At 51.3% G+C, this 126,322-nt stretch overlaps 5 protein-coding genes across 10 annotated transcripts; 2 read left to right on the forward strand and 3 right to left on the reverse strand.

Annotated features, from left to right (window-relative positions):
- Positions 1-3,995: 3,995 nt before the first annotated feature.
- ACAD8 (acyl-CoA dehydrogenase family member 8) lies at positions 3,996-14,664 on the reverse strand. Its single transcript, XM_039721739.1, has 11 exons — positions 14,341-14,664; positions 12,439-12,539; positions 11,905-12,074; positions 11,137-11,246; positions 10,828-10,904; positions 10,461-10,598; positions 9,713-9,848; positions 9,513-9,610; positions 7,941-8,093; positions 5,670-5,772; positions 3,996-4,740 (listed from the first exon to the last, which is right to left on the reverse strand). The coding sequence occupies exons 1-11, from the start codon at positions 14,627-14,629 to the stop codon at positions 4,688-4,690; spliced, it is 1,428 nt and encodes a 475-aa protein (XP_039577673.1). The 5' UTR covers positions 14,630-14,664; the 3' UTR covers positions 3,996-4,687.
- THYN1 (thymocyte nuclear protein 1) lies at positions 14,527-19,693 on the forward strand. Of its 2 annotated transcripts, none has more exons than XM_039721742.1 (8): positions 14,527-14,665; positions 15,266-15,378; positions 16,324-16,547; positions 16,994-17,062; positions 17,713-17,805; positions 18,527-18,622; positions 19,232-19,382; positions 19,464-19,693. In XM_039721742.1, the coding sequence occupies exons 2-8, from the start codon at positions 15,336-15,338 to the stop codon at positions 19,508-19,510; spliced, it is 723 nt and encodes a 240-aa protein (XP_039577676.1). In that variant the 5' UTR covers positions 14,527-14,665; positions 15,266-15,335; the 3' UTR covers positions 19,511-19,693. The 2 variants fall into 2 exon arrangements, with proteins under 2 accessions (XP_039577676.1, XP_039577677.1); XM_039721743.1 differs by having other exon boundaries at positions 14,528-14,665; positions 15,305-15,378.
- A 740-nt stretch (positions 19,694-20,433) lies between these two features.
- On the reverse strand, positions 20,434-31,495 carry VPS26B (VPS26, retromer complex component B). Its single transcript, XM_039721740.1, has 6 exons — positions 31,158-31,495; positions 27,057-27,213; positions 25,809-25,973; positions 24,882-25,057; positions 24,107-24,249; positions 20,434-23,273 (listed from the first exon to the last, which is right to left on the reverse strand). The coding sequence occupies exons 1-6, from the start codon at positions 31,378-31,380 to the stop codon at positions 23,127-23,129; spliced, it is 1,011 nt and encodes a 336-aa protein (XP_039577674.1). The 5' UTR covers positions 31,381-31,495; the 3' UTR covers positions 20,434-23,126.
- Positions 31,496-65,667, forward strand: NCAPD3 (non-SMC condensin II complex subunit D3). 5 transcript variants are annotated; one of them, XM_039721733.1, is made up of 35 exons: positions 31,496-31,607; positions 32,380-32,534; positions 33,184-33,346; positions 34,705-34,880; positions 34,969-35,142; positions 35,638-35,699; positions 35,959-36,046; positions 37,291-37,496; positions 38,178-38,250; positions 38,525-38,647; positions 38,791-39,043; positions 39,568-39,651; positions 39,808-39,891; positions 42,655-42,728; positions 44,240-44,374; positions 46,910-47,130; positions 48,615-48,806; positions 49,086-49,183; positions 49,281-49,396; positions 50,755-50,862; positions 51,392-51,506; positions 51,598-51,705; positions 54,287-54,525; positions 55,475-55,554; positions 56,765-56,902; positions 57,226-57,359; positions 57,507-57,706; positions 58,511-58,621; positions 59,026-59,181; positions 59,914-60,083; positions 61,328-61,470; positions 61,553-61,630; positions 64,533-64,607; positions 64,720-64,780; positions 64,984-65,667. In XM_039721733.1, exons 1-35 carry the CDS (start codon positions 31,547-31,549, stop codon positions 65,084-65,086), a joined length of 4,557 nt encoding a protein of 1,518 aa, XP_039577667.1. In that variant the 5' UTR covers positions 31,496-31,546; the 3' UTR covers positions 65,087-65,667. The 5 variants fall into 5 exon arrangements, with proteins under 5 accessions (XP_039577667.1, XP_039577669.1, XP_039577670.1 ...); XM_039721735.1 differs by having other exon boundaries at positions 59,917-60,083; XM_039721736.1 differs by having other exon boundaries at positions 39,568-39,630.
- Positions 65,668-67,259: 1,592 nt separating this feature from the next.
- On the reverse strand, positions 67,260-97,829 carry JAM3 (junctional adhesion molecule 3). Its single transcript, XM_039721741.1, has 9 exons — positions 97,748-97,829; positions 74,325-74,390; positions 73,448-73,561; positions 72,486-72,638; positions 71,933-72,135; positions 71,568-71,667; positions 71,108-71,237; positions 69,731-69,785; positions 67,260-69,122 (listed from the first exon to the last, which is right to left on the reverse strand). Exons 1-9 carry the CDS (start codon positions 97,797-97,799, stop codon positions 69,087-69,089), a joined length of 909 nt encoding a protein of 302 aa, XP_039577675.1. The 5' UTR covers positions 97,800-97,829; the 3' UTR covers positions 67,260-69,086.
- Positions 97,830-126,322: the final 28,493 nt, after the last annotated feature.

Here is a 126,322-nt window from a genome sequence, read left to right on the forward strand (position 1 = left end):
TGCCACATTTAAAGTGTGCCTGAGTAAGAACAGGAGCTAACATGCTCATCTGCACGAGAAACACAGCCAGAGAATGATGGCACCTGGGAATGGCAGCATTGCTCCCAAGGAATTGTGAGGAATTTCAGCAGCAGGGGAAAGGGTTCTCAAGCCCCAAAGAGGATACCCCGTGGCCCCTGCCCCTCTGTGCTGCCAAATTACACACTGTGACTTTGGCAAACCACACCAGCAGTTACATCTACTTCTGTTTTCCAGAGGTGGAAAGCTCAAAGGGGTCTGGAGACAGAAAACTCCAATTTTTAAAGACTGGTTTGGAAAAGAGTTTCCAAGTTGTTTCTTAGCTAGGTAGAGCTCCAAACTACCCTGCTCACAGAAGTGCTGCTGACTGGTGCCAGAATGAAGGCTGTGCTCAGGAAGCACACCCAGCCAGATAAAAATAAACTAATCACTTAAGCTCATCTTCTTAATCCCAGGCATAACTAACCTGGCACATTCCCATCCAGTTTCCTGCTTTAAAACTCCCCAGCTCCATTGCTTTTTCTCCCCAAGAAGGGCTGGTAGGAAGCTCCCAGGCTCCCAATATTTTCAACACATTATCCTAGATACCCTGAAACCCACATTTCTCATTAGGATCTGTTCAAGCAACCTCAGGAAGAAACATTTCTGTGACTCAGCAGAGCTTCATCCTGTTACCCTGAGCTGGATTGCCAGAGTTTAAAGCATACCTAGGCTCTGTACTTCCTCCTGAGAGCAATTTAGAGCTCCCAGTAGAGTTTTTTATCTCACTTCTATAATGACAGAACAGGTTCCAAATAGTCTTTTTTTATTTTTACTTTGTTAAATGTTCCTGTCCTTCTTTGTCAATCTCAGTAGCCATCCCTGGGAGTGTTCCAGGTCAGGCTGGGGCTGGGAGCAACCTGGACTAGTGGAAGGTGTCTCTGGCTACAGCAGGGGGTGGGACTGGGTCATCTTTAACATCCTTTCCAACCCAAATTCTGGGATTCCACGGTTCTGTGATTTCATCTCTGCCTCAGGAAAGTCTTTCTTACAAAAAAACCTCCAAAACCAACCATTCCATTACCAACTAACCCCAGGGCAGAGACTCTGAAGTTGGATTGAATGAGTTAGTCCAATAAAATGGAATAAGCCTTTGTAAGATGGAATGTGAAGTGCAAAATACAGCACATGGAAAAGGAAAGTCCCAATTAACTCCTGAACCAAACAGCCATGCTGCTCATGCCTGTGAAACACAAATGTGGCTGAAGTCCTCTCTGCAAGAGAGATTTGAAAAATCCCTCTGATTGAACACCAGCCTTTGGTGTTCAACCACCCCATTCCAGAGCAGTTGGGTGAAAAAGCTGGTGGAAAAGAGAACAGCCAAACCAGGGAAAAAAGAGAAAAAAGCCAACAATCTCTTTGCTAAAGGATGTGCTTCAGAGGACAAGGGACTTGGCTGCTAATCCCTAAGCTCCACTGAGACCTCCAAGGGCTTTGCTTTTTATTCTGGGCTTGCTCTGGCCAGGGGAAAGTGAAAGCTCTGAGCTGCCCCGGCTCCCAGCTCGCTGCCCTGCACAGCTCCCTGCTCACAGACCATGGCTGAGGTAACAGCAGCAATATTCTGTAAAACAGCTCATTCTGCACACGGGGGTTTATCCTGCACACGGGGGGTTGTGGATACACTCCCACAGGAGACAGATTCTGTGCCTCCATCAGGTAGCAGTTGGCAATAATCCTCCCTAAGAACCCAGGTGGCACAAATGCAAGGCCAGCTGTGCAAGAGTTTTGCTTCTAATTATGCAAAGATTTATTAAAGCTTCTTCCATAGCTCTGAGGATCAGGTTTACTTCCAACTAAGATTTTAAGAATGTGTTATAAAACAACCCAGCTGGCAATAAATAACTCTATTACATCTCCATACATATCCATGTGTATTTTCCAGCATGTCACTGTGAGGGACTGAGGAGTTTCTGACACCTGGAAGCCACAAACATGGGATGCTCCTCTGGAAAAGAGCATCATGTCCAAAATGAACGTGATCTAAACCACGTGGGATTCGAGCCAGAACCTCAAACAACTTCTTGCTGCTACTGGTGGGCTACAGAGCTGCTGGTCTGGAGGGTGAAACAGGAGCAGCAGAAGGAAGAGAAGAGGGTTAGACTGGACAGGTGGGCACGGCCCGTGGGTACCACACTGCTCTGGGGACACGGAGCAGGGACAGGCAGCCCCAGACCGGGACACAACGCCAGGGAGCCCGGAGCTGGGCGAGATGTGCGGCAGGGATTGATTGCGGAGCCATCATCCACCAGCGCTGCGTGATGCAAAGGCTGCCCCGGCCAAGGTCGGCGTGAGCGGGAGCCCAGCACTGAACTGATTTATAACGCAGAACTGATTTATAACGCAGAAATTATTTATAACGCACAACTGATTTATAACGCAGAACTGATTTATAACACACAACTGATTTATAACGCAGAACTGACTTATGGCTTTCTCCCCGATATTTCGGGGACGGACGAGCTGTGGGTGTCAGGTGCAGCCGATATTTTTATTTAAAGCCTTGGCCATTCCGCCGCGGCGGCCGCGTTCCTCGCCGCGCTCCTTCCCACGCTCCCGCTCCGCTGAGGAATGATGGGAGCGGAGGGGCAAAGGTGGGATTCCACCGAGCCGGCCTCCCGCCCGCTCGTTCCCGGCAGCGCGCGGGACGCACGGCCGCTAATCACGCTAATTACGCTAATGACCGCTCTCCCATCCACCGCCGCCGATCCCATCCATGCGCAGTTCTCCCGCTCCCGGCGGCGGGGCCTGCGCCCGGCGGGCACCGACTCCGGCCGCCGCCCGCGCGCCATTGGCCCCGCCCCGCGCGCCCCCGCATCCCATTGGCTGCCGGAGGGGCCCGCGCGCCCGAGGGGGCGGGGCGTGAGAGGGAGCGGCGTGAGGGAACGGCCTGAGGGGGACGGGGAGACGGACTGAGAACAGGGACAGAGAATATAGATAGAATGGATAGAGGGATGGGACTGAGAGAACATGGACAGATAATATGGTTAGCGAGCATGGACAGAGAGATGGGACAGAGAACATGGACAGAACATGGATAGAGAGCTTGGACAGAGAACATGGATAGAGGGATGGGACAGAGAACATGGGTAGTGGGATGGGACTGAGAGATGGGACAGAGATCATGGATAGAAAACATGGATAGAGAGCTGGGACAGAGAGATGGGACAGAGAACATGGATAGAGAGCTCCAGGAGAGAGCCCAGACTGAGTCCATGGACAGGGACCCCCAGGAGAGAACCTCAACAGAGAGAGCCCAGGCAGGGATCCCACAGAGAGGCCATGACAGAGCCCCCCAGAAGAGAACATTGAGACAGGGACCCATGACAGAGATCCTGGGAGAGACCCCAGACAGAGACCTCTGGCCAGGAACTCCCCACAGAGACCCTGGAGAGAGACCCTGGAGAGAGACCCTGGAGAGACTTCAGACAGGGACCCTGGCCCTCCCTGCCAGCCAGAGACCCCTTCCCACTGCCCAGAGACCCTCCCAGCCCAGGAAACCCATCCCCTGGGCTGGGGGCTGTTTCTCTTTGAGGCGCAGGTGTTTATCCTTTAAACTGCCCTGGCTGCCCTGCGGGGCAAATTCAATGTGCAATAAAATGAGGGAGGGGACATTCAGGGCCTGCCAGCAACAGCAGGAACTGAGATCAAACAAGTGGAAGGTGTCCCTGCCCACGGCAGGGGCTGGAATGAGTTTAAGGGTTTAAGGTCTCTTCCAACCTAATCCATTCCAGGATTCTGCTGCTAATGCTCTGTCATCTTCCCCCCACCAAGTACTGCTGAGAAAAAAGAGCTGGCTGCCCTGAAGGGGTTAACAAAGACATTACCTAAAAAGCCCTCAAGCAGAACTATTTTGCAACACCTACTTCAAAAATTCCCTGTTACTTCTGTTTAAACACCTGAAACACCACAGAAGGAAATTATCATAATTTCCACTCCAGTAACATTTCCATCATTGCTTTATTGATTCCAAACAATTTAATTTACCAATATTTTTACTCCCCTTACATTGTTCACAGCCTCACTGATTGGAGGCCACAGAACTCAGGATTTCTGTACATAACCTTAGTGTTTCATTTGCACTTTTGTGTTGCAAAGGCTTCTTTGAGATTAAGCACCAAGATGTGATAGGAATACAGAGAACAAGCAGTGGCTGGGACATCAGGAAAAGTGTGCTGGGAAAAGAGGGAGTGCTTCTAGCTAAAGGAAAGGCATCCTGGGATTAAAAGCTCTGGTTAGAGCCTGTGATCATCTGTTCCCAGGGGTGCTGTGAGCAGTTAATTCCCCCAAAATAAAGATTTCAGTGATCCCATGAGCTCACCTCTGCCCCAGGTTCCCATTTCAGTGCTGGCTCACCGAGGTGAGCAGCAGCTCTGGTGTTTCGTTTTCCAAGCAGGCCAGGAGCAGGGTTTGCAGACAGAGGCTTGCATTCACAGCTGGCATTTCGGGCTGCAGATTTCGGGCCTGGTGCCAGCAGCTCTGCCAGGCACGGCATGCAGCTGTGCCACCCAGCTGTGGGGAAGGCTGTTTCCACGGGGGCATCCCCCTCTCCACTGCCAGGGAGAGAGCTGGCCAGCAGGGGAGGGAAACAGGCCGAGCTCTAACAGATGGAGGGGTTTTAAGGCTCCTGGCTTCAGCCCTGTAGCAGATTCCTGGCCACAATCATCCTCATCACCTCGTTGGTACCTGCAGCAGGACGGGCATGCAAAGGAAACACAGTTAAGGCATGGTCCAGTATTTTCCCCCTGAAAAGGCCAAAAGAACTCTCTCCTGATGTGCAGTTTACAGCACAGAGGAGCTGTTCCCACAAGCTGAAGTGGCATTTAGGAGGGGTTGGGCCAAAACCCAACTGCAAAGGGTCAGCATATTGCTTGGGAAAGCTGCTGCTGCTTTTTATGTGAGTGTTGGGAGGATGCAGGACCAGGCACTGAGCAGAACTGGATTTACAGCAACATCTGAGCTCTCTGCTGTACATTTAACACACACACACCACACACGGGCTGCAAACGCACTCGGTGCAAGAAAGAGCATGTCCCTTACCAGCTACCCTGGCTGCAGGTGAGGGGATTTCAAAGCAGGGAAAGCAGAATATTTAGGAGGCCAAACTGAGATTAGAAAAGGCTAAGAGATACTGTTAGAGACACAATGGAAAGCAGAATATTTAGGAGGCCAAACTGAGATTAGAAAAGGCTAAGAGATACTGTTAGAGACACAATGGAAAGCAGAATATTTAGGAGGCCAAACTGAGATTAGAAAAGGCCAAATACTGTTAGAGACACAATGTCAAGGAGTGCAAACAGATCAAAATCACAGGAGGAGGATTGTTAGGGAGAATCATCACGTGGCCAGGAGTAATGGGATGAAACTGGACAGAGGCACTGTTAACATGACAACTAAATATCTTCCTCTGCTGTAAGACTCCTAAAATAGCCAGTAACTGCTCCCACAGAGCCAGAGCTCCCGGCCAGGGCCCTCACTCACAGCACACCTCAGGCTCAGAGCAGAGCAGGGCTCTGAAACCCAAGGATCACAGTCATGTGGGAAGGTGGGGGCCTCCAGGGGAGTTTTTCTCCTACCCCACTGCCACCTTCACGGGTACTAGGAGTGTCTTTTACCTTCCAGGATCTGGTGGACTCTGATGTCTCGCACGAACTGCTGCACCGCGTAATCCTTCAGGTAGCCATAGCCCCCGTGCATCTGCAGAGCCTGGTTACAGATCTGAGGGGATAACACTGCTCTCAGGTGACTTGGGCAGGACACAACTGTGCCAGAAGCTCGGTGAGGACCCAGGAACCTGGGCTCACGTTTTTAACCTGGTCACCTAATCTCATCTCTTAAAAACGTGGTGTGACTGTCAGGCCCCATCAGCGCTGCTCCCCGTGCTGGCACATTCCCTGTTTCACATGAAGGGTGTGTTTATGTGAACAGCAATGGCCAGAAATACCCAGGGATGGGCACAGATACCCAGGGATGGGTACAGGGATACGCAGGGATGGGTACAGAGACACCCAGGGATGGGTACAGATACCCAAGGATGGATACAGAGATACCCAGGGATGGGTACAGGGATATCCAGGGATGGGTACAGAGATACCCAGGGATGGGTACAGGGATACGCAGGGATGGGTACAGAGACACCCAGGGATGGGTACAGATACCCAAGGATGGGTACAGAGATACCCAGGGATGGGTACAGGGATACGCAGGGATGGGTACAGAGACACCCAGGGATGGGTACAGATACCCAAGGATGGGTACAGAGATACCCAGGGATGGGTACAGAGATATCCAGGGATGGGTACAGGGATATCCAGGGATGGGTACAGGGATATCCAGGGATGGGTATAGATACCCAGGGATGGGTACAGGGATACGCAGGGATGAGTATAGATACCCAGGGATGGGTACAGAGATACCCAGGGATGGGTACAGAGATATCCAGGGATGGGTACAGGGATATCCAGGGATGGGTACAGGGATATCCAGGGATGGGTATAGATACCCAGGGATGGGTACAGGGATACGCAGGGATGAGTATAGATACCCAGGGATGGGTACAGAGATACCCAGGGATGGGTACAGAGATGCCCAGGGATGGGTACAGGCATGCCCAGGCATGCGCATAGATACCCAAGGATGGGTATTTTTCGGGAATAAGGCGATTTTTGCTGCATTTCTGTGGTTCGCAAACCCGAACCGCCCGATCGCCACCTGGCGGCCACTCAGGGGAGGCGCTGGTTTCCATGGAAACGCGACTCCTGCGTCCTGTCCCCCAGTTCGGGATGGAAAACAACAGCAAAAATCCACACTGCTGAGCACATAAACAGCTTCTCAATAACACTGGGCTAGGAAATTTCTAGTTCTTTTTCCTCCTTCTTGCTTTCTCTTTACAGGGACATTTTGATAAGGTAACAAGGTGTTTTTCAAAGTGATAATTATCAAAGCAATAATGTAATTATTCAGTGGTCCACTAAGAACAATCACCCTGCAACATGCAAATTTTCCTTGGAAAATAAAAATGCTCTGCTCCCTGTCCTGCCTCCCATTTGGCCCCTAGGAAGAACAGTGGAGAGATGTTTTAAATCTCTCAGATTAAGCCTACAGCCTCCACATGTCTTATAAAACATCCTGTCCTCAAAGAAAACTCCAGGCTCTGGGCTTGGCTTTGGGTCCTGTAGTGATTTTGGTTCACCAATTTAAAGATTTTTAATCTTTAAATTAAGATTTAAAATTAAAATGTAAAAATTTCAATATATTTTTTTAATCTTTTAAAAAAATCAAGATTTTAAAAAAATATTTTTAAAAATTTAAGATAAAAAAAAATTTAAAATATTTAAGATTTAAATTAATCTTAAATTTAGGATTAAGATTAAATTTAATCCTAAATTTCAGATTAAATTTAAGATTTTTTTCATTAATATTTTTTTAATTTAAGATTTTTAAAATATTTAATTTAAGATTTAAATTAATCTTAATTTAAGATTAAGATTAAATTTAAGATTTAAATTTTAAAATTTAATTTCAAATTTAAGATTAAATTTAGGATTTAAAAAAAAGAATTAAGATTTTTCAGGGAGAAGCTCAAACTTCTCCCTGACACACTGGGCATTAAGATTAAATTTAAGATTTTTTTAAAAATTAAGAATTTTCAGGGAAAAAGTCAAACTTCTCCCTGACACACTGGGCATTAAGATTAAATTTAAGATTTTTTTAAAAATTAAGAATTTTCAGGGAAAAAGTCAAACTTCTCCCTGACACACTGGGCATTAAGATTAAATTTAAGATTTTTCAGGGAGAAGCTCAAACTTCTCCCTGACACTTTGGGCATTAAGCGGGGCATCTCCAAGCTTGCAATGCGGATCCCACGAGGCGTTTGAGGGACCTACCCTGAAGCACTCGTCGGTGGCGAAGAGCTTGGCCATGGAGCAGAGCACGGCCGCGTCCTCCCGGCCCTCCTGCAGCGCCCGCGCCGCGTTGCGCACCATGAGCCGCGCGGCCACCAGCCGAGTGGCCATCTCTGCCAGCCTGAACTGCAGGTACTGCCGGAGCCAGAGGAGAGCCCCATCAGCACCCTCACAGGGCAGCCACGGCCCCGCCGCCGCCAGGCAGGGCTCGTAGCCACGGCTCTCTCCACGGAGAGCAGCAGGCACAGCTTTCCCAGGCATCCTTACGGGAAAGGCTGTGAGGAGATCAGAGAAAAGTGAGAAACAATTCTTATCGCCACTTGCCGCACCTGGCGTTGTGCACAGGTGGAATGTGTTATGGAATTCGTTTGCCAAACGGTGGTTTGGACATTGACCAACTGGCACGTGTGGAATGTGTTATGGAGATTCATTCACCAAAGGGTGGTTTGGACACTGGATAGTGACTGGATTGACCAACTGGCACATGTGGAATGTGTTATGGAGATTCGTTCACCAAAGGGTGGTTTAGATACTGGATACTGTTTGGATTGACCAATTGGGGACAGCGGATAGTGATTGACCAACTGGCACACGTGGAATGTGTTATGGGGATTTGTTTAACAAAGGGCGGTTTGGACACTGAATAGTGATTGCATTGACCAATTGGCACATGTGGAATGTGTTATGGAGATTCATTCACCAAAGGGTGGTTTGGACACTGGATAGTGACTGGATTGACCAACTGGCACATGTGGAATGTGTTATGGAGATTCGTTCACCAAAGGGTGGTTTAGATACTGGATACTGTTTGGATTGACCAATTGGCACACGTGGAATGTGTTATGGAGATTCGTTCACCAAAGGGTGGTTGGGACACTGGATAGTGACTGGATTGACCAATTGGCACATGTGGAATGTGTTATGGACATTCATTTACCAAAGGGCAGTTTGGACACTGAATAGTGATTGCATTGACCAATTGGCACACGGGGAATGTGTTATGGACATTCATTTACCAAAGGGTGGTTGGGACACTGGATAGTGACTGGATTGACCAACTGGCACATGTGGAATGTGTTATAGAGATTTGTTTATCAAAGGGTGGTTTGTTAATTGGACACTGGTGATGGTGTTTGGATTTACCAGCTGGATCTGTCTGGATCGGACTGTCTGTAAGGGTGATGAGCTTCTTAATAAGTATAATATAATAATATAGTATAGTATAATAGTATAATATAGTATACAGTATAACATATATATTATTATATATATTATATAGTATAATATACTATATATAATAGTATAATATAGTATATAGTATAATATAATAATAATATAGTACAGTACAATAGAATAAAGCAATTGATCAGCCTTCTGGAATAATTGAGTCAAAGCTAATTATTACCCCGTTCAGCGGACTACTGCTACAATAAGGGCTCAGGCCTGACAGGCTTCCTTAGGAAAAGCATGTTCTTGACTTCCCTAGGGAAGGCCCTGTGAGGTGAGGGATGGCCCTTCCAGCACGAGGAAGGGCAGAGCTGCTGCAGGGCTTACCTGGTTGTTGGCGAGCGGTTCCCCGAACTGCTTGCGGACAGTGAGATGCTCCTGAGCCAGGAGAACCGAGGCGTGAGCAGCTCCTAACGAACAAGAAGCTGCGGGGGAGAAGCCAAGGACACAGAGTGAAGGTGAAGCTACTTCACACAGGCAACAAGAACGTCCTGCCCTCCTCCCCTGGCTGTGTTTGGCTTTCTCACCGATGTTTATCCGGCCTCCGTTGAGGCCCTGCATGGCGATGCTGAATCCCTGCCCTTCAGCTCCCAGCCGGTTGCCCACAGGAACAACGCAGTCCTCAAAGATCACAGCCCGAGTTGGCTGGGAATTCCAGCCTACCTGGGAAAAAACAGAGCTCCTTCCAAACTGCCTGAGGAGCAGCACAGCTCCAACACAGAACCAGCAGCCTGCTCCCAACCCCTCGGTCTCACTGCCAAGCTGCCACAAAGCATCGGTGTTCTGCATGGTTTGGCCTCAGTGTGGAAACTGGAATGGGTGTTTTTGAGAAGAGGCACAAATCCAGTGGTCTTGATATTCCTGAGACTAAAATCCTTCACTTACCCAAGGGATAGGTATTGGGCAAACTTCACCATTTGGGAAAATCATGCCAGTCTGGGACTCCAACCCCATCCATGAAGAGATCCCTAAAGCTTTCCACAGATAAGCTCATTGGGACCACAGGACACAGCCCCAAGCTGTGCAGGGGAGGCTCAGATTGGACATCAGGAAGAATTTCTCCATGGAAAAGGCTGTCAGGCATTGAAATGGGTTGTCCAAGGAGGTAGTTGAGTCACCACCCCTGTTTTAAGGAACACCTGGATGTGGCAATCAGTGAGGGTCAGTCACAGGTTGGACTCAAAGGTCTTGAAGGTCTTTCCAATCTTGATGGTTCTGTGATCTCTGTCCTGCACTTCCCTCAAGCACACAGGAAGCACAAACCAAGCCTCTTACCTTCTTCTCCTTCTTGCCAAAGCTGAGCCCTGGCATTCCCTTCTCCAGCACGAGGCAGGAGATGCCCTTGGGGCCCGGGCCCCCTGTGCGACACATGACCACGTACACATCGGTGTCACCTCCCCCGCTGATGAAGGCCTGCAGGAGAGAAGTGAGGCTTTGGGGGGTTTGCAAACTAACCCTGAGCCCACAGCAGCAGCTGCAGGGTACAGAAATGGAGAGGCAAAGACCCCACAGAAATGGAGAAGCATTTAGGGACCCAGCTCTGCAGAGCACGTCTTGCCTTAGAGAATGCACAGAGGTGAGGAGACAGCAAGAATGGGAGGACAGTGACACCCAGGGCACTTTAGCAGGAGCAAAGAGGTACCTTGGAGCCATTCAGGACGTAGGTGTCCCCTTTCCTCTGAGCTGAGGTCAGCAGGGAAGCTGCATCACTGCCACTCCCTGTTTGAGAAGCAAGGAAGCAGCCAGTGAAGCAGAAGGTCCAGAGCCTGCAAATTCTCCCTGGGATCATTCCCTGACACCTGAGTTTGTACCACAAGCATCTCAGCAATCATCATCTGCCTCTCCCCAACTTCACAAATGAATGTGGAAAGAAATGTTTCAGCTCCAGACCTTTGCAATGTTCATGTGCAGTTGAAGAGAGAGGAGAAATGTCCTGGTTGAGGATGCTCACCTGGCTCAGTCAGGCAGTAAGAGGCAAACTTTTCCATGCTACAGAGAGATGGGCAGAACCTGTGCCGCTGCTCCTCACTGCCAAAGGTGTCGATCATCCAAACACACATGCTGGGTGGGAGAGAAGGAACAGCATTCAGGATTGAACACACGTTGTACAAGAACATCCCTGGCTGAACAGAAAAAAGCTCCACAGAGCTGAGCCACAAGCCCCGAGGCCTGAAAATGTTATTGTTACACCTTCCATTCACCACAGGCTCACTGCCCTGTGGAACAGCAGGTTCCTGCTCAAGAGCCTCAGTCTCCTCTCCATGCTCAGCCCTGCTCCCTCTCCAGGAAATGCACGTGAAGAAAGAGGCAGCATCATTGCAGCTCTCTGTGCCAAGTGACCTGTCACTGGACATGTCTGTACAAGCAGGACAGTCCTGGGGTCAGGTGGTGCCTCTGGGCTCTGTCACAGCACGGCACAAAGGCTTTTTCCAGGCAGGTTACTATCTATAGACAGCTTAAGTGGCAGAGCAGAGAACAAAATCCAGAACTTAATCCCATCTTGCATGCCACAAAGCTAAAATTACTTCTTGGTGGCATCCCAGTCCTTGTGGCCTATTTGTTTACTGCCATCCAGGGATCCTCACAGGGATGTGTGTACTCGAGGTCACCATTTAAATATATAAATAATGAGCAGCAGCCAGGGAGCTGCCTCCAGCTGGATTCAGAGCCCACAGAGCAGCCAGGCTGACACCATCCAGCCCTGCACAGACACACTCACTTGTGGATGCTCATGTAAGCAGTGGTGCTGGTACATCCTGTTGACAGAGCTTCAAAGATGATGGAGGTGTCAAGCCGTGACAATCCAGAGCCACCAACATCTGGTTTCACATAGATCCCACCAAATCCTAGCTGGGCTGCCTTCCGCATCGTTTCCACAGGGAATATTTCCTAGTGGGGCAGGAGAGATATCCCAATGAACATTCAGGGTTAGTTCAGTCCCTTGGGGTAGCCCTGGGCTACCAGTTTGAGTCCCACTGTCCTGCAGAGTTTAAGTCAGCTGGGTGGGTCAAAGAAGAGGTGGTACCAACACAGACACATTCCATCTTCAGCAGAGAATCCAAGATGCAGGTGATTGAATAACCTGGCTAGGAAAGTTTCAAGGTATTTCAGATAATTTCCCCTCCCCCAGTTACAGCAGCAGCTTCAATGACAACCTCCAGAGCTATGCAGGAACCCCTCAGTGAGACCTATGGGTCACAACATCCTACAGGAGGAAAAAGGGAGCAGTACAACCCTTGTGAGGCTGTCCTACCTTCTCATCCCACTCGGCCATGTAAGGAGCCATCTCCTTGGCAGCAAAATCAAGGGCAACTTTTTGGAATTCCTTCTGATCCTCAGTGAGTCCAGTGGATGCTAGAAAAGCAGGAAGAGATGAGAACACGTGTCTGTTGAGGGAAAGCAGCTCAACCACCTTGCCTATACCCCAAACAATTTCAAGGTGCCCCTTAATTCACACAAACAGTTCAGGATCTCAGTTGCAAAGACCATTTCTCTGTTCCTCAGAAATATAATGAACTGTGCTGAGAGCAGGGAGCTTTGGGAGGGGCTTTCTTGGGACAAAACAAATCCAAGATCCCAGCTGTCTCTGTCTGCTCCATGCAACTACATCAGAAAGCCAGGGCAGGGGAGCACAGTCACTCCATCTCACTAAGTCTGTCCTAAAGAAATCTGAGGGAGCAGTGCTGGGACTTCAAAGAAAGGAGACTTGGAAGCAAATAAAGAATAAAGCAGCCCTTTGGAAACAGCATCTAAAGCTTTAGGTACGTTCTGCATTTGAAATGTCCTGCTTCACCAACACATAGATCCAATATTGTTTTGCTTGTTCCTCTCCTGAAATTCACAGCTATGCTGCTGCCTCAAATTTTAATGTTACATTTGTACATTGAAGAAGTTCATCTGCAAAGTATTCTGTAACCAGAATGGTTTGGATGGGAAGGGACCCTAAAGACCATCTTGTTCCAACCACCAGACACCTACGAGACCAAGCCCTGTCCAACCTGGCCTTGAGCACTGCCAGGGATGGGGCATCCACAACTTCTGGGCAACCTGTGCCAGCTGGAATTCTGCCAGAAGAATTTCTTCCTACTACCTAACCTGAATCTCTCCTTTTTTAAATTCAAATCCATTCCCCCTTGCCCTATCAGTCTGCCTATACAAAAAAATCACTTTCCTTCTTTTTTAAAATCCCCATTCTTTGTGAGATGTTATTTGATTCACTATCAAATGTGAAAAACCTTGAAAACCTAACAAATGTAAGGAAGGGACATGGAAAGGGACGGACCTTCCTTGAGGGGTCTTTCCCACTATTGAGCACGGTCTAACAAGGTAGAAAGAGGGAGAGGGAGAGGGAGAGGGAGAGGGAAAGGGAAAGGGAAAGGGAAAGGGAAAGGGAAAGGGAAAGGGAAAGGGAAAGACCTTTCCTTGCGGGCTCTGTCCCACTGCTGAGCACGGTCTAACAAGGTAAAAGGAGGGACAGGGAGAGGGAAGGACCTTTCCCTGCGGGCTCTGTCCCACTGCCAGGCACCCGCTGCGCGTGTCCGCGCCCGCACCGCCCTGGCCGGGAGCAGGGCACGGGGAGGAGGGACACGGGGAGCGGTGACACACGGAGCAGTGACACCAACAGCTGGTAACATCCCTCCGGGCGGGGACAGGAGGTCCGGGGCCACCGACCCGCCGTCCATCTCCCCCAGCCCGCCTCCCCCGGGCCGCGGGGGGCTCGGGCAGCTAAAAGAGGGAGAGGGAGAGGGAGAGGGAGAGGGAGAGGGAGAGGGAGAGGGAGAGGGAAAGGGAAAGGGAAAGGGAAAGGGAAAGGGAAAGGGAAAGGGAAAGGGAAAGACCTTTCCTTGCGGGCTCTGTCCCACTGCTGAGCACGGTCTAACAAGGTAAAAGGAGGGACAGGGAGAGGGAAGGACCTTTCCCTGCGGGCTCTGTCCCACTGCCAGGCACCCGCTGCGCGTGTCCGCGCCCGCTCCGCCCTGGCCGGGAGCAGGGCACGGGGAGGAGGGACACGGGGAGCGGTGACACACGGAGCAGTGACACCAACAGCTGGTAACATCCCTCCGGGCGGGGACAGGAGGTCCGGGGCCACCGACCCGCCGTCCATCTCCCCCAGCCCGCCTCCCCCGGGCCGCGGGGGGCTCGGGCAGCTCCTTACGGTCGATGCAGGAGGCGATCCGCCGGCGCCCCAGCAGCAGCCGCGCCGCCGCCCGCGGGGCCGCTCGCCACGCCATGGCCATGGCCGTGCGGGGCCGCTCCGCTTCCCGGCTCCCGGCTCCCGGCGGGGCAGGCTGGGAGCTGTAGTCCTGCCCCCGGCGCCGCCCGCCCGGGCGGGGAGGGAGCGAGGGGAGCCGGCCCTGCCCCGGCCTTTGCATAGCGGGCACCGCTTCCGAGCGCGCTTCCTCCTCCTCCTCCTGCTCCCCGCCCGGCACCGCCAGCATCCTCATCGCTGCGAGCAGGACCGGCGGCAGCGGCCCGGGCTGGTGAGCGGGAGCTCGGAGGGCTGGCAAGGAGGGAGGGAGGGAGGAAGGGGAAAGCTTGGCACAGAAGGCGGAAAAGTTGATGCCAGCCGGCCTGGCGGGAGGCGGCGGGCTCGGGGCCGTGCGAGTGCTGCTGGCAGAAGGGGCAGGGGATGGGCCGTGCCTCTCCCGGAGCCCCGGGGTCCCTGGGGCCGGGGGGGACCCGGGGCTCAGCCAGCCAGCCCCCCTGGCCCGGCACGGCACCTGCGCGCCCAGGTGGGGTTGGCGCTGTGCGGGGACGGAGCCGATCCCAAGGGGCTGTGGCGAGCCCAGGCACGGCAGGCAGGGGCAGCCGGGCCGGGCTGAGCCCTGGAGAGCGGCTCGGCTCCTGTGCCGCAGGCAGAGAGGGGCCGCGCTCTGCCCACGCACCTTGGGGACTGGCCGGGCGCAGCGCGATCCAGCCCTGCTGCTGGTGTCCATCAGGGCTCCAGGGTGCGGTCCCCAAGCCCTGCCAGCATTCACACTGATAGAGGAAGTGGCTGAGCTCAAGGAAAGATTTATTTGCTCTCCACTCGCCTTACAGTGCTTGCAGCTCTGTGCCTCAGCCGTCTGTACTTTTTTCAGCCTGAAGCAGCAGTAATTCCTCCTCCTCCCGTCCATCAGGTGAAGAGAAGATAATTCAGAGAGACCAGAGATGCCTTGGCCGAGCAGAAAGAGAGACAAAGGAGCAGTAGCAGGTCTGTGCTGACATCCTGGCTGATTTAGCAGCTCTCATTTGAGGTTCCAGGCTATAGTGAAACTACAGACAGCCGTATTAACCGTCTGTCTTTCACAGGCAATGTCTTACAGACAGCATTTCCTGTGCCAAGTGGGCTGAGCACCCGAGTGTGACTGAGACAAGCCTGCTAGGTGTGTGATAAGGACAGTGATGTATTCTCAGCACAAGGGGCTTAGGAAATGGAATTCAGGCCCATTTTTGCAGAGCTTTCAGGTTCTGCACAGCAGAGTCGGTCAGAGCACACCCAGTGCAGTGCCAGGAAGCTGATGTGGTACCAGCTGCAAAAATCAAAATGCAAGAATGTTGCACTGGAGCATTAGGATGTGGTGTTCAAAGTACAAGATGAAAAAACTTGCACATCTCTGCCCCTCATCTGCTTAACCCACTCTAGCAAATAACCACCATTTTACCCCTTAATCACTTCTTAATAACTGGGTTTTTTTGGTCTATGTCCTGAAGAAAGAAAGGATCCCTTCTGAACAGGTGGCTCAGTGGAGGTTAAGCTAAGATTTCCAGCTCCTGCAGGAATTGAAATAGTTTGGTTTGCTTGGTGAATATTCCTCTTACTCACCAGATTCACCTAAGTCTACTTCGTTGCCTGCAGCCAATTTCTCAGCAATTAATTAAAAAATTTCAACTACACTTCATGTGGGCAAACATGGTCTGTCCCGAGGTCTTTTTATTACTAACTGGGAGTATTAAACTACATTTTTGCAGACACTAAAATATCCTTATTTCAGATGCAAATTAGACATACTCAGAACCAATGATGCATAATGCTGTTACCTTACCCTGAGCACCTGGGTGCCCCAAACTCCTGCTGCAGTCAAATGTGTGAAACCAGCTTGGACAACTGAAACTATTTTTTGAAACAAAATCTGTTTTATCTCAATGTTTTTTTAAGATAAAAAAGAGCCTGATGCTAAAATTGCCAAAACCGAGGAGGAGACTTCAGATAAGGAAGAAGAAAAGTCTGCAAAACCCCCAGCTGGGAGCTCCAAGTCAGGATGGAAGAACTGGAAGAAAAAAGAGTCTGAGTCTGGTGGGGAGGAAAGCAAGATCACATATTGTCACTGGCTGCTGAAATCAGAACCTGAGAGCAGGCTGGAGAAGGGGGTGGATGTGAAGGTGAGCACTGACACCCCCTCACTCAGCAAAGGACAGCACAGGGCCACTCCTGCCCACCTTGAGTGCCCAGATGCTGAGGGACAGCATCAGGCAACTCAGATTGTTGTTTCTTCTCAAAACCCATTTGTCCTCCTGGAGATAGAAAAACAAAATGTTCTTGTCCAAGGTGACAACCTTGGGGTTTCATACGTGTAATACAAGAGGAAATCAGCTCCTCAGGATGCTTGGCTGCTGGTCACAGGAGCAGCATCTATTTCAGACTCTGCCTTTACACAGCTGCTTTTTGGAGGTTTTTCTGCAGGCCCTGTGGGAGATAAAAATTGTGTCAGGTTTGTGCTATAATTGAAGGAGCTGCTAGCAACAAATGCTTAGGCTCAGTGCAGACAATGACACTGTAAAGATCAGAAACCTCCTGAATGAATGTTTGTTTTCATTTCATTTGGCAGTTCAGTGTTGACGACTTGAAAGCTCAGCCTAATCAGACAACCTGCTGGGATGGAGTAAGGAACTACCAGGTAGGAAGCACATGGGGGCACTGAAATAGCAGAAGAAGAAGGTGGCTCTGCCCACAGCTTGTTCCTGTGCCTGAAGCATTTCCTCTTGGGGCACTCTGCCTGCTCATGCAGGTGCATTTTGGCAGGGATCTGAAGTCAACTCTTGCTTAGTGGCCTCTAGCTCAGAGGCAGATTCAGGCTGCTGAATATTCTGTCAAATCATCCAGTTTTTCTTTCACTTTGACCAACCTTTGATACCTTACAGCAAGTCTGTACTTACCCAAATCCTCTGTCAGTGCACAGTTCTCTGTTCCAAAGGACTTCCACGTGTGTTCCCCTGCTGTGTGTGATCCCTGTGCTGTATAGGATTCCCTGTTCCCCTACACATGATCTGCTCTGAGTTGTTTGCTGACAATTCTCCTGGGCGAGGGTAGCTGAGCTGTTGAATTCCCACACACTTTCTAACCAACAGGATCTTGCTCTTTAGCCTTGTTTTTATTTAATTTCATTCCAACACAAAACCATCTCTATGACAACTGCAGGAAACATTATCTGAGTAATTCTGAAGTACATCTACCTCTCCTCTTGTTGGTTCCTATTCTTGGCTGCTTCTAATGAAGCCCTGAGAGCTTGATGGAAAGAGCTGAAAATCTTTTGTTTACTCCTGACAGGCAAGGAATTTCCTGAGATCCATGAAACTTGGGCAGCAGGCCTTCTTCTACCACAGTAACTGCAAAGAGCCTGGCATTGTGGCCCTCGTCAAGGTGAGTGTCTGTGTTTTGGGGAGAGGGGAGAAGTGATAAGGAATGGGTTATCAAACTGCCTGTGGCTCAGCACCAGAGTGCAGGAGTTGTCCAGTGAGAGCAGGGAATGAGCCCAGGACACCTCAGCTCAGCACTACGGGGCTGACTCAGCCGTGTCCCCAAGTGATAAGGAATGCGTTATCAAACTGCCTGTGGCTCAGCACCAAAGAGTGCAGGAGTTGTCCAGTGAGAGCAGGGAATGAGCCCAGGACACCTCAGCTCAGCACTACGGGGCTGACTCAGCCGTGTCCCCAGAGAGATGGAACCACACTGTGCTGTTTTCCTGCTGACATTTCGGGGCACTCCCAGCCAAGCCAAGTGCTGTTCCACACTCTCATTCCAATCTGACTCACTGCATTCTAGTCAGCAGAGCCCACAAGGCAGTAGAATAAAACCAGGGCACAGAACAGCTTTTCCTTTAAGAGGAGAGCTCATCACAAAGAACCGCATCAGCTACCCAGTTTGCCTCTGCTGCATTTCCTTCCACACTGATCTCCAGCAGGTGATGCTGCACTCACTGTTCTGCACTTCTTCCACCCAAGAAATTAAAGGAAACTGTTGGAATGGAGTTCAGGGAAAGCAAGGCTGATTTTTCACCTGGATTATTCCTTGTCACATCTTATGCCCTTTGCTGACAGGTGTTTTGAACTGATGGAAACTTTCTTCTCCCCTTCTGCTTCAGATCGTAAAGGAGGCATACCCTGATCACACACAGTTTGATCAGAAGGATCCTCATTATGACTCCACCAGCAGAAAAGAGAACCCCAAATGGTCCATGGTAATGTATTCCATTAAATACAGCTGTTCAAGCTCTGTGTGCAAGCCAAGAGAAGGGAGAAAGCTCTTTGCATCATATTGAAAATCTTAAGCTTCTGTCCTGGCCTAGCTGCCTTTTCTCTCTCAAGAGAAAATTCAATCCTGTTTCCTCTGCTTTTTCCCCAATCCTTTCCAGGAGGCTGCCAAAACGTATCTCCCTAAATTTTCAAATCTTGGCTGCAGAGCTGGCCTCTCTTCATTTTCAAATCTTGGCTGCAGAGCTGGCCTCCACGCATGGCAGAACCCTGAGTTGGAAAAATGAGCTAAGAACCACTGTCAGTGCACAGCAAACAAAGCTGTAGTTTTGAGGCACATTAAATTGTAGGGAAGGGAACGTTCATGGGCTGGCTACATCCCACATCTGAATTTTTGCATTGTCTGTGACATGAATGCACCTTGCTGCCAACAAATCACCTGCCAAAATACTGGGAAGCTCTTTTAGCCTTCAGCAAGGCAAAGCTTCCAGCGCACATCAGTCCCTTCCTTCAGCTCGAAACCTCTATCCCTCAAAGATTTCATGGGCTATCTGGAGGCTGTCCCTGTCCAAACCTGCTCCTGCCTCCCTTCCCAGGTGGATGTGCAGTTTGTGAGGATGACCAAGCGCTTCATCCCCCTGTCTGAGATCAAGGCTCACCACCTGGCACACAAAGCAGATGGGGGGCCCCTCAAGGACATGATGCTCTTCACCAGACAACGTCTGTCCATCCAGCCCCTGACACAAGGTGAGAACCTCCCAGCACTCCTGATTCCCTCTGTCAGGCAAGCTGGATGTTCCATTTATGGTTTTTCCTTCCTTGCCACAGAGGAATTTGATTTTGTCTTGAGCCTGGAAGAGGAAAAGCCACATTAAAGCAGCACAGCTCCCACCCAGCCCACTGATGCCTCCTCCTCCACCAGCACAGCTCTCATGTTCACCTGCTCAAGCACAGCACCACGAATGTGCCCCCACAAGATCTGCAGCCACACCTCCCTTCCCCTGACACACTGTTGTTTTTGCTTATTTTTTTCAATAAATAAAGCCTTTTGGAATCAACTGCAGCTACTTGGGTTTCAATAGTAGGAAAATCTGCAATTTATCTCTTGAGAAAGAAACAGGTACATCTTCTTTGTTTAGTTTGGGGTCTAGTGCAGCTCCATGTGCTGCACAGGGACATTTTTCTGCAGGAAGGAATCCCTGAGTCCTGTCTAGAACCAGAAAATGTAGAATCGTTCAATAGCCTGGATTGGAAGAGATCTTAAAATCATCTCATTCCACCCCCTGCCACATTTTCCACTAGCCCAGGTTGCTCCAAGCTCTGTCCAGCCTGGCTTTGGACACTTCCAGGGATGTGGCAGCCACACAATCAGGAGGAATTCCTCTCCAACATCCCACCTAAACTATTTTCTGTCAGTTTGAAGCCTTTCCCCCTGGTCCTGTCAGTGCATGCTGTTGTAAACAGTCTCTGTGGAGATGGATACACAAAGCAGATCACAGGGAACTTCCTGCAGGTACAGAAGTTCCCATGTTATTTTAGTTCTGACATCAGGGAAATGGAAGAAAATAAAGCCAGCCTGCTAATTTTTAAGCCACATGGGTCCTCCACCAGCACAGCTGCCAAGCAGTGACACAGCTTAAAGAAAGACCAAGGATTTAAAAAGATAACAAAGGACAAACTCCTTCAGCATGTTTGAGAGCTGCACACTGTGGCACTTTGAAAGAAAAATCTCTTCATACCACAGGAAAAAAAACAACCCAGCCCACTATAAAACAAAAGACAAACTCATGCACAGCATTTGACAGCCAGGGCTGGCTCTTTTTAATTGGAGAGACAAAAAAACCCAAGTTTTAAAATACAGCCATTGAAAAGACGACGAATTAAGAAACATGTAAACACAGCAGAGGCTTAATTACAACTTGCACTGCTTGGTTTGCTACTTGCCCACTCCCCTCTGCCTGGGAGGGAGGGAATGAGCCAAGTACAGCACAGAACCACCAGCTCAGGGGACACGAGTGCCCCTGGACATGCTACCAAAACACTGCTCTGGAGTACCTTGTCCTGGAGTGACCCCAGCTTCTCTCTAAGGATGCTGAGCACATCTGCTCCACCCCAGACAAACAGGGCCCAGTGCTACCAGGCTGAGTGGTCCTTCAGATTCACTAAAAATGGGGATCGTTTCTGAATTCTGGTTGCACACACAGGGACATGGAGGAAGGGACAAAGTAGGAACAATCCCCCAAATCAATGTACAGGCTCATGCACCTTTTCCAAAGGAAGGAGTGACGAGCAGATGCTGACCAGCCCTCTCCTTACAGCCAGGCAATGATCTCACACCAAGGCAGGCAGGAAAAAACCACTCCTGGGATGCAGAGACATCTCCAGCCAGGAGGTTCCTTTCCTTCCACATGGCCTACAATGCAGGGGAATAAAGGAATAAAGGAATAAAGGCAAGGAGGGAGCTGGAGGGAAGCTTAAGAAGATTGTAAGGGCACTGCTGTGCTCAGTTCCCCTTAGAAGAAGAGTTTGCTATCCCCAAGAGCTCCCACAGGAGCCTCTCTTGTCCCTACAGGATTGTGCCTGGCTGCAGCACAGCCAGTTCCCCCCAGGGGAGGGAGGAGTGTCCCAGGTGACATCCAGGGCCCCTTGCCATGGCAGAGGTCCCTCGCCCTGGCACAGCAGGGTGATTGTTGTCTGCAGTGAGCTTTTGCCCCAGCCCATGGCACAGACTCCCCGTGGGGGGACAAGCAGCCACGTCTTCAGTGGGGCCCAGCAGAACCAGGGGTGGCACAAGCATTCAGCAGAGATGAGAGCATTAGTGTCCTCTACAGAGCCAGCTCTACTACAAACCACAACCTTGCACGTGGTGAGGAAAAGATAACTTACTTTGGCAAGCAGAAACACACATTTATCACTGAAATACAGTAGCTGTCATTACATAAAAAGCTCCCCTTCCCACCCCAGCCCCACTCCCTCCACCAGCACTGAACAAAGCAGACACTTCCATTTCCCAGCTGCAAGACACCTGCTCTACACTCAGCTGTAGGACAGAGGAACTTGATTCCAGAGCCAAAAGGAAGCTGGACAAACTAGCAAGCCACAAACTCAAGGAAATCCAGACAAATCCCACTTGACAGAGCTCATGTCCCAGCACTTGGTGCAGGTTTATCTCTCCCTTGGGTAGGAGGTCTCACCACCTGCTTGGTGAAGGGCAGCTGAACAGGATGGACATCCTCCAAACTCAGTCAATCTAGTCTACAAAGCCACATCTGATTTTTAATGGAGGAATGACTTCCTTCTGGGAATGTTCTCATGAGTCTACTTAGCTGAAGGCTAAAAGCAGCTTATTTTAAAAAAGAAAACCCACATTCAGGTTCTCAGCTCACTGCATGCTCTCAGACCTCGCTGGTGACTTCAGCTCAGGCCTCAGGAATGTGTCTCTGGAATCAGAGCTCTGCCACCCTTCCAGGTGCTGCTTGGCTCCTTCCAGCAGCCCACACAGGCCTGTTTGAGCCTCCCACAACAACTGCATGCACCTTCTGTCCCCACTAACCCTCATCCTGCAGGCACGAGGCAGCAAACCTCAGCAAACCAGACCACACACCCATGTCCCCACGCTGCTGTCCATCCCCACACACAGCCTGCTCTGTCCCCAGGACACAGACACAGGCAGGGCAGCATAAACCCCCCCACAGGAGAGCCCCCAAGAGCTCCAGAGCTGCTCTCCACACCTCTCTGCAGCAGCACCTGGGAGCTGCACGAGAGCACCAGCCGAGTGTGGATCTCAGGACAAGGCTAGGAAGGCACAGCTCGTGGCCTGGAGCCTTCCTGGCCCCACTTGTTGCCCACCCATGAGCACTGGGACCGTCACTGCTCTGCCCACCTCCTCCTGTACCCACATCTCACTCCCTCCTACCAGCCACAGCTCCCGGTGGGACACAGCACGGCCCTGCCCGTGCTCCCCGTGGCTGGGTGGCAGTCCCAGGGCCGAGTCACCTCCAGCATCCAGCTGCTTGTGGCAAGGAATCCAATGCCAGCATGAAGAGGAAGAAGGAGAAGCAGCGAGGGGACGACACCACGAGGCTTCCAGCAGGCCACGCCAGTCTCTGATCCCTCCTCCAGCATCCAGCTCATCACCGCGCCGCTCTCCCCAGGCAAGATTTCGGGAAGGCAAGGAAAACATCCATCCTGCACAGCCCCAAAGCACCCTCCACACGGCAGCCTGGGCCTCCACTTGCTCTCTCCTTCCCCGCAGCCCGAGCGAGGCCCTCGGGGCACAGAGGAGATCAGGAGCTCCGGGCATGGCCTCCCAGAGGATCGGATGGACGGGGAAGCGCCCCGGCGGCACCTCCGCTCCAGCTGGCCGAGCCCTCCCGCCGCGTCCCACCCCGCCAGTCCTCCGAAGAAAGGAATGAATCAAAACCGGGTATTTATTTCTGCAGTCTCCGGGCGTGTCCCGTGGGCGCCGGGGGCTCCCGGTGCCCCCCGGCCTCACTGGCGGCCGTTGTTGTCCGCGGGCTGCCCGGGGGGCTTGGCCTCGCCGTGCGAGGACGTGCCCTCGAAGCGCTGCGACGCGATGGCGGCCTGGTGGGACATGCTCTTCCTCACGATGTCCCCTTTCCTCCACAGCACCACCTCCTGCAGGGACACGGCAAGGCTCGTCAGGGCTCGTGGGACCTTCTGCTGAGAGCTTCTCCTGAGAGCTGCTGCTGCCCCACCCAGCCCCGCAGGCCGAACCAGGCTCCGTGTTCCACCCACAGCCTGCCCGAAATTCAGGTAGAAAGCTCCTCCCTGGGGTCAGGGCACCCAGAGGACATTCACAACACCTCTGTTCCAGTGCCACTGGTATGGTGAAGCACAGAAGCTCCACCACTGAGAAGATATCCCAGGCAGGCACTCCTCCTCACCACCACACACATCTGACCTGCATGGACATTCTTCTAGGTCATCCTTCCATGTGATGAGTCCCGAAATGGACATTCTTCTAGACTATCTTTCCACTTGCTGAATCCCAAATGTCACAGACATATTTTATGAAAAATCCTTTTACCAGGATCTTTTCTCCTGAGAAGCTGGGAAGCTTCATCTTCTCCATGTTTTGGAATGTGATTTGGAGAATTGCTTACCCAGCATGTGAAATTGTTTTTAGTTGATGACCAATGACAGCCGCCTGTGTTGAGGCTGTGAGCAGTCACAAGATCTTTTTCCTTTCCTTTCCTTTCTGATGGATCCTTTCTCTCTATTCTTTTTAGTACAGTTTTAGTATATCATTTTAATACAATATAATATCATAATATAATAATAACCTTCTGAAACACGGAGTCAAGATTCTCATCTCTTCCCTCATCCTGGGACCCTTGAACACAATCACACCCAAATTCCCAGTAGGTCCTTCCCAGTAGGCCCAGTAGGTAAAAGCATCTCAATCAGCCATGCACAGGTGCAAGGAGAAGAGCAGCTCTGTTTCTCACCTGCTGTTTGAAGTAGCGCCTCTCCTCCTCATCGATCAGCACCAGATTGAGGTAATAACGCACAGAGAACTTCTTGTTGATGTCCCTCATGGTTGGAGTCAGCTCGTAGCCAGCCAGAAAGAGCCTGATGGGAATGGACTCCCCTGGAAAGGGCACAGAGATGTCAGCACAGACAGGATGCAGACAGAAACCATGAGAGCAGCAGCAAAACACCAATTCACACGGCCACAACCTTTGTCACCGTTTCCACAAGTGGACTAACATGAGCTAGAAGACCTCAACTCCCTCCAGAAACTAGCATGCACGGTCCTCAGCCAGATCCTGCCCCTGCTGACAGCTATTCCAGCTCCACTCTATCAGCACAGGACTCTTTTGGGACCTGCATCAAGGCAGCACTGCAGGCAAAAATGAGTAAGGTGACATTTTCTCTAGCAGGTGACTCTGCTGGGCAAAGAACAGTGGCACAGGAGATTGGCACAGAGCAAGAACACCACCTCTGCTCTGAGCTGCAGCAATGCCAGCTGCTGGCCCATGCCAACTGTGAATTTATAGCTGGTTCTGCCACTGCTTCATCAAAAGAATTAAGTCATTGCAACTGATTCTGTCTTAGTTGCCCCTCATCACACTGGAGAAGGAAGGGGATCAGATCAATCCCCTGCTCTGAACCCACAACAGTGGAACGGGATGCTGAGCACACAGAAGATACTTCAAGAGCCACATTCCCACCCCAAAATGCTCCAGAAGAGCAATGCTGGGGGTTGCTGTGGCCTCTCACCTCTCACAGGTGCCCCATCCATGATCTCGTACTTGGCTATGGTGTCGTTCTCGTGGTACACGTTGGGCCCCGTGCCCGTTGTCTCCCTCTTGATGATGTCAATCTCCATGTGCTTGATCTTGATCCGCACCAGCAGGAAGTAGATCTTCCCCACAATCACATCTTTTAAATGGTACCTGGCACGAGAGGGGAGGAAACACCAGGATCAACCCCTGTGCAGCAGAGCAAGGCTCAGGCTGACGTGCAGGAACTTGCTGGGCAGGCACTTTGCTCTCATCTCCAGCAGATGGCAAATCAACCACCCCCACCAGCAACCAGCCCTTCCTTTCCATCCTCTGCTCTTTTGGGAACCCACAAGAACATTTAGCATGAGCAGATAAATTAAAAACATTGCTTCAGGCTGAATATCTGCAAGAAACTCCTGTAAGAGCAAAGGCTCCAAACTCAGTATTTTACATCAATTAAAACCAACCCAAATCACAGAATCATTTAGGTTGGAAAAGACCTCTGAGATCATCAAGTCCAACCTCTGACCAACCACCACTTGCAGGGAGATTTGCCAGCACCAGCTGGGAAAGATGCACTAAGAGTAGTTTAAAAGAGCTGTTCCCTACTTCTTTGCTGCAGTTAATTCCCACTTCAGCTGTATTGCCTGGAAAGGAGCAACCATTGCCTTTTGGAGACACCTGGAAGCACTGATCTGGATACAGGGAGTGTTACAGCAAGAATTTTATGCTGTGCTCCAGGCTCACAGCCATTGCTTCCCATTCCCTGACCCAGAGGTACAGGGAAAGGAGAGGAACCCACAGATCAGGGAGGATCTGAGCTGTCTCCCAGCCTCTCTGGAGCACGTGGACATGGAATTCCTTTGAGGAAACCCCCAGCAGGTGGGTCCCCAGAGCCCCCAGCTGCTCCTGAGCCACTCACTTGGACTTGTTGTACTCGAACTCGATGTGCAGGCAGTCCTCGATGCCCACTTCCATCTTGATGGAGGAGTTGAGCTCGGGGTAGGTGCTCAGCGTGTGCACAACGATGTCCATCTCCTTGACCACGTCGTTCAGCCTGCGGCTCACGGTGGCACGGAGGAAATACCTGCAGGGACAGTCCCCTCCCATCAGGGTGACACCAGGGACAGGGGCTGGGGGGCTTGGCCTGCACTGTCCAAGCAGCCTTGCTACACAGATCCATGCAAAGAGCTGAAATGGATTTGACTGCAAGTCTAAATAAAACCTGTGACCATCTCAACAGATCCACTGAGAAAGTTCCTTTTCCCCACAGAAGCTTGGAGCTTTCTCCTTGGCAAGGTGAGGTGCTCAGTTCAGCTCATGCACAGCTGAGGGAAGGGCCAGCATTTCAAGAACAGGGAATGTCCAAAGGGATGAAATAAGCAGGAAACCAAAGAATTGCCACCAGGAAGCAGAAAAACAAGGAAGTTCCTCTTCCCATGTCATTTGCTGTTACACTGCTCTTTTTTTAGTCCAGGTCTGAACAAAATAAACCCACAGCAAAAGAACCCCCAGCTCTTTATGTGTACCTGCCCCTGGAGCAGCCAACACCCCCCACTGGAAAAGGCAGAAGGGAATTTTCAGATGGAAAAGCAGAATCCAAGCATTTGTGAGCCTGGGTTACCTAAGCCACATTATTTGGGGATCTGAGGAACAGCCTGCACATGTTAAAACCACTGCCCTTTTGCAAGATTACATCAGGCTGCACAGCCACACCTCCCAGTGCAGATCTCAGACTTTTCCAACCCCCACTTTGAAGGCAGTGAAAGGATTTTGAGTCGATTGAGTGCCTTAATGTGAAATATCATTTCTAACATATGAACAAGGCACAAGCGAAGCATCTGTTTGCATACAGAGCACAATTAAAGTTGACAAGACTGATTACAGCAAAAATATCCCCACTGGAGACTAAACCAAACAGTTTATTTTGATTTTTTGAATTATCAAATAAATTAGCAAGTATTTGATTCAAAAGGGGCTGATTTCTCTTGTCACTCAAAAGGGAAAAAACAAGTTCCATAAAGAGCCCGCTGCATGCTTGTAAAGTAAAGACCTCAAAGGCAGCCTTATGCAACTCAGCCCCCAGAATGAATTTGGAGTTCTGCACCATCAGAGTGAATATCAGCACTTACACAGAGCAGAACTGGGTCAGCCAGGGCACGGGACTCACCTTAGCTTCACATTCTGCCCCGTGTAGGACTCGTAAGGTTTCTCCACGTGTGTGAACTCAAAGTCAAAGGTTTGTGATTGAGTGAATTCCCCAGGCCGGGCCAGGTCCTTCACCAGGGACACGAACTCGTGGTGGTTCCCTCGGTCATAGTAGAGCTCTAGGAAAATGGAAATCCAGGTTAAGCTTAACCCCACGTGACACAGGAGATTTTCAGCAGCTCTCCTGTCCAGGTCACTACTTCTTTCAACACCATTCACAGAACCTACCAGGGGAGCTGCACTTGTTCCCTGCTCTCCATCAGAGCCAGGTGCAGGCCACAACTTTCCTCCCTGAAACAGGAAGGAAAAGGTCCACACAGCCTCCTTTATTACAATAAATCAAGAATTTGCCTTGGGGAGGCACGAGTCGCCTATTATCAATATTAAATATGGTTTGCAGCTCATGCAAACCCTTCCAATAATCTTCTGCACTGTATTGCAGGGCAAAGGTATTGTCACTGTGAGGAAAAACCACCACTGCTTGTCTGGAACAGAGAGTGGCAGAGCAAAACTGAGGGGACACAACAATTCCACTGCTCCTGCTCATCCTTGGGCAGCAAAGAGCTTGAGTGGCCTTGAGCTGCAGCAGGGAATAAATGACAATGCTGATCCTGCTGCACAACCACCCTGTGTGTGGGGAGGCAGCTGAATCCTCTGCTCCTAGAGCCCATGGACAACACATTAATGGCCACGTGAGCACGGTGAGGGGAGAGCTCTCACCTCTGGAAGCACTGCTCAAACCAGCTCAAGTGACCAGCATTGCCTCGCTTCTCCCCACAACCCTCCCACATCAGCAGGAAACTACAGGTTTCCTCATTTAATGAAAGCAATCCTCCACACCTCCACCGAGTTTTCAGCCTCAAGACAAAGCAACAAAACTCTTCAATCTCTGCAATTTGCATGAACAGCTTGGGATTACCCAAACCCATCAATGAAACCTGCCCTTCCCAGCCCTGTGTGTGAGCCTGTGCCTACAGGACACCCACACAGTCCTTCTGCAAGGCAAAGCCTTTCTGCTTAGATGGGGAAACAAAAACCTAAGTCATCACACAATCACACTCACACAAGCTCAGTGTCAGCACTAAACTGTGCAGAGGAGGCACAGAGGTGCTCAGGAACTGCAGTTCAGCCCTCCTTGAGATGCACAATGAGATTTCAGCTTTTAAGTGATGCCTGCTCCTCACAGCCCTTTGCTCACCTTATCTCTCTAATGGAAATTTTGGCACTAGAGCTCCCCTGACTTACGCACAACAGCAAATGTCACCAAGCCCTTTAGGCTGGGCAGGTGACATAAATAACCAAGCCTCTCTCTGTGCACTGAATTTGTGAGTCCACTGAGAGGAAAGTGCTCGCTGATGTGAGAGGGAGAAGCCACGTGCCAACAGAAAAACAGGAACCAGCCACAGAAACAGAGGAATCAGCCCAGACCATCGTGATACACAATGCAGAAGGCACAAATCAAAAAAGCAAGGGGAGGCAGATGTCAGTGCACTGAGTTCTCTGCCACCTCAGAAGGTCATGTTTGGCACCCTGCAGCCTTCAGCAGAGTGATGTTTCCCACACTCCAGCCTGTCAAACAGGTATAAGCTGTAATTTCAGGTTTTCAGAGCTATAAGGTTTCCAGACTGAGAAAATAACCTGCCAGCATTTCAGTGGCTTGCTCAGGCCACAGCCACCAGAGGTGAAGCCATCTGGAATGGGTTCTGCGCTCACCTGGGAGCAGGCAGGACCCAGCACTCACAGTCTGGAGCATTTTCTCTGCAAAACCTCCTTCCTTCACATCCCAGTCCCCCTGCCCGTTAAATTGTCTGACCTCCATGCTGACGTGGTAGCAGCAAGAAGTCAGAATAGAGATAGAAAGCACTGAGAAATGCAATCAGTGGTACAAACTTCAGTGATTTATCAAAAAGGCCTGAGGGGCATAAGGACTGACGTACAGCCACAGCAGCTGTAACACACCCTGCTTGGGCAATAATGTGCAGACAAAGCAGTAATCCCATGCAGGCATGGCTCAAAAGTCTTCCAAAACAGGGAATGAGTTGCAGGCAAGGCAGCACGGCAGAGACAGTGGAGCAGGAAACAAAGTTCATGCTTAATTTCCACTGGGAACCGTATCAATAGGAGCTCATAGCCTGGCTCCTGGTGAACAGCCTCACCTACACTCCATCACTCACACACTCCCCTCCTTTAAAAAAAACAGAGTCAGGCACAAGCAAAGCCAATAAAACTCAAACAGCAGCATGGGGTTGGGTGGGAAATCTCCTGCTCATTTCCCTCACCACACAATTTGCAATGCAAAGGCTGCAGGCCCCTGGCTCCAGCAGTGATTTTGAGGTTTAGAGCCAAGCACAGAGAGCCACAGATGTGAGGCCTCGCACGCAGCCAGGGGAAGGAACATCCTGAACTTATTTTGGCTTGTGGGGCTCAAGGCATGTCCGTGGAGCAGGGACAGCTCCGCTCGGATGGAGGAGTGGGTGTGGCAGCTGCCTTCCCCCCTCGAAAGCAGGAAACATTAAACCTGAATTGGTTACACGCACAGATAACCACAAGTTCTGAACAACTTGAAGTCACCCGACCAACCGTGCAGGGGTAGAAGGTGGGATCAGCCAGGGTGAGCCTGCAAGCCTCAGGAAAGGTGATCCACCCAGGTAAAAGGGACATAAGGACAAAACCCACCCCATCAGCACCCTCAGCATCCCTAAGAGGATCAGCAGGCACACGGGGGAAGCAGGCAGGAGCAGGAACAGGCAGCCCGGGGAGCAGGGCCTGGCAGCAGGTCTGGGCTGACCTGCAGCTGCAGGACGGAACCAAAGCGCGCCCAACTCGGAGCTGAAACCGGTCACCGAGCAGAAGCGAGAAATTAGGACAGCAGAACAATGACCTGGAAAAGCACTGGAATGCCCTTCCTCCTGCCAGGGCTCAAGCCTGGAGAACAGGCCAGGCTGCCCAACTCGGAGGGCAGAATAATGTCCAGCAGCCATGGGAATGCTGCGTGCAGCCGGGCATCACTCGGGAGCGAGGGGAACCCGCTCAACACCAGCGGGACCCCAGTGCCACGGGGCACAGCAATGCCATCAGTACCAGCGGGATCCCAGTGCCATGGGGCACAGCAATGCCCTCAGTACCAGCGGGACCCCAGTGCCATGGGGCACAGCAATGCCATCAGTACCAGTGAGATCCCAGTGCCATGGGGCACAGCAATGCCATCAGTACCAGTGAGATCCCAGTGCCATGGGGCACAGCACTGCCCCCAGAACCAGTGGAATCCCAGTGTCATGGGGCACAGCACTGCCCCTAGACCCTCAGTACCAGTGGGATCCCAGTGCCATGGGGCACAGCAATGCCCTCAGTACCAGTGAGATCGCAGTGCCATGGGGCACAGCAATGCCCCCAGACCCCCAATACCAGTGGGATCCCAGTGCCATGGGGCACAGCAATGCCCCCAGTACCAGTGAGATACCAGTGCCATGGGGCACAGCAACATCCCTGGTACCAGTGGGATCCCAGCACTGTGGGGCACAGCAATGCCCTCAGTACCAGTGAGATCGCAGTGCCATGGGGCACAGCAATGCCCCCAGAGCCCCGGTACCAGTGGGTTACCATGGGATGCAGTGATGCTCCCTGGACTCTCAGCACCAGCAATGCTCTCTGGATCCCTGGCCCCCGCAGGTATCCCAGTGCCACGGGGCTCAGCAATGCCCCCAGTACCAGTGAGATACCAGTGCCATGGGGCACAGCAACATCCCTGGTACCAGTGGGATCCCAGCACTGTGGGGCACAGCAATGCCCTCAGTACCAGTGGGATCCCAGCACTATGGGGCACAGCAATGCCCCCAAACTCCCAATACCAGTGGGATCCCAGTGCCATGGGGCACAGCAATGCCCCCAGACCCCCAAGACCAGTGGGATCCCAGTGCCACGGGGCTCAGCAATGCCCCCCAGACCCCTGGCACCTGCGGGATGCAGTGATCCTCCCTGGACCCCGGGCACCGTGCAGCGCTGCTCCCGGCACCCACCAGGGGCACTAGGAGGGGACACCGGGCCCGCAGGCCGCCCCGCTCACCGATCTGCCCGATGAACTCCACTTTGATGCCCTGGTGCTCCAGCCGCTTGTTGGGGTTCTTGAGGGTGAGGACCACCCGCCCCGACACGGTCTCGCCGTCGTAGAAGAGGAAGTATTTCTCCTTCTTGCCTTCCTCCGTCTTGTGCTCCACCCGCCGCCGGCTCTCGGCGTCGCTCAGCACCAGCTCCAGCTCGGGGCTCTGCCCGAACCCGAAGAAGCTCATGGTCCCGGGATGCGGCGCGGGGCGGACCCCGCGGCCCCGCTGGCGGATCGCAGCCGGGGCGGGGCTGCGCGGGGCGACAGCGGCGGCGACGCCGGGGACGGAGCCGGGGCGCGCCGCCCCGCGCCCGCCATTGGCGCGTTCGAAGTCGGGCGGCGGCGGCAGCGCCATGGCGGCGGAGCGGCTGCGGAGCGCGCTCGGCGGGTGGCGGCTGCCGGAGCTGGCCCCAGGTGCGGAGCGGGACCGGGACCGGGACCGGGACCGGGACCGGGGTCGGGGTCGGGGTCGGGTATTGGGGTGTTAGGATCGGGGCCGGTTTGCCGACTTCTTTTCCGGTGTTGGAAAAGAACTCGGCAAACCGGGATCCCAGTGCCTGAAGATTCCACGCTTCAGGAAAATGTCTCTCGGTCGCTCTGTTTCCCGGTCCCTGTCTCTGGCCCCGTCCAGGTCTGTGTTCCGGTCCCGGTCTTGGTGTCAGTCTGTGTCCCGGTCTGTCTGTCCTGGTCTGTGTCTCTCTCCGTTCCCTCTCTCTGCCCCGGTTCCGGTGTCAGTCCTGGTCCCCCTGTCTCTATCCCGGTGTCGGTCCCGGTCCCGATGTCGGTCCCGGTCCCCCTGTCCCGGTCCTGGTGTTAGTCCCGGTCCCGGGGTCAGTCCCGGTCCCCCTGTCTCTCTCCCAGTACCGGTGTCGGTCCCGGTGTCCCCGTCCCGGTACCAGTGTCAGTCCCGGTCCCGGTGTCCCGGTCCCCCTGTCTCTGTCCCGGTGTCGGTCCCGGTCCCCCTGTCTCTGTCCCAGTCCCGGGGTCAGTCCCGGTCCCCCGGTCCCGGTGGCGGGTGACCCCCGGCATTGGGAGGCTCCCGGCACTGTCACCCGCTGCCCTTGGCGCGCCCGTGTCCCGCCGGGTTTGGCCAGCCCGTGTTTATTTTGGAGCCCTGTTTTGGGTGAAACGCGTGATTCGGAGGAATCCCCCCTGGCGCTTATAAACGCTGTTTTATTTCTCTCAGTGTGGGTGGACACGGTGTGGGATCTGGACTTCACGGAGACCGAGCCTCTGGACGCCTGGCTAGCGGAGGAGATCACGGCCGATGGGCTGGACGCCTTCACCCGCCTGTACCGCGCTCTGGCGCCCTTCGCTGCCGGGGACCAGGAGAGCACAGAGGTGACAGCACCTGAGCACAGCCTGCCGCTCTTGCTTTCTCTTCTTCGCATCTGCCTTGCCTTGAAATTCACAATATAGTCAAAAACTGTTCAAACAGTTCTTGCTCTGGGTGCTGGAATGCTTCTGAAGGAAGCTATTCCCAAATTTTAATAATAGGATTTAGCATAATATTAAGTATATATAGTTTTATTATAGTCATTATAAAGTCTATATATACTATTATATATATGTCTATATATACTATTACTATATATATTATTATATAATATATATAGTTACATATCTATAACTATATATATTATATATACACACATTATATATATTATAGTTGTATATTCTATATTATAGTCACTATAAAGTCTATATATACTATTATATATATGTCTATATATACTATTAATATTATAGTTATTATAAAGCTATTAAGAATCAATATAATTTAACAATTATTAATTTAATTCATTTAAGTGTTATTAATTAATGTATTATAAATATTAATAATTATAGTTTATTATACTTACTAAAACACTTTTTAAAGCATATCATACATAGGGAGTTGGTCATGGTGGCGCCTGTTAAAATCTGAATAATGGCTAGTTTTGGACATCCATGTTATTATGGGATTCTGACTGTTCCTGTTTTTCCTCAGAATGTCTGGACCTTGTTTGCTGAGAACAGCCTGTCCCACCAGGCCCTGGTGGCCGTGCTGCATCACTTTGTGCACGTGGGCCAGCACAAAAGAGCCAACAGGCAGCAGAGGGTGTTTGCTCTGCACTCAGCTGGGCTCTACCTGCTGCTGCTGGAGATCCCAGGTGAGCCTTGGCGTGTTCCTCTTCGTGCCTGGGGACAGCACAGGCCAGGCAGGGTCGGGTTTGTAACAATTCCAGGTGAAATCCTCGGGGATTTCACGAGCTGAGCGTGGTGTGAGCGGTGCCACGGGCTGGTGGCAGCCTGGCCTCCTGTCACAGAGGGGCTTGGTGGCCTCATTTGCAGGTCTGTGTCCTGTGACAGGGTGACAGAGCAGCCTGCACAGAGCTGGAACCACACAGGTCCCTGTGCTTTGACAGTCAGGGCAGGAGCTTATTCCTGCTCTGTAACTGGGGAGCATTTCAGTGTGCAGCACATTTGGATGGGTTTGTGTGGAAACCCAGGGCTCTGGGAATATTTCTCTGTCTGCTCTGGGGTGCCCTGACCCCCAGGGCAGCACTGACTCTGACCCTCATTCATGGAGAAAGTTTCCTAGATTTCAAGGTAGACTGGAATCCACAAAAGTGTGAAATAGATTATAGAGAGCAGTGTGGGTGTGTCACTTGGTGAGAAATTGAGGTTTTGGGATTTTCAGTATGTTGTGGATGGAAGCAGGATGGAGGCACAGGGTGCTGTCCTGGGTTTCTTCTTCATGCTGCTTCTTCCTTCTTATTCTTGGGTTTGGGTGCATTTGGTAATTGGGCAGAAAAATCCACATTGGGGCTCTGTGGGATCAGTTATTGGGTTAAAAGTGAAAATAATCTAGGTATCAGTTAATTGAATAGTTTAGTCTTGAAAGACCTTGGAACAAGAGATTGTTGGCCATTTTGTGCCTTCTAATGAAACTCATGGTGGTGAGACTGTTTCACTGATAAGAAATAATAAACACTTGAGTCCAAACATGAAATACCATCTCAAGTGCCTTTAATCCAGACCCAGAGAAATCGACAACTGGTACCTCCATAGGTTTGTTTGTGAAAACAAAAATATGGTTTTAGAATAACCAGCAGCTGAGTGTTCCCAGCAGGTTAGTTCACAGCTGGATCCCTTTGTGTTCCAGCACGCCCTGAGGTTTTGCTGATCTCCATGGTGCTGCTGGCAGGGGTCATTCAGCTGGGGATCCTGCTGGAATGTGTCACTGCTGCTGATGCATCAGCCTGGTGCACTTCAGGCAGTTCTTTATTCTTCTCTTGAACTTTCTTAGGCTCTGGGACACCTGTGGTGAGATCACAGAACCACAAACTGATTTGGGCTGGGAGGAGCCTTAAAGCTGATCTCATTCCAGGGCAGGGACACTTTCCACTCAACCAGGTTGCTCCATCCTGGCATTGAGCACTTCCAGGAGTGGGACGTGATGCCCAGGTGGTTTGATGTTCTCTGTGTCTTGTCTGGAAGGGCACTGATACTTGTCTTTTCTGGGCAGGCAGCATAGCCAACCAGGTGTTCCACCAGGTGATGTTTGATAAATGTCTTCACACACTGACAAAATGCTGGCCTCAAGAGATGAAGAAAAGGAAGAAGGCACACGCTCAAAGCTCTCAGCCCAATGCCAGAAGGAACAGGAAGAAAGGGAAATCATGCAGCAACGACAGCTCCAGTGTAAGATTATTTGTGCAATCTCTTCAGCTACAAATCCCTAGTAATAAGCAAATTGTTGGCAAGCTGTTTCTCTTTTCTGCCACTATAGATGGAAGAGATGTTGGAAGAGGAGAAGGAAGAGGATGATGAGAATGTTTACTTCTCAACAGAAGATCTTCTCCAAGTCCGCAATGCCATCTTCCTCCTCTTAAAAAACTTCCTGAGGCTTCTGCCCAAGTTCTCCCTAAAAGAAAAGCCTCAGTGCATGCAGAACTGTGTGCAGGTAAGAAAGATCCAGCTTGAGAACCTTATGTCCCCTAACCCAGACTTTTTGGGGATGCAGAGCACTCCACGTGGAGGAGGAGGCACCCCTGCCTTCCATCACCTGGTCCCTGGTGGGAGATGTGGGAGCAGGGTGCCTGCTCTGTGTCTGCCTCTCATACTGAACATTGAAGTGTTTTATTCAGGGAATCAGAAGGGTTTGGGTCAGAAGGGACCTTAAATCTCATCTTGTTCCACTCCCTGCTATGGGCAGGGACACCTTCCACTGTGCCAGGCTGCTCCAAGCCCTGTCCAGCCTGGCCTTGGACACTGCCAGCAATGCAGGGGCAGCCACCACTTGTTCCTGGGGGGAGACTCTGTGCTTTGGACTCTGCTTTTGTTCTGCTTCAAGGGAGGTATTTGGAAGTTAAACCCAGTGGTGTAACCCCAGACATCCAGAGCCCTGCACGCTCTCCCCTCAGGGGACTGAGCTCAGCTTGGCTCTATTCCCTTGCAGGTCTTTGTTGAGATGACCAGCTTTGAGCCAGTGCTCCACGAGTTCAAGTTTTCAGCAGCCATGTGAGCAAATCATTCTTGATATTTCTTAATGTTTATATGATGGTCTGAACAAGTAAAGCCCTCAGTGCTTGTGTTGTTGTCCTATTTATATAAAAATGTAAGTGACAAATTCTCTTATGAACATAATTGGAATGTGTTCCATGTGCTACCAGCAAACAGCATCTTGTGAATATTGAATGTTTTGCAGTCAAAGAGCTCTTTTAATAGTCCCATTTACTCTGATGAGAGGTGAAGACATCTCTTTGCTTTCTTTCCTTAGGGATGTTAATAAAGCCAAGTACATTCCTGAGCTGGCCTATTATGGACTTCACTTACTGTGCTCCCCTCTCCACAGCACAGAAGATAAGGTACAAGTTAAACAGAATCTTTAACATCCTCACAGCAGCATGGAAAAGGAGTGGTTGCTTCTTTCCTTCTTGGCATGTCATTTTTGCTTGGATGGTTTTTACTTTTCACTTCAGTTTCCCTCTTTGTGCCATCTTTGCTGGGTCAGAGCAAAGATGATTTTTTCCACCCCAATCCTTATTTGTTGCTGCACTTGTGTGCAGTGAATTCCGTGCTCTGCTGACTCTTATGGCAAATGAATTGAAAACAAAGATCTGTAGTGGCATTGGGTCTCTGAACCTTAAAGAAGAGAGTTCCAGGTGGCTGCCTTTGCCTGGAATGTTGTGATTCCCTGCTAGATGGAGCTGCAGCACCGCCTGGGAGCCTGTGAGGGGCTGGGCTGTGCAGTGCTCTGTGCGCTCAGTGAGGCTGAGCAGGGCTGGTTCTTGTTCAGAGAACACTCTGGGATCGTGGAGCAGCCAGTTCTGCCAGAAACTCCCATCTGTGTTTGTTTAAATTGGCAAGCAGAGCAGGGCATCTCCCACTCACCTGAGTGCTGCTGGTCTGCATGGGGCTGCTGAAGGTTGGGTGTGCCTGGGCTGTGTCTGGGAGTCTGTGTGACCCCCTGGGCTGGTTCTGAGCCTGCAGCCTGGGAATCAGCAGCTGTCTAGTCAGGAAAGCCTGGAGTACCCACCAACCTGGTTATTCCTGAGCGCCAGCCCAGCTCCAGCAGCCCTAGGTCTGTGTTTCTGCCTCCTTGGTTTCTCAGTGCAGCATGAGCTTTTTTGGTGTCCCCACCATATTTGTAGTGACAGCAAGGTGTAGTCACTCCCCTTCCCAGACCTGCCTCATCTTCCCTGCCTCTCCTGCTTGCTCAGGGAATGTCAGGATCATGAGGCAAGCTGTGGTCCCAAAAACGTGGCAAGGAAGGCAACTCCAAGAGTTCAAATACAAAACACATGTTTAGCTTAAGACATCTCCTGTGCAAAACCCAGTGAGTTTCCTCAAACTCCAAAAGTTTCTGGCAAAAAAAAACCAAACAAACTCCATAGGGGACTTTGGAGTGGGGACTTTGCCCTGTTTGGAGGGCAGCTGTTAATGCTTTCAGGAAGCCCTTCTGAGACCTTGCTGAGCTTGCATGAGAACATCACAAGCAGGTGATGTGTAAATACACATCACAAAGGTGTCATGTGTATTTAGAAAGCATAACTCCTAGCAGAGAAATTCCAAGAGGAGACTTTCACATGTGCTGCTGCTTGGTTCTAAGCTTGAGTCAGATCTCCTGACCTTGGAGTGCCCATCCATGGAAAAGAGCCTGGCAGTAACCCCTCCTTTGCAGACCCTTCGGTGCGTGTTCCAGCGCCTGCTCGGCGTCGTTCTGATGGTGCAGAGCAGCGGGGGCTCCCGGCGTGAGGCCCTTCCCATCACATCTGCTGTGACCAGCGCCAGGAACCAGGCTGTGAGATTCATCAGGTGCCTTCCAGAGCTCTGAGCGTGGCTGCTCCTTTCTTCTGGCATGCCTTTGCTTTGCTGTTGGGGTGATAAAGGGATGAGACAAACTGGCACTGGCTTTGAAGTTGTTTGTGCAAATGAGGCTTAATTAAAATGTCTGGAATGGGAATTTACCGAGCTTGCTGGCAGAGGGGGAGGAAGGTGCTGTGGAAAGGACCCATTTTCTGTATTTTGCTTTGTGTCAGTTTTTCAAGTCTTGTGTTTAACTACAGAGGATTGTGGAGGAAATGAAAGATTAACACAGAGCTTGTTCCTCCACAGTTCTTGCTCTCTCCTGCTTAATGATGTGTTTTGCCTGTGTTTATTCCCCCTGTTGGGGATCCATGTTGTTGGAAGTGTACTTTGTGCAGAGATCCCCAGACAACATATAAAAGTAGATTGAGAACAAAGAAGCTTTTCATGTTACCCTTCCACTTGTTAGAAAGGTATGGGAAGAAATTCTTTTGTGCCTGCAAAGCCAGGTTGATGTGGAGAGCAAGGATGGTTCTCTGAGCACAGCCTGCTGCACTCATGATTCCACAATCATGGCCGCTTTTCCTGACTTTTCAAATGCATTTCAGAAGGAATGTCCTTGACTTTTCCTCTGTTATAAACCAGCTTTGTTAAAATCTGCCTCTCTCTCTCTCTCTATCCCCTGTGCAGTTCTCTGGTAGATGAGCTGAAAGAAGCTGTTTATCCTGTTCTGCGAATCTTGCTCCAACATATCTGTACCAAGGTATGCCAAGCTCTGCTACTTCTGGGGCTGGAGAACTCGTGTGGATACATTGGAACATCATTAATAGTTTAGGAGATCTGTTTTCACAATCTTTTCTAAGGAATGTGTGATGAAGTAGTGACTGAGGAAGCTGTGATAATTCTCACTGTTGTTGAATGTGAACATATCAACGCATTAAATTTAAAAAACCGCTTCTCTTAAGCCCTGAAATGCCTTTCTGGCATTGAGAGCAGAGCAGTGGAGTGTCACAGGGTGCCCTGGCCTTGTCTTTCAGGTCCCAGACAAGGCTGATTATCGCACCTATGCTGCCCAGGCCCTGGTGACCCTGCTGGACAAACTCCCCTCTGCAGAGTTCGCTGAATTCATCGCTTGGCTTTATAAATACTCACTCAGCAAAGTAAGTGCATCTCCTTGATGCTTTGGAGATGAAGGGTTCGATCTCAGCACTGAATAGCTCTGTCACTGCTGCTACCCAGAGGCAAGAAAACTCCGTGTTCGCTTCCATTAACAGAGCACCTCGTGTGCTTTTTCTTCCTGCAGGTTTCCTACAGAGTGTTTGCTCTTGATGTAGCCTTGGCTTTGTTGGAGCTGCCAGAGAGGAGCCCAGACAGCTCCTTGTCCCAGGATCATCAGAGTTTGCTAAAGCACAAGTTCTTAGTGCAGGTCATGGTGTTTGGCCGGTGCTCAGACAAAGCCCCCGTGGTCCGCAGCAAAGCTCTCAGCAGCTTCGCCTGTTGTCTGGAAATGAAAGCTGCTGCTGCCCTGGAGAGCATTCAGGACTTACTACAGAGCTGTGAGTATTGTGGGCACATGAGGCAGTGAAAATCATTCTTGAACTTTCAAGGGGATAATTGCTGGGAGGTAGGAGTTGTCAGGAACTTAAAAACTGGCACTCAGAATCCTTACTCCTTACTGTGTCATAATGAGCAGTAATTCATCAGCCTTGTTCCTTATGAAGCCTTGTATTTGGAAGGGATTTATTCTCATGTATCAGTTCTAAAGAGATTCCTCTGTGAGGTCCCTTTGAAGGATGTTTACAGACAACCAAAATTGCTCATTGGGAAAAAAAAAAAAGCAGTTCATTCTTGCCTGACAGCTGATTAAATCTTGAGTTGCCTTTTGCTTCTGCTAAGTTGTTCTGTTCGTGACTGGCATTCCGAGCTCCCTCAGGTGTGGTGAAGGCCAGATGGCAGGATTCAGAGCCTGCACACAGCATCCCATGGTTGGATTGCTCGCCCGAAAAGAATCTGGAATGGCAGGATATCCAGAATTAAAATACTTTGTTTGATTTCCTTTTTTATTTCTCTTTTTTGGCAGCCTCTGTCCGCACAGTGTTGGAAGCAAACACAAACACTGCCAGCGTGACAGTCAGTACAGAAGGTATAGAGTCATTCTTTTCCAGTAAGTCTCAGGCTTTTCTTGGCATGCCATTTCCTAAAGATACACGTATCTGTTAAACCTAGGGCATGCATGAGGCTCTCTGTTTAACCCTGAACCATCTTCTTGCCAGGTGAATATATGCCTTTATTATTCCTAAGCTTTTATCTTTTCTTTCAGCTGGGTCCAACCAACCACTGAGGACCTTACCAACTTTCAGAACTATTGAGTTGAGTGACAGCAGTGACACTGCTGGGCCTGATGGTATGTCAGAATTAAAGCAGCCTTTCCAGATAAGCATTCAAAGCCTTAATTGAAATCAGACTTTCTGAAGTGTATTCATTGTCCATTTCTCAAAGGAAGTGGAGAAAGCTGTTACAAAACACTTAGGGGTGATGAGGGGGGTGGAATTGCCAGCCATAAAGAAATACTATTTCCACTCAAGTCTGAAAAATACATTTAGTCCTGAAATGCAGATGTCTGTTGGGTCTAATGTGGTGGCAACACTTGTTGAAAAGCAGGTGATTTATCCTTCCCAAATGGTAATTTATGTGGAATATAACACTTGTAGCTCCATGAATTTCAGGGTAATTAAATCTCTTGCTCCAGTGCACAAAGAACTGATCTGTTTTGCTGTGTAAAGCACAGCACCTTTCTGTTCTGTAGGCAAGGATCTCTTCTCTGCTGCATCAGGTTGAAAGCTGAAAGCAGAGTGTCACACAAAATGTCCTGATGCAGCATGGCAAGCTGCCTCTAATGTGTTGACAGCATAAAATCACCATGCAAGTTGGCTTTTGTGGCTGGGATGTTCTTCCTTTAAACCTCTCCCTTTCTTTTCCTCTCGTGTGGAAAAGCTTTTCTTCCTGACCTTTCAGCCCCTGCCAGCATCTGCGCTCTCAGTTCTTGCTGTTCACCTCCCTTGAACTGCTGACAGTTCAATTCTCTGCTTGCCTCACATCCTGCAGTGCTGCCTTTGTTCCACGCTGCTCCTCACATGGGATCTCCCTCCCTATCTCCAGGAGCCAGGCTCCACTCTCCCCCCGTTGAAAGCTCCCTTTTTCAAACACTCTCTGCTGATAAATTTCCTTAATCTGCTCCCTCAGACAGAAAAGTCCTCCAGGCCACTCAAGGTATTGTGAATTCCCTGTTTAGTTGCAGGCTCCTCGTGCCAGAGGATGCCTGGGATTGTCTCTGATACCCAGCTGAGCACACACTTGGCACTTGGCAAAACAAATTAAGAAAAGGCTGGAGTGAAAAAAGACTGTCTGGAGCTCCAGAGGATTGTGGAATGCAGGGCTCTCCGAGGCAGTCAAGGTGCATTAGCAAAGCTGTCTGGCCCATGCCTGTGCTTGGCTTGTGCCTGTGCTAATTTTGCTCTCCTCTGAAGACTAAACAGCTCATTTCTTTCAGAAAATAAATAAATCTCAGCCAGGGATAGTCAGAACATGCTCAAGGGCAGAGATAAGAAGGGTGGGGTAACCTGCAAGGTGAGGTGTGCACTGCAGAGTTCCCTCTGCCCACCAGCAGCAAACATTCCCTTCCCTTAAGAGTTCTTTAGAACTTGGGATTTTTGGTTGTTTTGTTGTTTGGTTCCCCCCCCCCTCTTTTCTACATCAGAAAAATCAATGTCAAAGTGTGATTATTTGGTCACCTTCACAAGACTGGACTATTTTAGCAGCAAAATCTTGCAGTGGGAAGGTTCTGTGCTCTTCCTGTGCAGCTGCTCTTGGGAAGAGGATGGAAACTGCACTTAGCTGCCCATTAAGAAAGCCCAGATCAAAGTCCCTTTGCTTCCTTTTGGTAAAAATGTATTTTTAAGCTAGTTTTGCTTAGTTCCCTGTGACTAATCCTCTTTTTAATGGCAACAGGATGGATGTCCATGTGAATCTCTAAGTAACAGATCTCCAAATTTGGCATATCTTTGGGAAATCTGACAAACAGCAATAAATAAAAACCTTAAAAGCCATGATAAAATGCTTGAAGTCCTTATGGCCAGTTAATAGCCCAGTGATTCAAAATGTGAGAAATAATTGATCTGTGTATTCAGTTGTGTGTCATTTAATAACTTTTTGCCTTGATGATGTATTTTTTCTATGCCAACATGCAGAAATAAGTATGAATGTGGCTGTGCAGAGTGAAATTGGAGCCCCAACATGACGTCCAGGGAAGAGAGATGTGTTCTGGTTTCCTTGCAGACTCTGGGGTGGTTCTTTGCAGCTTTGCATTCTGCAGCCTCTAGGAATTAACAAATGGAGTCATTTTCCCTCTGTAGCACACAGCAGTTCATACATTAATGCTTGCTGCTGTGTGCAGCTCCGAGGCAAAGCTCCCAGGAGGTTGTGGGTGTTCTGAGCTCTGCAGAGCCTCCCCTGGCTCTGTGCTGGCTCCTTCTGTCTGAGCTCTGCCCAGGGAGCTCTTCCCACAGGTACCAGGGTTACCTGAGCCACAGACTGTGCCTGGCTCATCAGGCTCTGAAGGTAGCCTGACATCTTTTGTGTAGACAAACAAAGAGGTCAGAAATTACAGATTCACCCTTTTTAAAATTTTTCTTTTGCTGTGTGTCCGAAGTAGTTTGTTCCATCATTTTCTTTTGTGATATATTGAGATGAGTTTTCAAATGAAAGAAGTGGGCAAATGGTTTGGGTTTGTTTTTCCATCTGGTTTATGCCTCATTCTGGATTGCTCTGGGTGATTTTAATTGTTCAGGCCTTCTGAAAGTTTTGGGGGACCATCTGAGTGAGTTTTTGCCCTGAGTTTGTGCTGCTTTAGGGTGGGCAGGTCCTGGCACAGAGTGCCCAGAGCAGCTGTGGCTGCCCCTGGATCCCTGGCAGTGCCCAAGGCCAGGCTGGATGGGGCTTGGAGAAGCCTGGGACAGTGGAAGGTGTCCCTGCCATGGCAGGGGTGGAACAAGATGGGTTTTAAGGTCCCTTCCAACCCAAACCATCCTGGGGTTGTGTGGTTCCAGCTGGTGCTGTGGGTAATTCCTTCTTCGTGGGGGTAATTCCTTTTTATCCTCATTTTGGCTAGGAAAAGAAATCATGGCCATGCTGAGAGTGAGAGCTGGAGATGAGAAAACCAACGTGAGGAAATCTGCTCTGCAGGTAGGGTGGGGTTTGTATCCTTCCCAGCTCTCAGTGATTACCCCAAATTAAATAATTAATTAGGCCACAGCTTTGCTGCAAACTCTGTCACTTTGCCCACTTGTAGCTTCCTGCTCTCCCTGCAGAGTGCCTTAAAGGCATTTAGGATCTTGTTTACTAGCTCCTGATAAGTAAATAATGCAGGCATAATGATGGAAATTTCTCTAGTACCCTTGCTGGCATTCTGTTATTCCGTCATTTGCAAGGAGAGGCTCTTGTCAAATGTCAATAGGCATTTCAATTAAGAGACTTCCTCATAAACTGAAGCATATTAGCTGCTTAGTTTGTTTTGACCTTGTTAGCAAAGGGATTAGGTTATATCCAGCCTCTTTTTGAGCTCTGTGCTGCTTTCCTTGCTGTTCATTTCTTTAATGAAGTCATTAGCTTTTAAAGAGAGATGCTTCAATGGAAATTTCCTTGTCTTAAAAAAAAGGTGTCTGCTGCTGACTGCCTTCCTCTGTTAGTCCTCTTCACCCCAGCTCTTCCCCCTCAATTCACACACTGATTTGAGCTTCCCAGTTAGGGCTTTGCAATTCATATTTTAATGCTTTCTGATTAAGAATAAAAATAAATCCCTCTTCCTTATTACGAAGTAAAAACAGTGGCTCATACAAGAGGCACGTTACTTTCAAGGGGAAATTGTGACACTCTCCCTCTCCAGCTGCTGTTCCAGAGCAGCAGTGACTGGAATGATGTTTTCTGATTCATTTTCCATCTCTGGTTGTGCCCAGCACTCATGAATCTTTAATATGCTTCACTCGGGGTGCGATGAATCTCTGGCTGCTGTTGGCAGGGGGTAAATTGTATTTTTGCTTTGCCACCCAGTGCCCCTAGCATGCCCAGCCCAGCTGAGCCTAAATGGGTGGGTGGGTCAACACCATAAGTGAGGTCCAAAATGGGAGGGGATTTGGGGACAAAGAAGGAAATTCATGGCAACTGCATTCTAGTGAAACAGGAACTTCTAGTGTCCAGCCCAGCTGAGCCTAAATGGGTTGGTCAACACCCTAAATAAGGTCCAAAATGGGAGGGGATTTGGGGACAAAGAAGGAAATTCATGGCAACTGCATTCTAGTGAAACAGGAACTTCTAAGCCTAAATAGGACAGCGGGGGTCAAGGTGGGATCAGTTGGGTTTGGACTCCCAGTTACCCTCCTTGCAATTGCTCCAAATGTCAAGGCAAGTGCAATGAGATGCCTGTAATTTTATTCGGGTAAGGTGTTCCTACCTTAATTAATGAAAATATTTTCAAGGCTGCAAAGCAGTGGGGAGGACAAGGGGTTTTTGACCACTTGTTCTTAAGCTGCCCCAAGGACTTTGTACGAGTAGAGCACACGTGGTTTGTGATTATCGCTGAAATTGGCAACACCAGAATGGAACTCGAACCCAACCAAACGCCTTGCAGACACCCGTGTAGATGGGAGCTCTTCATGGGAGCTTTGAAATGCAACTGAGTGCTGCTGTTTGCCTGGCAGGTGCTGGTGAGCCTCCTGAAGCAGGGGGTGGTGCCCTGCACGGGCGAGGAGCTGGGCGTGCTGCGCGAGCGCTGCCGGGACCCCGCCGTGTCCGTGCGGAAGCAGGCGCTGCTCTCCATCACCGAGCTGCTCCTGGTGAGCTGCCCCCAGCCCAGCCTGGGCAACGCTGGCGTCGTTACAGGGGCGTTTATGTCATGTCTTGGTTGGGAAAGATGGGTGGGTGCTGAGGAAGGGAGGAGTAAAGAAAGAGAGGGGGTAGGGGGGAAAAGGAGGGAGCGCTTTGGAGACAAAGGTTGAATTCTCATAGAGGTGTGATCAGTGCTCGTTTATTACAAATCTAAGGGTACATTTATATCATAACACAGTGAACACCTGATTGGCCACAAAGCACTGTGCATAATACAAAGAGCATTTCTTACCATATCTTGGTCGTGTAGCTCAGCTTGGCATCATTATAAGAACGTCTTACTTCTTATCTTCTCACATCCTCAGACCATCCCTTACCCTTGGGTACAGCAGACAAACTTTCTCATATTTTTTGCCCAAGGACAGTATTTTTTCTGCAGCGGGCACATACACAGAGTGTCTGCAAGCGTGCCTTTTTCAGGGTTGTGCAAGCAGGCCACAATATCTACTCAAAATGCTCTCTGCACAGGAGTCTCCCCTGAAATGGAGAATGTGAACCCCCCCTCCTCCAAATTGCTATAAATTTCAAATTAAGGGGCTCTCAGGAAAAAAATATGGGAGCAGGAGATAACAGTTCTTTACTAGGGAAGAAAATAAAAGGATAAATAAACAATGCAGTAAAATAAAACACTGACAGAGTCAGAGCACAGCCTGACACCCTGTGGGTCAGGGTGCTGGCAGCAGTCCCATTGGAATTGTGGCTCAGCCCTCCTGCAGTGCCAGGTGTGGTTCTGCTGCCGCAGGATCCTGTAGAAGGGTGCAGTCTTCCTCTGAAGATCCAGGGGAAGAGGCAGCTGCTGTTCCTCTGGGAAATCCAGTGGAGAAGCCGTGCTGGTGTTCCAGAATCTCAGATTATATCCAGGTAGGAATGCTTGGCTCCTCCCTCTGGGCTCACATCTCCCAGTGGATGCTGCAGTTCTTATCAGCCATGCAGGGACATTCCATGGCCTGTTATCAGCAGATTTCCCCCGAGGGAGGAGTGGGTGTGGAAGAGATAAGGAAAACTGCCCACTGAACAGGAGACAACTGCCACAGAGATGGCAAATAGAGCACATCTTGCCTTGCAATCCAGGACAATTAAAGACTTTCAATAGCTGCACCTTGGGCAGTCAGAGCCTCCCAGAGGCTACACCCAAGCTGGACAATGGTCACAAGTTTTTCACACAGTTATAAGTTGTGGGATTCACATTCTCTGAACCTGAGAGAGGCAGAGAAAAGAATGATCAAAACAATTCTTATTTCATTCGCTGTACCTGTGTTGTGCCAAAGCAGAATGCAATATGGAGATGGTTTACCCGGAGTGAAGGTGTTTTGTTTCCTTGGCCTGTCAGGGCCAGGGGTGTGTGTGAGTTGGGACTGAGGGCTGACAGTCACCAGATTCTGGGCAGTTGAGTTGAGTGCTTTGTGCAGATTCAGTTTAGATGTAGTGTAGTATAGTATAGAATAATATAGTATAATAAAGTAATTAATTAGCCTTCTGATATCAGTGGAGTCCTCTCTGCCATTTCTCCCTGCCACGTGGGTCACCCTTGATTCCAGTAATAAGTTTGGTCCCTTCACACACCAGGGGTTAATTCTCCAATTACACCTTCAGCTAATGAAGTATTCCCCCCATTTCCTCCTCCCCCAGTTCACTTTTGTTTGTACTTTTGGGGCCCTATACAGTGAGGTGTCCTTGAGTTGGAGCCCTGGAGGGATTGTTTTGTCTGAATAAACAGTAGCTGGCACTCTATATGGAGTTTAGAGTTATACCCTAAAGCAGCTCAGGATTTGAAAAGTACAAAAGCCAAAATCCTAAGGCATCAAGGGGAATGGGAATTCTGCCACACCCAGGAGGGGGGAAAGCAGGAGGGACCTCACCAATCAGTTATTCACTCTGGGAGCTGCATTTTAGGCTGCTCTAATTCTTTTCATTACCTTTTGACTCGGAAGTCATGACTCACTCTGATACCTACTTGTGATTTATGCAGAGTGCTTCCAACTGTTGGAAACACTGATTTTTCTGGCTGTTGATTTATGTGTCATGAAGAAAATGTTTATGTTGCTGGCCTTCTCAAGTTAAAAAAAACCCTGAATCACTTTCAGATGTAATGTGTGGATGATAGCAATGCTATATTTTTCTTTCTTTTCTATTTATTCACAAGGGGTTTGTAACTCGGGCTTGGAGCACAGGGTTTATATTAAGCAAAGCTCCTTTTTTTTAGTGCTAAATCATCTGCTGTACAGCCTTATTGCAAACCTGTTATAATTCTTTATAGAGTCTCAAAACAAAGTGTTGCAGTACTTTAGCAGAAACACCAGGTATTTATCATAGAGATGATTAAAGACCTTGTGATGCTGACTTTCCCTGTCCCACCTGCTGCCACACTGCTGGGCTTGATTAAAATTCAAGTTTCAAAGTTTGTAGCTGAACCTGGAGGCCTTTGCTGGTCTTACCCATGCAATTTGGGATCACCTAATGATTTAAAAATGTGTTTCTCTCAGTCTCAGCAGAGCAATGTCCTGGTGCAGAAGGCCTGGTTGGACGGGGTGGTGCCTGTGGTGATGGATGCAGAAAGCTCTGTCCAAGAAAAGGCCTTGGATTGCCTTGATCAGCTCTTGCTGCAGCACATAAAACCTTACCATAAATCCAGGAGTGATGATGGGAGGCAGGAGCTGGCGTGGGATCTGCTCTCCCTGCTGTCTTCAGAAAGCCAGGAGCTCAGGTAAGTGCATTTTTCCCTCCCTTGCCTCTGTTAACATTCAGGGATAAACCCCAAAGGGATTTTTTTTTCACTTCTAATCCCATTAGAATACACAACTTTTCCTTTACAGAAGGAAATTACCTATTGAGTGAGGACTAAGATAAGAGCCTGAGTTTGTGTTCTCATTCCCTGTGTGCCCACAGACTGTGAGGTACCACAGCTCACACACACCCTGTTAAAATGCACGTGCTGTCTGCTGTGTGACGACAAGAAACCAAATTTTTCTCAGGGATTTCTTTGAGGCTGCTCAAATTCCCTGCTTGGAAGCCTCAGCATCATTCTGGGGATGGAAACCACCACGCTGAGGTGCTTGTGTTGCCCTGCCAGCTCCCAGGACAGGGCTGTTGAGCATGGACAAGAAGAGTTCAGCTTTGCTTTGTCAGGTGTTTTCACCTGCTGCTCCTGTTACCTGTGCTCTCCCCCTGGACTGGAGTGCTCTGTTACATCCCATGCTGGATGCACTGATAGCACATGAATATTTAAGTCAAATGGAGGTGTTCCTCTGACAGAAGTGAGAGAGGATATATAAAGCAAGAACATCACCTTGTATTAATTCTTATGTACAATATGTTACTTGTCTTGTGACAAATCGAATTATCCTGCCTGCCGTGGGAAGGAGAGGGAGAAATGGGATGACACACAGCATGACAAGGACACAACATTGATTAAAGACAGCTGTATGTTTATTAGTCAACAGGGCATAATAGCTCAGAAATAGCAGATGAGGCACTGGTGGTGCTGCCGTGCCAGTGTGGGGAGCTGTCACTGTTCTAATTCGGGCCATTTTCTAACAGGGTTTGCACATTCCTGGCACCTTCTTCCTCCTGACCCTGCAGGACCTTGCAGCTTGAGAAATCTCACAGCTCCACCAGCGTGGAGTAGATAATTAGGGTTGTGCAGAAAAACGAGCAGGCTGTGATGCCTGACATGACTCTGCTGTGCCTTTATCCCAGGGAGCCCTCAAGGCCAGGCTGGACGGGGCTCTGAGCACCCCAGTCTGGTGGAAGGTGCCCTTATCCATGGCAGGGGGTGGAATGAGATGATCTTCAAGGTCCCTTCCAATTTAGGCCATTCTATTAATGCCTTGTGAAGGCTGAACTGGAGCAGAAACTAGATGGAGTTAAAGAATAAAGCAGGGATTTATTAAACGGATCTCCAACTCTGGGTATTAAATAACAACTGCTGGAAAGTTTTGGTTACAAATCACTGAAATTATAATTTCCTGATGTGTCGTGGGGCCAGTTGGACCTTCTGTCTTTACAGCCCCAGATCACAACATCCAAGTAGGAATGCCATTTTCCTGTAGTGAAAATATGTGGAAATTTGGAAGTTTTCAGCGTGAATTGTGGCAATGCCAGGCAATAGCAGCTTTGTTGTGTTGGATTTTTCCTGGATTTTACTGACTGGATTTTATTCCTCCCTAAACTTTCCTTTCCTCCCTGCAGCCGTTACCTGAGCAAAGCCTTCTTTATGTGGTCCAAGCAGAAGAAGTTCACCTCCACTTTCATCAATAATGTCATGTCTCATGTGGAGACAGAGCATTCCAGGGCAGCTTGGATGCTGCTTGCCAAGGTGGCTGGCTCTTCCCCCAAGCTGGATTATTCCAAGATCATTGATTCCTGGGACAGTGTCAGCAGGTCAGTGTGTGCTTTGAGCTCCATAATGCCAGGGAGCCCTCAGTGCCCTTCCACAGATTGCCTTGTAGCTGCTCAAATCCCAGTTTTTCCTTCAAACTGTCACTTCTGCAGCTGGAAATCCAGCAAAGGCTTTGAGATTTGCAGTAACCAACCCTTTCCTCAAGCTCTCTGAGTTTTCATTGGCTTTGACAGGTCTGCCTTAATAATGCATGTCCCAGATGAGAGGGCTGCTCACTGTGGTTTGGTGGAGTGGCTCAGAGCTCCCTGTTGGTTTTGCAGGCAGCAGAGCACGAGCAGTGACACCGTGGGACATGTCCTGTGTGTCATTGGGCACGTGGCAAAGCACCTCCCCAAGAGCAGCTGCGAGGGGCTGAAGGGTGAGTGGCCCTGGCCACCCGCAGAGGCTTTGTGCCTCCACAAACACTTCAAAAGTTTGGGAAAAAATCCTGGTTTTCTATGTGATCTTGTCCTCAGAGAACATCCAGAGCTGGCTGAAGGAGTCTCAGTGTCCCCTGGAGGTGATCAGCCCAGCTGTGGAGACCCTGCAGAAGCTCTGCCAGGCCTCTGTAGCTGCACCAGAGGAGACACAGGTGGGACTTAAAATACACCTTTTAAAATAGCCTGTTCCCCACTCAGGGGGTGTCTGCTGCTGTCTGCAGGCTGTGGGATGATGAGTTCTAAAAAAGGGGCTCTGCTTCCAGCAGCTCGAGCCTGCTCTGCTCAGCTCTGCCTCTTTGCAGAGAACATCCTGGGGCTGAGCCTGGGCTTGTAAGAAATCTTTTGCCTTCAAATGTATTCCCCCACACACCTCTGAAATACCTTGCATTTGCCTTTTGCACAAGTTTACAGAACTTCTAAAGGAAATTTCCTAAAGGAAACCTGTTGCTGTGCTTGATCCAGTTTGAAGCCACAGATTTATGCTGTAATCTCTGTATTCTCCATCAGAGCTGCTGGAAATACACATTTTTCCTAGACTTCATCCTGGAGACCAAACAGGGAGTTCACAACTTGCTCATAACTTTTTTCTGCCTCCATTTGTTTTATGCCACGGCTCTGTTCTGCTCCCATAGTGGGAAGTTAGGCCATATTTTGCTGGTAAAATAAAAATCTCAGCCTGGACACAATTGCAGAGAAGCCAAAATTGATGCAGGTCTCTGTCCCTGATGATTTCTGTTCGTGCCTGTTTTATATTTCTCTTTCAGTGTAGATGGCAGCTCTTTTATAATAAGCATCCCAATCAAGTTTAGTAAATAATGGGCAGAACTGAGCCCTCTGTGCCTCAGAAGCCAGGGTGGGGGTGATGGTTTCTGGGTTTTTAAATTGACTATCAGAAAATCCTCCCCTGTAGTTACAGCCACAACAGAGTGTTGGCTTGAAATGAAGTGCAGATGTCCCTGTAGTTGGTCACTTCACAAATCTAACAGTTACCATTTATATATGTATTTGGTTATTAAAATTACCACTTTTAGATGGTGGAAACCCAGAAATGATGCTTTATATTCACCACAGTGTTGTAGATAATCTGCTTTTCATGGGTTTCCCCTCCACTTTTTGGAATTCATACCATGTTTTCTTGGTTGATGGAGCTGCTTTTTTCAAGCAACATCTAAAAATTCCCACAGACACCTCCAATGTGTTGGGTGCACATGAAACAGTCGCCTAAATCCTTTTTGTTTAAGTCTGTGTGATTTCTATAATGAAGTAAACTTGGGCCTGTGGATCATTAAAAGCCAAATTTTCCAAGGTGTTTTGACACTTGCACACATCCTTTGATGTGCACGGAGAATTTTAAAGCTCTGAGGCACTGTCAGATTGATTTTAATGGGATCCAGATTATTAAAAGCACATAAAGACTTTGATATTAGGGATTCATGTGTGGACAGATATTACAGCTACCTTTTGTTTAATTAATAAAGTGTTGAATTAATTTTGTTTAATTACGGAACAGGAGCTGCTCAACCAGGTGTGTGGAGATTTGGTATCCACCTGTGAGAGCTACATCTCCAGTATAGTCCTCAAAGAGGATGGAGCAGGGCAGCTGCAGGAAGATCTCTTGGTAAGTTTGGGGATTATTATTTTAAATAAATAACCCTTGAAGGGGATTAAAGGGTGGAGGTGTGCCTGGAGCTAGTGTTCCTCAAAATCCATGCCAAGAACTGGGATCAGAGGAGCGTGCAGGGCCTGTGTGTGTGAGATGAAATCTTGTATTTGGGGGCCTGGGAGCCCACAGCAGTTTTACACACCAGCAGTTGCTTTAAGGACATGGCACCCCATGTATTTTTAATATATGACGTGGTTTTTATCCTTGCTTTTCCACTCAAACTTCTGAGATGATCTGTTTGGGGGAGATGCATGGAATGCTTTGAGGAGTATTTCAGTCTCATTAGATGTGGGGGGAGTGTTGGAGCATATTAAACACACCCACCCAGGATTTCTGTTCCAAAGCCTCCCCTTCTGTTCTCCAGCCACTGCCTTGAAGGGACTGAGGGAATTTTGAGTTGTTTTTTGGAGAAGAACCGACTCCTGCTGGCTTAATTTGCAGCTCAGCCTCTGCCTTTTGGCTGCAGTGCTCTTTCTCTCTGCAGGTGAGACACCTCTTCCTGCTGGGTGAGGCTGCCCAGCTGTGCCCAGCCAAGGTGGACAAACACATCTTCCTTTTGGTTCAGTCCATCCTGGCCTCTTCTGGCAGCAAGGACCAAGGTGAGCCACTCCCCCTCTGCCTTTAGCTTTGCATTTGCAGGCACCACGGTGTGCAAGGCCCTGTTTCCATGCCTGGCCTGTTCTTTTCCAGTGTCTGCTTGCACAGACAGCGAGGAGATGGCCAGCTCCCAGCCACTGTCCCAGTTCAGGGGCTCAGCCATGCCTCCCGTGGTCAGGGCTCACGCACTCATCACTTTAGGTAAGTGCCACCCTGCCCTAAAAATGGGCCTTTGTGTATCTCAGCCTTTCTGGTGAAGTTCTGCTCAGAATCCAGGAGAAAAGGAGGCTCAGGGGGGACCTTGTCGCTCTGCAGCTCCCTGGCAGGAGGGAGGGAACAGGGACAGGACAAGAGGAAACTGCCTCCAGGGGAGGGTCAGGTTGGACTTGAGGAAGAATTTCCCCATGGAAAGGGTGGTTAAACATTGGAATGGGCTGCTCAGGGTGGTTTGGAGTCTCCATCCCTGGAATGCCTGATGTGGCACTCAGAGCTCTGGGCTGGGTGACAGAGTAGGTATCACTCACAGGTTGGACTCAATGATTCCAGAGGTCTTTTCCAACCTAAATAATTCCATGTAAAGCTCTGGCAGTTGTGTACAGAGAGCCCCAGTGCTCTGTTGGCATTAGCCCAGCTCAGAGCTTTTTGCAATGCAAATATCCATGGAAACAAGTTGGGCAATCCATCAGAACCCTGCCAGCTCTGCTTCTCCAGGTGCTTAATGCATTAATAGTGGTCAATAATTAGCAGTATCCCCCAGAGCTGTGCTGTCCTTGTGCTCAGAGTTGGGAGCTGAAGGATCATCTCACTTTCAGTAAGATGCTCCAGAGTAAGTGAAGAAAACTTGGTGCTGTTGATGTAGCTTAGAGCAGAATGACTGCACTCAAGTTCTTGTTCTTCTCAACAAGAGGGAAATGCTGCTTTCAGAGCAGCCTGGCCAGCTGCATTCCCAGGATTCTGAGTACCACCAAGTGAAAGTTCTGGGTTTTAATACTTCCATGGTTAGGAACAAGTTTCTTTTGCAGATAGGCAGCATTATTCTTCCCTTAATTGCTTTGGAAAGTTTAATACTTCTGTGTAGAGCTTGGGAACAGGGAGAAGTGATGTTAGAACTATTGCAGGCTATTTTATTTTAGGTTGGTTCAGTGATGCTCTCAGAGGTGGGTGTCTCCCTGCTATGCCTATGACAGCTGGGGCTGTTCTTTTTAGCTGCTTTGAATAATACCCTGTACACAGAAATAGTTTGCTGTGAAGGAGGGAATTTGGCATGGAGACCCACTCTATAGGTCTAAGGGGAGTTTGGAAGAACTTGGTGTACCATCTCCCTGAGAGATCGTGCAGATTGCTCATCAAGTTCCAGCATGAGTTTCTTGTTTATTCCCTTGTTTACTTCCTGATTCCTTCCCTGGCTCATTTTGGAGGCAGCAAACTGGGCTGGGAAGGAGAATTTATCCCAGCTCTGCTGCTCTGGTGATGCCTTGGAGTGGCTGTTTAGAACAGAGGCTAGACAGAGTTAAGAGAATAAATGGGAATTTATTAAAGGCCTTTAATAGATGCACTTTGGGCAGGGTTACAGAGGCTACACCCAAAAGGGATGATGGTCATGAGGTCTTGTATTTGTGGGGTTCCCAGATGGAGGAAGGAATGGTGAATCTGACTCCATGTTTTCAGAAGGCTAATTTATTATCCTTTTTCTCTGAGGCTTCTGATCTTCCCAGGAGAAGCATCTTGGGCAAGGGATTTTTCCAGAAAATATGACTGCCACAGTGAGGTTTTCAGACAGATTTAAGTTTGGTCTGTTTGCATATCGGGGGTTAATCCTCCAATTACAGCTTCAGCTAATGAAGTCATTCATAGTTTGCTTCCCCCCCAGTCCACTTTTGTTTGTACTTTTTTGGGGCCTGAGGCTGTTGGGTGTTCTTGGATCTCACACTTAGAGAAATTGTTTTATCTGACCACAATGTGAAGAGGTCACTAGGCTTTACACAATGCTTAGAGCTGTGCTGTCTTGGTTTGGAAAGCCAGGTGTCTGCTAAGGAAGGCAGGAGCCTCCCCTGAAATGGAGGATGTGAATAACCCCCCACCTCCAAACTTAAAAATTTTAAATTAAGGGGCTCTCAGAAAAAAAAAAATGGGAGCAGGAAATAACAGTTCTTTACTAGGGAAGAAAATAAAAAGACAAAATAAACAATGCAGTAAATCAAAACAACACTGACAGAGTCAGAACACAGCCTGACTGGTAGCAGTCCCATTGGAATTGTGGCTCAGCCCTCCTGCAGTGCCAGGTGAGGTTCTGCTGGAGCAGGATCCTGTAGAAGGGTGTGCAGTCTTCCTCTGAAGATCCAGTGGAATAAGAGGCAGCTGCTGTTCCTCTGGGAAATCCAGTGGAGAAGCTGTGCTGGTGTTGCAGAATCTCAGATTATATCCAGGTAGGAATGCTTGGCTCCTCCCTCTGGGCTCACATCTCCCAATGGGATGCTGCAGTTCTTATCAGCCATGCAGGGACATTCCATGGCCTGTTATCAGCAGATGTCTTATCAGCCATGCAGGGACATTCCATGGCCTGTTATCAGCAGATGTCTTATCAGCCATGCAGGGACATTCCATGGCCTGTTATCAGCAGATGTCTGCCCGGAGGGAGGAGTGGGTGTGGAAGAGATAAGGAAAACTGCCCCTGAACAGGAGACAACTGCCACAGAGATGGCAAATATTACCTGGGATGTGCCAGGCTCTGAAAACCACAAAGCCTAGAATGCCAGGCATCACCAGAGGGGCTGTTTTTCAGGGAAGCTGTGCCTGCAGCACGAGGAGCTGGCCAAGAAGTGCATCGCGGCGCTGGCGCGGGAGCTGGAGGTGTCTCCGGACGTGGCCGTGCGCAACAACGCGGCGCTGGTGCTGTGCGACCTGTGCGTGCGCTACACCTCGCTGGGGGACAGATACATCCCCAACATCTCCCTGTGCCTGCGCGACCCGCACCCCTTCATCCGCAGGCAGACCCTCATCCTGCTCACCAACCTGCTGCAGGTGATGGCGGCGCTCTGCGGGGTGTGCCTGGGGGCTCAGGGTGTCTTTAATCCTGAGTTTAGGGTGTCTAAGGCTGGGTTTAGGGAGTGGGTTTTCTGCAGTTGAATGGACAGCATCTCAGTTGGATAATGAGGTTGTTTTTGGTCAGTGGTTGCACCTTTTTGCATCTTGGTTTCTTTGAAATCCCTCCAGCTTCACTCCTCTGTTGATGGCTGTAACAAGCATCACTGTTGCTGTGTTAGGGATGGGGTTGAACAACACACAGACTCTATGTCTCTTCAGAAGACTAACCTGTCTTTATTAGAAATTAATTCTTCTATACACTGTTCTAATACAGGTGGACCTGATTGGTCATTTAATCAGCACCCCTCACACCTTTGGCTAATTAAGGAGACACTCTTTGGTAAACATCTTATGAGAAAACTACTGTTCAAAACACCAGCTGCAAGATTGTTTTAATTCTTTCTCTCAGCCTTCTCAAAACTCCCCAGCATAATTCTTGGGAAGGTTTATCTGGCTTCTCTCTCTGACCAGGCTGTCAGTATCCACACACCACAATGCCTTTATGCCTTTTTTTCTCCTGCAGTCTCTGCTGATTGTTCTGAAGGTGTGAATGTTGAGAGGCTGGAGATGTTTACCCTCCTAGTTCACATGAGGGCAGGTTTGGAGTGCATTTGGCTCTGAAAACCTTGTTGAAGGGCACACCTGCCATGGGGTGGAAGAACAGATTTTTCTACTTTATTCTTCATACCTGGGGTAAACCTCAATGTGCTGTTGAGGCATTTATGCTGCTTAGAGCATCCCCCAAAACACTTGGGGCTGTTTTGGGGTTTATTTTATGTGCCCGTGACTGAGGTTTTACAGCTTGTTCATTTACCTGACTATGATGTGGAGGTTCACACTAATCTTTTGCTGGTTCAGGTTGTTGATTTGTGCTGATTTTTCACAGGAGGAGTTTGTGAAATGGAAGGACTGTCTCTTCTTTCGGTTTGTCAGTGTCTTGGTGGATCCAGACCCAGATATTGCCAGGTAAAAATCTCAGCTGTGAAATAAGGGAGGAGGTGAAGGGCAGAGATGTCTCAAAACCTGTCTCGGTCTTGGCACCTTCACATTGTGAAGAGCAACGCCAGTGATAAATCAGATTATCCCTCTAACCTCTGTACTTCCTTTAGGGTCTGCAGTGGTGGCAGAGAGGTGATGAGCCTCTCTCCAGGTCATTTGCAAGTCCCAAAGAGTGTCCTTGGGAATGTTCAGCTCTGCTCTATTTAGGACTCAGTTATCCAGAAAAAAAGGAATTTTTGAGACAGAGCCTTGTGAAATCTTGTGGTTTTCTGACAGGCTCTATCTCAAGTGGTGGATTTGTTTAAGAACTAAGATTAAATATTTGTTGCAGTTTTCTTTTTCTTATATTGCATTCCTTGCCTTTTCAGCCTTCTGCCACATCTTGTAATTGTCAGAGGAATGACCTGTCAAATGATGTGTCAGAGGAATTATGCACTCTCATTTTAAGTGCATGCTTATGAAGCTTTTGAGGGTTTCAAGGTCTCCAGCTGCTCTGTTATGTGAGAAATGAGTGGGGCAGGTTTCTCTCAGGTGGGGAGGTCATGTAGAAATTAGGGTTGCAGAGGAGGAGTGGACACCTTGCTGCTTGTTTCTGCCTGGAACAGTCAGTCTGAGATGGATATTCCCAGAACCATCAACCTTTTGTCAATTACCATTCACATTTACTTTTCTCTTCAGTGTCTCTTATATCTAAAAATGTCTTTCCAGTAGATGGTGGCATTGCAGCATCGTGTTCCTCCCATTTCTTTGGGAGCTTTTTCATTTGCATCTGCATTTGGAGACTGCATCCAGACAAAACTACTTTCTTCAAGCCTGGGGTTGCCTTGCAGCTCTTGCAGGACCTTTGGTGATTAACTTGTTGCTGAGTGCTGTGTCTCAGCCACAGTGGAACTCAGGGTATTTAAATAATTAAAATGCTGTGCCTGGATTCAAGTTCAGATTTATTTCTGACTCAGTTTGCTTTAATGGCCATAAAAATGAGTGGTGCTGTGGATGCTGGAAATGTCTGTCCCTCTGAGAAAAGGGTGGAAATCAGTGAGCTGGGCAAGAATTAAATGTGGTAGTGAGGGAGATGTGGCAGAGGAAAACCATCCTCCTGCCTTGAGAGCCCTACACAGCTTAGGGGTGTCTTTTGGGAATTCTCCAGTGATAATTTCTTTCTTCTCCTCCTCTCCAGGTTTGCAGAGTTCTGCCTGGTGCATCTCTTGCTGAAGAGGAACCCCGTGATGTTCTCCCAGCACTTCATCGAGTGCATCTTCCATTTCAACAGCTACGAGAAGCATCAGAAGTACAACAGGTTCCCCCAGAGCCTGCGGTCAGTTGAGCACATTCCTGGCTGATTTTTGCTGAATTATGGGCTGTCTGGCTGTGCAGCTCTCAGTGACAGCACAGCATTTGTGGCACTTGATAATTATCCATGCAACAGAGGGAAAAGAGCCAGGGGAAGCAGTGCTGAGTTGTGCCCTGCCTTCCCTGTGACGCTGCTGTGTGTAATTTGTAGGACTGTGTGCTGTCCTAGCAGGTTTATGGGGCTTAAAAGTGACATGCAAATATCCCTGGCTGATTTAAGGTGTCATTATTCCTGGGAGCTGGCATAATGTGATTTGGGCCCCTGTAAAATGTCGTGCTCTGCCACAGGGCGAAGCAGCTCTTCTCTCTGAAGGGGAAGGAAAACAGGGAGAAGAGGATGAGGATCTATACCTTCCTGCTGGACCATTTCACAGATGAGCAGAGGTTCAGCATCACCACCAAGATCAGCCACAGCATCCTAGGTAAGGGTTTAAAAATGCCTTTAAAAATCTGCCAAACAAAAACCTGGTGTCTGTCTAAAACCTCATGATCCAGGTGTTTTATCTTCCTGGCTTGCCCATCACTGCTGCTTCTGGGAAAACAAATTATTTCTTGCCTGTGTCTTCCAGCTTGCTTTGTGGATGAGGTCCTTCCTTTGGACCTGGAAGGCAGTGAGCTGCTCTCAGATACATTTGCAGTCCTCAGCTGCAAAGAAATCAAGCTCTCAAGTATGAGGTCCAAACCTGAGGAAGACGTTCAGGCTGATGAAGATGAGATGGCCATGGCCAATGCTGTCATGCAGGTGGCCCAGAAAAAGCTCATCTCACAGGTGAAATATTGTATTTGCAGGGACCCTTTTGGCAGGGAGGAACGAGGCATCTGACTCCATGCTCTCAGAAGGCTAATTTATTACTTTATAATACTGTATTATTTAATATAATACTATACTAAAGAATACAGAAAAGATACTTACTGAATGCTAAAAATGTAATGATGAAAAACTCCTGACTCTTTCCATAGTCTTGACACAGCTTGGCCCTGATTGACCAAAGAGTAAAAAACAACTCACACCAGAATCCAATGAAACAATCTCCAAACACATTCCAAAGCAGCAAAACACAGGAGAAGCAATGAGATAACATTGTTTTCCTTTTTCTCTGAGGCTTCTCAGCTTCCCAGGAGAAAAATCCTGGGTGAAGGGATTTTTTCAGAGAACATGAATGCCACAGCGAGAGGCACTTGCTGTGCTGTGTCTTGTAAAAGCACAATATGAAGGCAGAATTTGTGATGCTTGTTGTGGAGGTGGAGGGATCAGAAGTGCATTTCCCAGGAGCCAGGGGAGCTGTGCTGAGCTGGATTTGTTCCCCACTCCTCTCCTTGGTGAGGCATTTGAGCGGAACAATGATTTTCCTGCACCTCTGGGCAATTTGCCTTCACTGTGAGATCTGAGTGACTTAGTGATGCATCTGAAAAGGCTCCACTTAGGTTAAAAGCCTCTGTGCATGTGTGTGGTGTAAGAGCAGCCTTAATTACAGTGATTCCCTGGCTGTGGAGGGATAACTCCTCTGAGGAGCCACAGAATGGCTTCTCCTTCACTGCCTCGCATAACTGTTCATGCCTTGTTCACAAAAAGGTTCAAAAGAAGAATTTCATCGAAAACATCATCCCAATAATCACATCACTCAAGTCCCTGATGGAGCAGAAGAGGATCCCAGCTCTTAAGGACCTGATGAACTGCCTGCGGGTAAGGGGAAGTGTTTTCCTCTCGGTCCTGATGTTTTGATCCTCTCTGGAGTTAATGTGCTGGGTGTGCAACCACTGCCACAACCAAGAGCCTTCTTAGGAGGGAGGAATTCAGAAGATAGGATGTTGTGACACTGCCACTGTGTTAAATAACGTGGGAGGTGGAGGGATTGGAGATGAGGCTCTCAGTGTGGAACGTGGGCAGGAAGAGAGCTCAAACGCTGCGAAATTTTTCCGTGTTCTGAAGAACAAATTGGACTTAAAACTCTTCAGTCTGTTAAAAACACCTCTGCTCTACCAACTGGTGTTTCCTTTTGCTCCCAAGCAGCTGTGATCTGAATGGGGATGTGAATCAGTAGCTGGGGGAGATTTCTGAAAGGGTCCAAACATTCCTTGTTGCTGCAGGAAATGATGCAAGATTACCGAAACGAAATCAAAGACTTCTTTGCTGTGGACAAGCAGCTGGCAGCCGAGCTGGAGTATGACATGAAGAAATATGAAGAGCAGCTGGCCAGGGAGAAGGAGGCAGAGCAAGAGCAGCTCTCAGCAGCCCACAGAGAGGTGGTTATTGCCATTAACTCTGTACATGTCTCCTCTGCTCAAATTCGTGTGCTCCCAACGCCCAGGCCCTGCCTGGGGACCCTGCCCCAGCACTTGGAGCAGGATGGTTATCAGGGGTTTTCCTCCCTCTTTGTACTTCTTGACAGAAGCTTTGGTTTCAGGGTCATTTAATAGCCTTAGAACATCAACAAACAAAGCCAAGAGGAGCAGCAAATGATTAATGGAGAGAGAATTCAATTTAAAGGAAAAACCAAGTCTAATTTGGTACTGGCTGGGCTTAAATGTTGTATTCTCTCTGTTCCCAGAATGATGAACTGGTAACAAAGAAAAGAGTTCACTTTGCCTGACTCCAGGTATCTACAAAGTGGAAATTCAAACCCATCCCAGTCATGCAGATACTCTTTTAAATTCAGTGTAAAGAAATAAATATGTGCCTGAGTCAGTTGTCCTGAGCTATTTTAGATCCCTACCTTAAGATGAGATGACTTCAAGCCTGGAAGTTCATTGCTCTGCAGACCTTAGAAGAGCTCTTTATATATAGACCTCTAAACTAGGACATTTGTGTCCCTGCTCACTTCTTGGTAAAATTTTGGCCAATAAATTGTTCCTCCCCAGCACCATTACATCCACCCCACAAAGGGCAGTTCTGAAACCCTCAGGTCCAAGCACCTTGCAGGGTTTTCTGCTCTTGTACCCACTGTCAGACGTGACCTTTTCTCCTGTGTTCCACAGCAGGCTCCATCTCTGGAGAGAGCTGCAACTCCTGGTGGCCAGAACAATCCTGGGGCTCCGTCTCCTGGGGGTGGGAGGCCATCCACGCCTGGCTCCATCCCTCCCCCCGGCTCTTCTGAGTTTGCCACCCCTCGTGCTGAGGCGCTGAAGCAGCCACGGGTGGGTCGCAGGTATGGCTCCTCACTGGTACCTGGTATTTTGTATTTATTGCATACTTATTTTATATTTATAGTATATTTGTATTTCTTTTCATTGTTTATATTTTATATTTTTATATTATTTTTCTATTTAATGTATTATTTTATGGTCTATATTTATTTATATTTTATGGTTTATTTTATTGTTAATATGTATTTATATTTTATATTTTTATATTATAGTATATATATTCTATATATTTTTATTTCTTTATATTATCTATATTATTTCTTTTATTTCTATTATGTATTTATATTTTGTATTTTTACATTTGAGTTTATACATTATCTTGTTAATTTATTCACATTATTTATATTTTTTATTTCTTTATATTATCTATATTATTTCTTTTATTTCTATTATGTATTTATATTTTGTATTTTTACATTTGAGTTTATACATTATCTTGTTAATTTATTCACATTATTTATATTTTTTATTTCTTTATATTATCTATATTATGTCTTTTATTTCTATTATGTATTTATATTTTATATTTTTATATTTTTACATTCTCGTTTATATATTATTTTATATTTTTAATTTATCCAATTACTTATTTATTATCTTTTTATTTCTTTATATTTTTATGTTATTCATATATTAGAGTTTATATATTACTATAATTTTTAAATATAATAATTTATTTTATTATATTAATATTTTATATTATTTTATATTAGAGTTTATATATTTATATTTTTAATTTATATATAATTTATTTTATTTTTATTTGTTCATATTTTATATTTTTATATTATTTTTATGGTAGAGTTTCCCTATTATTTTATATTTTGAATTTCTTTTTATTATCTTATTTTTTATTTATTTATATTTTATATTAATTTATGGTAAAGTTTCTATATTACCTTATATTTTTAATTTATTTACAGTATTTTTATTATTAATTTTATTTCTCTAGTTATATTTATTTAGATTTATTTAGATTTATTTTTATTTATTTTTACTTATTTCTATTTATTTATATTTGTTTATATTGCTTTGCTGATCCTTTCTTTAGAGACTTATTTATATTTATTTATATTTGTTTATATTGCTTTGCTGATCCTTTCTTTAGAGAGCGGTGTGAAAATCCACTGAGTTACAGCATAATCTTATCATTAGGAGTTAACGGTGCTGAGGGGGGGCACGGATCTTCCCCTCGGGGGTCTCGGGGCTGGCCGAGGGAGGTGCCAGCTGCTGTGTTTGTCCCCAGGGCCGCCTCCCTGAGCACGCTGGCCATCCTGAACTCGGCCAGGAAGGCGCTGCAGGAGCGCAGCCAGCAGCGCAGCAGGAGCAGTGCAGGCAGGAGCCGTGCAGCGTCCTGCGAGGCAGCGGGCACAGCTGGCAGCCAGCAAGGTGGGACCTGCCCCGGCTCTGCTCTGTCTGCCCCCGGCAGGGCTGCGGGGCACCACAAATCTGTCACTCCCTTCCTTTCCAGGCTCCTTCCAAAGCCTGAACCAACAGTCCAGCGGAGGAAACATGGCTGTGGTGGGCAGAGCAGTCAGCACCCCGGAGGGTGAGTAGGAACTGGTGGCTGTGGGTTATTTATTTATCCGAGTGCTTGCAGGAAGGAAGAGCCCTCCTGAAACCAAGGGATGGGGAAACTGAAACTGTGCATGGGAAAGCACGGTCCAGTGTGTCCATGTGCGTCTCACAGGGTCAGTGCAGGAGGGAATTTATTCTGGGATGCTGAGGTAACAGGGCCCTTTTCCTTTCCTTGACTCTGGGTGGCTGTGGTTCCTCAGCAGCCTGCCCTGCCCAGAGCTGTGGCAGCAGCTCTCTGGCCACAGAGGGAAACACAACTTTCCAGGGATTTTCCTGGGAAAGCCTGTGAGAAGATCGGAGAAAAGAATTAGAAACAATTCTTATCTCCACTTGCTGCGCCTGGTGTTGTGCACATGTGGAATGTGTTATGGAGATCTGTTTACCAAAGGGTGATTTCTTAATTGGACACTGGATGGTGTTTAGGGAGATTGACCAATTAAGTCAAAGCTGTATTGTCTGTAACGAGCTTCTTAATAGGTATAATATATTATAGTAGAATAAAGAGATTGATCAGCCTTCTGCAATCATGGAGAACCAATATTTATAGTAATTGTTACCCATACTAATTATTACCTAAGAACCAAAGGTGCAAGGCTGAGCAGTTCCTTGGCTCTGGAAGCACAGCAGGGCAGTGTCAGGGTGCCCTGCAGAGCCCTGCTGCACAGGGAAATCCTTAAGGTTTGGTCCTCCCTGCTCTGAGTTGTCCAAACAGGGTCTGGGGTGAGCTGCAGGCTGCTCCTAGAGCAGGCACAGGGCTGTGACAGCTGCAGGGAGCACAGGATCTGCTCAGAGGGATTAACAACCTGCACAGACACTGAGGGGGTGTGTTCCATCCTCAGAACTGGAGAAGGAGTGATGTGGTTTGGTTACTGCTGCAGAAATGCACAGAGAGCAATGTCCAATGCTCACTGTGAGCCTTTGCTTGTGTCACTGCAGCTGAACCCTGCAGGGCCAGGTGCTGCTGGAATGCTCTCTGACAGCCCTGCAGGCACGAGAGGCAGTTAGAGCAGAACCCAAATGGAGCTGAGTTCCAGCAGCAGATCCCCTTCCTTGCCATCCATTTGCTGCTGAACTCCTTTAGATCATCTCTGTTGTGCTGTGAGGTGCAGAGAATTGAGAGAGCTCCATGTGTGAGTGTGTGACAGCTGTCTTTAGGTTTGGGGGCTGCTTTGGGAAGGTTGTGGAATCCCCAGGGAGCTGTGGGACTGACAGCTCTCCTTAATTTTGGGGCTGGAATCCCCCGGGAGCTGTGGCAGTGCCCCTCACACACAGGAGAGCCACCCTGCAAACCCCTGACAGCCCTGAGCAGGCACTGGTGTGCAGCCACTGGAAAATCTGATCCTTCCTTCCCCATGTGCTGGGCTGCACTTGTTGCCTCAATGTTTCTCTTTGCCTGAGCAAAAAAAAAGTGGGGTTTTATGCAAGAAGTGTTTTTAGAGAGCAGGATTCTTTGAGTGCTGTGGTCTCCTGGAAGCTTGCACGGCTGTTGCTCTTAAAGCACCATATGGTGAAAAAGGAGGGAAAATGTTAATCTGCAGTGGTACTAGAGCTGAATTCCTGCTTTGCTTCGAGGCAGCATGTGTCCTTCAGCAGGGAGACAAACTGTACAGAGCAGGAGCATCACTTCAGTCAGCGTGTGTTGAGCCATCTGTATGGTGGCACAGGCTGATAGACAACCAGAATAAAACATTTTATTCCTCTGGTGTATCATTCTGAGACTACTGGAGACGCAGTTCTTTGTAAATAGGTTTGTACTTGAGAAGTTGGGAGCAGCTGTCCCCTCTTTCTGCCTCCTTCAGCTGTTCTGGCTGTGTTCTCTCTTCCCTTCTGTCTCTGGAGCTCCTCAGCTCCTGCTTGGTGCTTTGGGAACAGCTTCAGTGGAGCTGGGTGAGGGGGGACAGTACATAAACATATTGTGGAGATAACACACTGCAAGGGAAGCCCTACTTCCCCATTTTCCCCTCCTTTTTCCCCCCATTTTTTCCCCATTTATTTTCTATTTAATCTTTACCATCTCTTTACCATTTTTCCCCCTTTCTTTCCCTTCCTTCCCCATGAATATCTCCTTACCAAGGTAATTTCTTCAGGCCCACACTGCAGAGTCACTGGCACAGGTCAGTCCTGGCAGATGCAGGGCAGAGCTAAGGCAGATGGATCAAGTTTGATTTCTGCTCTAAGCTTCAGTGATTCCCTTCCAGGACAGGGCAGGAGTTAAAGAGCAAACACAGTTCAGCTGTGAAGAGAGGTCCTTTTAGCCGAGTTTCCAACTCCTGCCCTTTAAAGCACTTCCTACCTTAATTCCTTGTGAAAGGTTCTGGGAAACATGAGCATAAAACAGAGCGTTGAGTTAAGTAAAATCTGAATATTGTGACATCTCTCCTGAGATAAATGACAGGAAAGAGACAGCTGACAACCAGGGCCTATTCAGGCAAGCTAAATTCTACCTAGCTCCCCTGTCAAGTGATTCCTCTTGTCTGGCTGCAGGCAGCTCCTCACAGCGAGGCTCTTCAGAGCCTTTGGCAGTTTTCACATTCTGCCTTGAGGAAGAGGAGCAACTGGTCTGGGTGGAACGTGTTGCTGGCAGAGATGGCAGAGCTTCAGTGGAAGGGGTGGCTGTGCCTGCCAGGCAGGGCAGGGGGCACAGGACCAAGGTCCCACACTGATTTCCTCCAGCCAGAGGCTGTGAGGCTGGAATTTGGAGGTCAGCACAGTGAGGCTGGATGGGAGACCCTGAGGTCTGGGAGAAAGAGATAGATATGTGTGTTTGCAATTAACTGGATTTACTTACTCTGTGACACTTGAGCATTGCACAGCAGCGTGCCTTGCCCTCTGGCTGTGTCACAGGCTGCTAATATGTGATTTTTTATTTCCAGAGACCATTAATGAGTTGACTTTCGGTGCTGGGGTCAGTTACATCAGCCTGATGCACACACCCCGTTCAGCTCCAGGCAAGTCATCTCTGGGATTCTTATTTGAGGGGAGGGGAAGGAAAAACAACCCCCAGACGACCAAATCGCGGCGGCATTTGGTAAAATACGAAAATACATGTATTGTTTGCAGTGAAGAAAGATGCTGAGGATGGGCCAAGGGATATCATCTGTTTGACGTCGCCGGAGAAACCGTGAGTGCAGCACGGGCTGGGGCAGAGAGGGAGAGAGGAGAGAGGGGCTGGGGCAAACAGGGAGAGAGGGGCTGGAGCAGCCACTGCAGGCAGGGAGAGGCTGGATTAGGCACTGCAGGCAGAGAGGGGCTGCTCCAGCCACTGCAGGCAGGAAGGCTGGCCAAGGCTTGGAAATGCAGGGTTGTTCTCCTTCCTTCCTGCAGCCCCAGCCGGCCTCGGGAGTGGAAGGTGGAGTCCCCAGCCAGGAGGAGCAGCCAGCCCCTGCGACGGTCACAGCGCAGAACCCCCCTGAGGGCAGACACCTGAGCCTGCCCCGGGCTGCTGCACAGAGCCACCAGGCTGCCTGGAGCTGCCCAGCCCTCTGGGATCAGAAATGGGTGTGGATGCACATCCTGCTTTATCTGCTCTGAGCTGGCTTTCCCCAGAGCTGTCTGGAGATGGGCAGAGCCTGCATAGCTCGTTGTAAGTGCTGCTCTTCACAGAGCTCAGAGCTGCAGGGTATAAAACAAGGGGGCTTTGCACTCTCAGGATGTGTAATTTGTCCATTTGGAAAAGTAAGGGCATAACGTCGCCACAAGCCTGGCAATAAATGCATTTATCACAGCTTGCAGGGCAGTGAGTGGCTGGGTTTACTCACCCAATCCCTCATTGTCCCTCTTGGTTATATAATAGAGTTGCTTTAATTTGAAAAAAGGTGAAACAGCTTGTCACTGCCACACCCCTAAATCTGGTAATTGCACGCTACATCACCTCTTATTTGTTGTGCAAACTCCTGTGTGTATGAACAGCCTTAATGTTCTTTTTATATGGAATATTTCCATTCCTGAACTGTGTTATTTCCAACTATTAGCATTTGATGAAAATAAATGGTTGCAGAATTAATTCCACCCACGGCGTCTCCCCTTTTCTTCAGCTGACAGAGAAATGATTTTTTTTTCCCCCTGTTGATTTCTACAGACTCTCAGTCTCTTCTACCACATCACTGGTATCTTGGGCCCTCAGTTCAATTAATGTTGGGCCCAGCAGGTTTTAAATAGAGACTGACTTGACTGCAAGCAGGGTATGAGTGGCTCAGACAAGGTGGGTAAGTGCTCTGGGCAGGTACCTGGTTTCTCCTAAACACCCTGGGTAAATCTGACCCTTCCTGAGTCTCCCTCATGGCCACGTGCACTTCACTGAAGTTCTTCTGCTGTTAACTTTTATCACAGAGCTTATGGCCTAGATTTCATTGAGACTTGGAGCTGGGATCTGTTTTATTCCTGCTGGTTTGTCTAGCTCAGACACGAGCCCCAGGCAGGGAGCAGGATTTGCTGCAGGAGTGGAAGCAGAGGCACTTGCCTCCTGCACTGGAATCCCAAAATTTGCCTCCACTTTCCCTACTCTCTTTTGAAGATCAGAGAACCCTTCAAGTGAGGTTAAACTTTATTCCCAAAATCAAAGTCAGAGAACAGAGGATGTATGGAATGGCTTTGGCTGAAGCTATGGCCAAGCCATTTATTTCTGCACCTTCTCTCCTGCCTTCAGCTGTTATTTAACCACTCTGAAGGGTAAATTGGGATAATTTATTTCCTACTTTTTGTTTTGTCCTCGAGCAGTATCTGAGATGAGCCCTGTGAGTTTTAACCTGTCTTCTCTAGAGAAGAACCAGGAGCAAATGTCCAAGAATAAACTGATAAACAGCCCTGGACTTTGTCACCTCCATCCACTGTAAGTGAGTGCTCTAACAGGACCTTCCCTTATTTCACTGAATTGAAAACAGGAGCTTCCCATCATTTGGCTGTTTGAAAACCACCACCAAACCCAAACAAAAACCCCTACAAGAATGCTTCATAGCTTGGTATTTATGTAAAACATTCTTGGCAAAGTTAAAGGTAATACATTAGTACAAACCTGAATATTATTCACAATGGTACAATGAATTCCATCCTTCAGCTCTCACAAGCTGGGTGGGGGGAATCACCTCCCCTTTCTCTCGTTAGAGATGCCACTGTGCATTTTAGAACTGGGGAAAATGAAAAGTTTGGATTCCTAGCTCTGCTGGTTTGTCACACAAAGGCTGCCTTTGGTGGGACTGCAGATTTTTGTGCTCCCAGAGCTCCCCTGGTCCCACCCCTTCCTGTCTCTCCTTTATTGCAGGTACCCTGAAAGCAGCACAGAGGAGGAGCAGTGGGTGCCCAGAGGGTGCAAAGGAATGTCAGAACAATTAGAGGCAGCAATCAGCACTGGGTGGCTTGGATGGAGAGCTGGCATTAAGAAGGTAACCAGGGAGAGGCTGCAGAACAGCAGTGGTGATGTGTGAGTTACACAGAGAAAACCTGGCTGGGGCTGCCCCATCCTTGTCTCTGCTTCCCCTGGCAAAGGGACAAGTGGCAATGCTTTGTTTGGGTGGAACAAATGCAGCAATGGCATGTCCAGCGAGGGCTCTAGGAAACACAGCAGAGTAAAGCAGAACACGGAAAAATAACACTGACAGTCCAAATTGTCAAGTATCCAAAATACTGTATACAGGAAAAGTTAAGACAACTCAATTTATATTGGAAATACAAGAACACTAAATTCTGCTACATTAAAAAACTTCCTAAACCACAGCACAGTCCTAGTGTTGCATCCACATCTTGCAGCCTGGTCTCACCCAATGCTGTTCAACACTATCAACATGGATATTTTGGGAAACACGTGTTCCCCATCATTCTCTCTAAAGCCAAGAGAACCAAATTTGGTTGGTTTTGCTTTTTCTTTTTTTTTTTTTTCCTTTACCATCTAGAGAAAAATTTCAGCTGACACTATAAAAGTGCTCTTGTGTTGAGCTTTTGCTTTCCCAACCCCAGAAAGAGTGGCCTTGGCCATGTGGTTTAAACCTGCCAAGCTGCTGTAGCTGTCACACTGTGTTAGTGCTTTAGGGAACTTGCAGAGGGGCAGCAAACACTGAAGTCACTCTGTCACCTCTTTGGAACTGAATCCAAAAGCCATCCCTGGCTATTTCTTGCAACGACAAAAACAAAGTGTTGGTCACCGGCAAGAAAAGATTTTTTTTTTTGTTTCATATAAAAAAGTTGATAGCTCCTGCCATAAATTTACAAAAACTATCCCTGAGTGACTCTGTTCTGTGTCTGGTAAGACCTCTTGTGACAAGGAAATGGCTGAAGCTGGCTGAAGAGGAAAGAGATGCTGTTCCACCTGCAGCTTTTTGTTACACTTTGCACTAATACTGATATGCTCTGACAGTGCCACACTATAGCAACGTGTGAGCTCCTCTCTTGTAGCTTCAACAGTAAAAAAATAGCTCCGTTACTCAAACACTGCTGGCATCACATATTTACACTTTTAAATAGAAATGTTACCTTTTCTGAAGTAATCAAAATAGATCTTTGCAAAAAATTTAGAAGGTGGGGTTTTACAAAATAAACGGAGAAGGTAAAAAAAGCTGGAGGATCTCTCAGTACCTTTTATGGCAATCTTAGCCCAGGAAATTATTTGGCTTTAATTTTCCTGAAAGGGATGTCTTAGCACTGGTTCTCTGCCTCCCCTGTAAGCCTCTTTGCCCACGGAAAGACGCAGGAGCCAAGCCTGCTTTGTGCAGATTAGAACGAGGGGTTACCTGCGTGCAGGGAGCCCTGCCAGGCAGGGAGCACGGGCAGAGCCCCTGCCCTGGGGTCCTGTTAAACAACAGCATTTGGGGACGGTTGCAGAAGGGCTGAGGGCATTAGTGGTGTTTTCACTGTCACTGGTGGCCGGGCACACACCCCCCTGTGCACCTGAGCAGTCAGAGCCCAGCACAAGACAGTCACAGATGTGGAAAAGTCACCAGCCAGGCCTGGGCAATGAGCTGTTGGGAGGAAATCCCCCAAATCTCACTCTTTGAAGTCCATCTACTGCTGTATCAGCCCCTTTTTTTTTTTTTTTTTGTCTACTGGTAACACTCGTGTCTACGACAGGTTTACCTAATGCTGTGCCCCTGCTGGGTTTGCACATTGTGGTTGTGTCCCTGCAGCACAAAGAGAAGGCAATTCCACAAACTTCCACAGCCCAGTCTCTTGGGAAGGATTGAAACCTTTCCTCAGTCCAAGGACAGGTTTGGGTGATCCTGTTGGTATCTCCAGAGGCAGGGGAGACGCGAGTTGGGCAGTGAGGAGTTACTTTAAACTTTGGCAAAGAAAAAAAAGATATACAGATAGCTAGCTATCGAGTTCTTGTGTGTTCCAAACTCTTCCAAGCGCACTTAATTAATCTTTTGCTCTTGCTTTGAGTTCCTGGAGGAGGTATTTTCACACTTGCTTTTGCTGGTTTGCAATTTCCTTTTGGCGTCTTAGATGACAAATGAAGACTTGTGTCTGAAGTCGCCCTGCAATGAAACAGTTTGGGATGTAGGAAGGATCCAGCAGCTTTCCAGGCAGCTCTCTGTTCCTGCTGCCCCCAAAAGGTGGATCCAATCTGAGGATCCTGCCCAGGCAGCTCCCATTTCCCACTGGGAAGAGGAGGGAGGCACCAGTTCCACTGGCCGGGTGCTCCTCCCCTCGTCCTCCTCACACACCAAAGCGTGGCAGAGACTTTCTCATTCCCTCACTGATATCTCTGCTAATGGGAGAGGCTTTTTCTGGTCTTAAGCTCAGTGATCTACTCAAATCCCAAAATACAAATTCTCTCGTAAAAGCATCACGTCCTGCCCACTTAATCCAATGAAACTCATCCTAAGGGGGTCAGGCCATGAGATAACTCTGAGCAGAGCTGCCTCTGATAGCTCCTGGCATCAGTCACTTCAGGCAACTTCAACTGTTCATCATTTCTAAGGAAATGACTCAGCCTTCACCCTTCTGTTTTCCCTCTGTTCCCCAGCCCTGCTTGGGAGTGGAGCCCACTCTCACCAACTCTGTGGGCCCCACCAGCGCCTCGTCCTCTGCCCACCCTCCTCCTCTCCTGCCAGAGATGGAAATGCAAAGCATTTGTTGGTACCTCATCATCTGTCCGGATATAGTTAACGCCATCAGGCTTTGCTGGAGCCTTGTAGCTGAAAGAAAGGGAAAAAAAAATCTCATTTCTGGGACAGGAAGGCTGCAGGATTTTGGAGGGGAGGTGCTGGGAAAGATGGAAATGAGGAGGAGGAGCTGAGTGAGAAGCAAGCAGAGAGAAACCCAGTTTGTTTGTTCCCAAATGAGAGGTCTGTGTTTGTTCCATCATTTACCACGACTGGGATTTTGTCTAAATTCCCCTTCAGCACAGGGTGAAAAGATTGCTGTGTGCTGATTCCCTGAAACTCTGCGAAGAGATAAACTGATTCTTTCCTGGGATCTCCTGCTTTGGTGTCTGTCACTGCCTTTCTGTGCCTCCTGCTCTGTTTCCTCTGGCAATTATAAAGTTCATTTTAATCCTTCACTGCCAGAAGCCTTCAGCATTTTTCTTAGTTACAAGGAACCACCACTTGTTTGCAATCCCACAGGATCTCAGGATTTATACAAGACTGTCAAGTCCAGTGTGTGCCAACCCTCAGCTGCATTTAAATGGCATATTTAGAGCATTTTCTGAAAAACAAACGAAACCAATGAGAAAAACAAGACAGGACTTGTGCTGAAAAGCAACATTTAGCACAGAACAAATCTATCTGGTGAGAATCTTGGCTTTGCATATATTATCTCCTCTCCAGACTCTGTAAGGACATTGAGGCTTGTCTCTGATGCTAATGCTGTTGTTTTTAACATTTTCATGTGTGCTCCAGAGCGGCTGTTTTTCATCCCAAATTTAGGTCCTCACAACTAGTGAGACTTTCTGTGGAGAGCCTGCTCTGCTGCATCCATTCCCTATGCATGTCCTGATGCTTCAGGCTAATTAGGCAGCGAGCTGAGATGATTAAACCATGGCTCTGGTTATGCCAGCAGCACAGGAGCTGCTGGACAAACACCTGCAGGCATTTAATTGTGCTGGGCCCCCTTTCCATGCAAAGGATGAGGGTGGGTATCACAGCACAGCTCTCATCCACACCAAATTCTCCCTTAGGAAAATGCCATCCATTCCTGGAAGCATCCAAGCCAAAGCTGGATGGAGCTCTGAGCAGCCTGGTCTAGTGAAAAATCTCCCTGTCCACGGCAGGGATTGGAACTGGATGGTCTTTAAGGTCCCAATTCTCTCTGGGATTCTGTGATGATTCCGTGAAATAAACCTGGATGCTGCAGGGTTTTACAGCAGGGCATTGGAAGCCTCAGGGACTGGCTTGGCCTGAGGACTTTGGTGGGGATTCAGGCATTGAAATTCCTTTCAGCCACTAATTTTTGGCACCCTTCAGGCTCCTCCATGCTACCTGAGGGTGCAGGGAGTTGTCCAAGAAGCCCAGCTTACCTTTCCCCACTCTCTTTGCCATTTGCAAAGTATCCCCTTCTGTAGGCACAGCAGATCCCAAAAGTGATGAGCACCAGGACTGCAAGGACCACCAGGACTCCCCCGATTATCCCACCAATGTTGAGGTCATCTGCCAAAGAGAGACACCAGCACACAGTGTTTCTTCAGGGCAGCAGCCACATTCCAGCTTCACACACACTGAAATGCCATCTCTCAAGTCTTTTAAGCAATAGTTCACAGGGAACCAGTGAGTCCCTGACTTCAAGATTAAATCTGTTCACAATCTGACGTTTCCCTGCATTTTCAGATTATTTTTATCTCCTTATGTTTGGGGCTATGAGAAAGCAGGGAAGACTCAGTGCTGTAGGATGTTCCCCCCTCCATTCCTGATGGTGATGGCAATTTATTTATGGTGATAAATCAGCCAGCATTGATGAAAACTGTACAGAGAGCCACTCACAGACTTCCATCTCCTGCTCCTCACACTTGGCAAAGCCAGCCTCGTTTGTTGCTATGCAGGAGTAACGACCTGTGTCACCTTTGTGCACTGCATGGAAAACCTGGGGAGGAAAAAAGGACAAGGGCAAGGGACGTGACATGAGAAACAAGGCACTGTGAGGGTATGAAAATGTGCATAAAAATGCATCTCTGCTAAGATCTTCCATCAATCTTCCCCCTCCTAGCTTGCTCAGACCCTGGCACACCCCGCCCTCTTCAAATTATTCCTTCCTTGGAAGCCAGGCAATGTTTTTCTGAATTTACAAGCAGCCTTAAAGATAACCTGTCCAGCCAAACAAGTCTTGCTCAGGTGTGTCAGGGCATTACCAGAGTGCCTGTGGCAGGGTTCAGGGTGTAGGAGGAGTTGTGGGGCTTGGTGCTGGATTTGCTGTCGGGCGGCAGAGGTTCGCTGTTGCGGTACCAGCTGTAGGTGGACTTGGGGAAACCTTCATTCTCGTGGCAGTGAAGAGAGGCTGACTTGCCAACAGGGACAGCTTTAGGCACAGAGCATCTGGGAGTCATGGGTTTCACTGTGGGGAGACACAAACCAGGTTAGTGGCACTAAAATTCTCTGCTTTCTTAGGCAGAACCATCCAAACTTCCCACTATTCCCAGCTGGTTTTAAACCTCCCAGAGTGGCACTGTTTGGAGATCCCCACAGCCCTTTGTGTTCCCCTTGCAGAGGCTGTGGGTTTGTGTCCTGGATTGCCAAGCAAATTGGATTCCATTTGCCATCTCTGTGGCAGTTGTCTCTGTTCAGCGGGCAGTTTTCCTTATCTCTTCCACACCCACTCTTCCCTCAGGAGGACATCTGCTGATAACAGGCTGTGGAATGTCCCTGCATGGCTGATAAGACATCTGAACCAGGACAGTGTGGTACCTTGGACAGTGAGCTGGATGTTTATCTCGTCGATGGTTTTGGTGTCGGAGGGCGCAGCCACCTCGCAGCGGTACGTGGCCGTGTCCATCCTCGTGGTGTTCTTAATCACCAGGGACGTCCTGCTCAGAATCTCTGCCCGAGTCGCAAAGTCTCCTAAAGAGAGGGAAACAGCAGGGGAATCAAGATTAATGACTCAAGACTGAAAACCAGACTCATTTTGGGTGTATAAATTAAGTGGTTGATCTCAGACTCTTTTCCACAGTCAAAGGAACTTGATGCTTGAAAACCCCAAAGGAAACCAAAGCTGCCAACCATGTAAGAGGATGAACTGGAAAGCATCACTCCAAATCTCAAAAACTGTGGCAAAATTGAACTTCCAAGACAGCCTCAGGCCTTGCCTCCTTTGGAAGATTCATTTGGATGTGGGTCTCGGTCCCATCTGAAGTGCTGGAGTAATTCCAGATGGAGTCAAGCCCTCCTGGCACTGGAGTTCTGTCAAGCAGGAGAGGCTGCTTCTAATGCTCCCAGGATGCTGCAAATCCCTGTGCAGGCTCAGCAGAGAGCTCTGGCAGCTGGACACACAGATCCCTGCTGGGGTGCAGGTGGAGCCCTCAGGTGTTCTGTGGAAAGCCTGGAGGGGTCAGTGCCTGGTCCTGAGAGCTCAGACACCCAGTGACCATGGGACCCACAGAAAGGAAGCTGCATCATTCCTTTCTTACCCAAAAAATACCTCCTAGGCAGGATCTCACTCCAGCTCCCTGTGGCTCCCTTACTGTGACCTGTCAGTAATGAGGCAGGGAGAGAAAAACATCCTGCTCCCTCTCCATCCTGCCCTTCAACTGCCCAGCACTGTTCCAGGAGAAAGCAGCCAGCCAGCTCCTGCCTTTCACAGGCTTGTTTGTTCCCCATTGTGCTGTTTCTGAAACCTGTTTTGGAAATCTGAGAACAAGGAATCTTCATACCCTGCATTTTATTCTCAAAAAACACGTAAGAGGTTTCTCCATTTCGGATTTTCTTCCACTCGATTCTGGGATCTGGCGTCACCGTGGATTTAATGATGCAGGACAGCTCAACACCTAGCAGGAGAAATGGAGGCAATCCAGATTAATAGGAAGCAGCTGTGTTTTTGCTCTGCTTTGAGCACTCTCACTCAGTGTTTTATTAGGAGATGCTGCCCACAAAGCAGAGCCTTCTCTTTCATCTGCCTCACAAACAGAAACGCTGCTGGGTTCCAGGAGCTATTGGAAGATGGATTTTGGCCAGCAATAATAATAGTCCAGGAGGTATCAGCTATGGAGAGAAATGAACACCCTGTTCTCTGCAGGCTGGGGCTTATGGCAAACAAACCCTTTAGTCAGAGTGAGCCCACAGGCCTGTCCTGCTGCTGAGCAGAGCCACAGCGTGAGCCAGGGGTGCAGCATCTCCCTGGGGATGGGCTGGGACAGCAGCTCCTGGGGACAAATCCGGCTAGCCCTGTCCCCTTTGCAGCTGGCCCTGGCATCCCATCTCCCCTGCAGAGCTGGGCACCCAGCAGGGTGAGAGGAGCCTTCCCAGTGTCCCAGGGCACGTCTGTAGGGGGGCCAAAAGAAAATATAAATTTCTCTCTCTGTGTATTAATTGCATTGTTTTGCTTCTTTTGGGACCCAGTTCAAAAAAGCACTTAGGCAGAGACTTTGCAGTGCCAGTGGCTTGCAGAGGACCTCAATAAACCATTTAAAACAGGGAGATACAGACACATTCTCAGGCACTCCTCTGAATCCCAGGCTCTCGTAGTCCTAAGGAACAATGAGCCAAATTTCCCTGCATTGTTTGGCCTGATGCAGCACAGGCAGCACTCACTTTGGAATTCCTTCACCACGGGCTTGGTGTTGCTGGATGTCAGCTCCACAGCCAAGAGTCTGCAGCCTGGAAAAACAAACAGAAGGTAATAAGAAATAGCACAGCTCATAAGTCACCCAGCTAGGAACAGGCTGCCTGCTGAGAAATCATCCTGGCCAGCTCTGAGGACTGACTTCCCCAGACAAAACCTCTTCCTGCCTACCAGCACAGCTCCAGCAGGACTGAGTTTATTTAGGAGTTGTGGTGTAAATACAGGAAAATATAATTGTTAGAAGTAGCAATTAAAGAGGAGGATTAACATAATGGCACAAAGGCAGTGCCAGCACGAGCCATTTCCTTGTGCTTGTTTAGATGGAAAAGGAACTGTGCTAATACAGGAGCGAAAGTTTTGTTTTGAAAATTAACTTGATGGTCAGAAGACAGGAAGCAGAGCAGACTCCAGAGATCTGGTCAGTTCCTGGGAGGTGGAATGGGCCAGGCCTGGCCTCTAGCAAACGCTGATTACATTGGCAAGTACTGCAAGTGTGGTAATGTAAAATGTGAGGCAGTAAATCACGAAAGAAATGTGATTCAGGAGAAAACAGCTCAGCTCTTTGGGTAGAGCCCCAGCCAGACCCACACTGAGGAGAAAGCTCAGCCATGCAACGCTGTGAGGCTCCTTACAACACAAACCTGCTTGCTCCCTTCCTGCCCTGAGCACCACAGGGTTCCCAATTAATCCAGTCATCCTCCCTCTTCTGCATGTTACTTTAGTTTGGAAAATCTGCATTCCGTGTCCCTTGTGCTGTGCGCTCCACCAGAGCAGGCATCAACAGCAGTCACGCTCTGCTGGGTGCCCAATTCACCAACAACTCTCCAGAGGGAGAGGGAAACAAGCAGGGAGCTCCCTGGGAGAGGAGAGTGGAGCAGACAGGATAATCTGGAGCTGGGTGCTCTGGTTCTCCTTCTCTCCTTCTCCTTCTCTCCTTCTCTCCTTCACCATGGTGCCACCAAACCAGGCTCCAGAGCCCTCCCAGGAGGAGGCTCCATGCTACAATCAGTGCCAAAATAATCAGCTGCAGGGGCCTGCCGTGGTCACAAATGCTCTGCTGTGACAAATCCCATCAGAAGTTTGTGGAAATCCAAGGGAGATGCCCACTGAGCTCGCTGGGCATTGATCAAGCAGCAGCTTAAAAACGATGGCAAACACCGCCTCAGGGACATGGGATGTAGCTGGAGGTTAAGAGTAAAAACCATAATAAACATGGATAGAAAGCAGAAAAGGCAGCTGAAGGGAGATGTGGAGAACGAAATGATCTCCAGCATCATGACACATCTGGAAATTCCTGTGCTGGCTTTCAGGGGGGAAAGCTTTTGGGCAGAGATTGACAGTGCAGGGACAACATCCCTCTGGTGCAGAGGCAAGGCAGCAGCCTGAGGAACACCCAAGAGCTGCAAAGTCACTCCCACTGAAAGCTTGAGGGCCTTCAACACCTAAAACCCTTCCAGCAGTGTTGAAATGTTCCCTGCTGGTTCCTGTCCCTCATTTGTTAAATGCTGACACTTTCCTGGTGCTGGTACCCCAAAGACCACCAGGGAGAGCTGGAGTTTGGCAGGGTTTAGAAAGCTGCCTTTTTGTCCAAAATCATTGTTTCTCACACAAAAGCCACCGGCTGATGCTAACTAATAGCTGGCCCAGCCAAAACTGCTCCTAGCAGGACTTTTCCATCCTTCCCCCTACTGCACTGGAGACAGTCATGCAGCATTTGGGAGAAATCCAATACTGAGCTGAGCTGACAGAGCTCGGGACTTTGGTTCTCTCCAGGCAGGAGCTGGTCTAAGCAGTAATTTTTGCAAGTCTGTTTTGAAGCAGAGTTCGTTGTTATAAGAGTTGCTGCTTCCAGTCTTACCCCCTGAAAGCAGGGAATTGTGCCAGGCAATGCCAATGCTTTCCCTTCCCTCTGTTCATCAGGGAATCATGGATTGATTTGGGTTGGAAGGGTCCTTAAAGACCCTCCAGTCCCACCCCTGCCATAGGCAGGGACATCTTCCACCATTCCAGGGTGCTCCAGCCTGGCTTTGGACACTCCCAGGGATCCAGGGGCAGCCACAGCTTCTCTGGGCACCCTGTGCCAGCACCTGCCCACCCTCACAGGGAGGAATTTGTCCTAACATCCAATATTTTCTGTCAGCTGGAATCCATTCCCCCCTGTCCTGGCACTGTGCTCTTGTCAAAAGTCCCCTGGTCCTCCAGGTGTTCTGTGTAGGGCTCCCACCCTCGGGAGCACGAACAGATCCCACTGACCCCAGCAACCCCCAGAGCATGGGAAGCCACTAATGCCCAGAAGACAAGGCACAAATTTGGGAAAATCCTTTTGGTATCTTCAGAAATTATTCCAGCAACAGTGAAACACAGCATGTGCGTGCCTCTGCTGTAAGATTGCTGCTTCTGGAACCAAGAATGTAATTGAGAGCACTCAGCTGATCTGAGGGATGCTGGCCAGCCTTCTGCTCTGGACCAGTTTTAGTTTTGTTACAGATTCTTGCTTGCACAATATCTTTTTCTTTAAAAATGCTGTTCCCATCAAATAGACATGGCAACAGTCCTACATCTGCTGTTGTTAGAAAATCTGTGCAGCTGGAGGTGGGGACAACAAAACCACAGAGCTGTGTAGCTCTGAGGGAGTTACGGCTCTAGAAATATTCACTCCAGGACAGTGGGACTCCATCAGACTCCAGCCCCATCTCATGTCTCAGAAACTGCTCACAGCAGGCTTTTTCTCACCCACTAAACACGAGATTCAGGTCTGTCCCTCAGGCACAAAGCAGGATGACAACAAATTTTAGACAGAAGTCGAGTCCTTGGAGACTGTGTGAGAGGTTCTGACATTATTACATGTATTGACTGTGGGCAGAGATCAATGTGGCTGCTTAAATCACTGCTGAGGCAGATTTATTCCTCTCTGTGTGGCAGAATACTGCAAGTAGCATGTTCTAAATTAAAAGAAGGTGACAGCAAAGCAAAACAAAAACCTGAGCTGACCATACAGGCTGTACAGCAAGAGAGGAATGCCTTTCTAGAACCTTGCTTTGCTGGCAAGAGTTGTTTGTTTGTTTTGTGTTAAGTCATCATTAGTGCTTAATAATCTTCTAAAAGGTGTTCCTTTAGGCTCCTTCCAGCCCAGCACAAACAAGCAGCAAAGGTTTTGTGTTATGTAAATCTCACTTCAAAGGCCCCAGCACCCAGGGTTTGGAGAACAGCTGGAATTGCATTCCCTCTCCATGTGTGCCACAGCACAGGCACCCACCACAGCCTTATGTTCCACATCCCTGAATTCCCACCAGAACCAAATGTGCTGCAGCTCCCAGTTCCTACCAGGTCTCCACAGGCTGAGATCCCAAGTCCTACCAGATCTGTATGTTCTACCCCCCTGAGCACCTACCAGCTCTCTGTGTGCTGCAGACTCAGCCAGACATATGGTTGAATCCCAAATGTCATCAGTTCTCCAAAATAGAATCCAGGACAAGGCACTGAAGTCTATGGCATATTCTTATGGCACTTTTTTCTTTTTTTTTCAGCTAAAGAGATCCAGCCCATGCTTGTTACTGTGACTCATGGTATCTGAATCATTTTAAAATGCTATACTGAAGAAAAAAAAAAGCAGCTTTATAGGCGACTCTGTGTGTTAAATCTCCTTTTTACTGTTCAAAGCCAAGCCTGACCTTCCATCTCCTTCCATCCTGATGTCTGCTTGAAAGCTCTAGGCAGAAATTTGAAGAGGAGGTGAGGTATTGTGTTATAGGGAAAGCGAGAGGATGACCAGGAGAGAGTTTGGGAGAAGTTGCTGGCAGCATCCTGAGCTGCAGCCTCGCTCGATGTTATCTGATACAGTAATTTTAGTTAATGCACTGTCAGGCACAGGCAGTACAAAACCACACAGCTGCATTTAAACACCTGCCCACCAAAGCAACAAAAATATTCCTTGCTCGAGGTGTCCATCATCATTAAGCCCTTGCTGGATTTGCAATTCAAAGCGTGCCTAAGCCATGTGGGAATGCTGCAATAAACCACACGCCTTGTTGAGCACCTCTGCTTTCTGGGGGGTACTCGGTGCAGCAGGAGTGAGTGATACCTTGTGGGGTGTGAAACACATGAGCTGAGCCCTCTGCGTGTCAGCAGCCTCAGGGCTGCCCGTCTGGAGGTGCCCCTGGAGCATCCATCCATCCATCCATCCATCCATCCATCATCCATCCATCCATCCTTTGTGCCAGGAGCAGAGGTGACAAGGACAGCAGAGCCCAGGCACAGAGCAGCCAGGGGAGCTGGGAAGGGCAGCCAGGCTGACCCCAGGGCTGGCCCTGCCTCTCCATGGGGTGCAGCAGGGAGGAAGCTGACTGGGAAATGTGTGGGAAAGCTCCAGAGGAAGAGCAGGGGGAGACACGCAGAGCTGCACTGGGTGAGACAGGAGAGGGGAGGCCGTGTTCCTGCCCTCAGCTTATTTTGAAGAAATCACCATAAGCCCTTTCAGGAGCCTCTGACCATCTGCCTGGAAATATCCATCCTTTTGTCTCCCAGTGCTGCAGGCTCTTTATCCCCCCTCTTCTCTATTCCCAGCGCGTCTCTGCAATTCCACAATCAGACTTGTGCCAGGTGGTGCAGGACAGACAGCACAGCGTGGCACAGCAGTGAGACACCAGAGTGCCTTAGGCACTGTTTGGTGAAGTTTTTTGGGCTTTCTTTGTACAAATGTCTTTGTGTGGAACTTCAGGAACAGCAAATGTACTTGTGACAGATAAAGACCGGATTTGTAAAGGGTGAATAAATGTTTTGTAGCACTCAGTCTTAACTTCCACTCCTTTCCTCCAGCCCAAGGAGCTGGTGCTGTTTGTTCTGGCCCCTAAGTGTCAGGCTGAAAACCCCTTGGGGCTGATAGCAGGCAGCAGGCAGGTGATGGGCTGTGTTTTCCCAGTGACCCACATGCCTTTTTTTATTCCATTTTTCCATGGCACCTCCCTGAGCCCAGCCTTGACTCTGGGGTGGGCTGTCCTGCTGGAGAACAATGTGCAGGGAGAGATTAGTGAACAAAAGCTTAGGAGTGTCTCCGTTCAAATTAAGTAACAGATGGACCTGGTCTGTGTGGGAGCTGATAACAGTTATAAAAAGGCCATCACCAGACTGTGACCAGCCCACCCTGGAAAAAACCCACTCAGTCGTAAATCCTCTGTGCTGTTATAGCTGCTTCTGCGAGTAAGGCTTTATTTTTACCAGCTATCATAAACCTTATTTTAAGATGCATGGCTTTTACTGCTCAGCTAAAAGGGTGCCAGCTCTCGACAGACACCTCCCAACAGAGATGTGCCCTCCTGGGCAGGGAGCACGAGGCAGAATTAACCCAGAGGAGGCAAATGCAGCCTTACAGAGCAGCCTTGGCATCCACGTGGCTCTGGGCTTTGCTCTCCTCCTCTCTTAGGGAGCTCACTCGTGGCACTCTCTTGTGAAATGCTGATGGTGAGGGGGTCTCTGGTGGTCCCAGCAGCAGCAGGAGCCCACAGGATGGAGATGTGTGGAACACCACCGGGTATTTGCATCCATCTGGAGGTGTAAGAACTTGGGATTTTGCCCTTAATTCACTTTCTTCCTCCTCACCAGTACAGAAGGTGAGGAGATGCCTGACTTCAAACAGGGTACACACAGTTCTGGAACAAAATCTTAACCTGTTTAAATCTCCTGATTTAAATCTCCTGACTTAAACTGGGACCTTAAAGACCTGACTGCATTTGCTGCAGAGAGGGCTCATTAGCACCCAGGCCACGCACACAGGCTTTTTTCTTCCTTTTCTTTTTCTTTTTTAGTTTTTTTCTTTCCTCCTCCTTCTTTTCTTCTTTGTTTTTCTTTTTCTTTTTTTTTTCCCCTTTTGGACAGGTGGATTTACTGTTCTACCTCCAGACCAGACAGCAAAGCACACCCACCCTGAGGAGTGGAACAGGTCAAAAGGAGATATAGAACCCTCTCATGTCAAAAGCCTCTCTGCAAAGCAGCTCCTTCTGCAGCCAAGCATTCCTGCTGTCTCCCAGGCAGGCAGGGAAGCATAGGTGCTGCCTGGGAAGACCACACAGAACTTTCTCATGGTTTCCCCCAGCCTGGTTTCATCACACTGGGGCGCAGCTGCAGACAGACTGTCTCAAACCACCATCTGATCAGGGCTCCTGCAGCTCAGAGTTTCACAACCTTTGCTTGCTGTGGCATTGCAGCGTGGGCAGAGATGAGATGTTAAGGTCCTGCAGATCAGCACCTTCACAGAAACGTCCCCATTTTATTAAAATGAGGTTTCCTCTGTCCCAACAGAGCTGGCTGGAGGTACCAGCCCCACAAAGGGACCCTCACCCTGCTGCCAGCAAGGAGGAGATGGGCATTTATACCACGTTTAATACCCTGCAGATGTGGCTGTATGAACCTTGCCCAACGTCTTAATCTGGGCCTAGCTCTCCTGTTTTGCCAAGCTCATCCCCTGGGCTCTGGCTCCTCTCCTGGAGAGGACTGGCTGTACGTGCGAGTCGGGGAGGAAGCAATATTTGTGTGGATGACTAATACCCAATACTTAAAGAGATTAGGATGGAAGCAGCAAGGGCTCAAGAGCTTCCAGCATGTCAGATTGCATCTCCTTCTGGAATATACTTCAGGCCAACTTCAGCTCAGAGAGAAGATGGAAAGAGTTGGAATTTGTCCCTCAGTATCAGGGATGAAGGGTAGTGGAGGGGCAGCAGAAAGGAAACATGAAGAGGAAAGCTGTTATTACCATCCCCTGCATTCCTGAACTGCTTCTGCCTTCCCAACAAACCTGAGGCTGAACTGAAAATCTTATTTCCCTTGTGTGAACAACAGGGAATAGGGCATGGAGCTTCTGCCAGGGGATTAAGTCCTGCCCAGACCACTTCTTTGCCTTGCTGGTGGCCTCTGGGATCAAGCCCCTCACACAGGTGCTTTGGGCTTCCAGTGTTAGGCTGAGTCTCCAGGAGGGAAAAACTGGGGCAGGTGGCATTGCTGTGTGGTTCTGAGGCAGGAGAGCTTCCCCTTACAGCTGCACCAAAGTTTTGGCCAAACAACCAAGGAGAAATCCCAGATCACCTGGCCAGGAATGCATGGAACCAGCCAGAATGTGCTCTGTGCTGGTCTTACCATTTTCATTAACAAATGGGCAGCCTAATTACACCTTCAAACTAGGCTGGCTCATAGCCAGCACCAGGGAAATAAAATGGGTGTGAGGGGATCCCAGGAGGGCAGCTCATCCCCACCTCTGTTTAGGGCATGAAAACCCCAGGGATGCAGCTGGCCAGGCCCCTGGCACCCCAAGGAAGCTGAGGGTCCTCTGGGCAGTCTGCCCCCATCATTTCCACCTGCCCAAGTGCTGTACATTCCTCAGCTGAGCCTCAGTCCCTCCACGTTCAGCATCCCCTGTACTCAGTAAGGATGTACAGTTCCAGTTCACTGGAGGAAAAAAATGAGGAATAGAAATCCCGGGAAGAGCAAAGGCACACGCCATCTCAGGCAGCAGGGGATATGCCACTCTGTGACCTGTTTACCAGATGAGAATGCCTTGCAGCAGCAAATCCCAGGAACAGAGATGGTGAGCACTGGAGAGCAGTGGGAACTTTCACACAGGGCAGGTTTGAAACCAACCCTTCCTGCCTATTCCCACTTGCCTTCCATTGTTTCCTCAGCCAGCCCTAGGAACTGCCATGCAGGCACATCCTACGTTATTTCTCACTTCAGCAAGTCCCCTTCCTCCCCAAAGTGGCAGATGCTGGTACCAAATTAGTGCAAAGTGGGAGGGAGCCAGCAGATAACTACCACAAAAGCCAGGGGCAATGGTGTTCCTGCTGTCCTCTCCCTTCCTCCCAGCAGGACTCACCTTGCAGCGGACAGATGCTGAGGGATGAAATCCAGGGCACAGTGGGGTCAGTGACGTGACAGGGATCTATGGCCAGTGTCAGGGAGAGGGAATGAACTGCAGAGGGAAAAGGGGCAAGTTCCTTTATTTTTGGCTCATGTGGGAATTTGACTCAAGGATTGCTGAGGATCTCAGAAGCCACGGTGACGTTTTCCAGGCTGAGCGCCAGCCCAGGCACAGACTTGATCTCAGCAGGTATTTGACTTCCCTGGGAGCTGGGATGCTGGGTACCTGCCTGACCCTGGCTTTTGATGAGGACACACATCTCAGAAGCTGCCTGCAATGCAAAGACAGGAAATAAGCGGATATGCTATCAGCACCAGGCTTTGCAGTGCTCCTTAGTGTCTGGCTGTGTCCCAACCATCAATACAGAGACTTGCAGGGGTTTAGCCTATAATCCTCTATTCCTCTGTCTGTGACTCTAATCTCCTGATCCTCCCTTCTCCTCCAGCCTAGAGCTTGACCAGCAAAACACGGATCCGAGGTTCTGCTTATTGGAGACCAACCATGTCATCTTCCTGAGGAAAATGGGAGTTGGGAAGAGAGCAGCAGTCATCCGAGCCAAGAGCCGGGAGTAGGCTGGAGAAGGGAACAGGAGAGGGCGTGAGCAAGCACACAGAGAAATCATTTATGACAAGACTGAAAGCAGAGCTCGTTTTAACAACATTTCCTCCAATTTTACAGTGTAATTTCTATCTTTTTTTTTTTCCCTGCGTGTGTATAATCCTAGCCCCGGGTACAAACCGCAATTGTCGCGCAACGCGCCATGTGAAACGCGCACAAATGAACGCTGCAGGAGCCTGCTGCAGGCACCCGGGGAACATCCCCAGCTGCCTGTGAGCACACCAAGAGCTCGCAGAGATCCCACTGCCGTCATTCCAGGCGGGAGAGCTGGGGCTGGCCTCCGCCAGGCAGCTTTGAAGCTCTGCAGCGAATCTGTCAGAACAAAGGACGCAGCCCCACGAGGGGGGAAAGGCACTCAGCGAGCTGTGTGCCAGCCCAGAGATGTGATTTTAGGGGCAGCCCTGGATCACAGGAGCAGATCTGAAAAGACTTCCCTTGTTAACATCAGCCTGAGCAAGCACAGGCTGCCAACCTGCCGCAGGGTTCAGGGGAGATTATTTTCTTAGGAAGTGCACCAGGGAATTAAAGGGAGCCCAGGTGAAGTCGCAGACAGATAAAGATGAAAAGCGTGACACACAGAGCTATTAGGAAGATGCCAGCATAAATGAGCAGAGGGAAGGGGAAGGGAGTAATGCTGTGTCAGAGCAAAGAGGACAAAATCCATCCTGGCTTGTCCCAGCCTGGATTCCTGACCAGGGCAAGTCTGTTTAATAGAGCAGAAACGAGCCTTGGCACAGAGGGGTTAAAAGATTACTTGTCCTGGGGGAGTTGAATTAGCCACATATCTGGGAACCGACTTCTCCCAGACCCTGCCTTGTTTTTCTCCTTAAACATCATCGGCTGCTATTTTTAGCAGAGAATTTTCTCAGCCGAGTGCTCCCAGTGGAGTGCTGGTCAGAGCCCTTTTCCCAGGGAGACACGGGCCCAGCAGCACGTGCTGGCCCCTGGCTCAGCTCAGCTCTGTGCCATGCCCTGCCACCTCTGGGCTTCGTGTGTCACACTGCCAGCTCTCTCCTGAGGCACGGGACAGTCCCCACCCCAGCCTGGGGCAGGTTTATTAAATGCCCTCAAAAAGCCAGGGAGGCTCTAAAGTCAGAAACAGCTGAAAGGGATAAACTGGACTTGGTAAATTGCCTGGAGGCTTTAGCAGCATGAATGGCAAAAAAGGTGGGAAGGAGATCGAAAGAAATGATTAGGCTGACATTAATAACAGGATCTGCTTCTCAGGACTAAAATCTATTTGGATTCATTCCAGTTCCTCCGAGGGAAACCATGGAAGTCTTTATTGTTCATAAAAGTTGCAACTAAATTCGGACTGCATAAAGCTTAAGGAAATACCTCTCAGAGGACAACCCTGCTGAAAACAAATGAGGTAACTCCCTTCCTCTTCTCTGCTTTTCTTGGGGCCTTCATTCTTCCTTGGCCAAAACCCCAACCTGTCCATCAGCCCCTGGCTCCTGGCTGCTCAGCCTCCAGCACTGCTATCTGTCTGCCTGGCTGCAATTAGCAATGTGTCACTGCATGTCTGGGCTGCTTCTCAGGGAGGCAACGCTTGGAAGTGCTTTTATCTGCAGCTTGATTTAATACCTGCCTGCCAGAGATCAGCCCGGAAATCAAAGGGCCAGATCAGGGCACACGGATGGACAAATTGAGTAAAGCAGGAGCAAACCCCTGCCTTGTCTGGGCTAATGTGCAGCTCAGGATGGGGGCCCCGCGAGGACTGAGCTCTGTGGATGCTGGGGATGGAGCACAGCAGAGGCACAGTCAGGAAGGTCCCTGTAACAATGGCCCCTTCTTGGTCAGTGTATCTGTTCCCTGTGTGTCTTGGAGCCATGTCAGCGAAGCAAACAGATTGGGAACATATTTGCACTCCCCACAGCAGCACAGAAGCCAGCCCTGACACAGAGGAGCAAGCTGGGCTCTTGGCTGCTCCAGCCTCAGTGCCAAGTTTCCAGCTCTGCTCAAAACCTGCGTTTGAGCCCTGCTCTGGCAGGGGGACAGGACAGGCAGGCTTGGGAAATGCTCAGCTCACAGAACCTGGCAGCTGCAGGAGAGAGGAGCCAGGCTGAGCTCACCTGCGCTGCTCTGAGGCTTCCCAGGTGACACCAAACCTGGCACAGAGTGGCTCTGCCCTCCTCATGGCCACACTGAAACCACTGGGGCCCAGGGCAGCAGGAGCCCAGCACACAGATGATGCACAGGGCCTCGTCCCTGTGGCAAGAGCTGCCTGCAAAAAGCTTCCCCCGGCCCTGCAGGAATCCCAGGAGCCCCAGATTTCTCTCCTGACCTTCGTGTACACATTCCAGCACATGGCACTTAACCTTTGAGGCTCCTTTGAAAATCCCAGCGCCAGCGTTTCACGGATGAGTGTGCTTCCCCTCGCATCTGCCCCTGGATCAGATGCTGCCAGCACCTCTCTCTCTCTCCTGGCTCTGCTCCCAGCTGAAGGACAGACAATAGGCATTTGAATCCAGTCTCCACTTCCCCTCCCAAACAGCCTGGGGAGATGGCATATCAGAGACAGCGCTGAGAGCAGCGCCTGCCAGCCAGCCACAAGTCTCTCCAGATCCCAGGCTGCCTTCCCCTTCCCTCCCACAGCCACTGACCACCACTGCAGTGGTCACTGGGCACCCAGGCCAGCTCTGCTGGGCAAGTCCTGCCTCTCTCCAGCCAGCCAGACCAAGGGAGCCTTCCCTCAGCACTCTGCTGCTGCCAGAATCGACTGGATCACCCTGGATTCCCAACCTGCCAGCCACAGCACTGCTCATGGAGCTCTCCTGGACCCCTCTGCCCTGCCAGCTCACTGGGAACACACTGGCCACCTCCTGGAGCTCTCTTGCTCACTCTTAGCAGCATCTACCTGCAATTAAGTGACCCAGGTTCCACCTGCAAGAGGTTCAGCCAGGGTCTGGTGAGAGCTGTCCTGGATGCTCCAGAAGAACCACCTTCCATCTTTCTAGAAACAGCTCTGCCTCTGGAGCCATTCACAAGAGGTGGTTCCATCCTCCTTCCAGATGGAACCACCTTCCATCTTTCTAGAAACAGCTCTGCCTCTGGAGCCATTCAGCCTGCTTGGCACCACTCCTGCTGCTTCAGAGATAACAACAGAGAGTGAGAAAAACCTGTCTAGACACCGTTTACCTTCCATGGACTCCCACTGCCACATCAAAGCACCTCTGCAAACAAAACTGGCCAGGGAATACTCCCCAGCCCTCCTGTGCCTGCTCCAGCCAGTAGTCCAGCTCCATCCCATCATAGTCCAGAGTTTATCTTTAATCCAGGCCCTTCTGACAACAGGAGGAGAGGGAGGATGAAAAATCTCATTACAGGCACATCAACAGAAGTCACCTGGCTTTACACCAGCCAGGTGGGGGCTGCTTCCCTCCTGCTCAGCCCAGACAAAAGCTGAGATCTCACCTGTCTCCTCTGGGCAGGCTGCAACCCCCCAGCTCCTCTCAAAAGCTGCCACACACTTGTCACACTTGTCCCTTCTGCTCAGCTGCCTTCCCAAGCCATGTGTGTGAATGCTGGGCACGCCTGGCTGCACGCTGGGGATCACAGAACATCTTCCTGTGACACCCAAGGAAAGGGAGGTCAGCACCAGCTCAGGACAAAGACACGGCAGCTCACAGCAGGACAAAGGCACAGGAGCTCAGGGAGAGGCTCAGGATACCCTGAAACCAAGGAGAGAATTTCAGGTTTCTTGAGCACAAGCTTAAGTCCCTGCTGTGGGGAAGCACCTGGCACTGGCATCGAGCACTGACCCCACGCAGCCACCACGAGAGCAACATCTATCTCATTATTTTAATCAGGGTCCTTTGAAATACCTTCTGTGTGAGAGACAGCTAAGAAAATCCCGTCTGGCTTTATTCTGCCTCAGGCAGAAACAGCCTTTATTTAGCAAACTGCTGCTAACAGCTCTGTCTCATTAGTCAGTGTTTAGGGAACCAGGCTGCAATTGTTCTGAAGTCTGGCATTGCAGAAAGAGCCTTGATAATGAGGTCTGCAGGAGACGATTCCTCCTGACAGCCCCACAATGACCTAGAAATCCTACTTAATTCCCTGTCAGGGAAAAGTGCTGAGTAACAGCGAGGTGCAGAGGCACCGGGGGCTGATCCCAGAGGGAGCTGCAGCCGCTGCTCACACTTGGGGCTGGGATGCAGCTCCGGGGTGGCAGAGCCAGCCCTGCCCAGCTGCAGCAGCTCCCCAGAGAGAGCCTGAGGGGCAGGGACACGGGGCTTGCTGTGGGAAGGTTAGTAGCCTCGTCTGGAGGGACTTGGCACCAGGAGCAGAAATCCCAGATAACACGACAGGAAAATCAACAGCAGCACCTGGATCTGGGCTTCCCAGGGCACGAGGCACTGCCTCCTCCGGATCGTGCTCGCCTGCAAACCATGCCAAAGCCCTGCCAAGGAACTCCCTGCCTCAAACAGCTCCACTTTCACCTCTGTTCCAGGTCTGGCATGGCTGGGAGCTCGCCAGCTCCACGGCTCCCAGCAGGGCCTGTGCAATGTGCTGCTGTGGAGCTGCCCAGGTGCCACCCCCAGGACGTGGGACACACGGGGTGTGTGCCCTGAGGTGCTGGGGAGCACCTGGCACCTTTTGCTGCTTTTGCCCCATTCCCTCGGAGGAGCAGGCAGCAGGCTGGGGCAGGTTTGGCCCGCAGACACCCCACTTTGTAGTGGTTTGTTCTCCACAAGCGGCGCGTGGACATGGCCAGCAACCTCTGGGCTGGGTGGCCCAGGGCCAGCTGGGCCAGAAGGTGAGGCAGGGGGACGTGTCAGGAATGTGGGCTGCATACAGCTGACCCTGAAGACCACCCCCAGCACAGACCCCCGCAGGCATGTGCTTGCCACCTGTTGCAGCCAGCAGACGAGGGGCTAAGGCAGGAATCCTGGAGCTGAATGCAGAGTCTGTTCAGGAGGGGTCTGGAGCCTCCCAGCCTCGTGGGGCTGAGGGTGCTGTCTGGCAGCCCCTGGCACAGGAATGCAGCTCAGCCCACCACGTGCGGGGCTGCACAGCCCAAATGTGCAAAGGACTGCTGCAGGGAAGAAAAAAAAAATTAAAAAAGAAATGTGCAAATGAAATCACCAGCCGAAACAGTGTCTAGAGACAGCCCCAGCCAAGTGCCTCGAATGTCAGCAGCAGAAGGAGGGCTCAGAAATGGAGAACCCGGCTCAGTCTGCTGGCACACACAGAGAATCTGCCTCAGAGACATGAGGAAAAGACATATGCTGAGAAGGGAAGGCCCAGCTTTATTTTACCAGCCTCTTTTCCCACCCAAGATGTGCTTTAAAGACTGCCTTGCAAAGTAGGAATTAAATCCAAAGGTGCCTATGCATCTTCCTTGCTGTCATCCCCTTATCAGCCATCTCCAGCCTGCTCTGAGCCAGAAGATGAAAGGATCCTAACACCACTTATCTTCCCACTTAAGAACATGCTTAAAAGCTTGCTCTAAAAGAGCAGGACACTCCAGGCTGGGGAAGCAGCTGTAAATTCTGCAAATGGGCTTCCTTGCATGTCTTTGAAGGAGCTACTGCTTCTCAATGAGGGGCACAAATACCAAGAGGGAGGAAAGAGAGAAACCTTGATAGCCAAGGGAGTCTTTGCCTCATGTCCAGGATGTGGAGCTGAGTGACAGATGTGGGACTTACAGCATGTGTGCCTCAGAAGTGACCGAGGACGAGCCAGGAATTGAAAAGCTCTTGGGAAATATGGAAGCAGCCAGGATGATGGCATATTTGGCACTCCAAAAACCACACTGCTTGGGACTGTGCAGTGTCACAGCCAGCAGAGGTTAGGGATGCCCGTGCATGATGCAGCAGAGCTGCTGCATCCAGCCCTGCTCCAGGACCAAGCCTCGAGGCCAGGACCTCTCCCACACAGCCCCGTGTCTGAATTTGACCCTCAGCTCCCCTCTTTGTAGAGCTGCTTGTAACCACAGTGAACCTGGCCCCAGCTTGCTTTTGTCATTTAATAGCTGAGTCAAACTGTCAAAACGGCCAAAAAGGATCTGTTCCAAATATTTGCAGAAAGAGGAGGATCAAGGAGCCTGCAGCAGAGCAGCAGGAGCCTGCCCAGGCAGGGAGAACAATCCCTATTGTGGACCAGCAGCAGGACGCTGGTGGGCGACGAGCACGCCTTGGGACGTGGGCAAAGAGCCCCCAGATCCCCCTGTGCTCAGGAATAAGCTGGAATCTGGAGTCCCCTCTGCCCCTGTCACAGCCCCAGCCCTGCAGGAGGATCAGCCCTGGTGGCAGCTCAGCTGTTGGCCTGGAGAAGCCGAGGAGCAGTTGGCAGTGGGAGAGGGGGGCACCGGGGTGCCTCGGGAGCTGCTGCCAGCCCCAGCACGGACTTCAAAGGGCTCATCTCGCCCTGCTGTGTGGGACAGGACAGCTGTGTGCTGGCCAGGCCCTCCAGAGCATTTCTGATGGCAGCAGAGAGGGGCTGGTACCTGGTGCAAGCTCCTTTCCAGCAGGCAGAGCTCTGCGCTGCCCTGAGATTTATGGGATGCTGAAAACTGGCCAAAATGAAGGGAAAACACCAGCTCCAGAAGGATGTTTACCAACTCAAACAGCCAGTTCTGCTTGAGGGAGAGCCCACGAGGCTCAGTAGGCGATTGCAAGGCACTCTGCCAGTTCAAAGGCAACTCCATCAGCTCTGAAGGAGATAAGGCATCACCTCGCTGGGAAATCAGAGCAGCCCCATCCACATCCACCACCTGCAACCTCAGCAGAGCAGCTAAAAGCAGAGAGGGAGGGAAACCAGCACCTCCTGCGCTGTGTAGGAGCCTCTAGATCAGCAAGGAGATCCGTGGTGGGTGAAGCCAACCTGTTCCGTGGCTCATGTCTCCAATCCCAACAGCAAAGCACGGAGCAATCACACTAACAGGGGGGCATTACTCCTTCCACTCTGCTGGTACCTAAACACCTCAGCAACTTCTTCCAAGGGCTCCCACAGGCTGGGCTAGGCCTGGCTAGAGCACAGAGCTGGGACTTCCCTTTCCAAGACGCCCAGGACCTCCCTAGCACAGAGCGGATGTTTTCCAGGCTCTAAAAATAACCAGCCCCAAACAACGTGGTGGGCATAAAGAAATATTTATCTGCAAGCTTTTTCTGAAGATCAATGCTGAAGAAAAAGATTAAAGCGAAGATTTAAGTGTGTATTAAAAATAGCTGTTGATAAGTTCCCTTTGAGGGGATAAAAGCTTTTTTACAGGAGCAGCAAGAGCTGCAGGACTTTGCAACACCTTCCCTGCTGTGTGAGCTGCCGGAAATCATTCAGGAGAGTGTCAGCAGCCAGAGCCTCAGGAGGAAGTCCATTAGCAGGCAGCAATCTCCTTAATGGACCCTGGGGTACGTGGGAAAAGCTGCTGTGGACACAGGGGCTCTTTCCAGCACCACCATTCACACAGCCAGTTATCATCCCATACTCCCAGGAATGCTCCTCATCTTTATGGCAGCCTGATAGCACCATGAATTAATCTTTTGGGGGGTTTCCAGTGAGTTTTTCTTTTTCTTTTTCTTTCTATTTTTTTTTTTTTTTTTTTTTTTTTTTTGGTCAGCCCCCAGCAAAGAGCCGTGAACAGAAGCTGTTCTGTAACGCAGGTAACAGCATCCACATCCATCAAACCTCTGTTTTCCAAGGATAACATCCTGGCAAAACAATAAATGCTGTCTCCACGGGTGATTTTGGGGCTGAAAGATCTTGTCCATTTACACACAGACAAAATCATTAAGTTCTCTGCTGTGCAGCCCCTTCATTCCAGGTCTGAGAGAACACACAGCCACCCCGGAGGGATGAAAAGTGGCAGGAACATTTCCACTGGGAATAAAAAGCAGGACTGCTGTGCATAGCTCTGCTTCTCTGCTAAAAGGTAAGCCTGGCTCTCAAAAGAGCTCTCCTCCATGACCTTGCTTGCCAGCCTTATTCCCTGTCACTAATGAAACACAACTCCTGACTTCCTTTGGAAATGTGAGATTTTCATGGGCTCCTTCAGCAAGCACTGAAGGACCTCATGGCTGCACATCTTGAGATACACCTGGCAGGAGTGTCAAAAATGGCAACTTAATTAGATGTCTCAAGGGGAGAGAGCAGGGAAGTCGAGTGCTTTCAACAGATCTGAAATTTTACAAGTATTTTACTCCCACCCCTCAAAACAGAGCCTAAAAGTGTCCTGATTTATGTCCTCTCAGTCAAATACTGGCCACTTATATAAGAAATTGCCCAAAGTTTATTAAGGCAGGGATTTTCAGAGGAGGTCACAGGCATTAGAAACCCAGCCTAGTAATAGGAACAAAATCCCCTTAGATTTCAGTGGATTTCTCCAGCTCAGCAGAAAATCTTACCTAGGCCACCGAAATATATTTTTAATAGCGTGATTAAAAATCTTAAAATACTGCTGAACATTGTCCACTGCTGCTTTTTAGCCTCATGCCAAAGATAGAGTAAGTCCCTGGCACACTGCAGTTTTAAAGCTCAGTGTCTTCAAATGAGCCAGCTGTGCCCAAACGAATTAAGAGGACTCTTAAAAAACCTGCTGATCTCACATTTGTGTTGTAATAATCAGGTACATTGAAGGGAGTAGGTTCCAGCATGTTCTGGCTTTAACTCTGAAATCCCTAGGATTTATGACTTAAAAAAAAAAGGGAAAAAAAAGGAAAACCTTAAGCATTATCGGAACACAATTTAATTTCATCGACTTCATCTATTGGTGCTCTGAAAAACCTTCATTTCCCCTTGTCACTGAGTCTTAAGCCCTGTGCTCCAGCCCACGAGGGGCACCACAGAGCCCAATACCTGGGATTATTTATACTGACAAGCGATTCTTGCATGACAGAACAATTCCCATTAATTTTTCGAGCTTATCTGAAGTACCTGTGGGCTGTCAGGTTACAACACGTATGTGCTTTAGTTTCTCTCTGATTAGCCAGTGCCAGCCCAGAGCTGACTGGACTCTCATCTGACAGCAGCTTCCAGGTGAGTTCATGGGAATCCAACCCAACTGTGCTCTCAGGAGCTGGAGAAATTTCTGAAATATTTGTTGCTTTAGGGTTTTTTTTGTTTTGTTTTGGGGGTTTTTTGTTTTGTTTTGGGGGACTTTGTTTGTTTGTTTGTTTTTTGTTTGTTTGTTGATGGGTTTGGGGGTTGTTTTGGTTTTTGGGAGTCTTTTTGGGTTTTGGGTTTTTTTGGGGTTTTTTTGGGGTTTTTGGGGTTTTTTTGGTTGGCTCGTTTGGGTTGGTTTTTGCTTTGGGGCTCTTTTTTGGTCAATTCCCATTTATAAATTTTGCTCCTACCTCTGCTGCTCTTTTTTTCTCTGTTTTCTGGTTTGGAACATGCACCTAAAGCAATTCCCTCCAATCCCCAACACAGCAGAGAAGCACCTTTGACAAGACACTGAGGAACTGCAGAGCAGCTCCCTCTCCAAAACTCACTTTTTACACATTGGGGTTTTTTTTCCTAAGACATTTGAAGGCCTGGCTGAGGATGTTGCTCTGAAGAACAGAACTCCAGCTCTGTCTGCAGCTGTCTTGGTGCTGCCCTCCCCGTGCTGGACAGCTGAAGTCCTGCCCAGGAGTCACACAAAGCTTCCTTCGAGTGGCAGCAAGGCCACCAAAGTGACAGCAGGACCTCAGCTGGCTGTGCCTGAGCAGAAAACACCTTCAAAATCACCTCCCTCAATATTTATCCCCCAAACAGGCTGCTGACCCCTGAAATGAGAAGTAGAAGCTTGTGAGTGGTTGATAATTCCTGAGACCAACTTTCTGGTGAAGGCCAAGAAAGGACTTCATTAACTCCTCACTGTCCTGTTCCCCACAGATTTATTTTGGTGAAGGCCAAGAATGGACTCCATGAACTCCTTGCTGTTCTGTTCCCACAGATTTATTTTGGTGAAGGCCAAATAATGGACTCCATGAACTCCTCACTGTTCTGTCCCCAGATTCATTTTGGAGAAACCCAAATAATGGACTCCATGAACTCCTCACTGTCCTGTTCCCCACAGATTTATTTTGCTGAAACCCAAATAATGGACTCCATACCCAAATAATGGACTCCATGAACTCCTCACTGTCCTGTTCCCCAGATTCATTTTGGTGAAGGCCAAGGAATGGACTCCATGAACTCCTCACAGTCTTGTTCCCCACAGATTTATTTTGCTGAAACCCAAATAATGGACTCCATACCCAAATAATGGACTCCATGAACTCCTCGCTGTCCTGTTCCCCAGATTCATTTTGGTGAAGGCCAAGGAATGGACTCCATGAACTCCTCGCTGTCCTGTTCCCCACAGATTTATTTTGCTAAATCTCCACAAAAAAAAGAATTTAAACTCTTCAAGCCACACCTCTGCCCTCAGGTTATTCCTGTTGGTGCTCTGAAGGGTCACAAGCAAACAAAGACCTGAGTTTTCCAGCCAAAAAAAAGTCCAATTTTATGTTATGATGTACTCTTCTGAAAAGTGAAACCTCTGCTTTCCAGCAGGGAGCTGGAGCGCTGTGACCCAGCAGGTATTTCCTCTGCCCCAAGCACAGCTGTGGCCAGAACTGCACCCAGCCCGCAATCCAGGCCCTTTGGGGGAAATTTCAGGCCGTGTCCAGAACATTCATTAGCGCAATTAAAGCCATTAGCTGGTTCTGAGGCCGTGTCCTGACTCAGCGAGGGATTTGCTGCACACGCCCTGAGCTCCTCCACCTGCCAGGAGTGATGTTTAGTGTCCACCCGGGGTTTGATCCTGTTCATGAAAACACGATACTCCCTGGGGGCTCTGAGGGAAGGCAACCAGCCCTTATCAATCGGGAGGAGACGCCGCAGCTCCAATTCCCGTCGATGGAGAAGCCAGATTGAGAATGTAATTATCCTAATTAATTTTATATCTGGAACTCATCTCCTTTTGCACAAACAGCAATTTCCAAGCAGGCCACCGGCTTTTTTTTTTTTTTTTTTTTTTGCACAGAGCAGTGGTTTTATCTTGTTGAGGGGGCATGTTGGCAACACAAGCTCGTGTTGTGCAGACAAGGACTCTTGAGGACTCGGGATCCTGCTGGCCTGTGGAAATCTTTGCCTTTGCTAACTCCCTCCCACCACTTCAGGCTGGCTCCGTAAGGAGTTCACGAACCTTCTCCGGATCATCAGGGCTTGATGCAATCAACTGTGAAGCATTAGCTCTAAATATACAACTGGGAGGCCAGTTCTGCTTCAACACACAAGCACTCCTGGCAGAGGATGAGCCAGCAGCCAGCCCAATTTGCAAGAGAAACTTAACTAATAATCCAAGCAAGCTGCAAGGGAAGCAGGAGCGAGTGGGGGCTGATCATCGCTGTGCCCTTTGGAGATGGCTGAAGTTAGGGGCAAACTGGCAGGAGGCCACCCACAGCTTTTGTCCTTGTTGGTGGAGCTAAATGCAGCAGCTCATTCTGCTTTATTTACTTGTTTAGGTGATTTTTTGGCAACTCCAAGCGTGTCCCTGGTGCAAATCCCCCGTGTGTGGACAGATAATTAAAAAACAACAGCAGCAGGCCAAGAGACCCAGAATTCAACTTGTACAGGGAAAATAAACACTGAAAGAACCCAAGCTCACAAAGCAGAGCAGCATCTCAGTCCGCAGACTAAAACAAACACATTTTTACTCTTTGGATCTCCTCATGTTTCAGCAACCAAGAAATTCTCAGAAGCATTTGGGGGAAGAGGGAATGTGCTGGTGTCACGTTCTTGTCAACAGCTGTAGAGGAGATGTGCATCCAACCACTCTTTGGTGGCGGTGCCAGACCCTGCTTACCCAAAAAGGAACACCAAGCCCTTCCTAGGAATTTTTTGGAAGATGTTATTAAGCATCTGATTTTGGCAGGGCTCTCAAAGCTGTTTGTCCTGGTTTTTTACTGCCTGTTGAAAAGAAAGCGATACTACAAATACTTCCCATCAGAAAATACCAACAAGCAACTTATCATCACTGCAAGGGAGCTAACAACATTTCCACCGAGTGGTTTTTGGCACTGACAGCTGACTCAGAACAGTTGTTGGTGGCTGGGACAGATGGACTTCATATATTAAAAAAAAAAAAAAAAGAAAAGGAAATGAGAACTTCTACTCCATAGATTTTAAAAAGCCTTTTGCGAAATCCAACCTATTACCAAGCCCTCAGAATTAAATCAAAAGGAGATTTGAATATAATGAGCTTTAAAACTGAAATGTGCCTGGGACTTGCCTCTATCTCCCCATCAAGGACTATAAGCTATCAGCATGTTCTGCTTTCAACAGGAAATACTTGAGAGTTTTGGGAGGGTCTCCACAGCTCTGCCCTCAGCCGAGCCCATGAAATCTTCTAAAATCCAAATATTTGTTGCCACGGGGGAGCTGGCGAGGAGAGAGCTGGAGGTAGAAGAGATGTCAGCAGTGAGCTCCACTCTCCATCAGCGCCGCCGAGAGCTTTAATCGTGGCCATGGCATTTCCCTGATGTGCAGAATCTTCAGAGGCTTTCAGTGCCTAGAGCTGGGAATGCTCTGAACGCTCCATGCTTCACTGGCTCCCCTTCCATGGCAATGTTTTAAGGCCACAATCGAGAGCAGGGGCTGTTCTGGCAGCAGCACACAGCAGGAGGCAAGCCCAGCTCGCAGCACTTGGGAGTCAAAGCAGCACCTCAGAGTCTAGAGCAGGTCAGACTTGGGATCTCGGCATCTTGGGAGCTTTGTCTCCTTCTTTTCATGCCTTTTTCTTTTTTTCTCCCCCAAGTAATCAGCTGGCACAAGCACATCCTTCCAGTCACACTCCCATCCCACTATCCAGCACCAGCCCTGCATGTCTAATTTGATGTACTGCTGACAGCATAACCCTATTTTAGTGGGGTGCCCCCAGCACCTCAAATCAGGCATGGTGGAAGAAACCTTTTCATTCTCAACTTTACTCTGCCCAATCTTTTGGGCTTATGACCCCAAATTCAAACATTACTGGAAATCAGCACAGGATGAGGCACTCTGGCTTTAAATTTAATGGAAAGCAAAGCCTGGCACGACTGGGTTCACTCACCAGGTAAATGCTCTCAGGCAGAGGTGTGAAACCAGTGGGGTTTGACTGCTTCTAGCAACCATTGTCTGAAGAAACACAGAAATATCTGGAGTTTGTTTCCTTTCCTCCTGTCTTTTAGGCCAGATTCAACAGGACACTTGGGCTCTGCTCACACAACACAGAAGGAAATGGGGCACCTTTCTACCCTGCAGCCCCTCTGCCAGGGAAAGCCGTGTTAAATCTGTGTTTTTTCCCAATCAAAGGGAGCAGCTGAATCCAGAGTTAGCACTGGGCAGACCGTGTGATGCTCTGGGATCAGGCACTCCTGATTTCTCCTGCTGAAGCTGTTTCTGCTCCAAACCACAGCAAAGCAAGTGAACACCAGAGCCTGGAGCGCGTGACAACCCTCTGCTTGCTGGGGATGAGTGTCAGAGTCATCTTCACACCCCTCCGCTGACTGATTGGGTAAATAGTGCCCGAATCTCACTTTACTTGAGACCCAAAGCGACTCTGTGAGCTCTCTGGAGTCACTGGAGGAGTGTTTTTTGTCCTTAGATAAACTGTTTGAAATATTTCCATCCACTTCCTTGAATGTTGACCCAAAACAGTGACTGGTGAGTGTGTACACGCTCAGCCCAGTGTATTTTGGTGCTCAGCTGTAGGCTGGTTGTCAGCCTAACCCCACTCCACCCCATCTTCTCCTCCTGCCATCTGGGCAGAAGGGGGGAGGACAACACGAGCCCACCGGCTGCTGTCCCCCTCCTCATCCCCCCAGCTATTAATAGCCAGACAACAAATGAGCCCAAATTCATTCCTGAGCGGAATTAGCAAATGTTTTTGCAATTAAAACTGCAAACATTCATGCGGGGCCCCCCGAACAATAGGCGCCTGTGCCTGGTCTTGAATAGGCACTAGTGTCCGCCCTGCCTGCCTGCCGAGCCTGCACATTCCTGGCACCCTGGACCCGCTCCTTGCTGAGCTGGGTTTTGGGATGTTTCCCCGTGTCCTGTGTGTGTCCCACGCTCTCTGCAGCATCCGGCGGGTCCTTGCTGCCGGCCCTGGACCCGTGTGCCGGCCCGTCCCCCATCCCGCCGGCTCCCACGCTGTGCCCGCATCCCTCCGCGCTCGGGCCAGAGCATCCCTCCCTTCCCCTCCCTTCCCTTCCCCCGGGCCAGGCAGGGGCAGCGCATCCCGCCGGGGCAGGGCAGGGCAGGGGCACGGGCAGCGCATCCCTGCCCTTCCCCGGCATGGTGACGGGCACAGCGCATCTCCCCCTTTCCCTGGGATCGCAGCCGGGGCAGCGCATTCCTGTTCCCTCCCTGTCCCGGGATCCCGACCGGCCAGCGCATCTCGCCCTTTCCCTGGGATCGCAACTGGGGCGGCGCATCCCTCCTCCTTCTCTCTGTCCGGGATGGGGACAGGAACACTGCATCCCGCCTCCCTCCCGGACTCCAGGACAGGGACACGGCATCCCTCCTCCCTTCCTGGCTGCGGGATGGGGACGGGAGCAGCGCATCCCTCCTCCCTCCCTGACTCCGGGACCGGGACACCGCATCCCTCCTCCTTTCCTCCCCGATTCCCGGACAGGGACACCGCATCCCTGCTCCCTCCCGGACTCCGGGACAGGCACGCACCGCGCCCACGGGCAGGGCGCGCCCCGGGCCCGCCGCGTGGAAGAGGGGATGGTCCGGGCAGGGGGATGCCCGAGGATGGGGAGACGGGATGGTGGTGGCACTGGGGCGCCCGTGGATCGGGAGAGGGGATGGTCCCGGCAGTGAGTGGCCGCGGGATCCGGACGGGATCAGCGCATCCCGCTCGGCGGGCGGCGGGCCGGGCGCGGGGCGGTGCGGGCGCTGCCGGGCGGTACTCACCGAGCAGGGGCAGGAGCAGGAGCCGGAGCAGCTCCGGCCGCCGCAGCGCCATGATGGGGTGTGCGGAGCGAGCCGAGCCTGCGCACTGCCCGGGCGGCGCCGGCCCGGGGGCGGGGGTGCCGCCAGCCCGGGCCCGCCGCGTGGAAGAGGGGATGGTCCGGGCAGGGGGATGCCCGAGGATGGGGAGACGGGATGGTGGTGGCACTGGGGCGCCCGTGGATCGGGAGAGGGGATGGTCCCGGCAGTGAGACCCCTGTGAATCGGGAGAGGGGATGGTTCGGGCAGGGGGATGCCCGAGGATGGGGAGACGGGATGGTCCCGGCAGGGGGATGCCCGTGGATGGGGAGAGGAGATGGTCCAGGCAGAGGGATGCCCGTGGAATGGGAAAGGGGATGGTCCCAACACTGGGACTCCGTGAATGGAGAGAGCAGATGGTCCCGGCACTGGGCCCTCCGTGGATGGGAGAGGGGATGGGCCTGGCAGGGGGGTGCCCGTGAATGGGGAGAGGGGATAGTCCCAGCAAGGGGATACCTGTGGGTGGAGGGAGGGGATGGTCCCGGCACTGGGCCCTCCGTGGATGGGAGAGGGGATGGGCCTGGCAGGGGGGTGCCCGTGAATGGGGAGAGGGGATAGTCCCAGCAAGGGGATACCTGTGGGTGGAGGGAGGGGATGGTCCCGGCACTGGGACCTCCGTGGAGGGGAGAGGGGATGGTCCTGGCAGGGGGGTGCCCGTGAATGGGGAGAGGGGATGGTCCCAGCAAGGGGATACCTGTGGATGGAGAGAGGGGATGGTCCCGGCACTGGGACACCCGTGGATGGGGAGAGGGGATGGTCCCAGCAAGGGGATGCCCGTGGTGGGAAGAGGGGATGGTGCCAGCACTGGGATGTCCAGATGGTGAGAAGAGTTCCTGCCCGTGGGACCCCGGCCGGACGGGAGAGTTGGAGATCCGGGCAGTGAGACCCCAGTGAGTGGGGACAGGGGTCAGTCCCGTTGGTGGAACCCCCAGCCAGCGGGGAGAATCAGTGATCCCGCTCGTGGGACCCCCGTGGTTGGGAAGAGGGGGCGATGCTGGCAGTGGGACCGTGACGGGAGGGGAGAGGGGCCGGTCGTGCCCGTGGAATCCCCAGCAGATCTGGAGAGAGGGAGATCCCGGCAGTGGGACCCCGCGGATGGGGAGAGGGATGATCCCACCCGTGGTGCAGAGAGGGGCTGGTCCCAACCTCTGGTTAAGCTCTGTGGAGAGAAGGAAATTCACCCCGAGCCCGGCAACGGGAGGACTTTAATCTTTTTGAGCCAGGATATTAGCAACATTGTGGTTAAAAAACCCATCCAAGTTTTGTTTCAAAGAGTTTCCCTCTTGTACTTAACAAGAATGCCTAATAAGAGATTTCTCTGAGAATTTGCCCTGGAAGCAACTTTGTGGCTATAAAACCCATCCAAGTTTTGTTTCAAAGTGTTTCCCTCTTGTATTTAACAAGAACTCCTAATAAGAGATTTCTCTGAGAATTTGCCCTGAAAAGCCAACTCTCATTGGTCTTTGAATTTCACTATAAACTTTCAACAACTTAAAAGTAAGCAAGAAACATAAACAAGCAGCTGGGCAGAGAATGCTGCTCTTGAGGAACTTCCTGAGTCACAGAATCACAGACTGGTTTGGGTTGGGAGGGATCTTAAAGATCATTTAGTTCCAACCCCCATGGGCAGAGACACCTTCCCCCAGCCCTAGTGCTGGACCAAATCCTTTCTGACACAGCCAAATGTTTGATTTAGTGATTTTGCTTTGCACAGAGAGCATCCCGAGCTGCTGTGTGGTCCTCAAAAGTGCCCCAGGATCTTTTTCTTTGATTAAGAGAAAGCAGCAGAAATGATCAGCGTGGGACAGTGGCCCCGAAGAGAGCGAGTTCTGTGTTAGTGCTGGCTCTTGCGTCACTGCCAGCAGAGTCTGATGAGGATGTAATTAAGAAGCTGTTGAAGATCAAGCAGCTGGAATGAAAGCCAGAGCTCCCCTCTGCTCTGTAAACCAGCTCGGCAGAGCTGGCAGGAGTTAAGGGATGTAAAAATGTATTTAACCTGATAACGTAGCAGATCTAACTCGAGATGCTAATGAGTAGATTTAAAGGGCTGATCTGAGCCCGGTGAAATTAATACAGGGAGTCTCATCAATTCTAATGGCCAGATGGGACATTTCCCTGAGGATGAAGGGGAAGGAATCACCTAATAAGGCTGCCTGGCTTAAAACCTGACTCTGGCAATCTTTGGGCTGGGTCCCTGTCGAGTTGGGAATCATTTTAACACAGTCCGTTTGGGCTGCTCTGACAGGAGAAGTAAAATGTGATGACAGCGAATATAATCAGCTATAAAGTGCAATCACTGAAGTGTCAGGATCCTCTTTAGCTTCCAGCAGCAGCTTGATCAGGGCAGAGAGGAGATGAGACAGAAGAGACAAAGAAGGATGGGAGGTCTCTAGCTGCAGTGAAGGAAAAAAAAAGACAATTATTTCAGTTTGGATGGTGCTTGGAGCAACCTGGTCTGGTGGAAGGTGTCCCTGCCTGTGGCAGGGGGTGGAACAGGATGACTTTTGAGGTCCCTTCCTACCCAAACCATTCTGTGCTGCTCTGGCTGGGGATGAGCCGTGCTGGGACAGCCACAGCAGGACTGTGCCGAGCTGTGTGGGCTCCCCCAGGCCATCTGGGCCACTCGAGGGGGAGCTGGATCTGCTCCGGGGAGCTCTCCTAAGCCTTGATTCCCCTCTCCAGGCTGCTGGAGCTCAGCCTAGGCGCGCCCTGAGAGTGTGTTTGAGCAATCAGTGCAGGCAGAGGCTGAGTTTGGAGTCAGCTGGCAGAGCAGATATCACCTTCAGGATAACACCAGGGCATGAAAGCTCAGGCATCATCCCAGATATCCATCCTGCACCAGAGGGATGTGCCAACTGCGTGTCTCAGGCTGATACAACCAGTGCCAGCTCTTCTCTCTGTGCTGCCCCTGTGGTTTCACTGCAGCCAGGTCCTGCTTTTTCAGCTGCCATCACTTCTGAGGAGTGTTATTCTGTTTTTTTTTTAAAGTTCTTTTAAGCTTTTTTGATATTTACATTTTTGTAATGGAGTTTTTAATGCACTTTTTATGTGAACAATAATTGTTTTGTATTTTTTTTTCTAAAAAAGGAAAAATTAATAAACTTAGTTTTACCAGAGTAATAATAAAAAAAAAAAAACAAAACCAACCAATTTCATCCTCCAAAATTAAAAATTATAGAATATTTATTTAATTTATTTTTAATTTATAAAAATTAAAAATTTATTTTTAATTTGTTTATTTTAATATGTTTATTTTTAATTTATTATATTTATAGAATAAAAAATTCTATAAATATAAAAATCCAGAAGCAAACACACCTTTTTTACCTTAAACATCTCAGCGTGTGTTGTTCATTTCATGTCATATTACAACAGAGGAGCCCTTTGAAATGTGAAACTCAACAAGCTCAAGGAGTAACAATAAATATTATACAGGAATTGTAGCGCCCATCAGCCTGGGATGGCAGAGCACTGCTGTGTAAAACATTGATTTCCACACACAGATGGAGCTCCTTTTTCCTTATTTAACGTTGAAACAAGTAACTAGAATAAAATTCGTGCTGAGGGCAGCCCTGTGTTGCACGGGGATGTATTCAGGAATGAGGAGGGACCTCTTCCTATGATTTCCTTGTTCTCTGAAGGGTTTTCCAATGCATGCTCCAAACAAGAAGAGGAATCTGCAGGATGATAGGAAGGGAGCACAGGCCCTGCCAGGAACCTTCCTGAGCTCCAGGGCAGTCTGTGCGGGGAGTGATGGAGCACAAAAAGTGGGATAAGCCCTTGGAGCCTCACTCCTAGCACTTGTAAGAACAGAAGGGGGATAAACAAGGACTAAACTGGGAAAAAAAAACCCTTAGGGATTTCTGAAGGTTGCATGGAGCGTGTGGTACATCACAGGTGACTCAGAGAAAATGGATCCTTTTGATGCTTGCAGTGCCTGGAGGCCCAAACTGAGTTTCAAGCCCTGCTGGGGAGAAGCTGCTCAAACCTGAAACAACAGGCTGTGCCTGTCACGATGGCTTTTCAATGTGTGTCCACACGGCAGGCAGGAGTGTGATTATCCCAGGCTGCCAGGGCTGTGCCAGCGAGCTGTGCCGCGCCCCGTGTGAGGAGGAGCAGCCTGTCTGAGCCCTCAGGGCTGTCCATCTGGACCCTTCCCAGCCTGCAGCTCCACTCCAGACCTCTTTAACTTCGATGCTGGGATTGTGGCAGGCCTCTGCTGGCCTGGGGTGAGGGGGGTCCTGCAGACTGCTCCTCCAGAGGGAACGTTTGGCTGCTCTCAGAGGTGGGAGCAGCCTATTCTGTTAAAGAAAAAACTTCACACAAAAGAGGAGGGTTCTGGGCCACTGTGTTTTCTCGGGGGGTAAATACCAGCAGATGTGATTTTGTTGGGTGATCTGAAGTGTCTCTAGAGCCACCTTTGAATGTGACAGATGGAGGGTCACAGGTGATGTGAGGAATGGGTGACAGAACGGCCACCAGAGAGGAAAAGTCTCCCTGGAGCTGCACTGGGGTGAGCAGGAGCTGTGTCCCAGCCTTGGCTGAACAGGCCTGGTTGCCCCAGTGGGACAGGACCTCTCAGTCTGACTGGGGAGGGTGTTTGGAAGCAAAGTCCTGCCTTGTCCTGGAGGGTTTCTAGGGTCAGTTTAGGCTCTGCAGGTGCGTGTTTGTGCACATCACTCCTGATCTCAGGAGCCATTTACCCCAGATCCTTCCCAGCAGCTCTGGGGAGAGGTGCAGGTGTCTGGCCTGTGTCCATCCCTCTTTCACACCCTCCTGCTGCTCGGGCAGCTTTTTACGGATGGCCTCGTGCTGCAGTGCCTCTCCCTGCTAACTGAAGACAGCGTCTCTTTTTTTGTCTGCTGGAGTCTAGACAAGCTGTTGATTCCCTGGTGTCACAGACCATGACCCCACTCCTACACCAGTCCCATCATTTCCCCTTAGTTCATTGCTCAGGCATATGTTCATCTATTTTGAATCATTTGTATGTGTGAGGCTGAGTGGCTCCTAATCTCGTCTCCCTCCCGGGGCGTCAGTCACACTGGCATGTGCCTTTTCCCTGTCTGCCTCTCTCTCTTTATGGACTCTGGGTATTTTTAACTCTACCCTCTAATTAGAGGCAGTATTCTCGGGATATTTTGTGCTCAAGGGCTCTCACGTCTGTGGTCAGCAGGGCAGGCAGTGAGCACTGGGGACTGGCCATGCTTGGAAACCTTCCTGCTGAATAAACGGGGTCCAGCAGCAGAGCCCGGGACGTGGGGAGCCCCTGCATTCCTCAGGGCTGCCTGCAGCAGCGTGCTGGGGTGACAGCCACACACAGGAGCCAGCTCACCCCAGGGACAGGGCCACAGCTGCCTCCTGGTCCTGCAGCACAGCGCAGAGCCTGCTCAGAGCTCCCTGCAGCTGCCTCCAAGCTGCACGCTCATTTCTCCTGCCCTGGAGCAGCCACGTCCCTGGGGACATCCCCGAGCTGAGCTCCCTCACCCTGTGCTGGTCCAGGCATGGAGAAGACATTGATATGAACTAGAGGTGGCCTTGAAGCAGCTGTCCCCAACCAGGACCTTGTCTCCTTGTCCTTCCAGCACCGAGCAGTGCTGCCTGCCTGGCTCCAGCCCCCTCCAGAGCCCCAGCCTGCTGGGTGGAAGCTGTGGTTCCTCAGCACAGAGGCACAAGGCAGCCATGGTGAGGCTGATGTGAGCAGGGCTTTCCTCTCCCTGCCCAGCAAGCAGCATCTGGCTGGCCCAGGGCAGCCTGTGCTGTGCTGCACATCTCTTGTTCACAGCCAAGTCCTCACTGCCCTGCCACAGCCCCAGCAAAGCCAGGCCAGCTTGTCATCTGTCACACTGGCTGTGCCCGTGCCAAGACAGCCAGGGGTGGCACCAGCTTGGGAGTGGCAGGGTGGGTGCTGGGGCTGTGACCAGCTCGGGTCTGTCACTGGGAACAGCCAGCCCTGCTTCCCGGGCTGGGACTGCCTGGACACAGCTCCCTTTCCTCTGCTGGGCTGTGGGACTGTCAATGGGAAGGGGAGGCTTCCTCTCTCTTGACCCCATACAGACCCTGGTGCACACAACAATAACTGTTAGAGATAAAGCTCTGTTGAATTTATCTCTGTGCTTGAAAGACAACGAGGAAGAGACAGAGGGAAAAGCATTTGCTTCAGGATATTCTGCAAAGCTCAGGGCTCCTGCAGTCCTGATCTCAGGCTGCTCATGCCCAGGGGCAGAAGGAGCTGCTCTGCTTCCTCAGTGCCGTGGGTCTTCAAATCCTGCCTGTGCAGGTGGGATCAGCCTCCTTTGGCAGTGCCTCCCATCTCCCTGTGATCCCCGTGCTCCTTCCCTTCCTGAGTCACTGTTTACCCTGGCTCCGAGGGCTCCTGCTGCTGCTCTGGAGCAGCCTTGTCTGATTTTCCAAGCCCTCCAAGGTTGTTTTGACATGCCTGACTAACAGCCCAGTGTCAGCCAAGGGTCTCCCACCACCCAAGCAGCACCTTGCTGGCCAAACAACACACGCCCTGGGGCAGGCATTTGGCCATGCAAACACCTCCCACGCATGCACACACCTCTTGCACTGCTTTATTGTTTAATTAGTGCCTCGGGTTTCGCCATCCCAGATCTTCTCCATGTGAATCCATGGCTCTTGATGGAAACCAGTCGGGTTCTGCATTTGTAATGTGCTCAAGTGCAGCAGTGGCTTGGAAAGGAGTCAAGGATTTAGTTCTTGTTGGTCTCTCGAGTCCCTGTTGGTGCTCATTTCCCTGTTCCTGATGGCTTTTCCAGGTGATGCATCCCACACCTTTGGGTCTGAAGCAGCCACGGAGGAGGGCTTGTCTGGTGAAGAGAGCTCCTCGGAGGAACAAGGATTTCTTGGTCTGGGGCCTGGCTGCTTTAGGACTTGGGGTTTCTGGAGGGCTCTGAGGCTGGGGAATTGCTTTGTGTCACTGAGTGCCACCCTTGGTCCTTCCCTGGGCAGCCTGGTGGGAGCAGAGCCCTGCTGCCTTGCAGAGGAGTGCGGTGCTTGGTTTGGAGGAGGAGCAGGGCTGTAATCTCTGCCAGCCGAGTGGTGCTCGCAAAGACGATTAGACATATGCCAGCTAATTCATAGTAAACAGGATGGAGGGAGAATTTGCCACTTATAAATGGCAGATGAGCAAGCCCATCATTGCTGTCACTCCCGGGTAATACAGGCTGACATAAGCCCAGTTTAGCTGCAAGTTTATCATTGCTAATCCTGCTGGCCCATGCCTCTCTGTTCCATCCTCCTGGCATCCTTCTTCCCCTTTCTGTGCTTTGTCTCTTTCTCCCTCACTCCTGGTATTTCATCTTGGGGACAAACAAATTCCTCAGCATCCCCCACCCTCTTTCCAATACATTTGTCTGCCAAGGAATATTTTCTTTTCTCCTGAAAGTATCCCTGTGCAGACTGAAGAGATCTATGGGCACATCTTGTCACCCCAAGGTTTCGGATAGAATTCCCAACCCCACTGCAACTCTCATCACCTTCATTTGCCTCTCTGCCCCCCTTGGAGCTATTTCTTCACGATGCAGCATTGCCCAGCTCCCTTCCAGGGGTGCCTGTCTCCAATGTCATCGATGCTCCTGCATCTCCCACATGTGGGGTGGGGGCTCAGACAATGGGCTCAGCCCCCCCATGGGCTCTGCTCAGGGCTGGATCCCACCCAGCCTGGAGTTTATCCGATACCTTTCCCCAAACAGACACTCCCGTGGGCTCTGTGTGAGCAGCACCACAGGAAATTTTATCTTGGCACCACCCTGCTGTTTGGAGAGCCACGTGGCCAAGCCAAACACCATCCTCTGCTGCTGGGGGGGTTTGGAGCCTTTGAGGAGGTGAATGTCCATGTGGGAGAGCAGCGGCCACAAAGCCTGGCTGTGGGAATACAAAGCTGGATGGCACCAGCCAGACATGGAACCAGTGCTCAGTCTTACCTCTGCTCCACTGAGGGACTCTGGGCTCACTCCAGAGCGTGGCAAGTCCAGCTGGGATGCAAATCCTGCTCCTCTGTGTGGGTGCCACAGGACAGCAGTGGGAGCCAGACCAGTGACATTTTTCCTGGGAGTCCTGTTGGCTTTCCTTCCCAGTGATGATGCAAATGTCCAGGCTGCCCTTGCTTGACCAACGCCCACACAGAATATGTGGGTTTTTGGTGGTACTCTCAGCGATGTCTCAGAAACGTTGCCCTGCTACTCTCCTTCATTCAGTTTAACTCCCTCCCCTTTCGTGAGTGGCGTGTCCTGCCTGGCCTTCATCCCTTGGATTGGATCAGCTGGAGAAAGGAGGTCAGAGATGGGAATCCCATGAACCCAGCCCCTCTCCTGGGGCACAGTGACGGGAGGTGCCCTCAGGTGGTTTGGGGCGAGCGAAGGGGCCCCAGCCCCTTTGTGCTGAGCGAGGGCAGAGCATCCTTCCCTGGGGAAAAGCCCTCCCTGGGAGGGCTGAGGGTGCAAAGCCGTGCAGCGCCTCTGGGATTAATTTCTCCAGCCCAGGAGTTCCCCCTTGTGGCAGGAGGCTCGGGCTGGTGCGGGGAGCTGCCGGAGAAGGCTCTGGCTGCGCTGCTGTCTTCCCGAGGAGGCTGTCTGGGGGTGTGCGGTTCTCACCCGCCAGGCTGCGGGGAACCGGCGCTGGGTTTGCGGTTCCTGTGCCCACGGGGGTGCCTGGCTGGGCTCGGCAGAGCTCCAGGCTCTGCATCTCCCGCAGTTTGTCCCTCACCTCACAGGGGGTGTTGCTCCAGGGTACCCAGCACCCGGTCCCTCTGCTCCCCGTCCGTGCGGGCAGCTCGGTGGGAGCAGCCTTGGTCGCTGTGCGGGCACGGGGATGTGAGTGATGGAGAGCCCGCTCGTGGTGGGTGACCCTGACCTCACAGCTGTGTGTGACACAGCCAGGAGCCGAGTCCTGGCCCCTCTCCGAGCTGGCCAGAGCCGGGGCTCCCCTCTCGCACGGGGAACAGGGAGCGAGATGCTTTGCAGCTGCCTGCTGACGTCTGTGGCTGCTGCAGCAGCAGCCGGGCATGAAGAGGCGGCCTCCACAGGCTGCCCTGCTCCAGATCAGCCTTGAGCAGCCTCTGAGAGCCCCGCGCTGGCCCGGGGAGCCCGGGGCAGCTGCTTCCCGTGATGAATCAGCACCTCTCGGGATGCTGAGCCGGGCTCCTCGCGGCGCGGAGGCGACAGCGCCCGGGCGGCATCGATGTTTATTAATGACTGTATCGGGGATGCTGTTTAGTCACTGCTCCCACGGAGAGGCAGCCGAAGCGGCTCCTGTGTCCTCGGGGGACATCGGAGGCACCCAGGCACCCGCAGCGTTTAGCGCGCCGCCAGCCGCGTCCCGCGGGAGCGCTCCGCGCTGCCTGCAGAGCCCGGGCTGGGGAAACTGAGGCACGGCGGGCGGCCAGGGTGACAGCAGGACACGGCCCGGCGCTGCTGATCGCATGGGCAGCGGGGCAGCCTGCATCTGGCACAACCAGCGGGATTTATTCAGCGAGAGAGGCGACAACGCGAGCAAAGCCATTAGAGGAGGAGGGGGGACGGTCCTTAAAATGCTGGGCAGCGTGGGGTGTGCTCTGGGTGCACGGCGGGGACGTTTTGGCACAGCGAGGAAGCAGTTTTAGGGCTGGGTGCTGTTATTAAACTCTGTGACGGGCGTTTTCCCACTCCGCCATCTGCAGTGCCATGAAACTTGCATGAGATTTGAGATGAAAAGTCTCTTTCTTTGAATGGAGTTTTAATAAGATCAAATTGGGAAAAGAAAATAGCGCCTCTTCCCTCTCCCGTCCTGCCCCCCTTCCCTGACCGCTGTTGGATTTGGTCTGGTGGAGGCAAAACCCCTTGTGAACGGGGCAGGGGCCTGGATTGGGAGCTGGGTGTTCGGGGGGTCTCTGCAGGGGATGGGGTGAATTTGAGGGCTGTAAAAGCTGTGGAGCTGCAATGGAGGGGCTGTCCTGGTGCTTGGGGTTGTGAGGGGTTCACAGCCTGTATCAGGGGCACACAGTGACACGGGCTGCAGGGATTAAATGACCTTTAGAGGTCCCTTCCCACCCAAAAGGGGGCGGGGGGAATCCCTCCTGACTGGTGTGCCAGATCCCTCGGGATGCTGGGAAGGGCTCAGGTGCGAACCCCTTCATTAACCCTCTCTTTGAAATATAATTTAAATGGGCTTGAGCCGCGTCCTCGCCCGGTGGAGATGAGCTGGGGGGAGGGGGGATGCTGCCGGGGTGTTCCCATCTCGGGGCAGCGCAGGGGGCAAGGGGCGGGGGGAACCCCTCCTGATTGGTGTGCCAGATCCCTCGGGATGTTGGGAAGGGCTCAGGTGCGAACCCCTTCATTAACCCTCTCTTTGAAATATAATTTAAATGGGCTTGAGCCGCGTCCTCGCCCGGTGGAGATGAGCTGGGGGGAGGGGGGATGCTGCCGGGGTGTTCCCATCTCGGGGTAGCGCAGGGGGCAGCTGGTGGCCTGGGGGAGCGGGGGACGCTGCGGGCGTGGGATGCTGCCGAAAGGGAATGCTGCCCGTGTGGGGTGCTCCCGGGGGGGAATACTGCCGATTTGGGGTGCAGTTGCTGCGGGATGCAGCCGGTGCGGGATGCTCTCGGTGCGGGATGCAGTCGGTGCGGGATGCTCTCAGTGCGGGATGTTGTCGGTGCGGGATGTTCTCAGTGCGGGATGCTGTCGGTGGGAATGCTGCTGATGGGAATGCCTCTGAAGGGAGCTGCCATCCCTGCCCGTCTCCGGGCGGGGCGGGCCCGCCAGGGGGAGCCTGCAGCCGCGGCGGGAGCTTCATCCCACACTGAGCATCATCATCATCGTCATCGTCATCGGCAGCACCATCCTCCCCGCCGCCCCGGGGCTGGGACGCGCCGCCGGGCTCCCGCGGGATGCTCGTCCCGGAGCTGCTGCCGAGCCTCGGTGCGAGTCCCGCCCTGCCCCAGCCCCCGAGTGCCCGGCCCCCCATGGCATTTCCAGCGGGGCAAGTCCAGCCCCGGGGCCCCGAGGGATGCAGCTTCAGCCCGGTGGGATGGCGAGGGGAGTTGCGTGGCTCGGTTTGTTCTCCGAGAAGCACGAAGCCCAGCTGGCATCTCCTCCTTGCCTGTGGCTCACAGCACATGGCTGTACCCGGGTGCTGCAGCTCCGAACGCCCCGGAGCTGGAACCCAGGAGCTCGCCCTCTGCTCCTCCTGAGATCAGCAGTTCCCAGGACTGGCAGGTGGGGCAGGCTTCAGGAAGAGGGCTGGCAATGCCTGACAGCCAGGGGAAACTGAGGCACGGCCCAGCACCCGTGCTGGGGACAGAAAGAACAAGTTAATGAGATCAGCAGTCCCAGGATTGGCAGGTGGGGCAGGCTCCAGGAAGAGGGCTGGCAATGCCTGACAGCCAGGGGAAACTGAGGCACGGCCCAGCACCCGTGCTGGGGACAGAAAGAACAAGTTACTGCCCAGCATGGCTCCCCTGGAGGTGCCAGCCCCAGAGCTGTGCCCAGGTGAGCTGTCAGACCCGAGCTGGGCTCAGCCCCGTGCCAGCCAGGCAGGACAGGAGGCTCTGGTGTTTTTCAGTAGCCCCCAGGCACAAAGGCCCCTTCCCCTGCAGATCCTGGTGGCCACACGTGCCAGGAGCCAGGTGTCCCTCTGGCACACAGGCTGTGACACGCCACTGCCCTGCTGCAGCCACACCAGCAGCCAATAATAAACCATCTCTCTGGTCTTCCTGCCCCTGCCAGCTTCTGTTCCACTGCCAGAGGGCTGCCACTGCCCCAGCTGGGAGAGGAGCACTCCAGCTTCACCTTTTCCAGCAGCTGAGAAGGCCGAGGGAGAGGTGAGAAGGTACCTGGAGCTCAGGGAGTGTGTTAACATGAGTGACATTCCTGGAAAAGCAGGCACAGATTTAATTCGCTCGGCAGCGTGGGCTGGATCCTGCTGCTGGATCCTCCACCATGGATCCTGAGTGCCTGAAGTGCCCGTGGAGGTGGTGCTGCATCCAGTGCCAGCTATTTTGGGCAGGTGTCAGTGCCCTGCTCCTCATCCTCCCCCACTCCACGTGCCCTGGCTGCTCCGTGCCATCTTCCCTGAGCAGTGGGTGGCTGGGGACTGGTGCAGTCCCAAGGAGCAGGCTGAGGGTGCCGAGCAGTGGGGCTGGGAGGTGCCCCAGGACTAGCTGAGGGACAGGGCAGGGTGAATGACTAGTCATGGCTGGCCCTGCCTGTCCCTGTCCACCGGGGTGGCCCCGCTGGGTTCCCCCTCTCCATATGGCTGTGGATGTCTGGGGAGGCGTTTGACACCCTTGGATGGGTAATAAATAGAATCAGGCCCGCTGCCTTTTGTTTTGATTGATTCCATTTGTTCTGCATAAGCAGCTCCTTCCCCTTGCCAAGGCTCGGCTCCCGGGGAGGGAAGATGCTGAGAAATGAAGGGACCCAGTCTGGCTCTGCTGGGAAGGTCCCCGAGCCTGAACTGTGACAGGAGGGACACTGAGGCACCCAGCAATGCCAGGTTTTGGTTAAGAAGGGAAACTGAGGCTGGCAAAGGTGATGTGCCATGCCCTGGGGTGCACAGTGAGGCAGGGGAGCCTCTCAGGGCCAGAAGTTCTTTCTCTGGTGCTGGGTGGGGATGAAGCCACCAGACTGGCAAAGAGTGATCCAGTGAACTCAGCCAGCCCGTGGTGCCACTGGCACAAAGGGAAAATGACTTTATAAATGAGCTTGGGATGAAAATGAGCACAGGAGCCAGGACTCCTGGCTTCCCTTGCTGGCTTGGTTGGAAACAACAGCCTCAGGCCAGTCTGGTGCCTCCCTGCCTCAGTTTCCCCAGGCAGGAGAGGCTGTTTATCCATCAGGAGCTGGGGAACCGGCAGGTTTGGAGCAGGTGGGATGAAAAGTTGGAAGCTCAAAGCCAGGGAGCTGCTCCATGGGCTCCCAGCAGTGAGACCCCGAGTGGTGGGCGCTGGGTGGGGGGCTGCTGGGACCCCAAAGCCATCTCCCTGGTGCTTCCCCGTGTGCAGCCCCACTTCCCTCTCACCTCCTTGCCTGGAGACCCCCATTCCCGGCAGAAGGAGGGGCGGGGTTAAAAGGGTCGCCCCACCCCGGTGCTGCCGTGCCCCCCGGGTGAGTCAGAGCGCCGGGGGTGCGCGTCCCTGCCCCGCAGCTGAGGTGCCACGTCAGGGGGAGCGGGTGTGGGCCCGAAGGACACAGCTGCCTCCTCTCCGCGTCCTCTCACTGCTCCTCTCCTCCTTCTGATCTGCCTCATTATCTCCTGAGTCATCATCGCTCCCACCTCCGCTGCAGCCACCGCCGCCCGCAGCCGGCACCGCGCGGGGCTGGAGCTGCCGGGGAGGAGAGGGGAGCTGCGGGATCCCGAGTGTCACCTCTCGGTCTCCAAAGGTGTCCCGGTGATTGGGGACGGGGAGCATCCCTCCTGCACGTCCTGCTGGCCGCTCAGATGGACACAGGGGAGCGCGGCTGCTCCTGCCCGGCACGGAGGGATCCCCGGACACGGTGCTTGTCTTGCAGTGATGCTTTAGGGCTGGCAGTCAGGCTCCGGTGTGCCAGGCAAGGCTGCAAGCTGCTTCCCAAGCCCCGCACGTACCAGGAGCCAGGAATAGAGCTGGTCTGCTCGCTGCTGCCCAAATAGGTCCCGATCCAGCTGCTGGCATCGCTGAGCACACGCTGGCATGCTGCAGATCCCGGGTTTGGCGTGAGCAGGCTGTGGTGGATCCAGAACAGGGCTCTGCTCCCCGGAGAGCCCGAGGCATGCTCGGAGATTTTGCCTCCGAAGGTGCTGGGCTAAAGCAAGGCCAGGGCTGGCTCCATTTTGCTGCTGGGATGAGAGGCACAGCTCCGAGCCGAGCGGAAATCCGAGGAAGTGCCTCTCTCTCCCCGTGGCACTTGGCAGCCTCCTCGCAGCACTAATTCCTCTTGCTGCTACCAATTTGTGGCTTATTAATTCTCATTTGAGCTCCCCGGTTTTCTCTCGCAGCCGCCGCTCCGCTCCTCGTGCTGCCTCTCCCCGGCAGCCCCGAGTGCCCAGAGTGGAAGAGCTCCGGGGGGATGGCAGCCCCCATGTCTGCTCTCGGCTGCGTGGGTGCAGCAGTTTGGGTCTCTCTTGTCAGAAGGTGTCTTCTCCCAGATCTGGAAATGGCTCATCGCCGGCTCGGCATGACCGACGGCGGGCTGAGCTGCGGTGGCTCACAGCCAGGCTCTGTCTCGCAGACTGTTCTGGAAGTGCCCCGGGTTAACCTGTCCATCACCCACAGATTTCTGCAGATCTGCAGATCGTGGGCTCTTCCCCCCATCCCTCTCTGCTCTGTGCTTTGCCTCCATGGCTAATAACTAGGTCAGGAGTCCTGGAGGCCAGGAAGCAGCAGCCGGGTGGGTGGGTGGTCATCTCCCATCTGCTCCCACTCCCTTTCTTCCTTTTCCTCCTGCCTTCTTGGCAGGGAGACCCTCCAGCCCCCTCCTCCTTCTCGGGGCTGCAGAAGGGTGAGAGCTGCCATGTCCATGGGCTGATGAAGACCTTTTTTTCTGAACAGGAAGGTATTTTCTGACAATAACTGGATTATGGCCCCACAGCCGGACTGCCAGCTGTAGCCAGTTGAGCCCACGGCTGTGGAGAGCCTGTCCTGGTGGGAGCATCCCTGGGGTACAGACACCCCTGGAGAGGGTTCCCCACCCCCCAGCACTGCTGTGCCACTGGGGGATCTGGTGGGGCACCTCTGGGGTGGTGGTGGCCATGGCCATGGCAAGTGGGAAGTGCTTGAGCTGCGTGGCAGTCACGGAGTCGGTGCAGAAGGCAACAAGCAGCTGAGTGACAGCTACGAGAGCCCCCCGGGGCCAGCCACACGCTGCCGGAGGGCCGGGAAATCAAAGGCAGGGGAAAGCTGATGCCTGCAGGCTCCAGGAAAGGCTGCTCTCGAGAGGAGGGGCTCGGCCGGGGGTGATGCAAAGGCCACCTGCTCGCAGTGCCCTGTGCCAGCGAGGACCTGGGGGACATTGAAACAGCTCTGTCCCTTGAAGCACCCGCCTCCCAATGCCTCAGTTTCCCTCCGAGGGGGCAGAGCTGCAGCCCCCGAGGGCTGTGGGGGTCCCGCGGCAGCATCCGGTCATGCTGGCCACCCCCGGCACGGCGCCGGGAGCGCGGGCGCCGCCGAACAGGCGGCCCTTGTGCGGCGGGGCCGGCGGGCGGCTCCGACCCCCCGAGGGAGCGGGGAACAAGGGCGGCTGTGTGCCCATGGCACCGCCTGGCCCTCTGCCCTGACACGCATTCCCGACACGGGCAGCGCTTTCCGGGCTGGGATGCGCAGGGAGGGGTGCTGGCTTCTATAAGGGGCTTGTTGTGGGGTTGATTTTTCTTTTCTTTTCTTTTTTTTTCTCCCTCCTTTCTCCTTTTTTATTTTATTAGCAGCCTTTGGGTGTCTTTTTGAGCAATTAATCTGGGTCATGACATTCTCTGAGCAGATCGGAGAGCCCGGGGCTCATTAGCACCCGGCCGAACGTCGCTGGAGAGATGCTCTCGGCAGCTCCGCGGCTCCGCCTGCTTGTTATTCTGGGCGAGTCGGGGGCTGCGGCAGCTCAGAGTCCCCTCAGCAGAGACCCCACCGCACTGCTGTGGGCAGGGGGGGCACTGCGGGGTGGCCGGGGTCCCCTCCTGCCGTGGTGGCGTGGCCGGAGCAGCCGGTGATGCTGTGCTGGCGCTGGGGTCCCCAGTAATCAGCAGGCAGCACCGTGCTGCAGGGCTCAAGGACTTTTGAGGGTCTCAGCCTCCCTGTTTCGGCTTTGGATTGACTTCATTCCCTGTCCATCAGCTGCTGGAGTCCTCAGAAGTGACCTGCAGCTGCTGCTGCGTCGGCACCAAGGAGCGGTGTTTGGTCCTGGCAGCCCTTTGTGGGATCTGGTGCTGCTCCACTCCCCTCTCCTGCCCGGGGAAACTGAGGCTGGAGAACTCACCTGGCCCAAATCTAGTTGTCTGCCTGTCCCTGCCAGCAAGGGAGGAAACATCTCTCCTTGGTCAAACCCAGCCCAGCTGTCACAGGGATAGGTCTGTGATTCCCCAGCTGGGAGTCACTCCATCTCATGGATGCTCCTCTGTGGCTTTGGCCGGATTTTGCCTTGGGTTTCCACAATACCCCACGGCCATGAGCTGCACCCAGGCTGCAAGCCCTGGCCTCAGACCTTCCCAGGGTTGTCACCCCAAGCCTCAAGCCTTCACCTTGTCCTGCTGCCCACCTCCTGCACGGCCCAGCCCCGTCCATAGGCCCAGGAGCAGGAATGGCGAGGAAGCTCCCTGTGCCTGGCTGGCTGCGGCGCAGCATATGTGCTGGGATCTGCTCCCTGCCTGCTGTTTATCCGCTTCCTTCGAGTTAACTTATGTTTCCATTGCTGCCCATCTGTCTCCTTCTCTTCCTCTCTTCTTTCCACTCCTTCCGTGCTGGCAGGCGCCGGCAGAGCGCGGGGTCCCCATCCCCAGCAGCCCCGGGTGACCCTGGGGAGTGACAGGCATTCTGCTTCCCTCCACTGTTCCTGTATCCCCACGGGGCAGCTTTTGGGGGGGATCCCGGTTTGGATGCACCCAAGGCTGAGCTCTGGCAGTTCCCTCCATCCACCACTAAATCCGGTAGGAATTCCGTCTGGAGGATCCCCTGCATCCATTAAACCTGAAGCCGCTGGGGCTGTGTCGGTGCCGGCAGCTCCCTGTCAGCCTTCCATTCCCTCCCTTCCTCCCTCTTCCTCGGCTCTCTTCACTCCCCAGGCTCAGCGACGCCGCTGCCATCCATCCTGTGCCGAATTTGCTCTTCAGATGTCTGTGCCTTCCCAGCTCGCGGGAGGGAAGCCCGGCCCCGCTCCCACCCGGAGCCCGGCTATTAGGGATACCCAGGCTTCTTCGGGAAACACAAAGGCATCGAGAGCCAGAGCCAACATGCACCTGCTTTTCTTGCTGCTTCAGAAAGCCCTTGTGGCTGCTGCCTCCCACTTCTCCAGCTTTTATTTATAGTCTGTCTTGCTCGCGCTGGGGATTTTTTCTTTCTTTCTTTCCCTCTCCCCGGCGCAGCTGAGCTGCTGAACTCGTAGCGCTGCGAGAGGCTTCTCCCTCAGCTCGGCTGCATGGCCATGGAAAAGAGACTGGGAGACAAACTGGATCCCCACAGGAGCACCCCAGAGCCTCATCACTGTGCTCTTCATCCTGTGGGTGGCCGGGGGCTTGTGCACGAGGTCACTGCTGGTGGCCGTGACCCACATTTGGGGCTTTGCTGGTGCTGTGGGCACGAGTGGCATCATCCTCGCTGTGGCACCAGGCTCCCAGGGCTCCTGCAAAGGACAGATCAGGCCCTGAGGAGGGACATCCCTCCAGCTGTCTGTACTGCTTGTCACATCAGTTTGGTGACACCAGTCTCTTGCCTGCTGGGAACTGGGCTGAGACCCAGCAAACTCGTGCTGCCCATGGCCCTTCAGGGAGATACTGGGCAGAGATGGGGCTGGGTGCTTTTGACTTTGCCAGCACTGTCCCCTCCCCAGGGCATGGCAGGATGTCCCTGTGCCCAGGGATGTGCAGAGGAGCCCTCAGCCAGGGGACCCCAGCATCATCTGCCTGTGTCAGTGCCATGAGAAACTTGGGGACTGGCAGGGACCAGTGCACCAGCCAGTGCTGCTCCATGTGGGACACTGCCAGCCTGTCATGTCCCACAGGGAAGCCACCAAGGGATGCAGAGTCTCTGAAAGCCAGGCTCCACTCTGTTGAGCAAAAAACTTGCCACAGCCACCTTCTCCACTCTTCCCTGTGTCCAGGGGACACGGCGGGGAGAGGGGGCTGAGGACTGAAATAACAGCCAAAAATTACAAAATAAAATCCAATCACAAGGCGAGAGGCTCGCCATCTGCCGTGTGGGTGCTGGAGCAGGAGCCACCCGCCAGCCCCGCGCTGCTGCCACAGCCCGTGTGCCGCCAGTGCCAAGTGACTCCACACTGGGAGGGAAGGATGCTCTGGGAACCCTCAGGGCTTGACCCCTGCACCCTAAAATGTGCCCTGGGGGGAAAGCGAGGGGTGAAACCCCTCACCCCAGGGGCAGCTGCTGGCAGGAGCTTTGGGCAACCCATGGCTGGTGGGGTCAAACCCTTCACACCTTGGTGTTTCCTAGTGAAGAAGGAAAATGCAGGTGGAAGTGGAGACTCCTTTGTTCCAGGGGAGCCAGGTTTCCATGGCACCCAGTGGAAATGTGCTTCTCCACGGACCAGATGCCTCGTGGGGTCCAGCAGCACGGCAAGGGGAGCCCAGAGTGCCCCTCCACCACGGCCATGCCAAACCAGGGCACCCAACCAGCAGCGCCTGGGCCAGGTGTGCCCAGATGGGCACAGACACCACGACATCGTGGGCAGAGGTGGCATCGTGTGATGCGTAGGCAGCGAGTGCCACCCCCGAGGTGCTGCCCCCGGGACGCCGCCGCAGCCGTGGCTGTGCCAGGAGCGCCGTTCCTGGCTAACACCGTGTTTGTTCCTGGCTAACACTGTGTTTGTTCCTGGCTAACACCGTGTTCGTTCCTGGCTAACACTGTGTTCGTTCCCGGCTAAAGCTGTGTTCCCGGCTAATGCCTCATTCCCACCTGACGCCTCATTCCCACCTAACGCCCTGTTCCCGGCTAACGCCACCCTCCGGATGGATGCCGTGCTCTGCTCCCGGCTAATGCCTCATTCCCGGCTAACGCCTCATTCCCACCTAACACCCCGTTCCCAGCTAATGCCGTGCTCGTGCTCCCGGCTAACGCCTCATTCCCGGCTAACACCCTGTTCCCGGCTAACGCCTCATTCCCACCTAACGCCGTGTTCCCGGCTAACGCCGTGTTCCCGGCTAACGCCGTGTTCCCACCTAACGCCGTGTTCCCGGCTAACGCCGTGTTCCCGGCTAACGCCTCATTCCCACCTAACGCCGTGTTCCCGGCTAACGCCGTGTTCCCGGCTAATGTGTTGCCGACGCGGGAGACAAAAGCATTACTCACTGCCGGGGAGGAGCGGCTCAGAGCATTACTCAGCCCCGCCAGCAACTGGGTCTATTCTTTGTGCATCAACCTGGGGGACCGGGGAGGAGGAGGAGGAGGAGGGCAGGGGATGGGGGACTCATTTTTCCTACGGAGCAATGACCGCCCACTCCTCTGCAGCCCCCTCCTTCCCCCGGTGTCACTGGAGGGTCGTCAGCGGGGGGGATGCTCGGGCGGGGGCTGTGCCAGCGCTGGTGCCTCCGGTTCTCCGTGTGCCGCTTCCTCTGGGCTAATTGGGGATGATTGATCCAAGGAGAAGGTGGAGGAGGCTCATGTGGCTGTGGGCTGTGACCTCCTGCTCTCCTCTCCTCCAGGAATCTGGCAAAGAATGTCCCCGAGATCCCCAGATGTGGAGCACAGCTGGGGCTGGGGTTTTTGCTGGAGTCTGGTGGATCTGGGCACAGCTCTGTGAAGGCACTGGCATCTTGCTGGTATGGAATTCTCTGGTGTGGAATTTCCTGCTGGGCCACATGCACACATTGCCCCACTGCTGAGGAGGGTAGCAAACATATTGCCCCTCTCCTGGGGGAGTTTACTCCTGGCTTAGAGGATTTTTTAGGGAGCTCTTGGTGAGGTTGATGCTGGGATGGATGGATGGATGGATGGATGGATGGATGGATGGATGGATGGATGGATGGATGGATGGATGGATGGATGGATGGAGGCACTAATGGAAGAGCACTGGAGAGGGGAGGCAGGGGTGAGGGATGAGCCGCTGGCGGATTTGTAGCCACGGATGCAGCTTCTTAATGGAGGAAAATAATCAATGTGGGCTGAAGGGGGGAAGAGGATTTTAAGTGGGGGAGGACATCATTGCTCTGGGTTGGGAGCATAGGCATTCCCATGGGTGAGGGGAATGAAGGGGGACAGTGCTCCCAAAGGCATGGCCATGAGCAGGAGCAGACTGGGGGTGGGGAATGGTGCAGGGGCAGCACCTGCCCTGATAGGAAACACCTGGAGCCTCTCAAACCCAGGGGAACCCCAGCTGCAGAGCACAAAGCTTTAAATAGGGAAGGGGAAGCCCTTCCAGCATTCCAACCTCTCTGCCCTTGTTCCTGCCCATTTTGGTGACCCTGTAGCTCTCCTGGCCAGGTACTGTCAACATGGCTGGGCTGGGTGGTGAGGATTCTGGTTGCAAGAGGATTCCCCTCCCCTTGGAGGTCTGATTGGGAAACCAACCTTGGTGTGTGCATCAGGATAGGGCTGGCAGAGCCCTACCCCCAGCGGGACCTGGATTTCTGGTGGGGATTCTGCTTTGAGCTCCAGAGAATGTAGCTTAAAGGGCTCTGGGCATGGAGTGGCTGCTCCTGTTTCTTAGGGGAGTCCTGCTTCTCCCTGGCTTTGTTATGGGCAGGAAAACCTGCTGGTGTTGCTCAGTATGCAGGGAAATTGCTTCTTGCTCAGTTCCCAGACACAAAAGGTAATTTTGGGCTGGACCAGACCTTTTCTGGCTCTTTCAGCGTTGCAGCTCCTATGTGTCTGTCCGCAGGGTCCGCGCAGAGCCCTGGCAGCCGTGTGTGTCTCCACGTGGCTTTGCAGGCACTAATGAACATCCCCCGTGCTGAGCTCCTCGCTCCCAGGGAGGAAAACCTCGTTATCCAGGGAGATGGATGTGGTGGCGTGTTCCCAGATACCCCGTGGCAGAGCCAGCCTCTAGGTCTGGATGCCTGGGTTACAGAGGTGCCTGGGGAGATGCTTTTGTTCCAAAATCAGCGGTGAATTTAGGGGATTCGAGTCCCACCACCCTGCTGCAGGATCTCTGGGGGTCTCCTTATTCTCTGCATCCCTCATGTTGCTCCTGTAAATGCACCCTCAAGCCTCTACAAAGCAATTAAAACTGCATCTACCCATAAAAATTAATTGCGCCGTGTAACGCTGCTCTCTGGCCAATGAGCTTGTCCCCACCTGACCCTGGGACCCCATCCCTATTGGAGCCCCTCTGAGTGGGGGGACTGGGTACCTCGGCATGTGGTTGCCCCAGCAACTGTCAGTCTCACACAGCATCCATCACACCCAACATTTCGGAGCCGTTATCGCGCCTCGGGCGCGGCGCTGATGGAGCGCTGCCGCGGGATAAGCCTCACCCGCCTCACCTCGCTCTTTATCTCACACTGGTCATAAATATCTGCCAGCTCCTGCGCGTCCCCCTGCTCTAATCCCCTCCTGGTGCTGCTCACGGGAAGAGCTCACAGGGACCTGTGTCCGTAGGAGACTCGGCAGAAAACCAATTAGGAGTTTCCAAAGCGCGGTGTCGTTAATTGCCTCTATCCTTGCGAATTAATAAAGCGTCGAGGGCATTGTTTGATTCAGCCTGTGCGTGCGTGGCCTCAGGTGCAGCCTGGGAATGCTGGAGGGAGTCTGAGGCATGGGAAGAGTTGTGGGGTGATGAGTAGAGGGGAGCTGAGGGTTGTGGAGCCAGCAGAACGGCTCGTGGGGGTGCCCGGCTGCTCTTCCTGCTCCTTGCCCAGCGTGTCCTCATTAAGAACAAAGTGGTCTGAAAACTGTCCCAGATCTACCCTTTTCCCCCCCTGCCTTTATCCTGCTTTCCCTGTTCCCCAACATCTAACCTGGCTTGTGCTGGGGGATTCCTGCTCCTTTTCTGAGCCTGCACCATCCTTGATCTTTTGCTTTGCATCATTTAAGGACTTAATTTTAAAGGAAAAACTATGCTGTTGAAATAGAGTTGACTTTTTTTAGTGCTGCCTGAAGCTAAGCAGGTCTGAGGGTCAGAGCAGCATCTGGGAAGAGCTGCAGGTGTCTGGGGCCGGGCTGGTTTATCCCAGGAATGCTTGGTTCTCCTTAATTAATTCGTAAGGCCTTCTCTCATGTTTTTACACAAGCCACCACTGTTTTGGCTCACAGCATCCCTCCCGAAGGGAAGCCCAGCGTGGGGCTGTGGAAGACACCCGCCCAGCTTGGAGTGATGTCCTCATCCAAGGTTTTGCAGGGGAAGCCTGGAATGAGCGTGAATCAGCCATTCTCTGAGCAGAAAGCAGAGTGAGCACCAGCATCCCCCCCCCGGGGGCTGCCTGGGATGGCTCCCTGCCTGCTGCAGGCAGCTTTCCTGCAGGGAATGCATAATTTCCTTGGACCCCCTCAGGCAACCAGCTGGGAATCTCCAGATTCCCCAGTTTCGATGACAGCGTGGGGAATTTGGGAGCAGCCTCTCCTGCCCTGTCTCGCTGCTCTGGTGATAAAAGGCGAGTGACAGCCGTGGATGTTTTGGGGGAGGAACACATGTAGGGCAGTGCTGCTGCAGGGAGGGGATTGCTCTGCCTTCCCTGCTCCCAGAGGATGCTCAGGCTCTGCCAGGCTCTCCCAGCTGACCAAGATGTGTTGGTCCTTTCCCTGCCATGGCTTGCTCTCCAGTGGGACTGACCCCAGGGATCAGAAAGGTGCTGGAGGGTCCCTGCAGGTGTTTTCCTGCATCCTCCTCGGCTCTGGGTTGCAGGGATGCTCTGGTTGTGCCTGGAGCTGCATCTCCTTGTCAGTGCCTCAAAAGACACTCATATATTCAAATGCTTCGAGGAGCTGGGGCTCTGCACTTGTTCTCGGGAAAAGAAATAAATAAAATCATCTGCTGGGATTTTCTTGCTCCCGTTTTGCTGGTGGGGACTCGGGCCCGGCTGGGCGAGGGAAAAGCGGGTGGTGGTGGGGACGGGGTGACCAGAGGAGGGTTCCTGCCCTCTGGGCACCCCCAGGTGAGATCCCAGCCCAGGGAGAAAGAGCCCGGGGGGCCCTGCAGAGGCTGCGCTGCCTCGTGCAAGGCCGCCGTGTCCTTGCCGGCGGGGGTGACGCAGGTACGCGGGTCTGGGCACCTCCAGGTGAGATCCCAGCCCAGGAAGGAGAGCCCGGGGGGCCCTGCGGAGGCTGCGCTGCCTCGTGCAAGGCCGCCGTGTCCTTGCCGGCGGGGGTGACGCAGGTACGCGGCTGCTGTCCCCGTGGCTCCGAGCTCCGTGTCACCTTCCCCGCCGTGCCGGGAGCCGCGGCCGCGCGGTGACCGGAGCGGAGCCGCAGCACAGCAGGGAACCGGCAGTTATTTGCTGCGACAGCTTTGCAACAGATTCCTTGGCGGAGCTGACTGCAAACTGCAATCCTAAACTGTCGGACGGCTCCTTTTTCCAGCCTGGGAGTGTGAGAAACAAATTTGTTTGGGTTATAAAAACATATTAAAAAGCAACACATTTTGTTTTGCAATATACATAGTTCTTCATGCCAATTTTTTTTTTAATGACTGCCATTCTAATCCCTTCCAGACAAAGACGTTTCTTAATAACTTTTTGTGGAGGTAATTGCTGGGGAGCCGTTTCAAAGTGGCAGGCAGGGAGCTGTGGGCTGCACAGCTGCAAGTGATGGCTGTGCATTGCTCAGGTATGGAAGGATCAAAAAAAGCTCCTGGGTGTCTCTGGCTTTGAAAATGTTCCATACCTGGTGATGCCTGACACCAGCATGTCTGGAACAACACAGGAAAGTGGCTTTTTGCTCGTCACACGTGCCCAGATGGTTGGCATCTTCGTGGGCATGTGTTCTGTAGCTCTCTGGTGGTTCACTGGCTGCTTGGCTCTTCCCAGATCCTGGGTTTGGAGTGTCTGGCTCTGAGGGGCACCTTATCAGCACCAGCAGCTTCCTCTCCCGCTGGAGCAGGGGACAGCAACCTCCTGGCATCCAGATAACGTTCAGGACCTCCAGCAGAGGGTTTCCCTGGTGGGAACAATGTGTTAGGGATCCCTGGCAGCTGCATGTGGGTTTGGATCCCAGACCACTCGGGGTCCATCAGCTCCTCACCCGTGGGCTGATGCTTGTGGAACACCCTGGGGCGTCTCCAAATCTCCTTTGCCAATGAGGGGGTCCAGACTTGTTTTTCCAAGTTGGTGTCAGCTGCTCTTCAAATCAAGGCAAATGACTGTGGGTTATTTTTTTTTTAGAAATGGCACTGTTTGATGTGCAATTAAAATGCTCCATTTAATTAGACAAATACCAAAGAACCTTCAGAAACATGACTATTTTTCTATATTTACTCCTCTTGTGTTTTTCTTAGTGACTGTAGTTCCAATTAAAACAACCTCCCCTATTAAACTGTTGGCTCTTAAACCCAGGAACTAAAAATACAGCACAACCATGAAGCTGCCCTCCCTACCCCCACATCTTTATCTTGGACTGCTGCCTCTGCATTGCTTTGCTCCCTGAGAGCTTCTCCAGGCACTTGCTGGAGCTGGTGGTACTTGACTTTGGCTTTGCTCCATCATTTCTCCTACCTTGTGCTAAAAACTTGCTGCCTTTGGGCAGAAATATGCCCAGAGCAGCCCGATTAGGATGGAGGGATGGGTTACTATGGGGATGGGAAGGCATTTGCAGCAGGTTTTTCTCCCACCCCATTAATTTGGGGAGCCTTTGGAGGTGGTTTCATCCCAAAAAGCCCCGCTTGATGTGCCTCCAGCTGGGAGCTGACACTTGCTGTGGTGGGGCTGGGGGGAACAGCTTGCATCCACCCCAAACATGTCTGTGCCATCCCTGCGTTCGCAGTATAGGAACAATAGCCAGCCTGCCAAGCTAAACACGAGCTGTTCCCAAAGTTATTGGCATTTTGCTTTTTGCCAAGGGTCTGGAGAGGAGGCGGATCAGGAACCATCAGCTCTGAGCTCAGCCCGGAGCTGGGAGAGGTGTTGTGGAGGAAACCCCTTCTGATCATCCAGCTGAGCCTGTGCTCGGGGAAACTGAGGCACAGGCCCTTGATTTGCATGCACTGGGCACCTCCAGGGGCACCTCCCTGCCCTGCTTTGCCCCAGCTGCTGAGCTCAGCCCCCAGGCACTGCGCCTGGCTCTGTTTAACGGGGAGGTAATTTCCCAGAGGTGCCCGAAGTTGCCTTAATGCGAGCTGTCAAAATGATGTACAACTGTGCCGGGCTGCCTCGCTCCCCCTGCCTCTCCGGTGACAATTTTGTCAGAGATCCTTTCTGAGATGCTGTTTTGACGGGGTGCTAATGGCTCCTTCCTCATCAGGCGCTCGCCGTGTCCTGAACGTGCCGAGTGGAAGCCGCTTGTTTCTGTGGTAATTAAGAAAAATGATAATAACAGGTTTAAAGGAGAGCAGCTGGGGGTCAGTGCTGCTGGGCTGTTGGCAGCTCGGTGATGCTCACAGCCTGCAAAGGCCAGAGGTAGCATCTCCTCCGTGGGCTGGGATAAACCAGGTTTTTGGGAGCCTTTGGCATTGCAAGATGCCCCTCTGAGGGTTTGCTGGGGTGGGGCAGCCCCCAGAAACAAGGAGCTGGCTCAACTCGTCTTAATAACATGGGAGGTTAAAAATAAAAATCAATAAATACCAGATTATCGAGATGGGATTAATATAAATTTTAAACACCCCCCAACATCAATAATGACCCAGCGTAGTCCAACTAATGAGATTGGGGGCCTCAGCAATCAAGGCAGAGGATTAGAGATGATCAGAATAAATCCCAAATGATGAGGGACGTTGCCAAAGTCTATCCTTGGAAGACCCCACTGGCATGGACCTGATCCTGGGGGATGCTTGGGGCTGACTTTGCTCGAGCCCAGGGCTGGGTGATGTGACCTGGATGTGGGTTTGGGCACAGGCTGCAGCTCTTGGTGCCTGCTGGGTGTTGGAGCCCAAAATGCTGTGACACCTCACTTTAGCACACTATAGTCAGATCCCACCTTTCTGGCAGCATCCCATGGGTTCCCACCTCCAGCACTGACGTCTCAGACTCCAAGCCTAGATCAGGACACCAGGACACTTGGACATTGCCTAAAACCAGTTTGCCCAGAGCCCTTGGATAGCCCCAACCATCTTCTCCCACAGCTACCCATGGTCTCCAGCTGTGCTCTCCTTTCCCAGTTCCCAGCTTAATCCCCAGGCGTGTTTTTAATGCCTCTGCATGTCTCTAAGCTCCTCTATACCCAGAAGCCAAATGCTCCTTGTAGGATTCAGATGTCTCCCCTGTGGATTAGATGGGATGGCTGCAAATTCCTTGTAATTTGCTCACACGGGGTCTATTATCTGCTCCTGGGAGGAGGGGGCTCAGGGGTGGCCCCCCTCTCTTTCCCATCTGTGTAACGCTGGGCCAGGGGGGATTTTAGCCAGTGATCCCTTGTCCAGGCTGTGATTCAATTATTCCCCACTGCAGCCTTGCTGGTGGGTACTGGGCAGCACTGGAATTTGTTCCTCATGTGGTGTGATGGAGCATGACCCATCCCTGTGCCAGGCAGGGCTGGATCATATCCTGCCTGTTTGTGCAGGGCTGGACCAGAGCATCCCCATCGCATCCAGAGCTGGACTGGAGCATCCCAAACTTATTCAGGACTGATCCACAGCATACCAAACCCATTCAGAGCTGGACCAGAGCATCCCCAACCCGACCAGAGCATCCCCATCCCATCTAGAGCTGGACTGGAGCATCCCAAACTCATTCAGACCTGGACCAGAGCATCCTTGTCCCATTCAGACCTGGACCAGAGTATCCCCAACCTGATCAGAGCTGGACCAGATCATCCTTGTCCCATTCAAGGCTGGACCAGAGCATGCCCATCCCAATCAGAGCATCCCCAACCTGATTAGAGCTGGATCAGAGCACTCTTGTCCCATTCAGGGCTGGCCCAGAGCATTCCCATCCCATTCAGAGCTGATTCACAGCATCCCCATCACATTCAGAGCTGGATCAGAGCACTCTTGTCCCATTCAGGGCTGGCCCAGAGCATCCCACTCCCCTGCAGGGTTGTCCCCCTGAGCTCTCCCCCTTCCCAGGTTGGCTGGTTCATCAGCTGCCCGTGCTGTTAAATATCACTGCTGCTTAATTCAGGTGACTGGGACGCAGGCTGGATTTGCCGATTCAGCAGGTTAAGGGAAAATCCTTTCTTTTATTGAAAAGAGTGGGAGCTGGGCAGAAGCAGGGGAGGTTTTGGGAGGAAAGTCCTTTCCTGCCAGGGATTTCTGGCTGCTCAGGGCTGTGTGCTCCAGGGGTTTGACCCCTGCTGTCGCTTGCCTCGTGTCCAGCAGCTGGAGAACAACTGAGTCGGTGCTTTCAGGTGCTGGGAGCTGTTTGCCCTCTCCTTATGGATGGAGGGATGGAGAGCACCAAGCGAGGGCATCCCTGTGCCTCCCACATCTCACTGTGTGCCGTGGCATCCCCCACCCCGAGGCTGCCGCCGCCTTCCCGGGGCGGGGAGCCCGGATTTGTCTTTCTAATGCCTCAGTCAATGGCATCGATTGGGCTGGAGCAAAGGATCGATCGTAATTTGGTCGGAGGGCCCCGGCGCCGGGTGCGAGAGGAGTAATTAGAGCAGCAGAGGAGGCGCGGGCCGGGAGGTCGGGACGGCCGCCGGAGCCCATCGCCTGGGGAGGGACAGAGGGACGGACAGACAGCAGGGAGGGCGAGGGGCTCCTGCTCTTCCAGCAGCCGGGATGCCCTTCCTGGCACCCAGACTCCCACCCCAGGCTGGCAGGAGCGGGGGGTTTGCAGTGCAAAGGGGTGGATGCTGAAGCTGGGTTTGTTCCAAACGTGCTTTCTCTCTCCTCTGGAGCAGCCCCTCCAGCCCCAGAGAGAAATTTTCCCCATATTGGGCAGGGGTTGGGTGCTGGGAAGTGCCTGCACGGGAGAGAACCCACTGCACTACCCAGGGAGGGAGTGATGGGGGATCCTGGTGGGAGCTGGGTCTTGCTACGGTTGGGAAAAAAAATGGGAGAAATTCCCCTGCAGCCCAAGGGAATGGCACCAGAGCCCTGAGCCGGGCTGCAATGCAAATTTCCCTGCTCTGCCTTGGCCTTCCAGCCTGCAGCTCGCTGGCAAATCCCACCCACACGGCTGGAGCCTGCTGCTTTCCCCAGCCCTGCTTTGCAGGGGGCTGCAGCGAAACAGAATTTCTCCTCTTCCCCAGCAAGAACGATGGACCATCTGGATTTCAAAGCAGCTGCTTTAATTGGAAGCTGTTCCTTGCAGTGGGAAAGGAGGGGGCTCGTGCCTGACAGACACCCCCAGCTTTATCCTCCTGTCCATGGCCATGGTGGGGAATCACATCCCAGCCGGGCCCTGGGGGATGTCTGCACACAGCTGGGCTTGGGAGCATCCCAGGGGTGGTTCCCAGGGTTGGGTGGGTGGAAGGGAAGGGAGAGGAGGATGTAAACTTGGGGAAAGGTCAGGCATGCTATAAATAAGTGGCATCCAGGGAAAGAAATGTCAGTGTGAGGCAGCAGCGACACACCAGTGCCCGAGATGGGAGGGAAATGTTGTCTGGGAGATCAAATCCATGGAAATCAGGGCTGGGCTGACAGGGGAGGGGGCTCTTCCTGAGTCTGGTGGGTCAAAGAGTGGCTGTCGTGCTGCCCAGGTTGTTATTGGGAGTGCTGATGCATCCAGGTGGGATTGGGCTCACACCAGTCACAGTTCTCCCAGGCTCTCAGCACTTGGAAAGTTGTCCTGCTGCTGTCAGACAGGGAAAACAGGCTGGGGCTGTGAGGCTTTCCAGCTGCT

The sequence above is a fragment of the Passer montanus genome, unplaced genomic scaffold (assembly GCF_014805655.1).
Source record: "Passer montanus isolate IOZ18808 unplaced genomic scaffold, ASM1480565v1 scaffold47, whole genome shotgun sequence".
In the NCBI taxonomy this organism is placed as follows: domain Eukaryota; kingdom Metazoa; phylum Chordata; class Aves; order Passeriformes; family Passeridae; genus Passer; species Passer montanus.

Bases quoted from the DNA above. Each gene is read 5' to 3' on its own strand.
- THYN1 (XM_039721742.1), top strand. From the start codon at position 15,336: ATGCCTTGGCCGAGCAGAAAGAGAGACAAAGGAGCAGTAGCAG. The intron at 16,548-16,993 runs GTGAGCACTGAC...TTCATTTGGCAG, and splicing joins AGAAGGGGGTGGATGTGAAG to TTCAGTGTTGACGACTTGAA. The intron at 18,623-19,231 runs GTAATGTATTCC...CTCCCTTCCCAG, and splicing joins AGAACCCCAAATGGTCCATG to GTGGATGTGCAGTTTGTGAG.
- ACAD8 (XM_039721739.1), bottom strand. From the start codon at position 14,629: ATGAGGATGCTGGCGGTGCCGGGCGGGGAGCAGGAGGAGGAGGAGGAA. The intron at 10,905-11,136 runs GTGAGCATCCTC...CTTCTCAAACAG, and splicing joins TTACTGCCTGACTGAGCCAG to GGAGTGGCAGTGATGCAGCT. The intron at 9,849-10,460 runs GTAAGAGGCTTG...GTTTTTTCCCAG, and splicing joins TTGGCAAGAAGGAGAAGAAG to GTAGGCTGGAATTCCCAGCC.
- NCAPD3 (XM_039721733.1), top strand. From the start codon at position 31,547: ATGGCGGCGGAGCGGCTGCGGAGCGCGCTCGGCGGGTGGCGGCTGCCG. The intron at 37,497-38,177 runs GTGCCTTCCAGA...TCCCCTGTGCAG, and splicing joins CAGGCTGTGAGATTCATCAG to TTCTCTGGTAGATGAGCTGA. The intron at 55,555-56,764 runs GTAAAAATCTCA...CCTCCTCTCCAG, and splicing joins CCAGACCCAGATATTGCCAG to GTTTGCAGAGTTCTGCCTGG.
- VPS26B (XM_039721740.1), bottom strand. From the start codon at position 31,380: ATGAGCTTCTTCGGGTTCGGGCAGAGCCCCGAGCTGGAGCTGGTGCTG. The intron at 25,974-27,056 runs GTGAGTCCCGTG...CTGTCCCTGCAG, and splicing joins GGGCAGAATGTGAAGCTAAG to GTATTTCCTCCGTGCCACCG. The intron at 25,058-25,808 runs GTGAGTGGCTCA...CTCTCGTGCCAG, and splicing joins TTCGAGTACAACAAGTCCAA to GTACCATTTAAAAGATGTGA.
- JAM3 (XM_039721741.1), bottom strand. From the start codon at position 97,799: ATGGCGCTGCGGCGGCCGGAGCTGCTCCGGCTCCTGCTCCTGCCCCTG. The intron at 73,562-74,324 runs GTGAGTGCTGCC...TTCTCCTGCTAG, and splicing joins CGTGGTGAAGGAATTCCAAA to GTGTTGAGCTGTCCTGCATC. The intron at 72,639-73,447 runs GTATGAAGATTC...CCCTCTCTTTAG, and splicing joins TTTTGAGAATAAAATGCAGG to GAGACTTTGCGACTCGGGCA.